This window comes from Erpetoichthys calabaricus, chromosome 8, assembly GCF_900747795.2.
Source record: "Erpetoichthys calabaricus chromosome 8, fErpCal1.3, whole genome shotgun sequence".
Classification (NCBI taxonomy): domain Eukaryota; kingdom Metazoa; phylum Chordata; class Cladistia; order Polypteriformes; family Polypteridae; genus Erpetoichthys; species Erpetoichthys calabaricus.
Genome location: NC_041401.2, coordinates 176,154,513 through 176,278,217, shown reverse-complemented (window position 1 = coordinate 176,278,217; position 123,705 = coordinate 176,154,513). Strand labels below are relative to the sequence as shown.

At 38.1% G+C, this 123,705-nt stretch overlaps 1 protein-coding gene across 1 annotated transcript; it reads left to right on the top strand.

Moving 5' to 3' along the window:
- The first annotated feature begins 31,953 nt into the window (after nucleotides 1-31,953).
- Nucleotides 31,954-92,465, top strand: klhl17 (kelch-like family member 17). Its single transcript, XM_028807857.2, has 12 exons — nucleotides 31,954-32,084; nucleotides 44,116-44,377; nucleotides 49,395-49,516; nucleotides 51,560-51,781; nucleotides 66,874-66,990; nucleotides 74,125-74,338; nucleotides 74,508-74,652; nucleotides 77,958-78,125; nucleotides 78,469-78,557; nucleotides 81,941-82,014; nucleotides 83,629-83,810; nucleotides 87,242-92,465. The coding sequence occupies exons 1-12, from the start codon at nucleotides 31,992-31,994 to the stop codon at nucleotides 87,468-87,470; spliced, it is 1,917 nt and encodes a 638-aa protein (XP_028663690.2). The 5' UTR covers nucleotides 31,954-31,991; the 3' UTR covers nucleotides 87,471-92,465.
- Nucleotides 92,466-123,705: the final 31,240 nt, after the last annotated feature.

Sequence of the window (123,705 nt, the reverse complement as noted above, 5' to 3'; positions counted from 1 at the left end):
TAGAAAAGGGGATTCCAAAAGCACGCATTTAGTCAATGCCATTTAAATGAAGGTCGAAAAAAATCAATACTACATTAAAAGCATTGGGGAAGTGGTACAGTTTTTTCTGTGTGAATGAGCTTTCTTGTCATGGGAGCACAGAATCCATCCAGTGTCATTAAAGTAATGATGAAGACATTCCTGCCAGTCTTTTCATTAATTTATTTGAATATACATTGTTACAGGATTCCAAACGTACTGAATTAGCAAAAAACATTCAAAATGAGATTATTGACAGTCTTGCCAGTTTAATTTTGCATGAAGTGAAAAAAGAAATATGAAAAGGCAGACATTCCTGGATTCTGTATCAAAAGTGATGGGACTCGAGATGGATGTAAGATAATCTGTCAATATGGTTTGTGTGAAACTGTTCTAGAGGATCATTTCATTGGTTTACTGGAATTTACTCAGCTAGATGCTGAACATATATAACCATAGAAATAATCAGACACCTGTCCACTGAGGGTTACATGCCTGATAACATAATCAACCAACGTTATGATGGGCCATTAGTCATGAGTGGGAACAAGGGTGGGGAGCAGGCATTGTTGCAACAAAGCTTAGTAGACACATTCCATATGTGCACTATTATAACCATCAACTGCACTTAGCAGTGGTTACGCAGTTCAGGGGAAGGCATATACAAAAAACATTTTTGACCACTCTGGGTCACTCTGGTTTTTTTTTTCATCATTATTATGTAGCCTGGAATTATAATACTCCCTCGCTTAAAAGACTACTGGAAGTCAGGTGGACAAGTCACTATGAAGTGACACAATGCCATGTTGAGAATCGGGAGGCTATCCTGAACATTTTGTCTGAGGTTTCTGAAGACAGTGGGGCTACAATGGCTATTTGTACAGAGGCAGCAGGGCTTCTAGTAGAGTTGAGGAAGCATATTTTTTTTGAGATTGGAAAATTCCTTGAAACACTTATCTGGAGGCCAAGTTTTCTTCCATTTTTTTCCCTACAAGGGTTTTTTGGGAGTTTTTCCTTGTCTTCTTAGAGAGTCCTGGCTGGGGGGCTGTCAAGAGGCAGGGCCTGTTAAAGCCCATTGTGGCACTTCTTGTGTGATTTTGGGCTATACAAAAATAAATTGTGTTGTATTTTATTGTATGTGTGTCATGCTGGGGAGGACATCAGTGCTTCTCTGAAAGCACTGAAAGATATCCGAGGAGATGGTTCATGGGATGATTTTGAAATAACAGTAGATACCCCCTACTGCAAACAGAAAGAGAACCTTGACCAAACTGCTTACAGACACCATTGTTCTCTCCACTCTTGGTCACAGACTGACTCGGATTCTTTAAGCACTCTCAGCCAGTCTTTGAGGAAATCCCTTTTGAACATTCTGGACAGAGTTATTGAAGAAATGGAAAATAGATTTTCAAAGAAAAGACTTTACCTGATGAGAGCTGTAAATCGTTTTCTTCCTCAGTCAAATTCTTTTCTAGATTTGACATTTTTGGCTCCCCTCCTCACTGATATGGATGCTTCAACCAATAGTCTGCAACATGAAATTCCACTTGCAAAAGCCATGTTACTAAAGAAATTCTCCCCTGACAATTATGTACAGGTCTATAAGGAACCATTTCCTAAACTTCATGCAATGTATGCAACTACATTAGTGATGGGTGCATCCTCAGCTGCATGTGAGAGTTCATTCTCTACTACAGTATGTCATGTGTCCTGAGTGATCTCCGTCTCACCATGCTACATGACGGGAAAAAGAAGACTGATGCTTTCAAGTGACTGGTTAGAGGTTGCAGCAGGATCATTAGATTTATTCCTATCGAATAAACAAAGTTTCCACCTTTGTTTGCAAAGCCAGTTTGTTTATGGTTTGGTAAATTTTAATGTTTTTTTTCTCTTTGGGGAGGATCCCTTCACTGTATTACTGTTCATGTTTCATGTTCTGTTCTTAAGTTGTTATCAGTTCATGTGTTTGACTTCCAAATTTGCTTTTAATATGTACATATGTCAAAGTTTATGTTTGATTAGTAGTATCATCACAGTGAATGAACTATCCCTTTATAATATGTACTGTTATTTGCACCCAATCTACTCTTTCTTAATTGGAATCATTTAAAGAAACATTTTGTAGTCAGTTAATTAAGAAGAGTCTTAAAAATGGCCAGCAAAATGAATTAGCAGGTGGCAATTCGTCTTCAAAGAGCTGAAATCCCAGTTTCTTTGTGCAGCTTTCTCTGTTCTGTGCATGCTTATTGGGGACCTTCTACACCACACTTGAGAGAGGCTATCAGGTGAACTGGCAGGTGTAAGTTGGGGTGCCTGGTAGTAGCTTGACTTTCCCTCTAGGATCAATTAGTAATTTACAATATTGTGGTCAGGAGTTTTGCTTACATTTGTTATGACTGGGAGACCCAGAGTATGTAAGTCCAAAAATGCCCACTAGAAAACAAAGCAGGCAATAAACAAAATTAACAGTAACATACCTCTGTGACTCAAGATTGAACAAAAAAGACATAAAATAAGACTTTGTACCCCAGGTAGGAGAGGAACCTTGGCTGAGATATAACAATGTCATCCTTGATCAAGGAAAAAAAATTGTTTAGACAAACAGATGAGGGAAAGTCTTAAGAAATGTAATGAAAATGGAGAGCATTTTTAATAACAGGAACCAAACTCATATATTCTATAAGTTACCTTAACAATTCATATTTTCTTCATAGATTCATAGGGTTATAATAATGAAAATGTGATAAACTTAACATGCTCAGCTTTATGATGGGGAGGAAATTATGTGTGCAAATAAGCACATGCATGCAGCAATATATTGCTCTTACGTTTTTCAGGTAAGGAAGACAGAAGTTTCGAGGTAAGGTTGTACTATGTACTATCTTAAATGCAGAGAGAGTACTATTTGAAAGACGAGGACCTGAAAATAATGTGAGTCAAAGATATGCACAGAGATTAGGTCCAAACATCAACATGCACTTTTAACAAGCCAAAAAACAAAATCTGAAAATTGGGGTCAAGAAAATCCTGCCAAAAAGTCACATGTCTGAGAAAAAGGAAAGAAAGAATCACACTAGTCTTAGGAAGTTATCTGTAAACTTGGTTAGAAAATGGCTGCCATTCTTGACCTTTTAACTTGTCAGTACTTGATGACAGGTCGTGGCCTCTAAGACGCCCACATGACCCAGGAGAACTTGTCTTAATGACAGGCTCACAAAATGGTAAATGTAATAGTATCAAAATGGCCCAAACTGTTTTCAACAATGTTAAATACGTTTGTAATGCAAAAAAAAAAATATTTGGAATCCTCATAGTTGAAACCCTAATAAGTGATGAGTAAAGGGCAGAAAATGTCTAAGCAAAGGCTTGAAATAGTAAGAACAAAACAAAATCACAACACCTACTACTCACTGATCATGGTGCCGGAGACAATGTTGGATGTTGTTTAGCCGAGTACATGTAAATCAGAATTTCACTGTACTCATATTTCTTACTACAGTTAAGTACACATCACATACAGTAAGACTTACTTCTAATTTTAAAATTACCTATCATGGATGCCAGTTTTCACAATTCCAAAGTGCTTTAATGCTCAAAACTGTTCACATACACTACAATACATCTTAAAAGTAAAGCAAGGTGAAATTTGTCAAAAATGTTTTGAAGTGCTACATGACTTTCCATATCTTTCCTTACACTATCATGTTTATTCAAGCTGGAAGATGTCAGCACTAAAAATGCCTGCATTACAGAAATAAATTTATATTACAGCATTACAAAAAAAAACATGGTCACATACAGTATTAAATCTAATATTAAAAACACTGCTCATTTTTGGTGACACCTAGTGTTCATACAGAAATATCCACCATTCAAGAGAGAAGGGCATTTTTATTATTATTATTATTAAATGATTTTTTACAAGATTTTATTCATCTTCCCATCTCTGTTTTTCTGGGTCAAATTTTGCAATCAATTTTTTACCCACTTTTATCGGACCAGTTTCCTTTAAATTTTGCATGCATGCTGATCTCCAGTGACAATGCAATATTTCATCAGTTTTGACCCGGGATCTGTATGTTAATTACATCAAATTTAAGTTTCTCGTTTCCTTATATTATACTTTTAGCAAATATGCATATATATAGTGCCTTTAGCCAACACACATAAATATGAATTAGCGGAGTTTGTCAAGTTGTTAGCGTGTTCAACTCAATCAAATGGTCGAAAGCTCAAGACCAATGTAGACAAATTACTTCAATATGACAGTTAAGCAGCATTGGTCAAGTGGTTAGCGTGTTGAATGTTCAATCAAATAGTCAATAGTTTGGGACGAATGTACATAAACCATTTTTTTTTATTTTTGCCAATTTTTCATCATTTATGTACACTTTGGCGAAATACTCTTTTCAGTGATTTGGCGATATTGGCTCTGTGGATAAAGTGTTGGGCTTTTCTAAGAAAGATTGAAGGTTTGATTCTCCAATAGACAAACACACATTTACAGTACTTCACACGTGTAAGGTTTCACCATGGTTAGGATTTTCTGAAATGAAAAATGAACATGAATGAATGTTATGTTTCACTTTAAGATCGTATAGGCTTGATTCCACTCTACCACCAATGTAATTTCTGTCAAATCACTTTCCCACCCAAGCCAAGGTTTTTGTAATGTTCCAAGGACTGTGTGACATTAGGGTGGCTAAAAATATATATAAAAATTTTTTTCTTGTGCTAATAAGTTGTTAGTTATATGTGACTAAAAATAAAATCAAGGAGTGCCCATAAAATAGTAAATTTAATTCAAATTAAAATGCATAGATTCATTAAAGTGAAATTTCAAACCAGCTTAACTATGGGAAGAAAATGACACATCATATAAAACTTGATTAAAGTATGTAGGATAATGTTTTTTGTTAAAGAAGAACCAAAAAAAGAATTCCCAACCTCAGCTGGCAAAAGTGAGTTTAAATTGTCCTTAAGGAATAAGAACATTGTATTTACTGCGCAATATGACTGAATAATTTTGTTGCTATTTTATGAACTGATCAGTTAATTATCTTAACATTTAAGTGAGTTGTATTATAGCACAGGTTTTTAAATGTACTTTTTTATTGTAAATGTATGTAAAATAATGTCCAATAACATTTTATTGCATTGCTGCAGATTAATTTTTCACTATGGCAGTTTGCAGCATTGACAAGTAATCTATGAATTTCACATGCTCAGCATTTTATGTGCTGAATAATGACAAATTTTCTAGGTTATGTTCACTGAGGATGTTGAAGTGCATTTCAGTTGGCTGCATGTATGCCCTAATGTTCCACCATTTATACTATACTGATCATTACTAACTCACAATTCCTCATGATAGTTACTATACATAACAGATATTTCAAAAGATTATTTTCATATTGAAAATAAAGGTAAGAAAGCATGTTATTAATACAAAGTATTGGCTCTCCTATTCAAACAGAAAGCATATTGTGTCAATTTAGGTAAGTTACTGTGTCTTCAACACTCCTCTATTGCAGAGTGTTAGCCGTTCAGTTTAAATGATGCCTGTGTAAGATTAACACATATTGTGTTTCAAATTTATTTTATCTTATATCTAAAATTACTAAACCACCATAAGCTTTCAAAGAACAGCAAAAATATAACCCTAATTAGAACCTAACTGTCATTAGCACTCGGGCACTATAAAGGGGGTAGCTATCATATAACACTGATTGGGTTGTTGAAACAATGAAGGCACAAGACTGAATGGCATATTTAAAACACAGGATTCATGTTAGTGTTACAGAAGGCAGGAATGAAACAAGGTCCCTTCACAAGCCAAGATTGTTAATCTATATGAATTGAGAACAAAAAGACACCATAAAAGAGCTTTGACGATAGTTGTAAATGGCATACTTTATGGGAAATACAGTAGGTCTTAAGCACAACAGGCTAGATGATGTACAAATACACAGAAACAAGTATCATTGAGTCATATATTTTGTACGAATGGCTTCCAGTCCTTGTTGCGGGACACTCCATAACTGCAGGTTTTTTCTTCTAACCAGTACCACAAACAGTAAGTCATTTTACCCATTTTATTAGCATGCAATTAATTCCACAGAAACAAGTTGAAGTAATAAGAACACAAAAATAGAGAACTTAAAGCTATAGAAAAACTACAAATATTTCTAAATTTCATATGAATGTAAGTATCACTCTACTGTTCTTTTCTTAAAGAAGAATAAGTGAAGAAAAAAAGAGCTAAATACAATAAAACCAACTCAAGGTTACAATAAATGCATGATTGTGAAACTGGTTGAAACAAAAGCCTGCAACCACAGTTGGTCTTCTAGGTCTGAGACTGGAAACGGATAATCTCTGATATTTAAAAATGTATTATGCCAATTCTAACTGGCTTATTGTGTATCAATTATAGGGTTTTGAGATGCCAAGATTCAAAATGTGAGGTTTGTTGTTGTGTTTCAGGGACCTTAACAAAGTTTAAAGATTGTTTATATTTTTCCACAACAGTATTTGGATTCGGTTTCTATAATCCGTTCCCTAGCTGCGTGGGGCTGTGCTCACAGAGCTTGTGACCCTGAACCTCACTAGGCCAAAGGATTAAAGGTTCGCTTGATCAGCCATATTTTATCCAGGTTTGAAGGATAAACCCTTGAAGTATTGTTCAAAAGAGTTTTCATTTGATTATTTCCTAGTTACAGTAATTAATCCTTGCTCTTATTTATTAACAATTCATTTTTTATTGCATTTTGGTTCTGACAAAAGATGGTTTTGATTCTTGGTTTTTTTACTTTTACTTTGTTCTCCCTGACTTTGATTCCTGGGTTTAGTTTTGGTTTTAGAGAACAGGTTCTGAGCTGCAATTACAAAACTGGCACATATCTTGTCTCAAATTCATCTCCTGGTCCTCTATCTTTTAAAATACTATCTCTTTTATTCCAGATATTACAAAAGCACTGTTCAGTACTGTGACTAAAAAGAACTGTTGATAAGAAGTTAGCTTATATGCTGTATGTATGATCCATTGTATACTTACAATTACATTTATATTTACTCACTTAGCAAATGCTTTTATCCAAAGCAACCTACAAAAGAGGACAACATAGTCGAGTAATTATTAATCTGGGGGACTGTTTTGGAACAAGTGCTACAAAAATTACTACAACAGAAACTGATGTGCAACTAGCCAATAGCTTCCAGAAAGTGACATTTTCATTTATGGAAACTAACCGAATTAATTGTACACATATGTATAGTTGTGAAACAAAGTATTACAAAAGTTGAACCTGAAGCATTTCGTAAAACTGAAAAGCTATTTGGCTTCTATATTGTCCAATTGTAATGTATCATTACATAAAGATTTGAAATAAAAACTCAACTGATGCCACCATACATTTGAATACAGCACAATACAAAAATAAACACCTTTTATAACGAAAGAAAAGCCTATTGTAAGGAATTAATGGGCTGGAGTCATATACATATGCAATAAGTATGCATTTAGTAAAACTTAATGGTACAAATTGCATACTAAAGAAGATACTGTGTGACGATGAGCAAGTCACTTCACCTGCCTGTGCTCCAACTGGAAAAACAAAAGAAATGTAACCTGTTGTATCTCAAATGTTGTAAGTTGGCTTGGATAAAGTAGTACTTATTATGGCTAAGTAATAATAAAAACATCCTCATCTATTAAGCTATATTGATCACAATTTATCTTCTTCAATAAAGAACAAAGACTAGACATTTTTTAATTTTTTACAGATGCTGAAATACTTGCAGGAAATGTCAGGGCAATAGAATGCAGTACCAGACACTTGGTCGTTAATCAGTATAACAGTAAAATACGCCTTGTTTTAGTATTTACAAATAAAGTTATTCTTTTTTGACATATGGACTCATCAACACATTTACTAGGGCCTGTGTCAATAACTTAGAACATTTTTACGTGTCAACACCTGGCTCCTCCCTGTGTTTGAAATATTCCTTATAAATCAGATGTTTGCAAAAGTGTGTCTCATAAATGTTTTTAATGCTACAGACAGTAGTACTTTTTGTTGTTTACATTTTAAAATTCAGGCAATACTGTTGTATTAATGTGTTACTTCCAATTTATCTGTTTGTTATAACAGTGTGAAAATAGTAAGACTCATCTTGATCCTTCCTCCTATCAGTATGAAATGCTAAAGAAAAAAGGTAGTAGATTTGCATTGGCACTTAATATATTTTTGCTTGTTTAGATCAATTCAGTTGTATAAAGCAATTGTTTTGCTTTAGCGCTACTTACTGCCTCATGTGTCCAGTGCCTGGGTTTGACCATGCCTGGCCCTTGTCTTGTCTAGGTGTAATTTGCACATTCTCCCAGTGGCTTCGAGGGTTTTCTCATCACATCCCCAAAGACGTCCATTTTAGATAAACTGGCGATTCCAAACTGGCCACATGTAAATTTTGAATATATGCATATAATGGGCTGGTATCCAGCCTTCCGTTGTTTCCTACATGGCACCCAGTGTTTCTGGACTAGACTCCAACACTCTGCAGCTCATATTTGGGTTTATGAGTGTAAGAATTTATTTACTAAATTTATCTTCTCCTATTATACATTACAGTGATTTAAGAATGAATGTTGTATTACGCCACTTTAATTATGTATGGTAACACATTATACTGATCTTTTGAAACTTAATACAAAAAGAAGTGTAACATCAACATATGATACACTGTTCACAGCAGGACATATTGGTTAGAATTTAAGTGTATTTTGGTAATGTTGAAAATGAGAATTTTTGAGGAGGAAATACTTATTATTAAAATTTAAATTAACAAATGTAAAAACAGCTTAGGAAATAGATAATGGATCCATGTTATCGAAAAGTGCCAATGTTACTTACATGCATGTTAACCTAAGTGTTTTCCTCTGGTCTCGTATGTGATGAGAGGACTAAAATGTCTTGAATTTCCAGAAGCAATTCATGTAATTATGTATTATGTCAGAAGACTGCCGGCACCGACTGACACAGAGTAGTGTGAGGCCTCATAAGAGATAGGGCAAAAACAAACTCCACATCATTGAAAAATATTTCCCAAGAATCTGGCCAGTGATTTTGGGAGCCATATCCATTTTTAGTTGTGTATGATGACATTTGGATTTGAAAGTTGTAAGTGATAAAAGGCACAGCCTGGCCTAAATAGAACCAAAAGAGAAAAGCATGACCTTTAGGGAAGGATATATAATTTATACCCTACAAAAAGGACACTACAGCTTTTGGTAATTGGGTTAACCTCATCATGGGCTGGACAGGCAACAGGCTTTCTCCACCACAATTGGAATTACTGAGATTTACTATAAGCTATAGGTTGTAAAAAGTTTTTTAATCATCCGAAAAGTTAGAAATACTAATGTTTTAATTTAGTTCGCTCATGCATTGTTGTATTTGTCTTTGTTCTAATGCACTGCTAATTTGTAAGTTACATTGGATGAAAAGTAATGTAAATTGTAGGTACAGATTAATGAGAGCCTGTCTAGGGTCACTGTAATGGCTGAGACCTAAGAAAGAAAAGATGTTCATTTAATCCATTGGCAAGTAATGGCCAGAAAAAAAGGAGGTACTTGGTGTGTGTTTAAGGAAGAAGCTAACTGAGCAGTATGATGTACTTATCCTCTTATGCAGTTGTACATCTGGATCTTCCCCTTAAAAAAGTATCAATTACCGTCTTAAATACGAAAATGAGTGTTCATACTGTACTTTTGATTGGTAATGTATATTTTTGTGTATATACATATATACGTATATATGTTGTGGAAACCAGGGGAGCGCTATTTCCCTGCTCCCCACAGCACAGTACACAATACCAGCACCAAATGCAGGGTCCAGCACAAAACCCTTTCTCTCGCCTCGCCTCGCCTCTCCTCTCCTAAAGCCTAATATAGGCTTGTGCAGATCCCCCAGGAATTAGTGAAAAAGCATTGCACGTTTATGTTCATTTGTCATCATAACTTGATAGACTGCTAATGATTATATTTTGTGCTGGGTTACAGAAAAGAGCCAAACTTGACTTTCAAAATTATTTTCTCCAGACTTAACTGCCTGAACAGTTGCATCGCCAGAGGCGGCATTATACGTATCCACATCGCACGGCATTACAGCTCTTACTTTTTTGGATACATTAAGTTAATTCTGATTTCAGTTTTAGTGCTCTGTCTGGCTATATTTAGGAACTGGTATGTGTCTCTGGTTAAGCTTTAACTAGTTGAACACTTTTAATATTAGCTGCGGCGTATGGATATTCACAATTGCTGCACCTTAGTTATGTTGATCGCATTTATTTTTTTGTGGGGATATTTAGGATTAAAGAATGGTTGTCGTCTCAGTTTTAAGCACGGATTACACCTTTAATGTTCCGCATTTAAAACACGAAATTATGTTGGAAGAAAACGAAAAATATCAAGAATACAGATCGACAGAAATAGTCGCATCCACGGGGCCCAGCGCAGTGCACGCGGGCGGGTCACGGCAACCAGCGGCGCGTTCCCGATCCAGCGTTAGTGCCTGTGCTCCAGGAGACAGGAAGAAGCCGTGTTTTGGAGCTGGCGAAAAGATAAACCACTCGTTTATGAAAAAGACAGAAACCCTTAGACGAAAAGGTAAATGCAAAACGCTACCCTCATTTGTCGCCGTTTCTAATCCCCACCCCCTCGTTCGGACTGAATCGCACAGAAACGTCCCGCGCCTGCCTGCCAATCCTGCCCTACCCTGCGACAAAATCTAATCTGGGTAAGTGGGGTAAGCACATCTGCATGTACTGTTCTGTAAATGCTATTGTGACGCAATGTATACACTAAAATAAAGGTCCCTTTCGGCCTCCTAGAATGTAAAACAACCCAGAAGAGCAGGAGTTTCAGAAACAAATGTCATCTCATCTGTTTACATATTTAATAAACGAACAATACGTGTATTGGTAGTGGTTTTTAATGTCACGAAAACGATCAAAATAAATAAAGCTGAGCACCATAATACTACAAAAATCTGCATAAGATCTTGGTACTGTTGGACTTAAATAATGAAGTCTTACTTTATAGCATTTAAACATGTAAGGTATGCCAGGAAGAACAAATAAACTGATGATTGTTTGATTGCTTGGTACATTTAATAAATTCGTCTTATTTTTAAACTAAAAATAAGTGGCTGATAATAATTAGATGCTGGATGACCGATAAGGAAAGCGGGTCTGCGGAAAAGCTATTCTGTCTCCGCAGACCGTGCGGCGCACTCTCCAAGGCGAATTTAAGGTGGCTCGGGTCCATTGACCGGCCCCGCCTCTCACGAGTACGACTCCCCAACATCACGATTTTCTCGTGACACGGTAGATCGGTATGACTGAAAGGCATGTGTGTTAACTCAAGTGGATTTTAATAGCAGATTATCCACACGTCTACCGGCTCGCAAACGCCTCCTTAAATAGAACAAGACACATCCACTGCTTTAGTGTTTGCGTCAAATTAAGCTCTTGACCGACAACATCGTTTTGTCTGCCTAGGATACGGAGGATGGAGTCGTGCTTGCATGATTGGCCTCGACAGTCACTGATCTCAAGGAATATTGTGTTAGCCACCCTGCATAGAGATCTATAAAAAGGAAGCCCCGGCAAATTATTTATGATGGCACAGAATGGAGTCTGCGCGCTGCCTTCCTGCTGAATCGCGAGTCTCGTAGAGGGGACCATCACCGCAATCTAAGGGATCAGTTTTTCAAGCAATGGCCAAACACTACTGACATATGTATGTAAGTAAATAAAAAGGTTATGTTGAACCGATAACTTTTTTCCTGGTCAGACGGCGGAACCTCTTCTTAATATATTTTTCGATATTACAGTGGCTGATCCTTATTATTATTATTATTTAATTTTGCAGACATTTATGTGAATTGGTCAGGCAAGGTATCTTTGAAGAACAGGCGTGTCCCTCCTTATAAAAAATATAGGGATCATATCGGGATACATGTGGCACCCATTTGTGTAAAGTACGAACTGAAATGATGCCAACCGAATTCATTCACTTTAGACGAAAGGGGGAGGACATATTTTATCTGATGGATATGGTACAGTAATAATGTATGCTGAATGAACTTTTTACTGGAAAGATTCAGTTTCTTAGTGCCACGGATGTAAGATTTGGTATACAAGCCATTGATATACAGCTGTCTGCTTGCTTTTATGCAAGTAGACAAACTTAAACTGATTACTTATGGATGCCATGAGAAGACATACTTTTTCAATGCCTAGTATCTCAAGTGACATTTTGATGAGTTCTGTTACATTTTGAACCCATTTATTCAATGAAAAGTTGTAGCAAGTGAAGAGTTCAAGTCAGGAATGCCCAATGGATGTGACACTATTTCATTGTAGGATGTGCTTGTTTGCATTCCCACACTTCCATATACATAGCCACTTTAGGGTTTTCTATTAACCATATTGTATACCTTTTACTGGAGAGAAAATCTTCATACAAATATAGGAGAACATGCAGATTCATTACAGACATTACCCAGTCCAAGAATAGTACTGGCTTCTAAATATTTCAAGGTGGTTACAATGTAGCGCTGCTGCCTCGCAGTTGGGAGACCTGGGGACCTGGGTTCGCTTCCCGGGTCCTCCCTGTGTGGAGTTTGCATGTTCTCCCCGTGTCTGCGTGGGTTTCCTCCGGGTGCTCCGGTTTCCTCCCACAGTCCAAAGACATGCAGGTTAGGTGGATTGGCGATTCTAAATTGGCCCTAGTGTGTGCTTGGTGTGTGGGTGTGTTTGAGTGTGTCCTGCGATGGGTTGGCACCCTGCCCGGGATTGGTTCCTGTTGTTACTGTAAAACACATTCTGCAACTAGAACACAAGGATGTTAAACATTTCTAAAGGCAGATTTTGTGTAAATGTTAGAAAGTTTTACTTCATGCAAAGAACCAGAGACACATGGAATAAATAACCAAGTTGTGTGGTGGAGAGCACAACTTTAGGGACCTTTAAATCTCGACTTGTTGTTATTTTGGACAATCTCGGTGAATAGGATGGATGAGCTTGTTGGGCTGCCCGGTCTGTTCTCATCATAATTGTTTAATGCTCTAATGATCTATTAATCAATCCCTTTGTTTAAATCAAATTAAAAGACTAATGAAATTACAGAAAACTATGCAATATAAATAAACTTAGGAAGTTTGAAAACAGCTGATATTGAAAAAGAAAGTAAACTATGCAACATGAGGATTTGTAGTTTAATAAAACATGGTGGAATCCATTAAAATGTATGAAAACAGCTACAAAAATTAACAAAGAGGCATTTGAACCTCAGCTTTGATTTAATATAAAATAGTATCTATTTAATATTCATAAAAGGTCTAGGGGGAGAATTCTAGAAGTAAAGCATTCATTAGAGGTTTTATAAAGAAGCGCTGGGTCCAAAAAAAGGACCAGCACCAAAACTCTACGACTTGTCTAAAATGTTCAGACAGGTTAATCAGCATTACTGAGTAGTCTGGAGTGTTTGTCCTGACAGCACTGAATATTAGTTAGACTTTTAAGTCAATTGGATATATTTGTCTGTAATGTGTTTACGTGTTCCATGTTGGATGAAAATGCAAGTAAGAATGCTACAAGACTGCTGCCTGATCTATGCATGCCTAAAAACAAACTTCTTAGCTATTAGTTCCAAATAGAATAGCATTAAAATATCTTACAGCCCTTTTTCTTACTTTCTTCAGAACAATAACTTTTACCTCATTTCCATTCCTTGCCACTTTGCTTCAGTTTACTTGTAGTGATTAGTCCCTCACTCCTATCTCCACCTTTACACTTTTTCAAGTTTGCAAATCTCCTATCCAGTCAAGGCTATGTTTTTTAAATTAATCAAAATCTCAGCCTGCTAATGGTGGTTTTTTAATTCCATGTGGCCAGTGATACATGCTGCTTCTGCTGCACCAGTGCTATCGGACTGCCTGCTGCTATGCCATCTTCAAGGCTGAAAATATATTATTGATCACTGACTAAAATCTGGGATTATTAAACAAAACTCTATCCACACAGGGTTCATAAAGGCCTGCCGGAAAACAAATATGGTAACAATAATAGCAATTTAATAGTAAGAAGTGACTGGTAGGTGGTCCATTATATATTTAACATTGGGAAAAGTATTTCACGGCTACAAACACCAATTTATTAGCCATTGTTATGTTAATTTTAAGTAACTTGTTGGTTCAGTTTCTTGTGTTGCCTCCTCCTTGTGTTTGGACCATATAAATATACATATACATAAATATAAACTACTATATAAACTACACAGACACAGGGAGTGAAAGCTTCAGTTGAAAAAAGATAATTATATATATACAGTGATCCCTCGCTATATCGCGCTTCAACTTTCACGGCTTCACTCCATTGCGGATTTTAAATGTAAGCATATCTAAATATATATCACAGATTTTTTGCTGGTTCGCAGATTTCTGCGGAAAATGGGTCTTTTAATTTATGGTACATGCTTCCTCAGTTGGTTTGCCCAGTTGATTTCATACAAGGGACGCTATTGGCAGATGGCTGAGAGGCTACCCAACCAGAGCACGTATTACGTATTAAATAAAACTCCTCAATGATATACGATATGCTTCCCATGCGGTGCTTCGCATGCTTGAAAGCCTGAAAAGCACATATTGATTTTTGATTGTTTGCTTTTCTCCGTCTCTCTCACTCTCTCTGACATTCTCTGCTCCTGACTGAGGGTGTGTGAGCAGAGGGGCTGTTTGTACACAAGCCTAGAGGATATGGACGCTCCTCTAAAAAATGCTGAAAGACTACCTTCACATTGCTCCCTTCCTTACGGCTGCTTTGTCGGGGTGCTTCACATACTTAAAAGCCAAACAGCCCTATTGATTTTTGGTTGTTTGCTTTTCTCTCTCTGTCTCTCTCTCTCTCTGACATTCTCTTCTCCTGACGCGCACTCCTTTGAAGAGGAAGATATGTTTGCATTGTTTTAATTGTGAGACGGAATTGTCATCTCTGTCTTGTCATGGAGCACAGTTTAAACTTTTGACTAAAGGGTGTTATTTCATGTCTAGAGGGCTCTAATAATGTTAAAAAACATATTTAGAAGGCCGTAAGCAGGATTTCTATGCTCTAACTGCAAAAATATTCGATTTATAAATAAAGAATCCTACTTCACGGAAATTCATTTATCGCGGCAGAGTCTGGAACGGATTAACTGTGATAAACGAGGGTTTACTGTATGTGAATTATCTTTTTTTGAACTGAGCTTTCACTCCCTGTGTCTGTGTAGGTTTCCCTCTCAGAACTTCAATTTTCTCCTGATATCCAAAGTTGTGCTTATACATTGTCTGTTGATTTTAAAGTGGTGTGGTACAGGTGTGTGTGTATCTTTGCGTCTTTATGTACAGTTAGGTCCATAAATATTTGGACAGAGACAACTTTTTTCTAATTTTGGTTCTGTACATTACCACAATGAATTTTAAATGAAACAACTCAGATGCAGTTGAAGTGCAGACTTTCAGCTTTAATTCAGTGGGGTGAACAAAACGATTGCATAAAAATGTGAGGCAACTAAAGCATTTTTTTAACACAATCCCTTCATTTCAGGAGCTCAAAAGTACTGTAATTGGACAATTGACTCAAAGGCTATTTCATGGGTAGGTGTGGGCAAGTCCGTCGTTATGTCATTATCAATTAAACAGATAAAAGGCCTGGAGTTGATTTGAGGTGTGGTGCTTGCATGTGGAAGATTTTGCTGTGAACAGACAACATGCGGTCAAAGGAGCTCTCCATGCAGATGAAAGAAGCCATCCTTAAGCTGCGAAAACAGAAAAAACCCATCCGAGAAATTGCTACAATATTACGAGTGGCAAAATCTACAGTTTGGTACATCCTGAGAAAGAAAGCAAGCACTGGTGAACTCAGCAACACAAAAAGACCTGGACATCCACGGAAGACAACAGTGGTGGATGATCGCAGAATCATTTCCATGGTGAAGAGAAACCCCTTCACAACAGCCAACCAAGTGAACAACACTCTCCAGGGGGTAGGCGTATCGATATCCAAGTCTACCATAAAGAGAAGACTGCACGAAAGTAAATACAGAGGGTGCACTGCAAGGTGCAAGCCACTCATAAGCCTTAAGAATAGAAAGGCTAGATTGGACTTTGCTAAAGTACATCTAAAAAAGCCAGCACAGTTCTGGAAAAACATTCTTTGGACAGATGAAACCAAGATCAGCCTCTACCATAATGATGGCAAGAAAAAAAGTATGGAGAAGGCATGGAACAGCTCATTATCCAAAGCATACCACATCATCTGTAAAACACGGTGGAGGCAATGTGATGGCTTGGGCATGCATGGCTGCCAGCGGCACTGGAACACTAGTGTTTATTGATGATGTGACACAGGACAGAAGCAGCCGTATGAATTTCGAGGTGTTCAGAGACATACTGTCTGCTCAAATCCAGCTAAATGCAGTCAAATTGATTGGGCGGCGTTTCATGATACAGATGGACAATGACCCAAGACATACAGCCAAAGCAACCCAGGAGTTTATTAAAGCAAAGAAGTGGAAAATTCTTGAAATGCCAAGTCAGTCACCTGATCTTAACCCAATTGAGCATGCATTTCACTTTTTGAAGACTAAACTTCGGTTAGAAAGGCCCACAAACAAACAGCAACTGAAAGCCACTTCAGTAAAGGCCTGGCAGAGCATTAAAAAGGAGTAAACCCAGCATCTGGTGATGTCCATGAGTTCAAGACTTCAGGCTGTCATTGCCAGCAAAGGGTTTTCAACCAAGTATTAAAAATGAACATTTTATTTCCAGTTATTTAATTTGTCCAATTACTTTTGAGCCCCTGAAATGAAGGGCTTGTGTTAAAAAAATGTTTCATTTAAAATTCATTGTGGTAATGTACAGAACCAAAATTAGAAAAAAAGTTGTCTCTGTCCAAATATTTATGGACCTAACTGTATATCACATTACATTATTAAACTAAAGTGAATACACTAAAACTGTCAACATTTTATTCTTAGTGTGCACTCTACATTTTCGTGTGTGCTGTATGCATACTCAACATAGCTTTGAATTAGAGATTAGCTCGATTAGCTCATTCGATCAGGACCTTCTGTTTTATTTTTAATATTCAATCTTTGTTCAATTACTTTTATAACTACACTGCATAACAATGAAGAATTTGGTTATAACCATATGTAAATTAATGCACATTTTGAAGATAAAATTTAATTAATCATATTGTTTAAACTTTAGGCTTGATTCTTTTTTTAATGCATATGGATTGTTTTTATGTTTGGAGCTATTCATTTTCTACTCCAATTTATACTTGCTGAATACAACCATCCTAATATTATGATTCCTCCCAACATGTTGGGCAGTAGGTACTGTGCTAATTGGGTAGTGAGCTGTTGATTGTGCAACACATATTTCTGTTGTAATTAAGGACAACACATTTTATCAAGGGCTCATCAGAGTATGAAACATTTTCCCACATAATTCTGAGTGATTGGTGGCGCCTTCCTGTAAGCTTTATATGGGCTTAGATTTACTTTTTGTGAGAAATAGCTTCTGTTCTGGCACCCTACCTCATGGTTCAGTTACTCCAATAAACTCTTGCTGTTATTTTAAAGAATACAATCTGCATTTTTGAAGTCAGTTATTTTTTTGGCAATCATAGTGTGTATTTATTTTCCCTGGAATCTTGTATTGTTAAGTGAAGCATTATTTGTCTCTCTATTATAAAAAAAAAGTCTTGGTGGAAGGGAGACCATGGAGACAAGATGTGATCTTCTCAGAAGACACTTTAAAGACCCGTGAGATGAAAGAGATTGGCCACGGAGCGTCTCGCAGGGACATTAAACATGAGACTTGGTGCCAAGAGATTGCAATTTGATGTCCCACGAGAGACCCTTTAACATCACATGAGACAAGGCAGTGAGAGAACATTTAAAACAAGTTCACGGACATCTAACCAAGCAGTTGTTGGAATGCTTTTGGCAGACAGACATCATGTGCTCCCAGCTCTTAAAACAACGACAAGCGTCAAGCAGAACACGCAGCTTGCCAGCAGCAGCAGCAGGAAGCCAGCAGATGATCCAACCGCTTCTCCTTAGTGTGCGTTCAGCCCCCCCTCCGACCCCCCTCCATTCACAATGCAAGCGGCAGAGACTCAAAGTGGCAAAAGGACAGCTGCTGTACAGGCTTTGAAATGATCGAGGCAAAGCACGACAAGCAGAAAACGCAGCTTGCCAGCAGATGATCCGACTGAAACTCCTTAGCGTGCGTTCAGCCCCCCCTTCACAATGCGAGCAGCGTTATACGTCATGCGAGAAAGAGATTTAACCACGCCCAGGGCTGGAAATGAAGGGACTAGTATTGTTTTTACACAAGTTTTAAAGTAAAAGTGAAAATAATGCATATGTAACAATTCCCATGCAAATAACAATCTCTTTAAATTGTATATCCGGTAAACCAAACCCAGGGGTGGTTGAGCGAAGCGAGCAGGGCAGAGTCCCCTAGAAAATTAAAAAATAAAACCTTTTCCTTAGCCACTATTGACAGCCTATGGCACACCAGAACAAGCATGAAACATAAAGTCTTAAGAATAACTAAATATGTCCATTGCTAAGACATAAATGTTCCACTTTCAGAAAACATGCTCCTCTGAGGTATGGTAGTGGCAACAACAGACAGTTCAGGGTAATTAAATTTTGCCGCAGATTCCTGGCACTATGTTTCCTCTTGAATAGATACATACCCAGTATGTGCTCACTTCTCGGTTGACAGTGACTGTTGTTGGACAGTTCAATTCAATTCAATTCTATTTTATTTGTCATTCAGCAGTACATCCAAGATGTGCTGCAGAACGAAAATACGATGCACAAGACATTAATAAAAACACATAGTTAAAATCAGCCTACAATAAAATACTAAAATGCTTCATTTAAAAGACGAACGGCAGTAGGAAAAAAACTGTTTTTAAACCTGGTAGTTCTACATTTCAGGCTGCGGTACCTTCTGCTTGAGGGCATGAGGGAAAAGAGTTCAGAGGCAGGATAAGTAGGGTCTCTAGAAATCCGCACAGCTCTGGCCAGACAGCGTTGTTTTGCCAAATCTTGTACATTTGGCAACGGGGCTCCAATGATCCTCTCCGCAGCCCTCACCACTTTCCTCAGTGCTTTCCAGTCCGAAGCGCTGCAGGTAGACAACAGTTAGTATGGAAGAAGATATGGTTCAAATTGTAAGTGACAGAACAGAATATGATAAAGTAAAGCATGTCTGTATGTCTGTAGCTGATTAACATCCGCTGTTTCGGCTTTCAGCTAAAAAGTAAAAAATGTACACATACAGGATATGAAAATAAAATGAAAAATGGTGTGTCTGTAGTTTCCATTGACCCCCTTAATGTAGCAGTTAGATTAAATATAAACACAATAACTGGACACTGTTGAAAAGCTGAAACATCTATATGCCAGCTCTGCATCATCACATGGAACTTTGAGGCAGGAGAGCTAAGGAACATGTTGCTGTATCTAAGAAGATTAATAAACCCACCTTAAATGGGAAAATTAAACCTGTTTAGTCTCAAGCAGAGGAGGCTGCATGGGGACCTAACTGAGGTCTTCAAAATTCTTAAAGCCATCAATAAAGTAGATCCAGCTGAATTCTTTTAATTAAATGGTGAATCACATACTCAGTACAACCAGTGGAAATTAATGGGAAGTGTATTTAGGACTGAAGCCAGTTAGCTCTTCTTTATGCAAAATGTTGTGGGAATCCGGACAAAGTACAGAGACATGTGGTTGAAGCAGAAAGAAGTGTCTGGATTTGATATTGGAACAACGTAGGTATTAGCTAAACAAACAACTTTGATAGACTGAATGATGTCCTCTCATTGACTGAAGCACATGACAACAGATAACTGGTGGGGCATATGTGGAAAATGTAAAATAATGACTACTGAGAATGAATGATTTTGCTGTCAAGAGGTGGACTTAATTGCTACCTCTGCTGGAAAACACAGGCATGACATACGCTGCTGCCAGTGTTTCTGATCAAGATGATTTTTCTGGCCATCATCAGGCATTATGTTGTGGAGACATTTTCCAAGATTAAACTGAAAGAAATTTTTAAAGCCAAACAGGCAACGAAACAAGTGAGAAGGTGACCAGAACTATTCAAAAAGGTTGGAGTCTCGGAAAAGTTCAAAATCAATTTGGATACACACTTCTGCTAAGTGTTGCATTTAAAAATGTTGATCATTACACAGAAACATTTTGTGGTCAAAAGTGAACATTTTTGGTAAGTTTTAAGTCTTCTGTTTATCATTTGCTCTTATGCCCCATATACCATCATCGTAAGCCACAAGCAAAAGGTGCATTTTTTTAATAATAAACCACATTTCTCTTAAAGCGCAAGTCTCCAGTGCCAATTAATGTTTACCATGATTGTGAAGACAAAACTCACTTCAAAAATACCTAAACTTATCCATTGAAGATTCTTTCTGATCACTAGCTATCTTCCCTACAGAGCTTTCTCCTTCTTTTGTCATTGGTTTTGCAGGGATAGCCAGATCTGCTATTTCTAATCTAGACAAGCAAGAATGCAGGCGTCATGGTGGTGCCATGGTAGTGTTGCTGCCTTGCAACAAGGAAACCGGGATTCACTTGTTTGGTCCTCCCAGCATGGTGTTTGCATGTTCTCCCCATGTCTACAACAGTTTCCTCCCATGTCCAAAGACATGCAAGTTGTTTATAATGACAATGCTAAATTGGCCCTGGTGTGTGTGGTATCTGTGTGTTCATTGTGCAATGAATTGGTGCCCTGTCTAGGAATTGCTCTTGACTTGTACCTTGTGCTTGCTGGGATAGGCTCCAGCTTCTCTGTGACCCTGCTCAGGATATAGGAGGTCTAGAAGATGGATTGGATAGATAACCACAGATGCTTCAAAAACATATTATTATATTAAGAGCCAATAAGAATCACTGTATTTGATGTCAGGTAAATGCAAGTGATCTGGAGTGGGACTGGTAAAATGTAAACACAGTTACAAACTCCATTACTGTATAGAGGGTAGACACACTTATGCAGCCAAGGCTTTGGAAGTTTTTTATTTTTAGTAATTTCTCTCCTAAAAATGATCCATTTGTTTTTTTACATGAATGTTGTAAAATATAACAGTCTATTTAAGGTGAAATAAATTTTACATCATCCATCCATCCATCCTCTTCCGCTTATCCGAGGTCGGGTCGTGGGGGCAGCAGCTTGAGCAGAAATAGCCAGACTTCCCTCTCCCCGGCCACTTCTTCTAGCTCTTCCGGGAGAATCCCGAGGCGTTCCCAGGCCAGCCGGGAGACATAGTCCCTCCAGCGTGTCCTGGGTCTTCCCTGGGGCCTCCTCCCGGTTGGACGTGCCTGGAACACCTCACCAGGGAGGCGTCCAGGAGGCATCCTGATCAGATGCCCGAGCCACCTCATCTGACTCCTCTCGATGCGGAGGAGCAGAGGCTCTACTCTGAGCCCCTCCCGGATGACTGAGTTTCTCACCCTATCTTTAAGTTATTATCTTTAATTTTACATCAACAAAAGATAACAGTTTATTATGGATATTTAAATTGTGATATAGTCTGTAAATTCTTTTTGACTTTATAAATTAGTGAAGTGAAGACGTCTTTTACCTTGGGAGTGAACAAGTCAGTGAAGCTAGTGAATGTGGCCTTCCTCCTGACCTGGCTTTAGAGCAGGAGATGTAATAGCTTGGTCTATCACTGTAGGTATTTTCTAGCACAATTTCGAAAAAACATAGACATAAATGTGGTTAGGTTTCTCTCCCCTCCTCCTTCACTGCTTGCACAGTCCTTATGTTGTGGTGTCCTAAATATTTTTTTTAATGACTGGTCTTTTGCTTTAGGTTGTGCAGTTAGCTTTGTGTATACTGTAGATATTCAAGATGGTATATCCTGTTGTTTGTGTATGTCACCTTATGTTCAAGTTCTGCAATGCATAATATTAGCGAGTCCACCAAAGCTCCAACTTAAAAGAGGCTTCTAGTGGCTTCAGATTTCTTACAGTGAAGTCTCAGTTTTTATGTCGATTTTTGCATAGATGCATAGATTGTTGTTAACCACTTTGAGGTTTTAAACTAGTTATGTTTTATTTGTATGACTGTCCTGTGTTATGCTATACCTGAATACCCTTTTACTGTATGCAATTTGACTTGATCATATTATTAGGTTTGCAAGTTTGTGTCCCTTAGTATTTCAGCTGATTCTATCTATCTATCTATCTATCTATCTATCTATCTATCTATCTATCTATCTATCTATCTATCTATCTATCTATCTATCTATCTGTCAATCAATAGTTCCTGCCTTGTGCCCAATGCTGCAGGGATGGGCTCTGGTCCCCCATGACAGTTAATTGCATTAACTATATGTGAGTGTGATGTATACACAAACACAGTGGTCATATTAATAGATATAGCTTCTTGTTAATGTTATTAATGCAGTCAATCATGTAGTTGCAACAGTCAGTATTTTAAGAATATATAGTAGACTTGGTCAAAACGTTAGATGTTGTTAGGTCAAGCATGAGAATGAAGAAGACGTGATCTAACTGACTTTGGCAATGGTATGATCTTTGGTGATAATTGTAGATGTTTCCGCATCTCAAAACCTGCTGCCTTTCTGAGATTTTCATACACCAAGCCCACATTTACAGAGAATGAGGCCGTAAACTTAAAGATTCAGTGAGCGGTTCTGTAGACAAAATCTCCTTGCTAATTGGGAGAGGTCAAAGAAGAATTGCCAGACTCATTCAAGCAGACAAAGAGGCCACAAAATCTTAAATAACTGCTCTTTTGGACAGTGGTCTGCGGAAGGGCATCAATGAACATGGAACACTCTAGACTCTAAAGTGGAGACCAAGTGATCAACAAAAATACACAGCTGAAGATTAGAAAAGTGTTACCTTATCTAGTAAATCTTAATATTTCCAGCGGCATGGTTGATTTACACTTTGATGCACACAGCATGAATCCATAATTCTGCCTTGTGTTGCCACAGAATGCCTAAATATTGGTGCTCACTACACGCATACCATTATGGCCACAGTCTGCCCCTTTGCAAATTCATATTTCAAGCAGCATAACGCATCAAGTTAAGCATACATCATCTCAACCTGGTTCCACAAACATAACAGTGACTTCAGTTTACCCTAGTGACCAGTCCAGGAGAGCAAAGCACCTTTGGGGCAAGGTGAAAAATAAGGATTACTGCACGAATCAGTGGATGATAAATCTACTAGAAGTGCACAATACTGTGGATTCAGCATGGACTAAAATTCGTATGGAATATTTTCATATCTTGTTTAATTTATTCTTTGAAGAATTCAGGCTGAGTCAAAAGGGGGTAATATACAGAATTCTATAGTTGTACCTAATAAAGTGGCCACTCAGTGTATGTATGAGTGTATTCAGAAACAATAATATTTATTGTGATGTTGTGGAGGTGGATTCTCAGTCTGTGGACACATTTTCTAGTTATGTGGACATAATTTGTAAATATTCTCGTGTACGGTGCTGTTCCTCAGATTCACAATAACGTTGAACTCTCTCTCGAGAAAAACAATGTTTCTTTTGGCTTCTTGGATTGCTGATGTGAACAGGAATTTGGGATGCAAATCTCATTAGTATCAATCATTTTCTAAGATGATACGCGTAATTCAAGGTGTTTTATCCAAGATAATTCAATTCATCACAACAGTATTTTTTTTTTTTTGGTAATAGAGTGTGAACCAGTATCTGTGTATGATATTTATACCATTAGAAACCAAAAAAACAGGGCTGGTTTACATCATTAGAGTCTTCAGAAATTTTCATAATACTAAAACGTTGTTATGTAACTAAGTGAATATTTTTTTAGCATTGTAGCACCTGTTATCTGGTGTTCTGTCAGTAAACTGGCAGATGAACTTTTTAGCAAAAGCCAGGAGATACACGTAAGAGACAAAGCAAAACAAAACTGAAGCCCAATACGAGAGACAATAATGGAGAGTAAAGAACGTCAAAGCCCAAAAAGTACATGCAAAAATACAGCACAAAGATATACTTTGAATACTTCACACATTTGGTATCTGCAGATCTAATAAGGATTTGCACTCATAACTGTCCTTTATCCTGTCACATTGATTACGCATGAGTCTTGACCGCAAAAGCCACACCCCAATGCTTGAAGCAGACATAATGAGGCAAATAAACACTGGTGGCCTTTGAAGACCCAAAATCATACCAAATCATGACATCTGACAGTATTCTTTCTCTCTCTCAGTATTTAAAAATGTCTGTGAGATATGACAAGCTGAAATAACATTTAGAGCTATCTCAAAATGAATTAAAAATATCTCAAAAGTAATTACAAATATTTGGAAATATGTAAATTTCAAGATAGCATAGATTTCAAGATATCTTGAAATGATACTCTGTTTATTTTAACATATCAGAAATGCATTTTAAGATATATGAAACCCAATTTAAGATATCTTGAAACAAGCTCCCATCCATTTTGAGATTTCTCAAATGATTTTTCGAGATATCTTAAAAATGTCTGTAGGCATTTTGGGACATCTGAAATGAAGTTTACTTATTTGTCTCTAAACAGGCTCTTGACCTTTTTCAGATATCTGATAGGTATTTCAAGATGTCTCAAAAAGAACTTTCTTTTTGTCTTGTTATGTCACTTTGTAGTTATATACTGTAGTTATGCCTGTTTTGGGGAGTTTTTAATGAAGGCCAAGTTTGGCATTTAAAAGTAAAAAGTTTATTTTTTATCATCATGGCATACATTAATTTGTCACAAAAAATTGTCTTCTTAGGTGAGCATTTTTTCCAAGCCAGTCCCAGCAATTTAAAATGGAATCCACAGGGCACCATTGCAAATATAAAAACACAGCTTCCTGTAGCTGTTTTACATGAATGTGGGTAAACTGAAAACTTTCCTACTTCAAAGTGGGTATATTTAGTAAGTTTTAAAGGTTATTGTTTTCATGTTTACTCAACAGACCCCATTTTAAATAGAGAATGCACAGTATTTTTTAAAATTTATAACAAATGTCTTTATGTAAGAACATGCTTTTCAATTGCAAATTAAAGGAATACTCGACCAGTTTTTCCTGTACTTTTTTGTACCGTTGCCTAGATGTAAATATCATATGAGTGGGTACTTACCATTTTGCTGTGTGATGCACCACTACAAGAACAGGTTGTAGGGGGTTCCTACGTAGAGTACAGATTGTCGGGGAAGCAGTAACACATAAGTGACAAGCAGCATGTGTTCCCCATGGAATTTTGGTAGTGGCAGATGTGTAGCACTTCCAAACTGTTGGAAGGGTTGGGGAGTGATCAGCATGATAACCGCTGTGCGGCAGTTCAAAAGTGCTGTGCAGTGCCCAGAAAAAAGGTATGCACCCATGACCCATACAGATTAGAGGGAATATAGTACTCCATCCAAATGAGATATTTTTTTAAGATCTCTTACTTACCTTGTATTTTTATTAGTTATGGCAAAGAAAAATGGTTTAGCTCATTTTTATGGAGTGGAAATAGCAAAATTCCGGTTACAAGTGACATCATGGTGTCAATGGTAAGCAACAGAAAACAATATCAAAACATTTATGACAAAATCTTAAAAGATTATTTTGTCACATAATCTACATGTCAGATATCAGTCATATGCTCACAGATATGTATTTTTGTATTGTTAAATAAACCATTTCAGAAAAATGCCAAAAGAAAACTTTTAAATTGAAGACTAGTAATAGCTCATTAATCGGCTACCATTCCCTTCACTTGATATCAACATTGAGTGCATTTATGTGTGCCGTAATAACCTGATTATTCACAGAAACCTCGTTCCTAAAATTTAATGTAAACACTTATAGTATTCTGGTTAGAGAAACCAGGTTCTTAGTCTCTGAGAAACCAGGTTATCAGACATAGATTTCCATACAAATAACCCGGTTATGTGGCCATGTAAACCCTTAACTGGGTTACAGTTGCTTAGCTTCTTTCTCACATTTAGCAGCCCCATGTAGAAGTGTCTATGAAGGTTAATTTCCTGAGGCAAATGCTTGGGCAATCGCATCATCCCTTCTCCTGGCTGAAATAATGTCTCAATATTTCAAAAATGGTTAGATTTATGTTGATAAACTGAATGTACAGTGCTAATTTCATCAGCACAATCTCAGAATCAGTATTGCATTAAATGTAATGTACATTCTGTTAATTTGATTACTTCTTAAAGTAACATGTAATGTGCAATACTTATTTTATTGAAGTAATATTGTCTATTATTATTATTGCAGCAACACTGGATATAAGGGAAGAAACACACATTCTGGGTCCTTTGCAAAGCTCAATTGTACAGCCAAATAGAAAAGAGTGTGCTGCATGCGATCCAGTAACAAACATTAAAAAAGTGTAATTTTACTTTTAATCAAGATGTTTGCAATAGTTATTTTGAAACTGTATGACTAAATGGAGCAGTGGCCAGTGTTCATACCATAACTCATCGGGGAACAGGTCGGAGATGTAAAATGGGGATGGATATTTTTTTACTTCACTGCACATGAAGGGATAAATTTTATTTTAAAACACAGTAATATCAATACAGGTTTCACACTTGTTTTCTGATTCACAGTGACTGATGATGACATTTCACTCCTTTTTTTTACACATTTTAATGACGTCGGAGTGTTTTGACAAACAAGAACTGTAGAAGATTACTTGCACATGTAAATGTATATTCTTAAGAAACCTGGCTTCTTCCTTATCACGGTTAGGTGTGTGCATGTAAATGCCCTGAATGTGGAGAATGGTGTGATTTAAACTCTTGTGAAAAACCCAGAAGTACTGCATTTATGGCTTTCCCATTGTGCACAAGTAAATTCTTCAGAAATGGTTTATTTATCAACATTTTACCTAAAATAAACATGTTTAGAGCATAGAATTAGATGTAACATGAGTAATTTGATATTTTTAATGGGCATTTTCATATTGTTTGCTTTTCTTCTGTGTTGGTCTCAATTGATACTTGTTCTATCAACAATTTTGTTATCTTAGTTCAACAAAAAGAAAATGAGATTAACCATTTTTCTTGACCATTACTGCAAACAACATACGTCAAGTGACAGATAAGAAAATGTTATTTTTGTATGTAACATTTCTTTAATGTATACCATTACTGTGGAAGAAATAACTTTGATTTGAAAATGGTGAAGTATTCCCAACCACTGCTATTTCTTTTTTAATAATACGGAGACCAATACTGCACACAGTCCTTCAGGTGAGGTGTCACTAGTGCTTTATATTTAGTAAAATAATAGGCAGTGTGTTTCATCATATGCTTTTTATATTTTTACATTTGCTTTACAGCTTTATTGAGATTTTTGGTCTTGTTTCAAACTCCTGTAAAGACTTGATCTCTGTATTATATAAAAAGAATTTGCAAAAGATCAAAACTATATAGCCCCGCCATGGGTAGAAGCCTCCTCTCCCTGCACAAAATGGGTTTCTTTTTATGTTCTGTTCATCTCCCAATAAAATCTGCTTTCATTTGCCAACCCAGGTGAGCCATTAGCAGTGAGGCAACACACAACTAATTCTTAACAGATGATAACCAACAAATGGTAGTCTTGCAGTATGATGCTTATAAAACAGTAAATGCACCCTTTAAACATTTGTGATTTTGAGTAACTGTATAACACAAAATGCACAGGCAATGGGAAGACAGTGCCAAGGAAAAAAGAGCACTAAGTACAATTTAAAAGGGTGCCATGGGCAATATAAATATGGCAAGGAGTGGACTCCATTAATGGATATTGTTTCCTTGATATACCTTAGAAATTATTATTTTGTGTATAGTAAATTATATGGAAGATGGTGAGAAAAGGCCCATATCCTTAGATGGCAATACAGAGATAGTCCTGTAGAAATGGGGACTACCTGTTTAATAGTTAGGAATGATCAGTGCAAGAAAACCTGGGGCCTCATGTATAAACGGTGCGTATGCACAAAAATGTTGTGTAAGAATGTTTCCACATTCAAATCACGATGTATAAAACCTAAACTTGGTGTAAAGCCATGCACATTTCCACGATAGCTCATACCCTGACGCCACATCCCTGACGCAGCTTTTTAAATACACATAAATTAACTGCATATTGTTTATTAGTTTAATGCATCTGATTGTAATTAACCTGTAACAATATAATGGTCCACAGAATGATCAAACTATTCCAAATACCATAACTGATTTAGCGTTGTTACTCTCACTGCACTGGGGAATCACAGATCTATAGCAGCTGATCTGAAAGAGAATTATCGGTATACAGCATCAAGCACACGCTGCCTCAGCCATTCGCTATTTGAACAGCTCTCATCCGACAAACTCTTCAGTCTTTCCTGTACTGACCTCGCGGTTCAGAAACAGTTTCATCCCAAGACCTCTAAATGCACTCAATCAGTCCATCAAGTGATCCTTGTAGAACTGTTTGTACTTAAAAGTACAATTAACCTCACTATAAATTTGCGATACAGTTATAATATTGCACAACCTGAGCCACTTTATAAAGCGCATATTTACATATGATGATGATATCATTTTTAAGATGAAATGCAGCAAAATATGTTTATTATACAGATAAAACTTTAACTTTAACTACACGGTGCTGCAGCGCTATTGAGGAGCTGGAGCTTCATTCACAGATTGTTCCTGCCTCGTGCTGTATTCTTGCTGTGGCTGGCGCGACACTGGAAGGATAGATGGATAGAATAATTAAACATTACGAAGATATTTCAATGTTCCTTAAAAGTTTTGAAGAATCGGCGTTCTAAGCTTACGGATGGCTTAATGTCTATTACAATGCTGATTGTGTGGCAATTGGGTATTTAGAGAAAGAAAAGTAAGGACAGGAATTGGGGGTTAGTATGTTTGAAAGAGATAGTACTTCTGTAATAAAGTATTTCATCGAAGGTCTCGCATGGCGCAGCAAGCATCTTGCGTGAGACATGAACAATCACTGTGCCACTGTATTCCCATGTTTAATAACATGCTTTAACTCCTATCATCATGAAAATGACATCACATATACTTCTCAGTATTTTAATTATTCAGAGAGCTGTAATATTACGAATGTAATGGATTCTGTGTCCTGTCGGAGGAAGAGAAAGCCCAGAACCACGTAGTGATTCACCCACATAGAAGATCAAATACAAAACAAAGCATTTAATGTGCTCATTTAGTTACGATGGGATTTGAGAAACTAGTAAATTAAACGATTTTAAGATGAAGTTTATGATGTTCTACTTTAATGACAAAATAAACTACGTGATTAAAGTGGAAATTTCAAGATTAAAGTTGACATTTCGTGCTGTTTTCACACTGTGCCTTTTTTTTTTCCTTTGTACCCTAATAAGCTTTCATATGACACTCAGACGGTGGGCTACGACTCACCTTTTCATGGTGACTTTGATATCTGACAACTTCTTTTTTATTTCGGGCTTTGTGAACTTGAGCTTTCGAGTTTCTCCGACACACTATGTCACTCGATCAACTTCCTTTTGTTGTTTATATCACTGTTTAAATCAACAAATAGTATGTTTCTCTTTGCCTCCACTTGGTATTCGCTGCAATTCTTCTATTTTCCCCTCGTACTTTTGCCATTGTCTTTTCACAGAAGGCTGAGCTTAAAGGCTATTTATATTGATTTGCATATTCAAAGAGGCATAATTCTGGGAGGAGTTGGAGCAGGACAGTAGGCGCATGCACGTGCGTTAATTTTCACACTGACTGGGATTTATGTAGCGGAAGAACGTGGAAGCTAGCATTCACACAGATTTATGCATCTGGATTTTTTTGTGCGTAAGCACATTTCCGCTTTTGTGCTTACGTCATGTTATAGTGCGAATTCTACACACACCGTTATGCATGAGGCCCCAGGTGTTGCAGGAGTGCACTCTATAAGGAAGGACATACGACCTTTTGGGAATCATTGCTCACCCTGGAATTGGCTCAGATGGATGCATATGGCAATCCTTGGCCAGAAAGCCTTTAAGCTTGGAGGTTTGGTGATTCGCAGGAAGGTAGTGTGATCAGGCATCTTAACAAAGAGGTTAAAGTTATTAAGGAGAGTTACTGTATAAACTCCTTCTAATCATCCATTTTCAGTGTTTAATAACCCTCTATTTTGATAAAGAACTTTGTTTTTGGTGCTTTGTTCCAGGTGATGGTGTCACACAGTGGTCCTCCCATCACAATGTATATTTCGACAATTAATATTTTAACCATTATCAGTCATTTTCCCCTTCTCATCTCTATTAAGATTAACTGTCATTAATATGTCTATGTCAATATGTCTTTCCATTTTTGAATCTATCTATTATAAAAAAGCAGTGAGTTTATTAGAGATTACAGGGTACATGAGCCTACTTTGACTGAATCTGACTGGCACTCCAACCGGGAATGGTTTCTGCCTATGACGTGGCACAGTACTGCACACTACCATAATCACTTATTAGGAATTATTTTCCTTCATTACCGTAGGCTTATAGAGGAAAAGCAGCATATTTGGAGCAAGACCCATGCATACATGGTGAAAATTAGCAGGCTCCATACACACAATAATGGTTGTAAAACGACACTTTACTGGGGGGTGTGGCTCCTCATAGAACCTCAGCTTGACCAAGAACTTTCTCGATTTGGTAAAGAATTCTTTGCGATAAAAACTGTCCTTTGTGCTTTGAAAAAGGTTCCTAATATGTGGACAAAACAGAAATCTTTATGGTAGTGTACCTAGTAGGATACTAACATAAAGAACTAAACATAGTCTGTTTTATTGTTCGAAGCAATTGTCCTTTTAAAATAAGGAAGCCATTGGATTTACACAATTATTTTGCCATCTATTAATGGTTATTTATGGAACCTGTTATATACAATATCTAAATATATGAAGGTTCTTTCTGGAGCCTTCATATGGACAGTTCTTTTGGAAACCGCAAATGGTTTGCCTGTGGCCGTGCTTTTGTGAACCACTTTGGCACCTTTAATTTTTAGAGTACTGACAGTGAGACAGTTAGGATTCCAACCATTTCTCTTGGAACTGTGAGACACCACCATACTGTACACATTTTATAATAGTTAGATCGTAAGGAAAATGAAGAAAGGAAGAAAAAAAATTAATTTTGGCAAACCTTTGAGAACTTTCTTGTTTGCTTTCCTGGTTTCTGACACTTACCTATTCCTGGGCACATTCCTCTGTATTGTCCCATTGTCCTCTGTCTTATTCAGTTCCCATCAGTCTCACTGTATCAATGGAGTAGTGTCCCATTCAAGACTGATTTTTTTCCTTCTACCCAAAGGCTATAGTTACAGACTTTGGTTCTGCATGAAACAGTGACTACTGAAATTGTGTTAATTATGTAACATTGATAATTGATTTCTGATTATATGGCTTTCAAAACAAATTGCAGCATAAATTAGTTAGTAATTGTAATTTAGTGAATATTCCTGTAAAAACTGCTTTGTTACCAAATGTAATTTTTCTTTTTTCATTTTAAAGGATGAAAGAGTTGCAAAGAGTTTGTTTTTTGGATTTTGATACCTCGTGCTGTGAAATTCAAATTTACTGTTCATCATATTGTATTTTAAACTCATCTCAACTCATAACACAAAATTATAACATGAAAACAGTCTAAGTTTTCAGGGATTTCTTTTGTACTAGAATTCTCATTTAAAGTCAGTTAGCAGTAAAATAACACATGTGAACAGTATTTTTGATAGTTATGGATATTGTTTCATATGTCTTATCTTTTCAGTCCATGAGAACATAAAAATCAGCTGTGAGTCTGAATTAGTGCAGCATGTCAACGAGGAGCAGGGAGGGGTGTCTGTATGCTACACAGCACACATTAAAGCAGATTAATGGAAAACTTATCAACAGCTCTAAACAGCTGGTGAGTGCTTACTGTCTGTGCAAGCTACCATTAAGAGAGTGAAATACTGTGACAATGTCAAAATAAAACAGACTTGATAAAAATAGCAAATAAGATGATCTTCTGTTTTGAACAGCTTAATCCTCAAAGTGTACTGAAAGCTCTTAAAATGTTCATTTCTAGCAGGCAGTAACATCAGCAAATGCTTTCACATAAGCTAGAATTTCCCTTAAGGATTTATATTTCAGTTTCACTGGTTTTGACATTAAATGCAATTTCAGTTTAATAGATCCTTGCATGATGACGTATTTATTTATGTATAGTAAATGCGTGGTGTAATCCCTTGATTGCTCACCAGCTGATATAACAGGACTAAAAATGTCAGTTTATGAAAAAGGGAGGGTATTAAAGCAGAAGAACCCCAAAAATCTAATAATCTGATCTCAGCCTCAATTCCCCCATCACAAACAAGTATGCTCCTTTTTATGTAGTGTATTTCTATTCTGCTCCATCCCATGGTGCTTTCCAACAACACATTTACATTACTTAATTTGGGTTATTTTGTGCATGTGGTGGTATAGGCAGTTTAAATAATTTGCTCATGGGCCCAAGGCGGGTGTCATGATTGCCTCTCCATTCGTATTTTGCACCTTTTCGGCCCCTCTTCCCACATGTAGCCTGCAGTTCACTGTGGCTTTTGGGAAGCTAGCTAAACTTATTCCTGCCTTTCTTTATAGGTTATCTGGCAGTTATAGTTACAGTATGTATGTGTATTTATCTGTTGACGAGTCTCTCATATTTTCTGCTACTTTTCCTTTCAACAAAGCTGTGTTGTTTTCCTGTGTATTATTTATCATTATCCTGGCCTTCTGTTATTTTTTCTAAATGTATTTGTCTGCTGCTGTAAACCTCCTTCCCTGACTAGTGGTGCCCTGTCCAGATATGATTCCCACATTACACTCCCAATTCACTGACCCTGAATATGATACAAAAGTTAGAAAATGGGTTGATGGTTGCTTATATCACAATGAACTGGTGACATGGACTTGTCTTCTGTGTGAATTTTGCATTTTTCTCTTTTAGTTCTTATTTTTCTCTTACATTTCTTAGACATGCTGTCAGCTTGATTTTGGCTGTGTGAATGTAAGTGTCCTGTCTGATGTTCTTACATTTCCATACAGGGTAAGGTTTTGCCTTGCATCCATTGCTCCTGGGATATACTCTAACTGTCTGTAAACATGACCAAGAAGCTGTCAAGTTTAGTAATTAAATAAGTGGATAAACTGGTCAATTTTTAATTGCTGGCAGGTTTGATTGTGAAACCTGGTGCACAAATATAGACCTAGTTATTTATTCAGTTAATTTTCTTCTTCTTCTTCTTTCAGCTACTCCCATTAGTGGTTGCCACAGTGGATCATCTTCTTCCATATCTTTCTGTCCTCGTCATCTTGTTCTGTTACACACATCACCTGCATGTCCTCTCTCACCACATCCATAAACCTTCTCTTAGGCCTTCCTCTTTTCCTCTTCCCTGGCAGCTCTATCCTTAACATCCTTATCCCAATATACTCAGCATCTCTCCTCTGTACATGTCCAAACCAATGCAATCTCACCTCTCTGACTTTGTCTCCCAACTGTCCAACTTGAGCTGACTCTCTGATGTCCTCATTTGTAATCCTATCCATCCTTGTCACACTCAGTGCAAATCTTAGCATCTTACCACCTCCAGCTCTGTCTCCTGCTTTCTGGTCAGTGCCACCGTCTCCAGCCCATATAACACAGCTGGCTCCCAGTAACTCTGTGTCATTTTCCATTGGTAGGAGTAGTAGCTTAGTAATATAGCAGTGCCACCACATGATACCAAGATGTGAAACAGAACAGGTGAAGGTCAGTAACAATTCATAACAATTATGAAGTTTTTACTTTGACCAAATATTTAAACATTGGCTCTGATCAGGTTATGCTAGACTAAAGTAGTAGTCTTCAACTGATGCGGCATCTCTAACACAAGAGCAGATTATATGGCCCTGTAATACAATACCCTTTCATAACAGTAATAATTTATCCTTGGTACTCTTAGAAGATCATCCCTTCATAGGTCATAATGTTTGCTCCAATATGAATGCATTGATTAGGTCTTTTAACTACGTAGAGCTGTATATTTGATAAGAAGGAATTTAAAGTCATGTCTAAACTTAATTGTCTGCCAGAGTAAGGACTTAAGAACAGGAGTTGTATGGCCATATTTACTAGTTGTAATTAATCTTTTGAAACACATTTGAGACTTAATATAATCTATTTCATCACTAAAAATAATTCAGAAACTTGAATTAGATTAAGAGGGGTTAAGAAGGAGATAAAGTGAAAAGAGATGTTTAAAAAAAAGGGCCTTCTGTTATTTGCAGGAATTTTGCATGGAAGTTCAGATTTTCCCATTTATCAAATCAGCAGCATTCCTAAATGAGACACAAGTATTATTTCTATTTTCACCTATTGATCTGGAATAGTGTTCAGAACAGGTCACAAAAAAACAGGTTTTAGATATATTTTGATACTTTAATTTCATGCTGTTTATAAGACCTATAATTTAAATTTTCTCCTTCTACATTGTAGTTTTCAGCATGCAGCTGTACAAGTGCAAGTACTATCATTAAACCTTGGTGAGTTTATTTGTTCTGTAATCAGTTTTGGTTTGGAAGGAGCTACTGTATCCAAAGTCAGTGTAACCTAACGTGACTTTTTGTCATAGGGTATGTCATACTTGCCAACTCCAGTTGCTTATCTTGATGCCAGACCATGTCAATTTTCATTACTGAAAAATCGCAGGGCATGTCAAATTTAGGGAGTGCATGGCGACTTTCTAGCAAAGACAAGCTCACCTCAGTTTTTGTGACAGTGTGCTTCCTGATTGAGCCGGTGCTGTATGAAAAGTTAACAGGAGTGGCAAGTTTGGCCACAATCATGCACAATTGCACTGTGTTTTTTTTAATAGTTGTATACCTATATACTCTGTACTGTATATATTGTAAGAATAAAGAACAGGACAAAATAAAGGTTTGGGTCACCTATGTGATGAAAGTCCATTTTTGATTAATGAAAATAAAGAAAAAGGGCAAAAAAACATACTGTATACACACAAATAAATAAATACATAAATATACACACACGCAAATATTCATACATACTGTTTATATAATGAACATGTAAAGTTTCTACTCTCAGGAACTCTGTAGTTTCTGATGCAATAATACCCAATAGTAAAGGGGCAATAGTCTAATACAATAATCAGTAATAAAGGTTGTATGTTCTACTTGACACCAAGAGTACAAGCTTGCCTGCCCTTAACACACATTCTGAGATTCAGAACATAGTGCTGAGAGAGAGTTCATTTTATAAATTGATTATAGAAAAAACACTATGGCAAGCAACAGTCTATTATCCAAGGCTGTGGGAGCTCTGCACAGATGTTTTTGTTACCTTTTTAATCAGTTTTTGGTGAAAATGGGTATTGAAGGAGTTCAGACAGAACACAATGTTCTCTGTACAAGAAAATAGTGATCTGTGAGTTGTTTTTAGATAAAGGACTATATATTTCAGCATTCTCAGAATGTTCCAAACCCAGTCCAAATCAAAATGTAATATCTCAGTCTTGTTATATTATTTTGATGTGTTCTGATAGGGGATGTAAAGTTAATAGTTAATACAAATATTTTGAAAAGATGTTAAATAGTAATTTTATCCAAAAACTTTATCAAAAAACACAGCTTTATCAAATACCAACTCTCATGGCAATTTAATGGAAGATCAGTAAAAAAGTAGAGAAATACAAATAGGACCATGGTTTCTGTCCAGTGGGACATGGGAGTGGTTAGGAGACTGACATCAGAAGGTCTTAACAGATTATACATGGAATGCAGTAGAATTCCCCAGAGCATTTGATTTTAGTGTTCTAAGTTTTAGTGGTAAGTTCTTTGTTGATTTTCATAGATTTAGATTATCTTAGTTAAAATGAAAGGTGGATATGAGTGGAGGTGGAGTTTTTTGTTACTGCACATTTTTATTGTCATACACTATTTGTTTTAAACTTTTGTTTGGAAGCCTAATGATCAGATGTCACCATCAATTAATAGAGATGTCAATGAAAATTGTTTTACTGTAGCATGTAAATGATGTTAATATGTTCATGAGGTTAAAGTGTTAAAACACAGCTTCAATCATTGCTATTTAGTATTGCTTACAGGTAACTATAGAACAGCGAGCAAGCATATAATTTAGGGTCAGATGAGTGTACTTGCTTCTAACTATTGTTCCATTAATCTTACATATGGGTATCATAAATTTATTCACCAGCTTTATTACAGCACCAAGAAGAGAAATCCTATGAAACTTGCCCCCACCTTTGGCTCTACAGTGCTAACCATCTTTACTTCTTATATACTGTCTAAACAAACTGCCAATTGTCAGTGTGCCATTGTTAAACCTGGGGTTGACAATTCCAGCTACCTGCCCTCCCACACAGCTTCCACTATACAGATGTGAGGTTTTGAATGCTGTTAATTAAAATGACTTGGCTGAAGACACAACCATGACCAGGGCACAAGAATTTTAGTGTAGCCATTTTTCTGCACCTATTCTCCTTCAGCTAACTCACTGTCACCTTCATACTATCAAAGTACTGTTCCACCCAACAGTCACTTGCTGGGATTTGTAGCTGCCACTGTACATTGCCAGTTATAATGAAACATTAGCTATGACTTTCTTTGTCAGAAATTTGCCACTCTTAATAAATGGCCAGCAGCTTAGCAGGGTTTGTTTATGTCTGCTGGCAGTTACTCTTTGGACTTACATTCTTGGCTCTACAGAGCTGATCACATGCTTCTCCTCCACTGTCAACGCATACAGACAGTCATCCTTGTGAAGCGGTTCATCCTGGTAGGCATGTGGATAGTCTAGTCTCCAGACATGATTATCATCTTCCTCTGTCGTTGGAGAAACTTTGTAAACTCCACATTTCAGTGGCGGCACTCTCTGAGGTGTGCAGATCTGGGACTGGCCAGATCTCTGTAGGTGGGTATACCTTTTATTGGTCTATTCACTCTGATGGCTGTCATACTTAGGGAGTAGCTGTTGCTGTGGCAGCTTGGCTCCTTCCAATGGTGCCCAATGTTTCTTCTTTCAATGAGCATATTATGAGACTCGGATTAAGGCACTCTCTGTGTGCCTTGTCTGTTGTCTCAGTGTATGCTCCGTCCATAGTGAGGGAGACATTTTATTTGCAGATTTGCTTAGTGGTTGATTGGTGCCCATGAGGTGACACTCCTCTGGTCATGGGTGATTTCAGTGTGAGCACTGGCACTGACAAGCCTGGCTATGAAGATTGTGTCGGTCCCCATGGGTCTGGAGACCGTGGTGAAAGTGGCTCCATGTTCCTTGACTTTGCAAAAGGTCAGGGGCTGTGGATTGCTGGATCCTGGTTCCAGCACCATGAGCCGCATCTTTGGATTTGGTACTCCAATACTGGTGGTGTGGTGAAGGAGACTGATCACATCCTCATGAGCAGACGCTGGAGGCTCTTACAAAACTGCAGGGTCCACAGAAGTGCCCAATTTCTGAATTCTGACCACAGACTTGTTGTTGCTACTAGAAGAATAAGTCTAGACCTGGCCAGATTCAAAGATCAGGCTGTTTCTAATGAGTCTACATGCAGTTTGTGTGAGAAATTTACAGACTTGGGTGCGACTGCTCCTATCCTAATGTGATGTGGTAGACCTTCCATAACAACACCTTGAACGTTGCGTGTTGTGTTGATGTTACCAGTGTGCCCAGAAGGAGGTGTTTAGTCTCGCAGGACACCCTGGATATCATCGAGAGGAGTCACAGCACATGGCTTGATGGCAACTCCAATCTGTACTGGGAACTGGTAACTGAGAACTGAGATGGACAGCTGTGAGTACACTGAGGGCAGATAAGAAGGTGTTTGTTAGAGGAATCTGTGAGCGAGTGACACACTATGGTCTAGTGACCCACGTCCTGCTTGCACAGGAATCGAAGCATTACGCACATCCGAATCTGTTCCTCACAGAGTGTCACTCAAGGCAGGTTATAGAACGGTCCTTTTGAATGACACTACAATTGTGACCTGCTGGGCTGGCTACTTTGAGCAGCTGTTTAAAGCTGATCATCTAGTAAGGATATTGGGCATCTCTGGCCCCATGGTTCTTCAGGCTGATCCTCCAATTAGCTGTGAACCACCCAGTCTCACTGAGATTGCACAAGTGGTGAACCAGCTGAAGGTAGGGAAGGCTACAGGGATCTGTAGTGTCCAGGGTGAACTTCTCCAAGCTGGTGGTAAGGCTGTCCTCCTTGCATTGCAAGCAGTCTTTGCTTCCAATTGGGAGATGGGCATCATCCCAAATGACTGGAAATCAGAACTTGAGGTCCCTAACTGGAAAGGGAAGGGTGATCTCCAGTATTGCGGAAACTACTGGGAGATTACACTGCTATCGGTGCCGGGTAAGGTCCTTGCTAGGGTCATCCTCAATAGGTTCCGCCTCTCAATAGGTTCCTTTCTACCTTTGACTGTATCCTGGCACTGAGGGTTATCATGGAATGCAAACGCGAATACCAGCAAAGTTTCTTTGCAGCCTTTGTCGATTTTCATAAAATGTTCAATTCAGTTGATCAGGCTACCCTGTGGGACATCCTGAGACTTTGCAGGATCCACCAAAAGTTGCTGGATATCATGGCTGGCCTGTAAACTGGTACTGTGAGAGCGGTGGCAGAACCTCTGCGTTTTTCCCAGTTGACTCTTTCTATGAAGTCAGTAGACGAATTGGGAGAGCATGGGGGGTTATGAGGTCGCTGGAAAGGGGTGTTTGGTGCTCCTAATATCTTTGCAAAATAACAAAGGTTCAAGTCTTTAGAGTCCTGGTACTTCCTGTTTTGCTATGTGGTTGCAAGACTTGGACGCTATCCAGTGACCTGAGACGAAGACTGGACTCCTTTGGTACTGTGAATCTTTGGGCACTGCTGGTTTGACTTTGTGTCGAATGAGTGGTTGCTCACGAAGTCACGAATGAGACACATTACTTGCATTGTGAGGGAGCATCAGTTAGGTACTACGGCCATGTGGCATGATTCCCAGAGGGTGATCTGGCTCACAGGATCCTCATTGTTAAGGACTTGAGCAGCTGGACCAGGCCAAGGGGGTGCCCACTTAACACCTGCCTGCGGTAGAAAGATGGTAATTTACAGGGGGTGATTGGACCACGTATTTGCCTGGGGGAATGCCAACGGGGATCCCAAGCTGTTTCATCGTGTGGTGGGTGTGGCAACGCGCTGTACAGTGCATGCTTCCCAACATGACCTGACCTGGCCTGTATTTTGTAAATTATGTGTCAAGGCAGCAGCCTCCAAAGCACACACGTTGGCTGAGAGTGCTATGTTTTTTCTAAAATTGAAAATCCTCTTTAAAATTGGTTTTAAGAGCATTTATAGTAATAAAAGGAAAATCAGAAACATGGCAGTTTTTCCCATTATGTTTAATGAGATAGGAGATGAGCTTGTGTTTGCTAAAATAACATTTTGAATATAAAATGGTAGCAAATTAGGGATCTCAGCTGCAAGAATGAAATGGAACAGGATCAGGAGCAAACCAATACTTCTAGAGTGCTGGAGAAGATTTAAAATTTATTGTTAGTTTACCAGAAAGGCAGAGCTATGTATTAAGAAAAATCTTTTTGTTTTATAACTGAGGATAGCAACTAACAGTGAAAAATTCTAAAAATTATTAATCTGATGTGCGAAATGCATGCAAAATAAAGAAGTATGCAGCATAGAGTGTGGGGTGTAAAACAGTACCAAAATTAGTGCAAGGTGAAATAAATGAGTTATTTTACCAATCTAATGACAGCATTTGCCTTTTAATAATATTTTTAATATAAATTCAAATAATATTCAAATAGTGATATTCAAGTCCTAAGAAATACAAAAGACTTTAAAATGTGTGTAGTTATATATGAAAGGAACAAAATAACAAAAACATTTGCGGAGATAAAGGAATGTTAAAAGGAACATGTGAAGAAAGTAAGTAGGCAACAGTAGACCCCAAAATCTTCTGAAATCAAGCATTCCCAACATGAGGGTGAAAAGATGCCTACTGCTCCAATCTGACAAAGGCAACAGAGAGGATCTGGGCTTAAGCCGGCCGATAACAGCATATTGGCAAGTAGTGTGAACAATATAACCCATCAATTTGGATTTAGGAAGGAGACTGAAATATTTCTAAAAAAACTAGACCATTGCAAAGTGGGAGTCAAGGTTAGATTCTTGTTCCCAAACTGGTTATATGGAAAAAGCATGGGTGTTGAAAGGTATCCATAACAAGAGCTTAAGGAGTAAGGGAAAAGGGTTTTTGAAAGAAGTAATTAATTTCTATACTTTAAGATGTGGATGTCCACATTTTTGGATTCAGTTCTAAAATTCTAGATAGAAAGGCAGGGACAAGTCTTTAGACCAGGTTTCAGAATTTTTTGTTTTTTCAGAAATATTTTTTGACCTCTCATTTCATGCAGGTTTGCTTGGTTTTATCTTTGTGATTTTCGTATTTTGACCAACACCTGGCAGTGAACTCTGATTATGGAAAACCCTTGACTTAATCTCCCAACCATGAAATCATTTTCTTAATAGCCTTTGTGATTTGCCTTTTCCTATCAACCATAAGAGTGGCTTGATATTTGGTTAGGTGACTTGTGGCAGTGTGGTTGGTTGGGATGCCTTTTATGGTTTATACATGCAAGTGCATTTTTCACATTTTTGACTTTTCAGCTATAATGCTGACTACATTAAAATGCACATTTGTATCATCAACACTGAAAAAGACAGTTCCAATAATAATGCTTTTTGACTTAATGTTAGCCTTATTTTATAGCAGCCGTAATGGCTAGCCTTTGAAAACACTTACCCAGTCCCCACAATGCCTCAGATAGCTGCCTCTGCTGTACTGTATAACATTTCATTAAAACAAAGTCTTGAAAATGGAAATATTGAGAAGTTATCAACAAAAGCTTAGTTATGGAGACCTCTTATTTTGACAACATAGATTTAAGTGATTGTTTTGCAACATTCTCAACATTTCTGTTCACTGTGGAAAAGCAGCAACATTTGACATGTTTTACAATACAAAAGTAAAGATGAGAAAACTGCTAAAAATCTCATGCATTACAAATCAAAATATCATTGGTTAGTCAGCCTTTCAACATCTAGTCTCTTAGGAGGAGATCTACAGTCCAGGAATACCTTGGAGCATAGCCACTGCTGTTCTGGGTCTATGGAAACCAGATTAGGTGGGTTGGGCATACAGTGATAGGTAGCCAATTATAACTACTTTGAAAGGTTTATATCTTTGTCATGGGTGCAGCAGGAAATTCCACTGGAGAAGATGGAGACTTTGATTGGATGATAACACTATCTTCTTGTATAATACGCTACTGTGGCTGTTCGTTTGTCTGTCCAGGATTTTAAATCACCTGTAGCCGCAAATCGTTTCACCTAATGACTTGAAATTTGGTACACAAATACTACGTGACGTCTACTATCTGCTTTCGGGGTGATGATTTTATTACTCTTTTTATTTTTATTTTATTTTATTGTAGAATCAACTCTCTGCAGCGCGCAGCAGGGTAGCCGTGCGGCTCATGCGCCGTTCTCATTCCTTACCACCTTCGCTAATCATTCTTGAGGCAGAGTGAAGATTTAAGTGCCAGATTAAGTGAAGAATTAAAGAAAACGTACTAAGTTATTGCAACACAAAAACTAACTTAATCAGTTTTAACGCGAAAAGATGCCGACAAAAGAAGAGAAGCAGCGGGCCGATAGGGTGGAGTAAAGAAGAGCTGCTCAGGAAGCAACAGGCACATCAAACTCTGAGCAAACGAATGCTAAACGTACAGAGAAAGAGGATGAATACTATGAATGCTCAAGTCAAGTGTATTCACTGCACGTTATCGTGCAGTGTGCCATTACTGGTATTATATAATAGAAAATCCTCCTCTCCCAAAAAGCCTTCACTACTGTGTCTGAAAGTCAGGTGCCTTCTATCATTACTGAAGGCCTACTCAGGAGAGTTCAGAGTGATCAAGATTTTTCTTCCTAGAGACTACCAATAAAATTGAAATTTGAGCATTTTTACATTAAAATAAGCTGCATTCCAAGGCATAAAACTGATGGACATCTGTTATTGGTTTAAAACATAAACATCCAGTGTGTTTAGCACAATGGGTTTCCCTGTAAAAAGCTCTGCCAATGATTGAAAAAGACAGAATAAAACAATAAGCAGAAAAGGAAATAAGAAAGTAGCGAAGTCAGGGACAGGCAGGGTTCTAAAACCAACAAGAGCAGAAAATCAAAATACCAAAGGCCAATATGAAAAACAAAAAAATTACGTCAAGTGAACAGGCAGGATCCTCTATTTACCATTCCTCCTGATGAGTGTTTCTGTGGCCATGCCCAATGGGTATTTGGTATCAAGGAATTAACCTTGAATGCAGCGTGCTACGTTCGCAATTTGCCCTGCCAGTTTGCTGTCTTCCACAGTGAACAAGTAGGTGTGCCACCACACCTGGTACAGAGAGGGTCAAATCCTGTTCAGGTAGACCCATAGAAGCTGCGGGTTTCCGTTTGTCTTTGTTTTCTCTTATGCTTCCCTCCCTCATGAACACACCATTTCTAATACTTTTGAACTCCTTGGCATCATTCCCCACATGTGTGCCGTCTCATTCTACTATTGCTTTTTTTCTTGTGTATGTCTAATATCATTCATGATGACTTCATATTACCATTTGGAAAATTCCATAATGAAAGTTCCTGTACAGGAATTAAAATTGTTTTTTCATTCTACTGATAATTAATACTTTTTGTGATTTATTAAGTGTTTTATTTTGCTATATCTTTTAAGCTTATATTATTACTTAACCCATCACAATGAAAATGAGAATTGTAGCCATTGCCAGAGGTTAGTTATTTATTTTCTGAACCTGTTTATTCTAATACAGAGCTGTGAGTGATCAGAGCTTATCCCAAGCAGTGTTAAGTACAAGACAAAAATCAAGCCTGAATGGCATCCAGGTCCATCCTAAGCCATACTTACTCAGACCTGACCACTGTGCATTCTCCAGTCAATGTAAAATGCACATTTGGGAGTAAAACAGAAACAAATAGTGACCAGCCTGCAACTTGAACCTAAGACTTTTGAACTCTCAAAAACAGGGTTACTAACTACAGTACTCAGCCACACATATTTTTAAAGATAGTTTTTCTTGATTACATTTTACTTGTAACCGTGTTTTTCTTTAGTTCCAAGACTTTTCAGTTTATGTAACCAAAAATACCAAATACCTATTATTGCTTGATTTATGACATAATTTTAAATCTCTATCATAAAAATAACATTGTCCAGTAGCAACTCTGTTGTTTTTAATTTAGCTCTTATAAGAAAATAAACTCTGGACTAAAATTCAATCAAACAAACATTCTATTTGCAACAAAAATTGTTTTCTTATTAAAACATTTGGCTGGAATAAAACTGTGCAGTTGCTGTGGCCCCCCAGGAGCTGGGGTTGATATTCCTGGCTTTTACAGCTTTGCTAAATTTCATGTTTCTGACTAGGTGGTAAGCACTTTTTTAGCAAAGGTTAAAAACAAATTATGTTTGTATTGTGTCATAGTAGTGCATTTGTGTAATTTTTTAAACTTTAAATAATTTCTCCTTCCTTCTAGTAATGTTGGTATTGTACTCTCATTGCAGCCAATTTCCATACTGGAAGGAGACATAATTCTAGAGATAGGTGGAGTTAAAAATCTGGACTATTTTGTACATAAAAGCTTAATTTTTTATTTAATTTAGATTCTTGGGAAAAGAGATAATTGAGAATATAAAAAATGTTTTATTAACCATTGTTGCCTATATTATAGTATACTCTGTTTATATTTTTTCTATTAATTCTTCTGATGGGTTTTCTCTTCACTAATAACTTATATATTTTTTGTTTTCCAGCTACAGAGAGCAAGAGCTGGCAACGACAAAGTTCCAGAGTGGTCTCCTATGATGGAGGGTGGAATGCAGCTCCTCAACAGGGATGGCCACAGTATCTCTCATAATTCCAAGCGGCATTACCATGACTCATTTGTGTCCATGAACAGAATGAGGCAACGTGGACTGCTATGTGATATTGTTCTCCACGTGGGAACCAAAGAGATTAAGGCTCACAAAGTGGTGCTGGCATCCTGCAGTCCTTATTTCCATGCAATGTTTACAAGTACGTATTTAGATTTCATTTTAGATATGTTACTTATTTGTTTCTCATTGTAAGGCCTAAAAACAAGCATTGCCAGTTATTGTTCACTTTTCACCTAACTGTCTCACGTAATGGTTGTGTGAAATTAAGAAGCCATACACTTAACAATGCTACCTGTATATTATATTCACTATGTAAGGTAAGAATATTATATTATTGTTATCATTCATTACCAAATGACCCTCTTGTTTGACTTGTCCATTCTGGTTATTTTTTGTTAGGTACACTACAGTATTTTACTCTCCACCATCTTTATGGTGGATATTGCAAAAGTAGCATTTCTGTACGTGATTGAATTATCACAATAATCAAGTAATCAGTAATGAATTCTTAATTATTTGCTTCACTTAAAAATGTATTTAGATTCAGATGTGTCTAATCTAAGTGTATATTTTAACAATTGCAGTAGATTTGACCAAATACATAAAATAAATATTACAATTTTGCGTGACAATATTTGTGCACAATGAAAAATTTATGACATGAATATGATTTAATACTGCAACAATAAAACTGTTAATAAAACCAGGCAATAATAATAGTTATTTGTCAATAGTTGTTTGAATTTTAAACGTCTTGATTATGATAATCATCTGGTGGGTCATTTTTAGCAAAGTCTTTTAGGGAACCACTGTTTTAGGGTGCCGCAAAGGATTAATTTTTTTTATTCCACTTTTGCTAGTACAGTGGAACCTTGGTTCATGACCATAATTCATTCCAAAACTCTGGTCGTAAACCGATTTGGTCGTGAACCGAAGCAATTTCCCCCATAGGATTGTATGTAAATACAATTAATCCGTTCCAGACCATACGAACTCTGTATGTAAATATATTTTGTTTTTAAGGTTTTAAGCACAAATATAGTTAATTAAACCATAAAATGCACAGCGTAATAGTAAACTAAATGTAAAAACATTGAATAACACTGAGAAAACCTTGAACAACAGAGAAAATTAACACTGCAATAGTTCGTGCTATAGCACTACCAACCGCTGGCTAAAAACACTTTTTTTTTTTAATGAGTTTTAAGCACAGGGAAAAAAATAAACATTTTAAAAAATCCGTAATTTAATAAACCACCAAGAAAAGTAACATTGCAACAATGCATGCTACGAACCGATCGCTGTAAACAGAAGTGAAAACAAAATCAAGCCCAGTGCATTCTTTAACTGCCTTCCTACCTTATGCGTCCAGCCCCCTCTCTCTCGCGCTGCCTGTGTGTGTGCGTCTGTCTCTCTCTCGCGCTGCCTGTGTGTGTGTGCGTCTGTCTCTCTCTCGCGCTGCCTGTGTGTGTGTATGTGTGTGTGTCACGCTCTCTCACTGTCTCTCTCTTGCTCGCTGCACAGGAAATGCACAGGGAGAGACTGAACATGTACAAACCGAAAGGGAAACTGGCTTGTTCGTATACCGAGTGTGCGGTCATGAACCAAAGCAAAAGTTTGGCGAACTTTTTGGTTGTAAACCGATTTGTACATGTACCGAGACGTTCGTGAACCGAGGTTCCACTGTATTATGAAGATTTCGACCTGCCCACTTAAGCACAGACTGCACTTAACTCCCTCCTGCAACAACAAAATTAAGATCTGCACCTTAAAGTATTAAGTGGGGTTCTGCAGGACTCCTATTGGGATATGTGCCTGTAAGTCTAAACCAGGTTCTACATAAGTCCAGTAGCACCTTTGCCAGAAGACATTTTTATATGATTAAATATCCTGACGCAAGAAAAAATTCAAAATTTAAAAAAATATTTTAGGCCACTTTTCACTTTTGTGTCTGTTGTGATTGGCAGCATAGTTTATCCTTTGACAGTAGTGCAGACGTGATGCTTTAGAGACCTGAGTTTCTTAACTTATAGTTTACTAGTTGAAGTACCTACCATTATCTATTATATAAAAAAAATACTGCGACAAGACAAGACTTTTGACATGAGATTGTTTCAAGTCATGCCCTCCTCTCAACCATATTTAAACATGTACACAGTCCACTCACATTTCATTTGTGTGAATGCTTTTGACAGACACATTTCCTGCTCTCTCTTATAAATTTTTACGTTTTCCTCACTTTAAGTTTCCAATAAAAGAAGACTTATTATGTCCAAATCTTATTGATGAATTTCATCCTGAAGGGATATCAACAAAAGTAATGAGTACACGGGCAATCCTAGCACCGAGAAACGATGAAGTCAAATGAATTAAGGTGAAAATTGTCGATCGGTTACATGGAAAATTGGTTAAATGCGTATCAATAGACTATGCTGAAACAGTCGGTGCTGATCGTGTAGAAGATGAAAACATTAACTTACAATATTCCAAAAAATAACTACAACCATTAACACTGTCCGGTCTTCTACCGCCCGAATTACTGTTGAAAGAAGGATGTATCCAAGAAAGGTAATATAGTACATCTTCCCTGGATAACATTAGACAACAAAGGAGATCTTGATATGCCATTCGTATTAAAATGTTAACTGTTTCCCATTAAAATTAACAAATCACAGACACAAACATTTGAAAAAGTCAGTTTATTTATTAGAGAGAAAAAACATTGTTTTTACTGAAGTTTTACAGTAAAAGTGTAAGTTTAAAAAATATTTGAGTATTAATTTCAAAGCCAAACAGAAAGAAATCGTATAACGCAATGAAAATCTCGAACGCAACATGAAACATAATTTATTTTCAAATTATTACATTTTACTATTTTTTAATATGGTTAATTACTTGCTGTAATGTAAAATAGTTTGTTCTATTATGCAACAATGTAACAATTCCCACGAAAATAACAATCTGTTTAAATTGTACATCCGCATCCCCATTCGCGAGCAGCAGAACTGCAAAGTGGCTTGCATGTAGTGCCGGGTCGAAGGTTGGCGAGCAAAGCGAGCAGGGGGCAAAGCCCCCTAGTTTGTATAAATGAACAGGGTAAAACTTTCTGAAATTCTGCATGGTGAAACACAACCCACAATGGGACAAAAAGACATCCTCTTACACAAAAGTTGTAATCCATCAAGACAATAAAACTTTTATCCAGATTAGTTGAGATTAAAATAGAATATATACCTGTAGTCTTTAAGATCACACCTTGGCCGATAGAATACTCTGTATGCTGGCAACAATATCCTCCATCAGCCATAGCATACTTCTACTGTCTGATAGGAATTGCAGTCCCCACCATCTGGATGCCCTTTCCCAGATACACCATAAAGCCTATATTTAAGTTATACCAATTGCAAGGCAAATGCAAAATTTTCTGAAAATTCAATGATTTTGAGTGATTAGCGAAAAAACAAACAGACATCAAAATGGCTAATGATTTTATTTATACAGATTGTATGCTAAAACTTTTAAACAGATACTACAGCAAAACAAACAGCATCTCTCAACGTTAACAATAGAATATAATCCCAATATTTAAATGAATTTAAAGAAACCTTTTTCCTTTCAGTGATGCTCTTTTTAGATGATTCTACCATTGCGTAGTGTCCTACTAATCAATGTACAGGTTACTTTGACCATGTAAAAGTTGAGCTGAAGCTTTATACCAATAACACAGGTGGAATATCCTTGGTGTTATTATCTGTCTGCTCCACTCCTTGTTCATTGTCATTATATTAGGATACATTTAAGTGATCAATGTCAACAGCAAATAGGTAAATTAAAAAAGATACAACAAAGGAGAGGTAAGCGTTTAAAGTTATTGCAAAATACTAACATTTCCAAATTATTTTAATTAATGTTAATCTAACACTATTATGATCTACTTGAGATCAATTAACTCATTAAATGTGAAACTGACTTGAACAAAAACCTGCAATGAAACTTGAGAAGCACTGCCTTACAGTATATGCTACAAAGTTAACCAGCACACAAAGCTTTATACAATAACTTAGAGAACACATTATGTCATTCACACATAACATTTCAAAGTAATAATTTACTCATAAAATACACTAGAATAGATTTAGACAGAAACTGGTAAAAATATTTTTGAAGACTCAAAAGCATACATATTCAAAGCTTAAAATTATTTAAGTCATGCAACTTATTCATCTGCTTGCTAAAATCATTTAGTTTTACCTATAGTAGTTCTGAAAATGGTCAAAGTAATTTTGCTTTGATTTATTTCTATGTAGCCATCTGTCTGCCTACTAATTATATGACATTTTGTAAGTAACCATCCAAATGGCACATGGAAGATGTTTACAGGAAATGTTACTTTAAACTTTGATGTGAATAAAGATGCAAACATATACATATCACAAAACTTTTGATTTCACCTTATTTAATCATATTAGTATTCAGTGCATTAAGTGAACTGGTATACACCAGTATGAAGTACCAGCATGGCTCAATTTTTATAGTTTCCATACAGGTAGTGTTTTCAAGCCTGCCAGCAGCTCTACAATTATCCAGTCTCCCTATACCTGTCAATCGAATGTTAAGCGCATCACGGTGCTCGAACCTCCACAAGCCCAAACCAAAGGTAGTCAATCGACACAGAAAAGTACCGCCATTAAAGTATGTCCAATCTAGTCACTGTGTGTATTTATTTTCATTTATTTGTTTAAAATTAAACATCATGGCTGGGTTAAATATATATTTCTTTGTGCACTCTCTTGCATTGTGTTTTAATTGAAAACTTTCATTCAAATGTATATGAAGTGTTATTTACTGCATATTTCAATCATTATTGTTATTGTCCAAAATACTTTTGTTTATTGTAATAATTATTTTGTCCCCTTTTTCCACCCCAACTTGGAGTTGTCTGTCAGAATGTACATACAAAGATGTGTAACATAACTCTGTTCAACTTTTTTATAAAGAATCATGAAATCCTAATACCAATTCACAAAAAAATCACTTTCAGATGTAAAGTGAAAAATGCAATTTTGTTTTAGCCAAAGATGGGCTTACTATCAGTTTATGATCTGATCTTGACATTAGTATTATGATGTTTACACTTTCATGTTTTTACTATACAGATGAAATGTCAGAAAGTCGACAGACACATGTGACTTTGCATGATATCGACCCTCAAGCCTTGGAACAGTTGGTGCAATATGCCTACACTGCAGAAATTGTAGTTGGAGAGGGAAATGTCCAGGTCTGTTGAATTTTAATATACTTAAGGGCCTTAAAACTGAAGCTATGCCAATGAATTAGTGTGCTGCACTAGAAGATGTTAGTCAAGTTTTCTTCTCTTTCATAGTATATTTTTCATCTCCTTTAAACCTGTATATATATTCGGAACCTGCTGTTTTTAGTATAGGTTGTGGGATGAGAGCCCATTCTGACAGCAACATATGCAAGGCAAGAACCACCTTTAAACAGGCAATCATCACAGAGCACAATCACAAACTAACTTTCACTGAGCAGATTTAGTGTTGGCTTTTTAATAGCATCGTGGAATGAAACAAGATTCCATAGGGAAAAACTACAAGAATACAGCAAGGGCATTGTAAACTCCATATAGGAGATACACCAACTGGACCATGTTGCCCATGTGCAACACTATTCACTATGTCATGGTACCTCCCTAATAATATTCAAAATTATAAGACATTTATAATAACATCCAGATATTATAATACAGTTGGCTTTCCTGTTTATACAGATGACCAAAACACTCCACAGCTGGTGCTGTTCTAGCAGTTGCCTCAATCGGCTGATAGAACATCTTCAGTACCTTGTCAAGTACATTAAGAGATGTGAGCCTCTGCGCTCATTCAAATAGAAGAACATGCTGACGTTTATCTGTGTTCTCTGTCCAGTCCAGTCTACTGTTCAGATGAACCCACAGGTATTTATAGAGCTGCTTTACCTCCACTTCCTTCCACACCATGGTGATTGATCTCATGGGTTCCATGGAGCACTAAAGATGTACCACCAGTTCCTTTCTCTTAGCAATATTAGATGAAAATTGTTACCACAGCACTCAAACTGCAAAACATTCAGTCAGATTTCTGTACTACTTCTCAACTCTATTGTCAATGCTGGCTACAATGGTGAAGATGTTTGAGAACTTCTGTAGCTTGCATAAATTGCAGTTTTGTTTGATGTCTTCTGTACAAAAAATGACATAAAAGGGAGACAGGAAAGTTCCCTGCGTTCCCTTTGTGTTCTTGACCATCATCTCTCACACAAAGTCCTACAGCCTATATTACCAGTTTTGTTTTGGTGAGAGCAGGCTTTCTGGATCATGTTGATTACAATGTCATCTGTGCCTGTTGGACAAAGTGCAGGGAGGTGAGTTTGTCTGTTGTCATTAAAGTACCTCATGTGCCTTATTTCTTTCTGCTTGTTAGTAAGCTAATATAAGAATGACTTTTGAATTAAATAACACAGAATTTTTATGATTGTCTTCATGAGAAGGTCATGATTAACAGCTGACATGATGAAAATTATAGCAGAGATTTTTTTTTCTTGGCTATGGGATACTGGACCTCCTAAGGGCTAGGGATGAAATGGTGAGCCATATTTTGTCAATCTGTTTGTGATTTTCATTTTCCCATACCGGTTACTGATTTTGTTTTTTTCCTTTACCAGTACAAATACATTTGATGTGGGCGAAAATTCTTGTCATATCCTCACTCAGCCAAGCCTTTTTGGCCAAATACTTATATGGAAAAGCTTTGTTTTATAAGTAATCCTGCATGGTGGCCCAAATTTCCCATGGTGAAGCATATACAAAAGGCAGCCAGTTTAAATCTGACATGCAAATCACATACACATGTTATGGAAAGAATATGGAACATGATCAGAAGTATTACACTTTTAGAAAAAAAGTAATGTGCTTTGCAGATGAAATACATACAGTAAATAAGAGCCATTGCAGATGCCTTATTTCTCACACAAGGGCACAAGCTCACTCATTGTATATATATGTGTTGCCAAACTTTCCATAACTTACGTCACTTTAAAGCTCTGTATGGTCACTGTATGAAACCTTTAGTACACACTATTAACCAAATGGTGCACTATTTTACTTTTACAGTGTTTGTTTTTGTCATATTTTTTTTGCCTGATGCTGCCAGAATAGGCTCTGATCCTGGCACTACCCACCCCCATTCAAAAATGTTTTAATTTTTTGTACCATGCCTAACTAATGTGCACTGAGAATGTGTATGACAGTGTTCATTCTCTACAGACTCTCCTACCTGCAGCCAGCTTACTGCAGCTCAATGGGGTTCGGGATGCTTGCTGCAAGTTTCTGCTCAGCCAGCTTGATCCATCTAACTGCCTTGGTATCCGGGGATTTGCAGACACCCATTCCTGCAGTGATTTGCTGAAGTCAGCACACAAATACGTCCTTCAGCATTTTGTGGAAGTCTCCAAGACGGAAGAGTTCATGCTGCTACCTCTGAAACAGGCAAGAGGGAATTTAGTGCAGTTGTGAGTGATTTTCTATGAGATCAGCAAGTAAATTAGATTGTACTTTTTAGAGTAAACACTTCAACTGCGTGCTTTTGCGAAGGATCTTTAGTTACTTTAAAGCCTTATATAATCTTTTCTTCTTAGCTCCAATGTCTTTATCTTTATTCAATTAAAATATAAGGCTTAGCCATTAAAGACCTAATGTGCATTGATTGTCTAACCAAACATTTAGTTATGGTTTGTGGTACGGTCTCTTTTTTTATAAGATTATCTAAATATGTCATCAGTGCGCTTTCATGCTTTAGTCAGTTTTGCATTTATCACTTGGCTTTTCCAAGCACAAGAGAATCTAATAAAGAAAAGCCCAACCCTTTAAACAAGAAGAAACATTTTCGGACAGCCCGACATTGAGGTCAGAGGCTCAGTGCCTCTAATTGATCAGTTGTGAAGTATGTTTGAGTGTGTGTGAATATGTGTTTGAGACAGTATGCCAAGTTTAATGCAGACATTTCGGTGCTTTTTTATATTTTTGGATTAGTTATTTTGATTTGTGATGGAGTTAGATATTTTTAGTCTGCAGACTTTTTATTGAATAAAAAATTATTGGATACACAAAATGCAGACCAATTCTTTTGTTATTGGAATCCTTATACACAAAAATTAATGCAAATTGCTTTCACAGTGTTGCTGTTACATGTTACTCAAATTGAATGTTTTCTGTTTTCTTGGTTACGTAATAAACCAATTTAATATAAACTGTTATGCACACATCTTACAGTTTTCAAAAATCCATAACACTTCTCTTTACATAGCAATTTAGTGGCACTGACCTGATCATTAGAGAATGAAAATGGTCAAATGAACGGATGTGTGGATGTATAGAATAGTATGTCATCTCTACATTAAAACAATTGTGATGAGAACAGGCCATTGAGCCCAACAAGCGTGTCCATCCTAGTCACTTATATTGTCTAAAATAACATAAAGTCAAGATCTGAAGGTCCTCAAAATCCACTACACAACTTGGCAATTCATTCCATTTATCTGCATAAAGAAAATCTTTGTAACATTTTTGTGAAATCTGCCCTTAACAAGTTTCCAGCTGTGTCCCAGTGTTCTTGTTGAAGAATTTATTTTAAAGTGACATACTGAATCCACTGTACTTATTTTTGTTATAATTTTAAAAACTTTAGTAATGTCACCTGTTAATCACTGTTTGCTTAAACTGAAAGGTTTCAACTCCTTCAATATCTCCTCATAGCGCATACCTTTCCATACCATACCAGCATAGTCGCTCTTCTGTAGTCTTTCTCTAATGCTGCTGGTTTTTTTTTGTAATATGGAGACCAAAAAACACACACTTCTCAAGTTGAGGCCTCACTATAGTGTTGCATAACTTAAGAATAACCTCCCTTGACTTGACTTCCTCCACAACTATCTTGATTGGTTTTGTAAACTGTCTGGATGTAGACAGTGATAATTACACGACTCCTAAAGTAGGTCCTTCTCATAAAGCAGTGGTTCCCAACCTTTTCTATCCCTGCATCCCTAGAAAATGTTTGATTTATGTTTGCACCCCCTACAAAGTAATATCACATTTGAAGATGATGAAGTCAAATTTCTCATTTCTGAACCACAAATTCAACCACATACAGGAATGCAAGTGAACAAATAAGCTTTTAACTGAGTGCATAAAATTTAAATATATGTTGAGCAATTTACCCTTATAAATCTCATAATCTTGTAAATGTGTCCCCCAAGAAGCTTAGACATTCGATTGACAATCCAGGGGTTAGGGTATCCTGCGAAGTGCCACAAGGACATGACACATGATCAACAATCAAGGAGTTTGAGGAATTGGAGACCTCTGTGTTACAGCGGATACTGGTACTCCACTGAGCAATGAAACACAGTCTACAAAATTTGTTTCCCATAAACACCTGCACTGCAGTTCAAAAGATATTTCGCACAGTTAAATTTGCTGCACTACTGCCAGAAGCACCAATAGGAGAGATAGACTGAGTGTAAGCAGCAGGTGTTGCATCCAATTCAGTCCCCCCATGGAAGAAATATCAATCAAACCTTGAAATCAGTGATGTTTCCTGATCAGGGCTTGCAAGGAAATCAATACTAGACCTTGTCCTTCTCTACAGATCAATGAAAAGTCAAAAATTCCATTCTCTTAAAAAAGTTCTTTGTCTTTATACTTTGTTCAGTAGCAAGGAACCCTCGAGGATGTGCATGTCTGCGGCTCATTCACAAAGAACAATTGTGTGCACAATGCTTGATTCTTTTCAAAACATTGAACACTAACTAATAAATAACTTACAAATGACAGCATATTGCAAGACACCAATTGCACCACAATAAAGTCAGAAAATTTACCTTGCTCAGTTCTGGCAAATCTCAAAGCTGCCTTCCTTTTTGGATGCGGAACCCCTGTCATTAAGTATACTCTCAAGTTTCAAATCCTCCACTGTATATTCAAATATAATATTTCTACTTAATATATGTAATACTTTGCATTCGCTTAATTAAATTTTATCTGCCAAAAAAATGTGCCCAAGCCTGTATGCTGTCCAAGCCCATCTGTAACAATTTAGCTGATTCAACATTATCTGCTCTTCCACCTAGTCTGGTATCATCTGAAAACATATCCAGCTTGTTTGTATATTCTTATCTAGATAATGTATGTATATTAAAAAATAGGAGCAGCTCCAGCACTGACTCCTGAGGAACACAACTTTTATCATTAACTAATTTTTTAAAAGGTTCCACTCACCGTAACGCTTAACTTTTTGTGTTTGAGTCCTCGGTGTTTCTTAATCATGAAGAGGACCAATATAGTCTGAGTATGCTTATTTGCCTGTTTTATTTAAACATGTTGATGACCAATTTTCCTGTAGTCATTGCCTTTCAGGCAGGAATTAGTCCTTAAAGAGTATGTAGAACACTGTAGTTGGTGTCCAATGATGGCTGTCATGTACACTAATGGAGATAGGTGTAGCAAGACGGCTGGTCAGTTAAGGGTCCTGGCATCTTGTGGCCATTCTCAGTAGACAGAAGTCCCATCTATCAACCAATCAAACCAATCTACTCAGTCCATATTTTATGTCCAACCTAATAGCATAAAATACAAGGTCATCCAGTGCATGATACCTATCATAAATCATTTATATTATTTTAAACTATATTGCATTGTGTTTGCAACTGTTTATTATTATTGTGATTCTTTGGGACAATTGCATAAAATTATGATATTATTTACAAAACCTTAAACCCGGCCTATTCAAATGGCAGTCCGCAGATCACATGTGGCCCAGAATCAACTTCCAAGTGGCCCACTCACCCAGCCTGTGGTCCCATCAGAAAAAGCGATAAAAACACATTTTGTGAGCCTTCAGAAACTCCTACAACAGTACAGACTATGAATGTAACACTTCTCATGGCCTAGCAAAATTCACCCCACAATGTAGCACATTATTGTGTGTCTGGAAGTGGTTATAGTAGTCTATGATATAGTGATTTTTTTTTTTTTTTTTTGTGGTAGTACCTCGGCCGCAACATTTGCTTGTTACATCAACTACATATTAAATGATTCTATAATCTATTGTGTACTGACTCTTAGTTATATTCCAGTTTCATTAAGTGAGCGAATATGGTTTTTCGCAAATTAATCTAATTGTTACTCCAATGAGAGTCTCATTACTAATAAGCACTGTCTCTGCACTTCTCTTTAAACTCTTGGTTGACCCTCCAATCTCACGCTTAAATACAGGGGATTCATGGCTGTTACAATGATGATGATCAGTCATTGACACAGCAAAGAATAAATTAAAAAGACTGCATTTGATAAACACTTTGCGTACAAAAAGTTTGAAATTCTTTTTAAAACTCAATCAAATTAAGCACTGATTGCTTTGCGGGAGTACATAATGTATTTTTAGAATGTAGAGCTTGTTCTTATCCATCCATCCATCCATTTTCCAACCCGCTGAATCCGAACACAGGGTCACGGGGGTCTGCTGGAGCCAATCCCAGCCAACACAGGGCACAAGGCAGGAAACAATCCTGGGCAGGGTGCCAACCCACCACAGGACACACACAAACACACCCACACACCAAGCACACACTAGGGCCAATTTAGAATCGCCAATCCACCTAACCTGCATGTCTTTGGACTGTGGGAGGAAACCGGAGCCCCCAGAGGAAACCCACGCAGACACGGGGAGAACATGCAAACTCCACGCAGGGAGGACCCGGGAATCGAACCCAGGTCCCCAGATCTCCCAACTGCGAGGCAGCAGCGCTACCCACTGCGCCACCGTGCCGCCCCTTGTTCTTATCCTGCGATTAATTTTCTTCGATTTTGGAAATTATAGGTTTGTAATTTTAAGCTACCGAGTACAATATTATGCAGTACGCCTACGCAGGTGGCGTAATGACAGTGCCACTGCCTTGCAGTAAAGTGATCATGGGTTCATATCCCGGGTCCTCCCTGCACTGAGCTTGCAAAGCAATATGAGTAGTGAGTAAAGCGCTATATAAAGAATTATTACTATTATTGTTATTATTATTGTTATTAATACTTAACGATTTGTCAATTTCAAATTTTAAACTTTATGTTTTCTCACCAAATAAACAAAACATGTAGCGCTAGGGTTCTCTGCCTCTATATATCTTCACAGTACCTCAGATTTGATCCAGACGCAACGTATGTGTACCACCACTGTTTTGTTTACAAAAAGAGGCACTGCTGATCACACATGTGGTGATTTAAAACAAACCTTTATTCCCCCCAGTGCACAGTAGATGTTGTATTCATGTTTGTTAGTCACTGTTGTCACTTGTTATGAGTTTGTGCACTGATAGCTTTGATAGTTCCTTTTTATTCTATCAAATGTACTTCATGAAGTGCCTGGGTCATATATGACCAATATATTTTTTTTATTTCAAAGGGAAACAAATATTATTGCTAATACTGGGCACTATTTTCTTTTTATTCACTTTGAGATGTACCTAGGTCAGATATGACTAAAATGTTTAATTTTTTTTATTGCAAAAGTGGAAAAAATGTATTGCTACTACCTCAGATTATGTTCAGGTATAGCTTTTTTATTGTTTTTTGTATACTTACGGATGTGCCGGTGTCAGACGTGACCAGATTTAAAAGGAAAACAATGAATAAATAAACATTACTTGTTTTCCAATAAGTTAATTTGTGTTGGTTTAAAAATGATCACCTGCTGCTTACCAGCCACAGAAAATGATTGGCACAACTAAATTTCTTAGTTTGAAAATCTTGCCCAACTAAATTGTAATTAAATGGCCCTGCCTTAAACCAGTGTACTAAATAACAACAGAAAAAGTACGTTTAGGGCCACTCTTGTAAATCCAGCACCTTTTTTTAATGAGAAAAGACATTTTACAGTATGTAGTGTACAAGTTGAGTGTACAGCCTTTATGGCCTGTAGAAACAGATCCATATAAGGTTCAATATGTATTTGTAAAACATATTCACAGCCCCTTTCCTTTTTTTCCATTCTTTACATTTCTGACATGATTTGTGTCATTTTGTGATGAAGAAATATCTTCAGCCGTAAAAATTACTTCATCGAAGTCAGCATGTCACACACCACATGGAGTAAAAAGTCAGTTTTCCCTTTGTTTTTGAAAGACTAGCAATTTCTTCCTGCCTTGCCTTGTCATTTTTTCTTTCTCTCTAAACACAACTTTTCATGTTTCCATTCAATGGTCTGTTCTGTTCTTTACCACTTTATATTGTTCAATTTCTAAACAATACAAAATACAGTACTCTATGGTGTTCTTACTATTGATGTAATTTATAACTCAGCCTCTTTGGGGTGTTCAGCGTAGAATTGCATTGTTATTTAAATAACATCTGGATCCCTGCTTGGATTACTTTTCAGTAATTTGTAAGGTCAATGAGTAATAGGATGGGTGTTCAAATCTGTTGGCCAGATGACAGATTTTGAACTGGAAATTTAATTGGGCTTACAATAGGGATGAATTAATACTTTGTGTTTTTGGTGGATTATAAAAGAAAGCTGAAGTAAAAATTGTGAAAGCATCCCTTCATATTCTTTAGATGTTACATTGTATAAAGTCTTATTCTTCAAAAAGTTTCCAGCCACATTATATCTCTGATGAGAGATTTATGTACTATATTAGTGAATTTCAGATTAATACTATACATTCCCTATATCTGTCCTTAGTTTTCCCTTAAAACAATCTTTTAGCCAGTAGCAGTTTTTCCTTTTTAACAAACTGCTGGCTTAATTTATTTTTTGCCTGCTAATATGAGTACAAAGACATGGTGGAAACCATATAAGTCTGAATAATAATGTAAATAATGCAGGCTGGCGGTGGATGTGTACTGGTGGTGGTGATAGTAGTTGTAGTAGCAGTAAGTGAAATATGTTATCATTGATAAACTGATGCCAGGATAAAAAGGAAAGTATGACATTACATGGCATTCTCAAAGATTAACTTAGACAAGCAAAAAACAACCTCTTTTATGAGTTATGGATAGTAACCAAAGGAAAGAGTTTGCTGGTACAAATGCCAGGATTATGTGGCTCACTCTCCATTCTAGTATGAGGACACTGGAGTTAAGCGACAATTGCTGTTGAGATAATTTGGACATCTAGTGAGGATGTCTCCTGGGTGCCTGCCTCAGAGGATGTATGAGGTATGTCCCACAGGACCAAAACACATTGGTGGGATTGATTACCATTCAGCTAGCCTGGGAATAAAAGAGAATTTTAGAAGAGATGTTAGAACCACTTCTGTGAAACTCTGGTCACCCCTGCATGAACTGTTTCAAACATGACCTGTACCAGGTCAATTAAAAATTAAAATATGTGAATGTAATCTAATGCAGGAATATCTGTTTTAATGTAACATAATCAAATGTTGTCAAACCACTTCACCCAAATGTGAGTTGTGGAGGGCAAGAGCCTATCCTGATTACAAGGTAAAGAAACATCCCTGCACAAGATGCCATTCCATCGTAGGGTACAGTTAATATACCAATTAGGAATTGCCAATTAACCTGACATGCACATCTTAGGGAAAAAAACCCACATAGACACAGGGAAATTCCACTTCAAGAACAATCAGGCAATATTAAATAAACTCCCACTTCTTTGTTGACATATAGGACAATGGTTTATGTATTCTGAATAAAATATACAGCAGTCTGAGGACACAGTTTATCATGAAGAGTACCTTCCATCAACACTTTTGCTTATTGAGTTGTAGTGACATGCTCTAATTTCAGTAGGGGAGGTGATGTTGGGCCGTCTTGTCAAGCTTTATGGGTTTCAACAAATACTGAATATATAATATTGTTATTCGGAAAGCAAAATACCCAACAATATAAAATCAGTGTTTTGTGTCTCTCATATTTACCCCATTAGATTTTATTTAATTTGCTAAATAACTACATATATTTTTTCCTTGGCTGTATTTTCATTTGTTTTAATTTCATAGATGTACCACTGTAATTGGCCTGCCCCATTACTGCTGGAGAAACTGGTATCCTAGCAGCTACTGTCAAATGATACTGCCTGTTTCTTCTCTTAGGACCTGTCCTTTACAAGCAGTGTCCTTGCTATTATGTTTATTAAACATAAGAGAGACTGATTTAAGATGGCTCTCGGATGAGAAACTCATTTCTAAATATAGATGGTATTTAAATGGATCAGATTTCTCATAAGAAGAAAAGAAGACCAGGTTGAGATGCAGTTATTTCCAAAGAACTGACCATTTTGCCAGATAGCATCTTAGAATGTTTAATATGGCTCAACAAAATGAGAATGGTGAATGGTGAATGGTGAAAGTGACCTATTCATATTGTAAAGTATGTTGCACCATCTTTAGAGGGTAGGAGGTTGCTATGAGAGCCAAAAGCCTTAGTGCTATAACCTTTATGAGGAGAAATGATAAACACTGAAGTATGACTTCTTGGCAGGAAACAAATAACTACAGTGTTAAACACCTTTGTCTGTACATGTAGTAGGCCTGGAGAGGAAGACATAAATGCTTTTATTTTATTTTATTTTTTATTGTCTTAGCATCTTGGTTTTTATCATTTAAATTCTATGTAGTCTTAGAAAGCACTTTGACCTGACTAGAGTCCAAAGTTTAATTTATGATTACAGTAGGGGGCTTTGCTCCCTGCTCGCTTCGCTTGCCAACCCATTGGCTATGCGCTAGCCACTTCACATCTCTGCCACTAGCATTGTGAAGAGGGGGGCTGAACACACCCCAAGGAGACACGGTTGCTCCTCCGAAAACCCCTCTTAAACTCTGATACAATGGGAAACAAATACAGGGTTTTTTTTACCTTCTCTTTGCTCGATTAGCTGCTGGCTTGCTGCTGCTGCCATGCTGCGTGATCTGTATCTCGTGCTGCACTTCGAACATTTAAAAGCTTGTACAGCAGCTGTCCTTTTGTCTCACTGCCTTGTCTCTCTTCTCCTCTAGACATCCTCTGCTCCTGTACGGGGTCCCGCTCCCGAGGCGCACCCCTGTGAAGAGGAAGATTTTCTATTCTTTTCATTGAGAGACGGAACTGTCCCCTCCAACTACACACGGAGCTCGATTCACTCCTGAAAGAGACTTATGTTTGTTTGAAGTGTCTGAATAACGTTTCTGTCTCTAAAATCTCCTGTGTATCTGTGCAACTCTGTGGCCCAAGCGTGAAAGCGTATGTGGATTTCACTTTCACCAAACAACAAATCTTTTAATTCTCGCGGATACGCCTCTTTAGTGAGAAGAAACACTACTTTCCCTGATAGCAACACAAATTAGACGATCTACAAGTCTCCAACTTAAATTTTAAATCCGAACAATATATTCAATCTCTTTTCGCTGTTCCATTATTTCAAAGAGTAATAATTTCCGTTTGTTTGCGCTAATGCGATCTTTACTTTCATTTTTTGCAGACTTTCGAATTTTCATACTTCCATTATATCTAACCTGCTGTGCATGTGTATCAAGCAAACGTTTTTGAATTTTTTACGACGTTCTACTCTGTCATCTACTCTTTGTCTCGTGGGACATGAAAGTGTCTCTCTGAGAAAGTCACATCTCATCTTGTCCCAAGATTTTTTTATAGAATAGAGAGATAATGATACGCGTTACAATTTAGTGGTTCAAGTAAATAATAAATGTGTATTACGTAATTTATATTTATAAATCAACAGTTTTGATGTTTGTGAGATAATATTCCATAATTGTTTAACTAATATCAATAATGAAATGCTGAAACAGGCTTTTTTGATTGTTAAGGATATCAACCGTGTTAGTAATTCTTTATTTAAACAATTAAACAGTAATTACATACAGTGGAACCTCGGGTCACAAACGTCTCAGACCACGTACAGATCGGGTTACGACCAAAAAGTTCACCAAACTTTTTGCATCTGTTCACGACCACACACTTGGGTGATAAACAAGCCAGTTTCCCTTCCGGTTTGTATGCGCCGATGATTTCCGCACGTGTTCAGTCTCTCACTGTGCATTCCCTGTGGAGCAAGCGAGAGAGAGAGAGCAAGCGAGAGAGAGAAAGAGCGCGAGCGAGCGGATATATATTTACATACAGCTCGTACAGTCTGGAACGGACTAATTGTATTTACATAGAATCCTATGGGGGAAATTACTTTGGGTCATGACCAAATTGGGTTGCGACCAGAGTTTTGGAACGAATTACGGTCTTGACCCGAGGTTCCACTGTATATCACAGCCACAAATCAAACTAATGTGTGGATTTTATGGTAATATTCATTGATTCTTTAGCTAATGGGAATGGTGAAACATTTGAGATAAATTAGCTATATGCTTAAATATGTGACTATTTAAAGGAAAAACTTCTGCTGGATCAAGTTTATTCATTCATCTATCTACCATTTACTGAACCTACTTAATCTATGTTATAATATATTACATAGTGAAAATTATATTATATTATGTTATAATGTAAACATACAAAGCAAAATGAAACATTTTAATGAAACTGGATTCTATCTTGCCGTCTTTATAGACACAATACCTCTATGCAAATTTGACCCCATGAGATGACCTAAAAGAAATAGAAATGGGAATGTATTTATTTAATTAATGAAATTATAACTTTTTCAAAACAACCAGCAGATGGATGCGCCATGAAAAACTATTGCTAGAAATTCTAAAAATGTCTGATGTGTCCAGAATATGATATTCTCTACAATAATAATAATAATACATTTTATTTATATTATGCATTTCCCATGCTCAAGGGAAGACTAAGATGTGTTTGTACTAGCAAAATATTGAAGGCCAGTATCTAATTATGTAAAGCTAGCTGCATATGGTCACGAGAACACTCCCTACCAGTTTTACTATATTGGTGAACACTAAGTGGGCTGGGACAGGTTCTATCTGGTCCGAGATGAATGTGTAGTCGAGTGCAGCTGTGGCACAAATTGAGCGGCGCAGGCTGGAACCTGTCTCAGGCAAACATATTGTAGCTCGTCATGTGAACATACAACGTGCATGTACCACAAAGCTGAATTTGTCTGCTTGGGTTGAATGAGAAGTGAGGTGCATGTAAGTGCCGGAAAAATGTAAAAGTGCATGCATTCGCCATCTCACCAAGTGCAAGTCACACTTGTATAAGTTTCTACATTTTCCATAGAATTCACACCAACTTCCATCACTGTGGTTGAGCGTGAGCAGAGTGGATTGCTCCATACATACACGCACACACATGTCTTTCGTAGTGAGAACAGAGGTGCATGCAAGCACCAAAAAAATTTAAAAGTGCATGTATGTGCCATCTTGTAGCTGTGGTTAAGCATGAGCAGAGCGGAATGCCCCATACACGCACACACGCACAGGTGTTTCATTTATTTTTGTCCAATGACAAGACATACGGTACCTATGGTATATGCAGGGAAAGTAAAAGAAAAAGAGATGAGTTCTGAGATTTTTGCAAGTATGAAAGATATAAGTTATGAGGTAAAGTTTTTATACTCACTAATCATAGTGCCTGATAGTAGAGACCTGTTGTGTGTTGATTAGCATGTACACCATGATTAGCATGTGACCATAACGACCCTGTAAACATATAGACATCTAATAAAAACTTAGGATACCACCTTCTGAATCAGTTGTAATCAAAATGGAAAAAAAACAAATCTACTAACATAGATTAGCCTTTTGCTGCAGTCTGATAACATTTTAAGAACACATTCAGTTGTATTATATGTAATCAGGTGTACAACACTGGGTAATGTTATCAACTGGTCCTGTCCTCATTTACAATTACCATTGCAAATCCAAATGTTTATAATGACATTATAGTTTGACATACCTCTATCTTTAGCGCTATTCTGCTTTATTTGCTTATTTCCCTAGAAAAGGTTTTAGAAGACTTTGACCTTTTTCTGATAAATTATGACAACATTCAATGTTCAATGATCTTTTTTCAGCTATTACAACTGATACATCACATAGGCTTTGTCACAAAGTGACTGTCCATCCTCTTACCCTTGTCAATCAAAGATCATGTCCAAGACTAAACATGTTACAAGTGTAGCATTCATTATTTATTTAACTAGGGGGCTCCGCCCTTTGCTCGCTTCGCTCGCCCACCCCCAGGTTTGGTTTATCGGATATACAATTTAAAGAGATTGTTATTTTCATGGGAATTGTTACATATGCATTATTTTCACTTTTACTTTAAAACTTTTGTAAAAACAATACTTGTCCTTTATTTCCAGCCCCAGGCATGGTTAAATCTTTCTCACAGGACGTATAATGCTGCTCGTGTTGTGAAGGGGGGGCGGCTGAACGCACACTAAGGAGATGCTGTCGGATCATCTGCTATCTTTCTGCTGCTGCTGCTGGCAAGCTGCGTATTCTTTTTGTCACGCTGCACGTCGATCATTTAAAAGCCTGCACAGCAGCTGTCCTTTTGCCACTTCTTGTCTGTGCCGCTTGTGTTGTGAAGGGGGTCTGAACACACGCTAAGGAGTTGTAGTCGGATTATCTGCTGTCGAGCTGCATTTTCTGCTTGTCGCTTGTCGTTGTTTTAAGAACTGGGAGCACATGATGTCTGTCTGCCAAAAGCATTCCAACAACTGCTTGGTTAGATGTCCGTGAACTTGTTTTAAATGTTGTTTCACTGCCTTGTCTCGCGTGACGTCAAATTGTCTTTGCGAGATGTTGAAGTGTTTCTCGCAGAACGTCAAATTGTCTTCCGAGAAGATCACGTCTCATCTCCCTAGTCTCCCTCCCAGGATTTTTTTTTATAATTGAGAGATTTGATATATTGATTTATGTTTGTAAATATAAATCAAGCAAAATGATAGGATTTCACTGTATATCACTTGCTGATGTACTATTCCATATTCTTGTATTGTCTGTGTCTGTCTTGTTCACTTTTTTTGTAGCTTTAATCCATCCATCCATTATCCATCTATCCATCCATTATCCAACCCGCTGAATCCGAACACAGGGTCATGGGGGTCTGCTGGAGCTAATCCCAGCCAACACAGGGCACAAGGCAGGAACCAATCCCGGGCAGGGTGCCAACCCACCGCAGTGTAGCTTAAATGTAATTTTTAATTTGTATCTGTGTATTGTACCTGGATGGGAATGGACCTGTAAAATTAACTAAGAAAGGACTGGAATCTTACTAGGAAGTCACATTTTACAAATCAAAGCAGAATCAAAGGTGAAAGGGGCAATGAGATTAATAGTGTTGAAAAAATTAAACATGAAAAAATGACTTGGTCATGTAACCTATCACATCAGAACTACCAGGCAAACTCAAACCCCTACATTATGATCTGGAAGTGGGCCTGGCTAAGCTGAAGAAATTTAATGGTAGTTTAAGAGTGGTCTAATATAAAACATTAATAATCTTAAAGGACCTTTGAAAGACAGATAGAACTGAAAATCCATATTTTGGAAAACTCAGGAACTGCTTTATTTTAGAACCTTTCTCACAAATCTTGTTCAGAGAGAAGAATGGTAGAGAAGCAGGATGGTATGGGGTAGAATAATACTGATTGGCTTTGCTAATTTAGAAGAGGACATTTATTCATAATTATACAATCATATATCAATTTGAATGAATAAATTAACCTCAGTGTTGTATGGTAGGTCTGTGGAGAAGTTGCCTAGAATTCCTTTATGTATGCATAGTGAGATGTAGTGGTGGGAGTTTTCATTAGCTGTATTTTTTGGCACTGACAAAGTTTTATTTTAAAACATTATAGTTTATTTTACTTCATGCTCATTTGAGCAAGCGCTATATAGTTACACATGAAAGAAGCAGCTTGGGTGGAGATCTGTGGCTGCAAAAAAGATATTCAAAGGGAAGCTGCAGCTGATTGAAATTGAAGTGGTAATTAGATGGGATGAGAGGAATCTGATGTATCACCATAGAATTGAGACACCATATAGGCTACATTCTAAGTTGAACTATTTCTGGGTTATTCTCCACTACTGGTTAGCAGAACACAGTATGAAATATGACTGGAAAACAGATCCAGGTAGTCTGTGATGGTGAAATTGTGACAGATTAAGCTTACAATTCTAAATTACAATAAATAACTTCAAAGACAATGTGGCCCCCACCTGGAGAGTCTTGGGCCTATAAGAAAATGAGTGAGAGAAATTATTGAATATAAAAAAGTTAAATGTAATGGGTAGGAAATCAAACCAGTATTCCCTATTTGAAAGGCAAGTGTGCTAATATAGCTGTAGCCACTATCGCCATCTTTGTGGTACTGTTTCTCTGTTGATTGCATGCCACTTGTTCTAACCCTGAGACAACCTCACTGTTTCCAGTGGGGCAAGGCCAAAATTATATGTCCAAAACCTGACTTATGGTGAGAAGTATCTGTGTGCCAAGTTTCAATTCTGTGCTTTAAAAAACATAGATGTGCTTAAAGAATTAACAAATAAATAGAGATTGTGCTCTACAGATACAGAGATGAGTAGTAAAGAGTCAGAGCTGATAGTGGAGGATGCCAAGGGTTCTAATAAAAGACCAAACAAAAATAGGAACAAACAGTAATCATGTCTAGAACTTCACTTAATTTGAAAGATGTGGGAAATGATAACAATTGTCAAGTGTGATACAAAATTAAAATATTCATAACCACTGCTTATTCCTTTGATTATTGTGCTTTCCAGTTATATGGGGTATTTATATGTAAGCTTTAGGGATGCTAAAGGTAGAAAACAGTGAGTTTCTCACTTTTAGATTTTATGACTAGTCCCTTGCAACCAACAGGAAGCACTGACTCCTTTAGAATTAGGTTGTTTCTGAAACAGCAACTAAGAGTTAACTAGAAAACTCCGCTGTGGCAAACAGATATTGCTGCATAAAGCCAATGAAAGGATTGCACTTAATTTTTATTTCTTTTGTTGATCACTTACACTTGCCAGTAAGAACAGGTGAAACAAGCTCATTTAAAAACCGGTGACAATAACAAGGGCATTTATGCTCTATTTTATGCTGATGCACAGAGGAACAGATTCTGTAATCAGGGAGTGGTGTGTAACAGAATGAGGTAAAGATAAGCAGACATTACCAAGGTTCTTAACTTTCTGTTGTTGCCAAGATTCTAAATTCCCCAAGGGAATGTGTGATTTTTTTAAATCCTTTGTTTCAAAATATATCTATTTGGTTAAGTAGACATGCTTACAAACATTGATAAAATACCAAAATTATTCTATATTACTTACTCTGTATGACTCAAAGATTCTTCCCACTTCTGTCCACTTTCCTGTAACAACCTCAAGCTGTCCCATTTCACAGACTTATTTTGGATTGTTAAAACACTCACAAAGGTTACAAGACGTTTTCCTCTTTGTCCTCCTATAACCTGCGTGTTTATTTATACTTTATTGTATTAAGAAGCTTAGTGCCTTTTGCTTACAGATCACTAGGACCCAAAATTTTTTAAATGCAGCATCTTGTCAACAACATCTGTTTCTTCCTAATGCTTTATAAAATACCAGTCAATCAGGCTGTCCATAATAGTGATTTTTCTTGTTTTGCAGGTACTTGATCTTATTTCCAGTGACAACCTCAATGTTCCCTCAGAGGAGGAAGTGTACCGAGCTGTGCTGAGCTGGGTGAAACATGACATTGACAGCCGGAGGCAGCATGTCCCCAGGGTTAGTGTCCTTATGCCATTTTTTGGTTTTTAAAACACAGCAGTTGGTACACAGATAACAGAGTTCAGTGCTATTAGGACCTCCACTTCTACAGTGAACTATCCAGTTCTTTTAGCGCAGTGACCAGAGGGTGTGATTTAAACCATAGCCAAGGCTGGTAGGCATAGGGCTTGTTTTCTTTTGGAATTATTTATTACTTACTACTGTGTCAGACATGATCCAAATCCTATAACCAAAGAATAATACATTTTAACTTTCTCACAGTTTACAGTGTGCATACTTACACACTTATAAATAACAATGAGCACAATTTTGCAGAACATGGCAAAACTCAGGTATTGAATTCAATTAGTCTTTTAGTATCTTTCGTATTGATCACCAATATCAAGAATATTAAAGCAATGAAAAGGCAGTGTCAAGTGGAGTACAGGATTAAGGTTAGCATTATTGTTATGCAGCAGTAGTAATCATATCAGTGATAGTATGAATCAAACTGTTAAAATTTATTATTAAACAGATCACTGCAGGTGACCAACCAGAATAATTAAAACTAAAATAAACTTAAGCTCACCCATCTAGAGTCTTTAGACTCCATGTTCATGAATTTGGTTAAGTAAATTTGATAATGGATGGATGGGTAAACTTCAACTACGCCTGTAAGAGAAAAGATGACAATATAATTAACCAATGTCTTAATTCACCTTGTGAACCACTAGGGGGCGAAGCGCCACACTAACCCAGACACAGACAGGCAGGAGACAGGTTTTGCCACACTCCACACGTTTATTTACAGTTTTACCAGTCCACAATACCAGTAAACACAACGCAACACACCAACACCATTCAGTCCCTTCTTGCCACCAGTCCTTCTTCCTCCACTCCTCTTCAGGCTTTGTCCTCTCCTCTCGACTCTGGCCCCTTATGGAGTGAGGCGGCTCCTTTTTATAGGGCACCTGGATGGACTCCAGGTGCCTAATGAGCTTCTTCCGGCCACACTTCCAGGTGTGGCAGAAGCATGACCAAATAAGGCCCTGGAAAGGTATATGCACCCCCTGGCGGTGGCCAAAAGTTCCAACAGGGTTGAGCCCCCATGCTCATAACCAAGGGGAAACCAAGGGGGCTGCCCTCTATCGGCCCGGGGAAGAAACTGTCCAGACAATCCCCTTTCCCCTAGTCCTTCCACACTTTGGGCATCCTGGCCGGGCAAGGGCCCCGGCCATCCGCCACAACCTAAATATCCATATCAAAGGAAACAAAGCAGGGTGATGAGGGGATCTTAAAAATAGTCAAAACACCTTTTCATGTTTTATTCAAATTTAAGCAAACTAGATATCGTTGTTTGTTACTATCAAGGGGGAAATTTTGCAAACTACAAACTGACAGAGAAGAGAAAAATGAGTTTAACCTGTTACATGACACTGTAAATCCCATGTACTGATTATTGCTAAAATTATTCTATTTGCTTTTATACATATTTCTGAAAATATATCAATTTGGATTTTTTATTTTTGTACATGAACAGTTGTATAGTGTTGTTACATCAGCTCAAAGCAGCGGCCTCCACAGTCACCAGGTATGACACCGGTTATGCTTCCATTACTTATGACTGCCAGGTTTTTTCAACAACTTGGGAGTCTTTAGCTGCAGCTGCTCTATGACATGTTAAAACAGATACCATTGTGGTTCAATGAAGGATTTCAGCAATGAGTAACCTTTTGTCTTTAGAGATGGGTATGATATCTCAGATATTTAATGATACAAAACATTCATAAAATAAAAGGAAAACCTGAATAATAAAATATACAGCATTAAAGGACAAGTGATTAAAAGAACTGGAGAATCCTAGGAAAAAAGGAGGCCCAAAGTGTGACAAAAAATAATTGTCACCATATCTCTCAACCTCCCTATTTTGCTTTGTTATTAATAAATACATACTGTATTTTTGATATGTTTTCCCTTCTTGGCATTATTCAAGATGTGAAGAAATGCCTTGGTGGGAGTCTTCTTGTTGCACACCGAAACAATATTAAGTTATATAAAAAAAATCAGGTACCTGAGTAGAGCTCTTTTATAATAGATCTGACAGCTTTGAGTACAAATACCAAAACTTCAAAATGGTGTCACTGTGTAAATAAGGTGCACAAATCCTACATTTGGTGATGACCTTTCTAACACTGTACAGGGAAGCTCACTGGTTTGGATTTCAATCATGAGTGAATGGCCAAGAACCTCCATCTCCACAGTATGACACCTTAAAAGTCTTTGCAATTATCTGATGAGTCAAACTTGGAAACTTAACTTGAAATATTGGACAACTGAGACAAATTCAATTGAATGTGCTTTCTGATGACTCTAGGCTCATAGTACTGTTCCATGTATAAAGGTAAAGTACTACTACAAATATTACAAGTGACGTTATGCAAACACATAAAAATGTAGATTTGTATACAGTCATATGAAAAAGTTTGGGAACCCCCCTTAATTCTTTGGATTTTTGTTTATCATTGGCTGAGCTTTCAAAGTAGACACTTCCTTTTAATATATGACATGCCTTATTTCAGCAGTGACATTACGTTTATTTGATTAACAGAAAATATGCACTATGCATCATAACAAAATTAGACAGGTGTATAAATGTGGGCACCCCAACAGAGATATTACATCAATCCTTAGTTGAGCCTCCTTTTGCACATATGACAGCCTCTAGACGCCTCCTATAGCCTTTGATGAGTGTCTGGATTCTGGATGGAGGTATTTTTGACCATTCTTCCATACAAAATCTCTCCAGTTCAGTTAAATTTGATGGCTGCCGAGCATGGACAGCCTGTTTCAAATCATCCGATAGATTTTCGATGATATTCAAGTCAGGGGACTATGACGGCCATTCCAGAACATTGTACTTCTCCCTCTGTATGAATGCCTTTGTAGATTTCAAACTGTGTTTTGGGTCATTGTCTTGTTGGAATATCCAACCCCTGCTTAACTTCAACTTTGTGAGAGATGCTTGAACATTATCCTGAAGAATTTGTTGATATTGGGTTGAATTCATCCGAGCCTCGACTTTAACAAGGGCCCCAGTCCCTGAACTAGCCACACAGCCCCACAGCATGATGGAACCTCCACCAAATTTGACAGTAGGTAGCAGGTGTTTTTCTTGGAATGCGGTTTTCTTCTCCCACCATGCAAAGCGCTTTTTGTTATGACCAAATAACTCAATTTTTGTCTCATCAGTCCAAAGCACTTTGTTCCAAAATTAATCTGGCTTGTCTAAATGATCATTTGCATACAACAAGCGACTCTGTTTGTGGCGTGAGTGCAGAAAGGGCTTCTTTCTCATCACCCTGCCATACAGATGTTCTTTGTGCAAATTGCGCTGAATTGTAGAACAATGTACAGATACACCAACTGCAGCAAGATGTTCTTGCAGGTCTTTGGAGGTGATCTGTGGGTTGTCTGTAACCATTCTCACAATCCTGCGCATATGCCACTCCTGTATTTTTCTTGGCCTGCCAGACCTGCTGGGTTTAACAGCAACTGTGCCTGTGGCCATTCTTTACAGTTGAAACTGACAGTTTAAACCTCTGAGACAGATTTTTGTAGCCTTCCCCTAAACCATGAGACTGAACAATCTTTGTTTTCAGATGTTTTGAGAGTTGCTTTGAGGATCCCATGCTGTCATTCTTCAGAAGAGAATCAAAGGGAAGCACAATTTGTAATAGACCACCTTAAATGCCTTTTCTCATGATTGGACGCACCTGTCTATGAAGTTCAAGGCTTAACGAGCTAATCCAACCAATTTGGTATTGCAGGTAATCAGCATTGAGCAGTTACCTGCATTCAAATCAGCAAAATTACAAGGGGACCCAAATTTTTGCACAGCCAGCTTTTCACATTTGATTTAATTTCATACAACTAAATACTGCTTCACTAAAAATCTTTGTTCGGAAAACACCCCAGTACTCAGATGTTCCTAGGAAATGAAAGACATACCACTGTTATCTTTTTTGTTGAAAGTAGAGTAAATTATTATGCAGGCTGAGAGGGTTTCCCAAACATTTTCATATGACTGTATACACAAAGTCAAACAAAGCAGTTTCCAACTGATTGACATGAATGGATCTTAATAATGTCTGTCCATTGTGGAAAAGGCGCTATACAAGCGTCAACCCGACACAGACTGACAACAGAGGCACAGGTAAAAATAATCAAAAAGATTTATTCATTGTGTTCTTCAGCCATGGGGCACGTCTTCCCCGTGTCCCACAGGCCCTACACAGTCCCCAAAACACACACAAAAGAAAACACCCAAAAACCACACTCTTCTTTCTCCACTCCTCCCAGGCAGCTTTGTCCTCCTCCTCCTCCCGACTCTGGCACCCAGAGTAGTGGCTGCAAACTCCTTTTATAGCCCACCTGGAAGTGCTCCAGGTGGTAATTGGCCTAATTAGGCTACAGTTCCAGGTTTGGCTTCGTTACAGCCCACACTGGTTCAGGAAGCCGTGCAGCTCCCCCTGGCGGTGGCCATGGAGCCCAACAGGGATGAGCACCAGTGTAACACAACTGTAGCCCTGATGCAACCCATGGGGGCTGCCACCTAGTGTTCCGGGGGACGTAGTGTGCATCCTATGTCTGCTCCCCCGGATCCAGTGTCAAAGGGGCGTCCCAGCCGTCCACCACACCATTTATATTATCATTGAACAGTGGCCAGCTGACAACAGAGGACAGGAAAACAAAAGCTCCAGTCAGCAGCATTTTCTAGGGGTCCATGGCCAGTTATATCAGACAAAGTAAGACACAGTCACAGTCCTGGGCACCTTGACCAACTTGCCACCCAAAACTCCCTGGGGATTCTATTGTATACGTTTGTGCTGGACAGTTATAAATGGGTTAATAAGAAGGCATGATTTTTTCATCTTTGTGTTCCAAGGCTCCTTGTATGTCTAATGCCTTTCCCATGGGCAGGAAACAGCTTGAAAGTAAAGCAACATTATAGCACACCAAGTGCCACATCAGTGTATGGAGAAGAGAAACAGTATACAAAAGGGTTAGTAACTGTGTAATAGTTCCAGTATTTTTTCATACAGTGGCTAACAAACAGATGCAATCAGAACAGCTAATTGGCAGCTCTAATTGGAGTACAGTATACTAGTCTAAAACAGTATGTAGCCTAGATTTAAAAGATAAGATCAAAAGGACATTTCTTACATAAGAAGGCAGATCATTCCACTGTTGTCTGTCCCTGTAGCTAAAACCTCAACCCATCTCTGTTGTGTTATTAGTCCTTGGAATTTTTAGTAGACCAGCATCTTGAAATCTTAATGCATAGTCTAGTTTGTATGTACAGTGGAACCTCGGTTCACGAACGTCTCGGTACACGTACAACTCGGTTTATGATCGAAAAGTTCGCCAAACTTTTGCCTCGGTTCACGACCACACACTCGGTATACGAACAAGCCAGGTTCCCTTTCGGTTTGTACATGTTCAGTCTCTCCCTGTGCATTTCCTGTGCAGCGAGCAAGAGAGAGAGCGAGAGAGCGCGACACACACACACACATGCACACACACACACACACACACACACACAGAGGCAGCGCGAGAGAGAGGCAGCGTGAGAGACAGAGGCACACACACAGGCAGCGTGAGACAGAGAGAGCCTCGCACACACACAGGAGCGCTCTAGAGAGACACACACACAGGCGCTCCAGGGTCGCTCCAGGCTCGCAAAAGAGAGACGCAGGCACACACACACAGGCGCAGGAGAGAGAGGCGCGCACACACAGGAGCGAGCTAGAGAGACACACACACAGGCGCTCCAGGCTCGCAAAAGAGAGACGCACGCACACACACACAGGTGCGGGAGAGAGCTAGAGAAAGAGAGACGCACGCACACACACACAGGCGCGAGAGAGAGAGAGTGAGGGACGCATAAGGTAGAGAAGGCTTGTTTTTGTTGTCAGTTCTATTTACAGTGATCGGTTCGTAGCCTGCATTGTTGCAATGTTACTTTTCTTGGTGGTTTATTAAATTACGGATTTTTCAAATGTTCATTTTTTCCCCTGTGCTTAAAACTCATTAAAAAAAGTGTTTTTAACGAGCGCTTCCTAGCACTATAGCGCGAACTATTGCAGTGTTAGTTTTCTCTGTTGTTCAAGGTTTTCTCAGTGTTATTCAATGTTTTTACATTTAGTTTACCATTACGCTGTGCATTCTATGGTATAATTAACTATATTTGTGCTTAAAAACTAAAAAAATATATATATTTACATACAGTTCGTACGGTCTGGAAAGGATTAATTGTATTTACATACAATCCTATGGGAGAAATTGCTTCGGTTCACGACCAACTCGGTTTACGACCAGAGTTTTGGAACGAATTATGGTCGTGAACCGAGGTTCCATTGTATTAATAAAGTTAAGATTGGTAAATAGGGTCCAGGTCATTTAAAGCTTTACATGTAAAAATAAGGATTTTAACATCAACTTCTTATCCCTTCATTCTAATTTTGACATTTTTTGAAACTGTGATGCCTCTTTCCCTGTAGCTGACTAGGTCATTGTTTGCAGAGCTACCATATATAACTGTTTAAGGTAATTCCACAAACTGTGACGGGTCTTGTAGGTAATCTCAACAAATTACATATTTTCAGAAGAGACTGCCTACAAAAAATAAGAGTCCATGCTTAAATATTTTTATTTGCTGTTTAAAATATTTTAGAGTAGTTATTAAGAATGTCTATTATAATAATGAAGTATGACAGACAGCTTGCACATTTTCAAACAAATCAACAAACCACAGTGAACTTTAAAATCATCTATCTTGGAGCCGCTCAATACCAAAAGCAATCAATAAAGTGAGATCACTAATTGGAAAAAGTTTTCTATTCAGTTAATTTTTAACTGTTACTTGATGGGATTATGTAGTAAAATGCAGACAATTAGCCAAGCAGGGTTAAATGTATTTACTTATTTTCTTCATTTCATCTTTCCCTCTCTTCTATTACTTTCTGTGCTTGATTTGCGTGTTTTTTTACTTTGCCCACTAATCACAGACTGTGATTGGTTGACAAACAGGCCAACCAAATACCAAGTTTTTTAGAAAGGTTGAACTCAAGGTATGCCCTTTTGTTACCACAGCTGATGAAGTGTGTAAGGTTGCCCTTGCTGACCAGAGATTTCCTTATGAGTAATGTGGACACTGAGCTACTTGTGCGGCACCATTCAGAATGCAAAGACCTGCTAATTGAGGCACTGAAATACCACTTGATGCCTGAGCAGAGAGGAGTGTTGAGTAACAGTCGTACCAGACCCAGGAGGTGCGAAGGAGCAAGTCCTGTGCTATTTGCAGTAGGTAAGGACAGTGATTTTTTATATTTTAACACAATGATAAAAAAAATTACAAGTTTAAATATGTAATGTGGGCCCTTTTGTATTCTGTTCTTCTTTCATGAATTTACACTTGAAATGTGGAGTTACTGTATAACTTAACTATGCAGTTTAAAACTAATTCTTCTGTACAGGTGGTGGGAGCCTGTTTGCAATTCATGGAGACTGTGAGGCATATGATACCAGGACAGACAGATGGCATATGGTGGCATCCATGTCTACAAGGCGAGCTCGGGTTGGTGTAGCTGCCATCGGAAACAAACTATATGCTGTGGGAGGGTAAGACTTTTTAAGAAACACATTTGTAGATTAAAGGTGATATTAAGGAGTCTTTACTTTTTTGCTTCTCTAAGTCACAGGATTTTTGATATACAAAAGTTATATGCTACCTTTGTCACTAATGACCTGATGAATATAAGGACATTTCTTTTGCCACCATAACTGACAAAGGTTTCATTTTTTTCTCCCAAAAAAGAGTTTAATTTTTAAAAGTTACCCTCAACAAGTAATGCTGGTCTGAACAATACTTTATAATTATGTGTGACAAGAATTGTTAACCTATTAAACTTATCAATATAGCTGATTATCTTCCATTCTACAATTGAAAGATTATTATACTGTATATATGCCTGAATTATATAGGAATGTACTGATGTTAGAAACTGGACAATGATAACTACTTTAGTATTTTCCTCTGCAAAATGGATCAAGTACAGTCACTATTTTTAAATATCTATGGCAATATAAAAATAACTTATATTTCTTAATTAGTCTAGTTAACCTAAAATGGAGGGAATAAACACTAAAAACATGGCTAACTGTTTCTCTATTTCTAGCTCAAAACCTAAAAGTACATTTATAACAATACATAAAAATGTACTGATTACCCAGACAATGAGTTGAACAATCAAAGTATAAAGCATGCCTACTGGATAAGTAATATTGTCCACTTCACTCTACTTTATGAAGTAACTTATATTATTATCTTTATTTTTTTCAAATAATGGCAGTATATGTCTTGTAGTTTGTCAAGGATGGCATTTTATTATATAGTTTAATAAAAAGAGATATCACAGATCACTTCGTTACTAATCTCACTGAACTATCTTCTCTCCTGTAGTGTAATTCTCAGCCTTGATGATGTGATGGTATTTCTCAAAGACATACATTTTAACCCGAGTTTCACAGCAGTGTTTCATATTCACCACACAGTATCATGTCTCTCTATGTCCACAGCAGGTGCTCCCTACAACATTGTCTTTAGACAGGAATAGCTCTTCCTGAGAAATTAAGTGATATCAGTGAAGTTGTATAGTCCTCATTTCTTTAGCATAGTAGTCGACCACTGTATCACACTGTATTGCTTCAAACTAACTATTAAGCATTTGTATTAATTTATTTTCATTTACCATTTTTCTGGGATTATGTAATTGTCTGTTACTCCTAATGCTGTCTCTACGCTAAAGCAATTTTTGGAGCTATCACTTGTGGTATCTAACTGTCCAATTTCATTGTTTTCATGTGAATTTCAAATGAGTGTTTTGAAAGAAACATGAGGTTACTGTTAATTTTTCTTCTTGTTCAACACATAAAACAATAAAAAGAATTTTTGTACTATTTTTTTTTGTGAAAACAAAAAGCAGACTAAACCCATTAAACATGCTGCAAATGTTATTTTTTTTATATTATTGAATGAGTTGCAAGTCAACATTTTGCAGTGCTAGATTTAGACTTGGTGAGGCCCTAAGCTATATAAAGTTGTACCAGAAGGTCTCACTAAGGTGAGTACCAAAACAGTACTTTGTGCCACCACAAAAAAAAAAATGGAAAACATATTATGTCACAGTTTAGTGAACTTGGGTGGTATTTTTTATTATGAAACCGTCACACTGAGGATATTCCCATGAAATTTGGGAATTTGTAATATGGGGTCAAAATATTATATGTTTCAAAAAATGCCATTATACTACAATTTATGCTTTCATCTGCTGCTAAAAATAAGTAAATACTAGGGGGCTCCGCCCTTTGCTCGCTTCACTCGCCCACCCCTGGGTTTGATTTACCGGATATACAATTTAAAGAGATTGTTATTTTCATGGGAATTGTTACATATGCATTATTTTCACTTTTACTTTGTGTCTCTGCCGTCTCGCGTTGTGAAGTGGGGGCTGAACACGCACTAAGGAGTTGCAGTCGGATCATCTGCTGGCTTATTTCTGCTGGCAAGCTGCATTTTCTGCTTGTCACACTTTGTGTCGATCATTTCAAAGCCTGTACAGCAGCTGTCCTTTTGCCACTTTGTTTCTCTGTCGCTCACATTGTGAAAGGGGGGTGTTGGGGGAGCTGAATGCACGCTATGGAGAAGCTGTTGGATCATCTGCTGGGTTCCTGCTGCTGCTGCTAGCAAGCTGCGTGTTCTGCTTGTCGCTTGTCGTTGTTTTAAGAGCTGGTAGCACATGATATCTGTCTGCCAAAAGCATTCCAAAAATTGCTAGGTTAGATGTCCGTGAACTTGTTTTAAATGTGGTCTCACTGCCTTGTCTCACGTGATGTTAAAGTGTCTTTCACGGGACGTCTCGTCTCCTTAGTCTCCCTCCCAGGATTTTTTTTTATAATAGAGAGATACAAACAGGCTCAATCAAACAAATAAGAGAGATAATACATAAAAATATGAGGAATTCTCACATATTTGTTTGGATCTACAAGTTCAAAATGAACAAAGTTGGGTCTTGCAATGGGTTGGCAACCTGTCCTTGTAATCCTTTCTCCTGATGCTACCAGAGTAAGCTCCCATAATGAATACAGCAGGTTCACAAAACCTGGATGTTTTTTATCCAATATAAGTGTTGGTGAAGCAGCAAAGTCTAAAATTGTGAATTAAACTGTTCCATTGATTAAATTATCCTTGTATTTTAATTTAAAACAGGCATTGCTGACTGTTTTAGCTAAATTTTGTATTCAGCTGGGGACTCACACATTAGATACATTACTAGCTCAATCTAGCAATTTTAACTATGATATTATTTTACTGTGATAGTTGCTTTGATTAAATTTCTCCAGAAGAAGAACTGATAATTAGGGAAAAATAATCAGTAAATTTATTATTTTCATTTTTTAAAGAAAAAATAAGGTGTGATTTCACAAACCAAATGTAAAACTTTACTGTCATTAAGCAGTATGTTTATTTATGTAGTACATAAAATATTACCTGCAAATGCTAAATAAGCTTTTTAGGCTTACCTTAATGTTTCAATATTCCCTGCTTTGTGACTAAAATAAAATAACCTGAACTCCAAATTCATCACAAAGCAGATGGGTTCATTGCATAGATATACACTAATTTTATAAAGTGGTTCCTACCAGCAGCACCGCCTAATGGATTTATATGGAGTTGGATCTTCGTTACACTGGTTCATTAGTTCTTCATTCAATTGTAATTATTTAAAGTTAGATGTTTAAAGCAGCTGTGTCAGAAATAATATTTCTTCACCGTATTCATCTTTCCCTTTATTAGTAGCATGGGGGTTTCATTATTCAATTGAATACAGAGATGTTATGTCATTATTTTTTTTAATTATTTTCAGGTACGATGGCACTTCTGATTTGGCTACTGTGGAGTCCTATGATCCTGTCACCAATTCGTGGCAGCCAGAGGTTTCCATGGGAACTCGACGTAGCTGTTTGGGTGTGGCAGTGTTACATGGCCTCCTCTATGCAGCTGGAGGCTATGATGGAGCCTCCTGCCTAAACAGGTATCCATCCCTCTATTTTCATTACTTATTTTGTAAGCATCATACTCATGAAACCCCAAGAAATTCTGCAAGTGGAATCTGATTCATTTAATCCTCTAACTATTGAGGGCCTGTGTGAATACAGGCTTACTGCCTTCACTGTTCCCACTGAAATTCAGTCCAGGTTTTCCTCAGAACAAGCCAGGTGGTCAAATGACATTATGGAGTGTTACACACCCTCTTGTATGGACTCCCCCAAACATGAGTAGAGGGCAGTGAGAACAGGCATAAAAGATGTTTTAATAACTTCTTAGGCTGCCTATATTCATAATTCAGCTTGCATTGTGTCCCTCTGTCTTTGCAGTGCAGAAAGATTTGATCCTCTAACAGGTACCTGGACATCTATAGCAGCCATGAGCACAAGAAGGAGATATGTTCGGGTAGCCACTTTAGGCAAGTATTGTAAATAGACCTGTGAATTAGCAAATTGAGTAAAAAATGCCATTTTGTAATTTTTTATTTACCTGTGGTTTTTATAAATAATGTGTAAATGAGTAAAATAAGTTTAACTAAGACCTATTGACTAAAAGTGACAAACAGCAAGCAAGCCAAGATTGTAAATACAAATAAAGAAATTTCATTGCACCACATTGTTCATGTGAATGGGATAAAATATCAGTAAATGTAAAACAAAAAAAAAATCAAAAGCTATTCTGTTGGCTTATTTGCTACTTTCTTTAAATTATCTTTAAATAGAATAAGAAATGTACAGTTTTTAATGGATGTAATATAAGAATTCATCACCTCGGTGAGGCCAGCTTTTGAGTTTTCCCCTGTTCCCTTGCTGATGTAAACAAGGTATATGTTTAACCACAAGTTTGTATAACTGAAAAGCAAAAGTATTTTGTACATATTGTTCTTATTCAGATGAGAAAAGTTTACTTACTTTTATCAGGAAAGAAGTGATTCCTGTTTTATCATTCTTCAGTCCATCAACTAAATTCTTTATCCTTTTGGCTGCCCAGTGTGCTTCCAATGCAAGTTACATAAAGCAGATGCTGTTGTTGGCAGGTCATGTGCTTCCGTTAGGCGTTTTAATATATGAGAAGATGTGACTCTGTGAAATGTACAATATGGAAAAGTATTAAAATTCTGAAATGTAGCAATAACAAATGTGCATGCCTCAAGACCAATATGTATATTTACACGAGGGCAATCCTGTTCGTACGGCTGTTGGCCACACTGTTGTGATTGGTGCTTCCTCCACTCCCAAACAAGCATGTGCGGCTTCGCTGGGATGCTCAATCTTGGCTTGGCTTCCCTTGAAAATGGAGCTCCCGTTGAACGCTACCACCAAGTGCGAAGTTTGCGCAGGAGACCGTCAATTTCCAATTTTACATTTAACTGGGACAATGTACAAGTAAGATTTAAGGCCAGTACTAAAAGTGCCAGAGAGCTGTCTGAATCTTGGCAATCAAATGAGAATGCCATCAACAGACATTTGGACATAAACCCAGCATATGCAAACTTAAGAAGAACATGCTCATAATAAATAAAATCTTTACAACCAATAACCCCCCCCCCCATTCACACTGACTTAGCCCCCCCCCACGTAACTTTTGATATACAGTACTGTGCAAAAGAATGCTTTCAGAAATATAAATAATGATTGTTTATTGTTATCAATTTACAAAATGCAAAGTGAGCAAACAAAAGAAAAATCTAAATCAAATCAGTATTTGGTGTTACTACCTTTTGCCTTCAAACCAGCGTCAATTCTTATAGGTACACTTGCACAAAGTCAGGGATTTTGTAGGATTATAGTCAGGTGTATGATCAACCAATTATACCAAACAGGTGCTAATGATCATCAATGTCACACGTAGGTTGACACACAGTCATTAACTGAAACAGAAACAGCTGTGTAGGAGGCTTAAAACTGCGTGAGGAACAGACAAACTGTGCTACCAAGGTGAGGTTGTGGAAGACAGTTTCATGTCATGGCAAGATTGAGCACAGCAACAAGACACAAGGTAGTTATACTGCATCAGCAAGGTCTCTCCCAGACAAAGATTTCAAAGCAGACTGGGGTTTCAAGATGTGCTGTTCATGCTCTTTTGAAGAAGCACAAAGAAACGGGCAACGTTGAGGATTGTAGACGCAGTGGTCGGCCAAGGAAACTTAGTGCAGCAGATGAAAGACACATCAAGCTGATTACCCTTTGAAATCGGAAGATGTCCAGCAGTGCCATCAGCTCAGAACTGGCAGAAACCAGTGTGACCCAGGTACACCCATCTACTGTCTGGAGAAGTCTGGCCAGAAGTGGTCTTCATGGAAGAGTTGCAGCCAAAAAGCCATACCTCTGACATGGAAACAAGGCCAAGCGACTCAAGTAAGCATGAAAACATAGGAACTGGGGTGCAGAAAAATGGCAGCAGGTGCTCTGGACTGATGAGTCAAAATTTGAAATATTTGGCTGTAGCAGAAGGCAGTTTGTTCGTCGAAGGGCTGGAGAGCGGTACAATAATGAGTGTCTGCAGGCAACAGTGAAGCATGGTGGAGATTCCTTGAACGTTTGGGGCTGCATTTCTGCAAATGGAGTTGGAGATTTGGTCAGGATTAATGGTGTTCTCAATGCTGAGAAATACAGGCAGATACTTATCCATCATGCAATACCATCAGGGAGGCCTATGATTGGCCCCAAATTTATTCTGCAGTAGGACAACGACCCCAAACATACAGCCAAAGTCATTAAGAACTATCTTCAGCGTAAAGAATAACAAGTAGTCCTGGAAGTGATGGTATGGCCCCCACAGAGCCCTGATCTCAACATCATCGAGTGTGTCTGGGATTACATGAAGAGACAGAAAGATGTGAGGAAGCCTACATCCACAGAAGATCTGTGGTTAGTTCTCCAAGATGTTTGGAACAACCTACCAGCCGAGTTCCTTCAAAAACTGTGTGCAAGTGTACCTAGAAGAACTGATGCTGTTTTGAAGGCAAAGGGTGGTCACACCAAATATTGATTTGATTTAGATTTCTCTTTTGTTCATTCACTGCATTTTGTTGATTGATGAAAATATATGAGTAACACTTTAAAGCATTCTTTGTTCACAGCATTTTTTCACACCTGCCTAAAACTTTTGCACAGTACTGTATATAATAATAATAATAATAATAATAATAATAATAAATTTTATTTATATTGCACTTTATATTTTAGCAATCCCATATTGCCTTTGATTCTTGTAAGTCTAAGCATTATTCTCTGATGAAGGCCCCTGATAGGGGCTGAAAGCTCTGGAATAAAAACTACTTGTATGATACGTGATTCATTTTCTCCCTTTGTGGATCTCCAGCTGCAAATATGCAAACTGTATCGCAGACCTTCTCTTCTCTATATATATATATATATATATATATATATATATATATATATATATATATATAATGTAAAATCCAACGTCTGTCTGTCTGTCTGCTTTCCAGAAGAGAACTACTTACCAGATTTAGATCGGGTTTTTTTCTATAATTTGCTTGAACATTCCCATTGATTTTGCGACCTTTCTCATCACGCTAAGTATCATAGTTCACTTGCAGTACCGATTTATTTGCGCAAATCCAAAAGAGACGTAGCAGGCCAAGGGGAGTTTGTCTTGTTTCACTACTACGCAGGTGGAGCCGCAGGGAGCAGCAAGTAATAAATAAAAATAATTCTCTGGGCTTTATGGAGTTAGAAGTACCAGAATTTGTCAACTTAGCTAGTGTTTTCTGTAAGTAAATGGAAGAGAAACCTACAGACTATTTTAACACTGATTTTTTAAAATATTTTGCAGATGGAAATCTCTATGCTGTTGGAGGATATGATAGTTCCTCCCACCTTGCAACAGTAGAGAAATATGATCCACAGGTAAAATAAACTTAGTCGTACAATCAAGTTTTAAAGAATAAGGTAAAATTTTTAGTTTCACTGTGTTTTAAATTTAAATATTTTATTATTGTCCAACACAAAAATTGAGATCAGAGGATATCTCTAGCAACACTTACTTTTTGTCATTTTTAACACCCATATAAAGAATACTCCACCCAAAAAGTTATGTACAGTATATTTTTATACGTTACTTACCACATGTGTTTCGCAGTGAGGACCAAGAAAAAATTTTAATCTCTGTTTTCATTGAGAACAAAGATTAAAAAAGTTTATGAAATAAGCCAAGCCAATGGTGACCAATGCTGTATGACAGCAAACAATATGAAAAAGATCCATGAAAAAAAGAAAATGTCATGTTACTTGTGTTGCATAATTCAGATGTCCATTATCAAGTCATGGGCAGCACTGTGGCGCAGTGGGTAGCACAATTGCCTCGCAGTTAAGAGACCCGGGTTCACTTCTCGGGTCCTCCCTGCGTGGAGTTTGCATGTTCTCCCCGTGCCTGCGTGGGTTTCCTCCGGGTACTCCGGTTTCCTCCCACAGTCCAAAGACATGCAGGTTAGGTGCATTGGCGATCCTAAATTGTCCCTAGTGAGTGCTTGGTGTGTGTGTGTGCACGCCCTGCGGTGGGCTGGCGCCCTGCCCGGGTTTGTTTCCTGCCTTGCACCCTGTGTTGGCTGGGATTGGCTCCAGCAGACCCCTGTGACCCTGTAGTTAGGATGTAGCGGGTTGGATAATGGATGGATGGATTATCAAGTCATTCCTCAAAACATGCAAAACACATGCATTTTTATCAAAATATTGTCAAATAGATACTTCTCTAAAAATTGATGCACATCATAAACAGGAAATGGATTCACATAATATTAAACTTTTGAAATGAAGAAATGCCTTTCCCCCTTATTTACTGGTCACCAGTCATGTCTTCATTTCAAAAACTCTGTATTATATGAATGCATTTCCTGTATTCCCTTAAATCTTGCACTTCATTAAATTTGTACTTTAATAAGAGTAGACAATTATTTCTATTTAATTATTAAATCTTATTTACTAGTAGTCCTTACTTTTTGTTAGTTTTGAAGCCTGATGCACACAAAACCAAAAAAAACTAGACTATAAAAGAAGCAAATGTATATGCTTTATGATAATGTGCCACCATCTCATCAAGGATTGGTTCTTTCTTACTGCTTAGTGTTTCATTTTCTAACCTGTTTTTTTTCTATCTTGGTCTGTTTTGGCAAGACTGGAACCAACCCTGGACAATAGGCCAGTCCTTCATATTCACATGCACAGTCGCTCACATGGTGTTGGTTTTGTGTTGTGTCTTTGGGATGTGTGAGGAAAACTGAAGTATCTAGGGAAAAACCATACAGATATTGGGAGAATAGACAGAGCATGGGAGGGTTTCAAATGTAGGACTCTGTAGTATGAGCAAACAAGAAAAACGTCCATGCAACGGTGTTACTTCAATTTAAAGTAAAGTGTTAAGACCGAAGTAAAATAATGTAATAATATAGAAGTGTTCAACGTGAAAGTGAATTGTCCACCTAATTTTCATGGCTTTAGTAAACTTGTTAACTTTTTCTTCTGTAGGCAAATACATGGAGTCCGATTGCTAACATGCTCAGCCGCAGAAGCAGTGCAGGAGTAGCTGTTTTGGAAGGCATGCTTTATGTGGCCGGAGGGAATGATGGGACAAGCTGTCTGAACTCAGTGGAGAGATATAACCCAAAAACAAATACTTGGGAAAGTGTTTCTCCAATGAACATACGAAGGTTTGATGACATTATTACTTTTTATGACTTTTCTTGTTTGTTGTTTTGCTGTAGTCACTAAGAAAAGCTAATACAAATCCATCCATCCATCCTCTTCCGTTTATCCGAGGTTGGGTCGCAGGGGCAGCAGCTTGAGCAGAGATGCCTAGACTTCCCTCTCCCTAGCCACTTCTTCTAGCTCTTCCAGGAGAATCCCGAGGCGTTCCCAGGCCAGCCCGGAGACATAGTCCCTCCAGCGTATCCTGGGTCTTCCCCGGGGCCTCCTCCCGGTTGAACGTGCACGGAACACCTCACCAGGGAGGCGTCCAGGAGGCATCCTGATCAGATGCCCGAGCCACCTCATCTGACTCCTCTCGATGCGGAGGAGCAGCGGCTCTACTCTGAGCTCCTCCCGGATGACTGAGCTTCTCACCCTATCTTTAAGGGAGAGCCCAGACACCCAGCGGAGGAAACTCATTTCAGCCGCTTGTATTCTCGATCTCGTTCTTTCGGTCACTACCTATAGCTCATGACCATAGGTGAGGGTAGGAACATAGATCAACTGGTAAATTGAGAGCTTTGCCTTTCGGCTCAGCTCCTTTTTCAGCACGACAGACCAATGCAGAGCCCGCATTACTGCGGACGCCGCACCGATCCGCCTGTTGATCTCACGCTCCATTCTTCCCTCACTCGTGAACAAGACCCCAAGATACTCAAACTCCTCCACTTGAGGCAGGATGTTGCTCCCAACCTGGAGAGGGCACTCCACCCTTTTCCAGCTGAGGACCATGGTCTCGGATTTGGTAAATTCCTCTCATTCAAGATGCACAAAATCCAGTTGTAATTTTCCACACATTACAGTGCCAATGATCTAAATCAGAGATCTACACACTGATACATGTTTTCTAAATTGGTGATATTCCTGGAAGCTTATCTCTTGGTAGCCAACAAACTGCCCACCAGCTCCATTGATTTAACGGTAACATCTGATTCAGCACACTAAAAGAATAGTCTGTGGGACATTTGTACACTCTTATCTGTAAAAGAATAAGCTCACCCTACAACAACTAAGTTGTTCTGTCCTAACCTGAAGTACAGCTGGAATTCTTTTGTTTGTTTGCTTGCATCCATGAGCCAAATAATTATAACCTCACCTTGCATAAAAAAGTCATTAACATTCCTTATTTAGCTGATTCCTTTACCCAAGGCAACTTACAAAGAAATCAATAGACAAGACAATGATGTAATTAAAAACCATGTAAATGTATAGGCTATTCGATGATGATGAAAGTGTTAAAAATACAAAAAAGCGAAAAAAAAAAACATGAAATCTGTCAAGGAAACTATAAAACACACTGAATCAAATCAAGTATCCATATCCATATTACTAAACGAGAATGGTAAACCGGATATGGACGCAGGGACCCGCCCGTGGATGCAAAAGACATACTGTGCAAGTGCCACACAAAGCCCCCACCCCCCCACCCCAGAGTGAAACAGGAGAGACTATGAACCGTCAGAGTAGGAAACAAAGTACAATGTCATAAAGAGGTTAAAGAACAGGGACAAACACATGCAGAGCAGATTATGGAACAAAGCCCCTCTGCCCAGAGTAAAACGAGAAAGACTACGAACCATCTGACATGCCACAAGCAGGATAAAGCGAGGTCAGAAATAAAACACAGAGTAGGAAACAAGCACAACCCCCCCAGAGTGAAACGGGAGAAACTACTAACCGTCAGAGTAGGAAACAGTAAAACGTCATAAAGAGGTTAAAGAACAGGGACAAACACATGCAGAGCAGGTTACAGAACAAAGCTCCCCTGCCCAGAATAAAACGAGAAAGACTACGAACCGTCTGACATGCCGCAAGCAGGATAAAGCGAGGTCAGAAATAAAACACAGACTAGGAAACAAAGTCAAACTTTATAAAGGGATTAAAGAACGGGGACGAACACATGGAGAGCGGGTTACAGATGATGAAAACTAGAATGCAATAGCTTCAAAAAAACCTAGGCACGAAACACGTGCACACCGAGATACAGAATATAAAGGCAGAAACAGCGACAGTTAAACGTCCATACCACACAGCCGGGGCGGACCCGGAAGGTGCAGGCGCCTACATCGTGCGTCAGAAGGCGCGGTAAAGTACAAAAGGCAAAGGCACCTACACAGCATGGTAAAAACCGACATAATATGGCAGGCGCAGGCGTCGCCGCCATATTGTGAGTGGCACTAATGCGTGGTGAAAGCGCAGGAGGAGACATAGTAAAACAAGAGGAGTCAACGCCCCGCCCCAGAGTGAAACGTGACACACTACGGAGTCCACAAAGGTTCATACATCAAACCCGAGATGGTACGGACACGCGTCTGAAACCGCGTAAGCAAAACTGTCTCGGCTCCAAAACCAAACACCTCAACAACTAACACAGCTTCGACACCGAACCCGCATGGACAGGTCTAATGAACATGGACGCCTACAACGCGCATCTCAAACTGCATAGGCAAAGCAGGCACGGATTAAACACGACACAGCTCCAGTAACCGAGATACAAACACGTGCCTGCCTGGATATAATTAATGAACGCAGGCGCCTACAACGTGCGTGATGCATTATTAACAGTACGATCAACATCACAGTATCGCAAACATATGAAAATTATTAGTCGAAAAAGGGAAAATAGATTCACCACGGACCAAGTGTCATTGAAACAAAAGCAGAATAAAGCAAGATCAGAAATGAAAGACAAGAGTAGAAAGCAAAGTAAAACATCATAAACAGGTTAAAGTACGGGGCCAAACACATGGACAGCAGGTTACAGATAATGAAGACCGGAATTCAAAAGCTTCAAAAAAAAAAGCTTGACTCCTCGATCCTCACACGTGGCTGCCCAGCGGGCGCGGGTTCAAAACGCCAGGGGTAGGCGAGCGAAGCGAGCAGGGGGCGGAGCCCCCTTGTTTTAAATAACACAGCACTCTCTGACGGACCCATGTAAAATGTGCTGTGCAACCCTTCCTCACTGAACCTCGCACGTAGCTCCTGACATCTGAGTGGTAAATTCAAAACAAAAATCTTTCTAAGACTTTTTGTAATGTTAGTTAGGGGAAAGAAACCCAAATTAGTGTTAGAATGTTATGATTTCCAAACTGTTTTTGGTTTCCATGATTCTGATGTTGTGTTTTTGGCTTTCTTCTCCTGGCCTTTTCACCCTAGCCTGTTTTCAGATCTTGGTGTTGCCTCACCCATTTCCTGTTTGCTCCTGTCTGTCACTCCCTCTGGTGATCTTTTCCTTAACACCTACTTAGCCTGTCAGTTACTAAACCTGGGAACTCTGACTCCCCAGAAACAAACAAAAGCCCGCCTGCATTTCGCAAAAAATATTTTAACTATTAAATCCAGAAATGTTTTAATATTTCAATTTACATTTACAATCATAATCTTTCCTTTGCAGAAGTACACACGATCTTGTAGCAATGGATGGGTGGCTTTATGCCGTGGGAGGAAATGATGGAAGCTCCAGCCTCAACTCCATTGAAAAATATAACCCTCGCACCAACAAGTGGGTTGCTGCTTCTTGCATGTTTACCCGGAGGAGCAGTGTTGGAGTAGCCATTCTTGAACTTTTAAACTTTCCTCCTCCCTCATCTCCAACCCTCTCTGTGTCTTCAACCAGCCTTTGACAAAGAATGATATTTCACCTTACCTCTGCTGGATTCCAGTGTTTGGCAAAAAGAAGGAATTGCTCTGTATAAACATGTGCTCACAATTTAAGCCAGCTTCTGGAAAGCAGAATCCTGGAGACAACTGCAAGAGGTGCCCTGGTTCACACAGACATTAGACTGTTTGTCATAATGTGTATCATAGTTATGTGTACACTAGTTCAGATTTACTTAGTTTTAGCCTAAGTTAAAGAATGGTTGGCTTGGGAATGTGACTTTGGACTGGTTCTGCACTGCATGCTTGCTGTCATTTGGTCATTTTGGCACACATTTACTTTTGCAGTACTTCTTTTCTCCAGCAGGTGGAGCCACCTCCCATTATGGAAGAACCTCCAGTACCTTAACAAACTAGTACTGCAATTATTTTTACCCTGAAGTTAAAATAATGGTGAAAAAATCCACACACAGAAATACAAGTTAAAAGCAGTAAAACTGAAAAAAGATTGTAATTCCCCTTGATTACTTAATCATTTATTACAAAGGTATATCTACTGCAAAAACCCATTTATTTGATATTGCACCCTTTGATATTCCATTCAGAAATTAAACTGTTTATATATTTGTAAAGTTAAATACGTGAATGATTGTAAATGTGATAGTGTTTCCTAAATTCAAGAATAACAGATGGTGCCACTAAATAAGTCCAATCATGGAAGAAAATATTAAATAGGCCTTTTTTAACATAGCCAATATCCTGCCAAGCACTAAATAAATAGTAAATGTTTAGTCATTGCAGGAATTTATTGAAGGCAAAACATCAGAAGGCTCATTGTTAGTGTAAGGTCAGGAGCGATGACCATTATACTGCCTATTTCTAAATGCTCACTCCTGCCATCTGCGCTACTCCTGTGGTGGAATTTGCCATTCCAGTATACCAATGTGCAAAGCAAACCAAATTTTATTTCCAGAAATTTGACTATTACATTTAGGCAGCTCCTGATGAGTTTCTATGTACATTAAGACTTCTAATAAAAAGTTAGATAAAATGATATACCCAAACAAAAGAAAAAAAGCACCAGTGTACAGTGTGGGTACAGCAGTATTTTAAAAAAAATCATTCATTTTACTCTAATTCAGGAAAATAAGAGCAGCTTATTTTGGGTTGGTACACAGTTCACGTTTTCATGTTTTTTTGTTTGTGAATTTGTTTCTTAATCTAAGTACTGTACTGTGTGATGCACGCCACTAGTTAAAGAACGAGAAAACAGATTTTCCATTTATTGTCTACCGCATTTTAATAGCGATTATGGCTAATATGGGTGGGTACCAAACAAGCCAGCCTTTGAAGCTAATACGACTTTAATTTGCACATGCCATATTATTGTAATATGTTATTTTATGATTGGTGCACCACAAAAGTGACTGCTTGGTCAGAAGATCTAGAAGTCCTTCTTAATCACTAATTTATTTCTTTAAAAACCAATATGTAGCTGCACACGTGTGACCGGTTTGGACACTAGTGATTTCAGGCGGTATATGCTTTCACTGATATTTTGATCGACTGTATGTTTATTGATGCCTGGCAGGCCCAGGATGTGTAACTCCTCATTCCCCTCCATATCTTATTTTGCCTTATATTGCATCCTCCTGTTCAGATAGTTTTAAATGTAGAAGACCAAAGTAATTGGAGCTCAAGTAACTCAAAACAGAGACTAGATTCCATGACCTACCCAGCTAACTCTCCAAGGCCTGTATCCTACTTTAAGCAATTAAGCATATGCAGCATGTATTTTTTTAATTGAGCACTTTTTAGTAAAGGGATAAATCAATGATTTATTACCATAGCTTATTGTCATGCTTAGAGCATAGTCAAGCAGGGTGTGGACAGTGCCAACTGGGCACTGATGAGATCTCCTTCATCTCGATTGCCATTTGGTAAGAACGTAAACAAGATATCACTGTGAGCCTTATGGGATGACTGCATTCCTGCTCTTTTAATGAAAGACCTATGTCTATATACTGATATGAATTTTGGGTAGGTTTTCAGTCAGTCATCTTCTACTTTAACAAACATTTAAAAATAAGCAAGTGGCATTAAAGATGTATTATAAACTGCACTGAATGTCCATAAGAGTAGAAGTAGTTCATGAAGTGAATGAGATGGGCCACATTAAGGTAGCCCAGCACAAAAAGCAGGCTTATGTTTCATCCAGGATTTGTTCCCTGATTTATGTTTGCTTTTGTCTTGTTGGTTATTTCCTTTGTTTTTGAATTATTATTTTTCAGGTATTTTTGTATTTATGTAATTTGATTTATGTCTTATTTTTTTATTGTGTATTTATGCTGTTTGGCTATGTTCCTTGTGTTCTGTGGGTGGAATGCCAAAAGGGCCACCACTGCATCTTTGTGTAGGGGCCGCCTCCAAGTGTAGGAGATCTCTCAGAGGTTCAGTAGTGGAGTGGAATGAAGATTTAGCGTGAATGTTGGATTGGATTTTCTGGTTACTGTGGATTTTTGTTCTTGTTTATTGGATTTTGCCTTTGATTTAGTGATTTCGGCTTGTTTGCTTTGGATTACCTTTTTAGGCGTATCTTTTTGTCTTATTTGCCCGTTTTAACCTCTTCTTGCCAGTTTTGATCTCCCTTTGTTTAATATAAATAAATCATTTATTAATAAAGATTATTTTTTGCCCTTTGTCTGATTTAGCTAGAGGTTTATAGTTAACATCTTCATTGACGTTCATTTTTGTATATTTTGAGTACTGTGAACTTTTAAAATCCTAGGCCACATATTGGGCCTGTGAGGCTTTTGAAGCCTGTTCGTTATATTTTGGGGTGAAGCATGTCTTTGAGGCTGATCAGTCACATCCTGGTCAGATTTTCATTTATTTTAAGGCCTGTTCAGTTCTTTGCACCATTTTGTTTTATTAATAATAAAAAAAATGATCCTCTGAGAGGCCTACACCTCAACCTGAAATATAAAGGGTGAGGGGGATTCTTTTAACAGTGATGTAACGGTGACCATTTTGGGGTTCCACCCACAGAACATAAGGAACATGAGTAAACATCATAAATGCACAATACATTAAGTAATAATCTATCCAATAAACATAACAATATTAACAAAAAATGCATAAAAACAAAAAAATAAATGGAAAATAATAATTCAAAAACAACAGAAGTATCAAAAAAAAAAAACCAAACATAAGCGAGGGAACACAGCCTGGCTAACATGTAATACAGGGACACGAGCCAAATATAAGAATGTCCAGGTTAAAAGAACATCAGCAAAACAGGAGGAACTTTAAGCCTGAAATGGACTGGACGCTATGAAAAAGTATACTCCGCATAATTAACGATTGTTTGTCGAATACAAATAGGAGTCTGCCACCTCCTAGAATAGTATCAAAATGCACATTTTATTCTTAAAAAAAAACATGCAGGAAGCATAAACAGAGTGAGAACATAAAGTATCAAAATGATCAAGCTGTTCTTAACATGGACAAGGGCTGTGCAGTTGTTAGTCTAGTGTCCCGGAGCGGAATCTGACACATAATTGTTGTTTGTGTGGAGTTTGCACATTCTATCATGCATTTTCCTTCAGGTACTTAAATCTACCTCCCACAGCCCAAAATTTATACATAACAATAATTGGCAACTCTAAGCTGCCCCCCTGTCAGTGTGCATGGTGATGGACTGTCATTCTCTTCAAGCTTGTTTCCCACACTCTGTAAAATCTGAATCTGTGATCTTAGATCCAAACTCAGATATCTTGATTTTAATATTTAAATCAAATGTAATATAGCAAAAACTCTGTTCTCAGTCACTGCCTTAATGTAGCAAGTGAATCTTCCTCCTGACAGGATAATGGAAAAAAAACACAAGTGAGGAAGTGGTTACACTCGATTAACCTGATAAAAGCAAACAGGGACCACAGGGAAGGTGACTATCATGTTTTGATCACAACATTTTTTCTGGTGCTAACAGGTATAAACAAATACAGAATCCCTCCAAACTGACCTCAGACATGGTGGTGATGGCCGATTATTGGCTAGGAGGTTGTGAAGAGCAGGGTTTTTAGATTTCATTTGTTTGTTTTTATTGGGTTAACAGTGATCAGAAAAAGCAACAATCCAGAAAATAATCTGGACCATCTGTCAAATGTCCCAAAGGATGTGTACCACCATCTATTAGGAAAAGTTTAGTATCTACTTGAGTGAAGGTTAAAATTCGGTGTTTTGAAATGCCAATAACACAAATTAATGTTTTGCACAAATTTCCTTTTTTTAAAGCAAATTTTCAAGAAAAGAAAATCAGTGTTTTTACAGTACTTACTATAAACAATTCCCAATTCTATCTGAGTGAGTTACCATGTATTGTTTTTGAAGTTTGACCCTACCAACTTTATGTTACCTATCGACTAAGGTCATCTCCTTATTTAGCAATGCATGTATGGGGCGGCCAGGCATCACAGTTTGAATGAAAAACCTCCAAGGTAATACAGTAGGAAAAAAATACAGTATTTTGAATGAAAGAAAACTTCTAAGAAGTTGTGTTTTCCTTTTTTTTAAGGATTTTGCTTGTCTTGCATAGATGCCTGCAGAAACAAGGAATCCAACAGGAAAAGCAGAAAATCTTTTTGTAGCTGCTCTTTGTAGTTTTTATTTATTTTTTCTAACGCACTACATATGCCATTATTTATTTATTTATTATTCAGTTTCTTTCTAACACCGCAGGGGAATGTAGTGTAACAGAACTTTGGCCTTTATATGCACAGAATTTAAAAATATATATCTATAAATAAAACAAGAAATGGAATCTTGCTTGTTGTTACTGTAAATGTCATTTTCCTGAGTTGCAGTCTGTTTCTGTTATTACATGTGAGTTGTGGCATTTCTTTACTGTATATGTAAATTAAGCCTACATATTTATGTGAAATATTTTCATGAATTTTGCACTACTGTTAAGAGAAGCAATACAGATAGGTATTACAATAAAACATGTTTTTCATGGAGAATGTGTATCATTGTGGATTTGGAAAAATAATTACAAAAATATGGCTGTGATTTTCCAGAAGCATTTAGGCTAAGACACAGTGTGTATTTATGAACAGGGAGAGGTTGCTAGGATTTATTAGCTATGTCAATAAGGACTCCTAAAAAGGCAATTTAGTAAACAAACATTAAGAAAAGCACAAAACATTAAGGTTTAAGAAAATCTACTTATTTATTTATATATATAAAAGTCAATGTGTGTATGTATGTTCCAGCATCACTTCCAAACGGCTGGAGCGATTTTCATGAAACTTGGTACACATATTTCTCATTGGTCGACTAAAAATACTGTAGGGTGAAATCAACCCCTAACCCACCCCCTTCTGGGTAGGGTGGAGGGGGTGGGGGTGATCTTGCAGTCTTGTATGCATGTTATCATCCAGTTGACACTCGGAACGACCACCAGAGGGCGAACTGGAGGTGACTGCCAGCATTCTTTGTTTGAGCACCACTGTGCCCGTCGCTTTTGAAATTAAACAGAGTTGGCCGGATCCAAGTGTCAACTGGATGATAACATACATACAAGACCGCAAGACAAGCACATTAGTGAGTCTTCATTGTTTGTTAATTTATTTTTATTTTTAAAGTTGTGTTTTTTTGTAATTATATTTTTCTCAAACAATTAAAAAAAAAACACTTTATTTTCCTCCCAGGCAATGCTGGGTATTTCAGCTAGTTTAATATAAAAGTCGGGATGGAATTGTCTATACAGTACTTTCATGTAAATTACACTTAAGTGATGCCACAGGAAACCACTCAACAGAAGATTTTACAACACAATTCAACCAATTGTACTTATAATATAAAGTACATTAACTTATATAATATGCATTATGTGCACAAATAAATGTACAATTAAATTAACAGGATATTGATTGAAGTGAACAACTACAATAATATTATTAATTTGAAACTAAACGCATTGTGTCAACTGAAGTAAACAAACTGTATTGATAGATTGGTACAGTGGTGGCTTAATGCCTCTGTCCACGTCGACCTTTACAGATCGAGGGATGTGTGTGTATGTGTGTGTTTGTGTGTTCAATTCCTTCTCTTCATTATTTAGCACATGCTCTGGGAGGGCATACAAGCTGTCCGCTATGTTTACATATAAACTTCTTTTAGTTTGTGCATGGGTGTGTGCATGTATATTTAATTAAATTATTTATCTGTAAAACTATTTGTGCAAAAATTTTGAAAATCAATAGGCCTAGAACATAACTAAATGTAGTAGACTGCAAAACTCCAGTTAAATGAAACACTTTCTAGGCAGTTCTAGTTTTCAAGGGAAAAACAATTGGCTTTGTGCCTATAACAGGACGAACATAATGCATTTTGTTTAAAGGAGGTCAATTTTTTTGGAAGTTATCATTGTACACAGGTCTCAACATTCAAGCAGATATCTCAAAACTTGCTGTTCTAAAAGGTTCCATCTTTGCTAGCATGTAGTCATCCAGGAGTTCTACACAACAAAAAAAAGGATAATTTTATGCTAAAAACTGTAATTTTAAGTCATGAAAATCAATTCTGATTTTCCACAGATAGACACACACAAATACCCAACAGACTTTCCACAACATTTTGAACATATATAACCCCAAATCAGAAATAGTTGGGACAGTATGGAAAATGCAAATAAAAGAGTAGTAATTCTTAAGTTTGCTTTGATTTTTATTTCATTGCAGACAGTATGATCCCAAGATATTTAGTGTTTTGTCTAGTCAACTTCTTTCCATTTGTTAATATACATCCATTACTGCATTTCAGGCCTGTAACAAGGGCAAATTAGGGCCAGTAATGAGGTGAAATAATTAAAGAAGGGTGTGATTTCAAACAGGTGATGTCATCAGGTGATTGCAGTCATGATTTGGTACAAAAGCAGTAGCCACGAAAGGCTGACTCTTTGAGGAAGAAAGATGGGCAGAGGATCTCCAGTTTTTCAACAAATGCATGACGAAAATTATTGAAATGTTTAAAAACAATGTTCCTCAAATAAAGATTGGAAGGGATGTGCATATTTCTCCCTCTACACTGCATAATATCAATAAATGATTCAAGGAATCTGGAGGAATTTCAGTGCATAAAGGGCAAGGGTGCAAGCCTGTCCGATCCCTCAGACAGCACTGCATTAAGAGCCGCCACTCATCAATAGCTGTTATCGGCATATGGGCAAGGGATTACTTCAGCAAACCTTTGTCAAGCACTACAATACTCATTTACATTCACAAATGCCACTTGAAACTTCACTATGCAAAAAAGAAGCCTTATGCCAACCATGACGAGAAGCGACTTTGACTGCTGTTGGCTCGGAGGCATCTGTGATGGACCGTCACACAGTGGAAATGTGTATTGTGGTCAGACCAGTCAGTATTCTAGATCTGTTTTGGAAGAAATGGATGCTGTGTGCTCTGGACCACAGAGGAAAAGGAACATCCAGACTGTTACCAGTAACAAGTCCAAAATCCAGGGTCTATCATTGTGTGAGGGTGTGTCAGTGCCCTTGGCAAAGATTTATGCTTTTGTGATGGCAGCTGTAACAATAGCGCTATATAGCGCCCGACCCGGTACAGAATACACTCGGAGGCACGTATAAAATAACCCAAAACTGTTTCATTTTCTTCCCCTGTGGCACACATCTTCCCCGTGACCCACAGGCAATACACAGTCCCAACTCAAGCACTATTAATAAGCAGTATCACAAACACACCCTTCTGGCACCACCACTCCTCCATTGAAGCTTCGTCCTCTCCTCTCGACTCTGGCCACTGAATGGTGGTGGCTTTCTCCTTTTATAGCCCACCTGGAAGTGTTCCAGGTGCTTGACCACCTGGTTCCAATTGCACTTCCGGGTGGGACTGAAGATTTGTCCAGCCCGGGCTATGGAAACCACGCAGCCATACAAGCTCCCAACCGGGCTGTGGAGAACTCCATCTCCCATGGAGCCCTACGGGAGGTTGGGGAATCACCGTCGGCCAGGGACGCTGCCACCAAGCGTCCCGGGGGAGGTATTGAGCTGCCCATGATTGCTCCCCTGGAACATATGCAGCAGGGGTGTCCCAGCTGGGCATGTGACCCGGCCACTCGTCACACAGCATTAATGCAGAAAAAACATTGAGATTTTAGAGCAACATATGCTGCCTTCAAGACAAAATCTTTTCCAGGGACGTCAATGGATTTTTCAACAAGACAATGCAAAACCACATTCTGCACATATTAAAGAGGCATGGCTGAGGAAGAAGAGGGTATAGGTACTGGACTGGCCTGCCTGCAGTCCTGACCAGTCCCCACTAAAGAATGCATGGAGAATTTTGAAATGAAAAATGCAACAGCAACTACCCCGAACTGTTGCTCATCTTAAGACATGTTTACAGGAAGAATGGGACCAAATAAAACCTGAAACGCTTCATAACTTGGTATTCTCAGATGGCTGGAGTCGGGAGGAAGAAGGCAAGAGCTCGGGAGGAGAGGAGAGGAGTGGAGACGGACCTGAGGAAGGCATTGTTATTGAGAGGCCTGGACTTTGGGGGAGTATTGGGTTGTGTGCTGTGTCACTTATATAAATGTATAATAAACGTGTGTTGGTGTTTCAACCTACGGTGTCCGCCTGTCTATGTCCGGGCCAGTCGCCACAATGTATATTAACAAATGAAATGAAGTTGACCAGACAAAACATGAATCATCTTGAGTATGTACTTTCTGCAATGAAATAAAAGTCAAAGTAAATTTAAGAATCACTATTTTTTTTAATTTGCATTTTCCATACTGTCCCAGCTTTTTCTGATTTGGCACTGTACTGTAGAATGATAGAATAATAGTGAATTTTTGACCTCATCACCAATTCAAATGAAAGTTAAGGGAAGCAATGAACTGCTAGTAAAAACGGTGGCAAAGTAAAAGAAAAATTACAGAATAAAACTGGAAATACCTAAGTTGGCCCTAAGAGGTTCTTTTACTATTTAAAAAAGAAAATACCTGTCAAATAATCAAGAATGTTTATTAGAAACATCCATCCATCCAACCCACTATATCCTAACTACAGGGTCACGGGGGTCTGCTGGAGCCAATTCCAGCCAACACAGGGCAGGAAACAAACCCTGGGAAGAGCGCCAACCCACCACAGGGTGCACACACATACACACACACACACTAGGGACAATTTAGAATCGTCAATGCACCTAACTTGCATGTCTTTGGACTGTGGGAAGAAACCCACGCAGACACAGGGAGGACATGCAAACTCCACAAAGGGAAGACCTGGGAAGCGAACCCAGGTCTCCTAACTGCGAGGCAGCAGCACTACCGTGCCACCCTTATTAGAAACAGTAAGAATGAAATACAAAATATATAGGAAGAAACAGCAAATTCTCTAAATTCATACTTTACTGAAGTTTTCACATGTGAAGAAGTTGATAACTTACCTGAAGCTAGAGGGATTATTAAGAAGTAAATCATAAAGAAACTGAAGAGAGACAAAGAGAAGTGCATCTAAGATTAAAAAGGCTGGATTGCCAGGACCAGATAACACTTATCCTAGAGTGCTTAAGGAAGTTAATGATTACTTACTGTATATAAAGTATTAACATGCATTTTTTCAGAAATACCACACACTGGAGAAATTTCTAAAAATTGGTAACTTGCAAATGTTGCCCTAATAGTATTAAACTTAAATTATTTAATAGTGAAAGAAAGCTTAAAATGGTGGGCATTCTAAGAATATGTGCAAAAATGTGCCTGGAGCATTGATCATGCAATGATGACAGTTAGGACCAATGACAAAATGCTTCTTGGGATTAAGATATAAATGATGAATATATTTGAACTGGGTGTGTTGAAGATTTAGGTTCTTAGAGGAAAAAGTAATATTTTTAAATACTCCTTTCGATTAGATAGGGGAACACAGGAAAACTTGACCTGCCAGGTTTAGAATAGTGGTAGGGTCCTGTAAGATACTTTACACAGAGACACACACAGCGCTGGCACTGGCTTCATGGAAGGGGAAAGGGAGCAGCAAAATTTATAGAGAGGATGAGAAGGAAGTAGAAATGATAGTGGTATATCAGTCACCTTAAGAATAGACCATAGTTGTAAGTAAAATCAAAAAGAGTAGGTGGGGACATTACAACTGGACCTCAATGACTGTAATGTCCAGAGCCTGGAGACATCATAAACATCCTTGACAGTAAGAATACCCTGATGCATCCAAGGTGGAAAAGAGATGGAGTTACCACTGATACACAAAGCCAAACTGCCTAATATGGGGGGTGGGAAAGTGCCAAACTGGAGAAGAACCAAGAAACTTTTACAACAAACATCAAATCCCCAAAGCATATGAAATAATGGGACTAAGTTACCCAACTTTTATGGTAATGAAAGGAAAAACAGTTAAGCATCTAGGCACTACTATATTAGACTCAATGAGGGAGATTAACTGAGGGGGGGGGGGGGGCTAGCCATATCTAAATAAGATGATGAGGCTTTATCTATAATATTGCATTCAGTTCTGGTCTCTGTATAATAAGAATACTCGTATAACAGCACTAGAAAAAGTCCCGAGACAAGCGACTAGACTAATCCTGGTACTATAGGGTATGAGTTTCAATTAAAACTAAAGACACTGAATATTTTCAGTTTGAATAAACAAGAGCTTAAGAGGTGACATAACTGAAACGTTTAAAAGTAAGAAGATAACTTGTAGGGTGAATCCCATCTGCTAATTTAAAAATAAGTTGTTCACCAAGAACGAGGGTCATGGGCATTATGTTGGCAAAGTGTAGATTTCACACAAATGGGAAAAGTGGATGTGCAGACACTCCTCTCATCTGGAAACACACCCCATAGAAAGAAGAAAGATGTGAGCCATTCCTTTTCTGCATGGTGTTATCTATCTTCTATATAATTATGAGGAATTTTGTGGTTTTGTGATCTGATATTTACCAGGACTCGTGGAGGTGAACGAAATTATTTGGCAGAGTCTCTGTCAGAACAAGGAAATTTTGGTTTGAATAGTGGCTGAATATGCACAACATAAAGAAGCAATTTTTTTTGCTCAGTGTCTAAAGGGGGTTTTGTGCCCCCAGACGCTCCTTGTTCTCAAACCATCTGCTTTCTGTACCAAAAAATTCCCCAGGAAAGAATTCAAAGAAGTCGAAGCCATGGCCCTCACAGTCATGCAGGATCCTGGTATCGAAGCCTTACATTTTCAAGCCCTTTACTCATCCTGCCTCCACAAGCAGGTGTGGCCATCTGGTTTAGAGGTTGTTATGAGTGGTCACAGTTGACCAAAGATGTAAGACATTAATACTGTAAAAACTACTCCACCATAATAGCTAGTCAGAGCTAAAAGCAGCATGGTACATTTATTCAGTGTTGCTTGAAATTCACAGGCTAAGCTTTGAAATAAATGAAGACGTATGTTTGGCAAGAAGATGCATCGGGGTGGCGCAAGTCAGGGTAAAGCCACAAAAAGATCTTTTAAGAGAAAGAACCACACTAGTAAAAAGAAAGATCATTTAATGCCAGTGCAGGCAGTGGCTTCCAAGGGGAAGTGGGTCATGCCATGTAGTACCCTGGTTGTATAACCTTTAAGGACAGCAGCGCATGATGAAGAACCTCAAGAGACTCGCCCATTACTCTACAAGCCAGAGGAATTCGACCCTCTATGTACAGAGAGAGTGAAGCTGTTAAGGAGTGGCAACAAGGCGTTTACCACAAGAAAACAAAGGGACCAACCTTCCTCTGCAGAAGAGCAACAGGCACCACAGATATCTAACAGGAGGCCACAAAACCTTCAAACCACTAGATGACATAATAAATGGCAGACAGAAAGCAGCCTTTTTTAGTAAGGGAACAAGACAGAGGTTGTCTTACACAAAAGGCGACCCCCAAACACAGTATTGTGACCATCAGGGGCTAACATAAAAGTCCACAAGAACAGAGTTTACTTATCACATGGCAGGACTTTAAAGGCTGTGTCATGTTTTTAGTCAGGTCTCAACTATGGCTTAAATGTAGTTTCATTTATTTTATTCTTTTTGATGCTATTTAAACATATTTATTTTGCATATTATGTTTTGAATATTCATTATTTATGTATTTTCTATTTTGTCTTAATGTGTTTAGCTATGTGCCCTGTGGCCCCTTAAAATAGATAATCAGGACTCAGGGCCAACATGACATACAGCTGAGGGACTGTTTCGGCCCATATTTTCCAAGTAGATGGTCATATTCTCCAGATCAGTATTAAGTGTTGTTTGGTGAACTTTCTTTTTTGTGTGTAAGTAAAAATTGGATCTTCTGATTTTCTTTTTTTTTTTAACTCTCCTTGCTCTAGTTGTTGTGGATTTTTGATTACTGCATGGTCGATTGGATTTTGTTTGCTCTGGGTTACATTTAAACACACCCTTTGTGATCTTTTTTGATATTCTTGTATATATCAATCTCTTTCAAGTTTTTTTAATGGCTTTCACTCTCTCTTTATACATTTTTGGTACAAGATTATAAGGATTATTATATTACTTGGCTTTTTATTTTAATGTATCCTCTGCAGAGGACTTCTGAAGCTCTGTTAGAGTGAACATTGGGTTCTTGGACATCTTCCTGACCAAGGCCTTCTTGCATAGTTACTTACTTTGACCAGATAGCCTACTCTAAGAAGAGTCCTGGTGATTCCAAACATTTTCCATTTCATAATTATTTAGGCCAAAGTACTCCTGGGAACATTCAAAGCTTTAGAAATGGTTATGTCCCCTTGTCCTTATCTATGCCTTACAACACTATTGATGGTGGAGGTCTACACAGAGTTTCTTGGACTCCATGGCTTGGTTTTTGTCCTAACATGCACTGTGAATTGAGGGACTTCTTATACACAGCTGTGTGTCTTTCTAAATGCTGTCCAATCAGTTTAATTTGGCACAGCTGGACTTCAATCAAGTTCAAAATACATCTCAAGGAGCATTAAAGCAAACAGACTGCACTTGACCACAATTGGGAGTGCCACCGCAAAGGGTCTCAATACTTCTTTGAATGAGAGATTTGAATTTTTGATTTTTAATTAATTTGCAGGTCTTTCTGAAAACATGTTTTTACTTGTCATTATGTGTTGTTGAGTGTAGCTTGATGAACAAAAATGGCAAATTTATTCATTTAACATTAAATCTTCGATGCAATAAAATGTGAAGAAATTTGAATACTGAATCCACTGTACATTAGAATTGGGTCTAAAAATGCTAAAATGGAGCATACCTTCTAACTTTCTTTCAGAGAGTAACAATGTTTGCTTCATAGGAGTAAACAGGAGCCTTTCTGTTCTGCACCTCTTTGTTTATTGTGGTCGCCCCCCCCCCTCTCTCTCTCTCTCTCTCTCTCTCTCTCTCTCTCTCACTCACTTCAGTTTTCTACACTTCTTAATCTCAGTCTCACTCTAGTCCTGCCGAGCTCAGTCACTGTTCACATCACTCTACTTAACTCACTTTGATATCAGTCTGGAGAGGCCATGTCTGATCAAAGTGGTCCATGCTGTCAGTGACACACCCATCAATGCTGATTATGAATTGCTGGCTGAAATCTGGAAGTTCTGCGGTGGGTTGGCATCCTGCCCGGGATTGTTTCCTGCCTTGTGCCCTGTGTTGGCTGGGATTGGCTCCAGCAGACCCCTGTGACCCTGTGTTCGGATTCAGCGGGTTGGAAAATGGATGGATGGAATCTGGAAGTTTGAAATGTAAATGCAGCAACATTGGATTTGAATCTGAGTATTTTTCACATAAATGCCTTTTGTAAAATAAATCCTCATTATAAATAAATCTGTCATGTAATGGATAATTACGCTAACAGGTGACTGTCAGACTCAAGTGGTCCAGTGTTACACTTGATGTTAGCAAAGTTGTTCTTGGACCACAATATTTTGAGTATCACTAACCTAAAGGAAGTGAAAACTGGACAGCATGGACCATGGTGACCTCAGGATTTTTTACATAGCAAATCATAAATATTTCATAATGTCTTTGTCAATATCAAGGAATTTGATCGCAAGTGTGAAGTTGTTGGTCTTTTTGATGCTGGGGGTTAGCCTGATGTGTCATGGCACACATTGTCTGCACATATATGACTGCAGAACATTACAGGAGTAAGGGGCTTCAGAAGGCTTTCTCTACTATTAGGAAACATCTGGGAGACTGCAATGTTTTTGGAGTTTTGTGTGCTCTAGTTTTGGTTTTTGGACATTTTTATTTTAAATTCAACCATTTTCATGACATGATTATTTTTATTGCTGTCTTTATTTGATGTTTCACTGCAATTTTTCTCATCACCAGCACACCATTTTGTTAGCAGGTGACATATGCATTGCCAAATAAGCTTCTATCATTTTGGTAGTGAAATGATCAGGAAATAGAAAGATAAAATCAGAGTCAGAAATGGGCAGTTGTAAAAAGCCAGGAAGACAAACTTAACTGAAGCATCAAAGCCTAACATGATAACCAAATCGAAGCTGAGGAGCACACACGAAGTTCTGTATCCCATTAATTCTTTGCCCTAACTATAGTCACAAAATTAATTTGCTTTTCTGGCATGATCCAAAATCCAATGCTGCAATCTTAAATATCTATCCAGTGATGATACCATACCACACTACTTGTGTATATGGGATTTACACATTCTCCATGTGTCTATGTAAGCTTTCCTCAAAATATTCAGATTGTCCTTCCTATCTCCACAGAAGTGTGTGTTAGGGGGACTGGTAACTCTAAACTTGCTCTGTGACTCCAAACTGGCACACAGAAAACTGGTGCCACTTCTAGGCCTGTTTCTGGATTTCAGCCCCTGCACGTTTGGTGTTCTTCTCCCACTTCTTGCCCCTGGAGTTTTTTGGGTTTTTTTTTTTTTCTGTACTGTTTGGCCATCTGATCATAGCATCAGACTTATCATTAGAGATCTAACAAGTAATCTACATATAAGGGCTCTACTTTTTCTTTTATTTGTAAATCTGTGTTATGTAAGTTTGTATTAATTTATAATTATATACTATTTTCATTCATTCCTATTCTTATTTTATTCTAATTTGATTTGAGTTTTTTTCTCAAGTAATGTGAGCTCCATTCTTTGTACAACAAATGTGCTATATAAATAAATGTTTTTGTTTCTCAGGAATAGGCACTGACTCCAAGTGGGTTTGAGAAGCACTTACATAAAATCTGCATGACATACTCCTTTATGCTCTCAATAAAATTCATTCCAATTTCCTATTGCGCTGACACAAAATGAGAGTTCCTGGATTTTCTAGTACATTCTTATTCATCATACCACAACAAGAACATCATTTTTGGCAGACGTCTGTGCCGTATGTTCTTCAAAGTATTCTTTAGAATTTTCTCTGGTAAAAGATAATATCTTCAACACATCAGTGAAAAAATTTAATATAGTTCATAAAATGATAGTTCAGAGTTGTGTGTAGACACAGTGATTATTACTCTGTGCCGTGAGTCACTGCTAAATGCTGGAAGCAGGTCTCATCAGAGTCTGCACAGTCATATTTTCCATTACACTGATACCTGACAAGTTTACGTTTTTGTTTCATGAAAATACAAGTTTAACAATCTTGGGGTAACTTCCAAGAAAATTATACTGTATGCCATGCACTTCATAAAGAGACTCTGTTTCAGAGAGGTTAAAGCTTCCATTATTTGGGATTGAGAGTTTTAACAGGGATTAGCACGGCTGCCTCACAACTTCATGGTCCAGGCTTCAATTCCTGGTGTGGTCACTGCCAGTATGGGTATTTCATATTCTCTCTCTGTCTGTGTGGCTTTTCTTTACCTTCCTTTCCCATCCCAATCATGTCCATGTCAGGAGTGAGGACAGATATGTTCATATTGTTGTTGTTTCTTGCCACTCACTTGACAATGGCAAAAATGGCTTGTTGTCCATCATTCTTTCAAATGTATTGATTTAACAAGAGGTTTGAATGCTGAGGTGTGTTTTACGAGCTTCAGTGACCTTGATATCTGAACTTACCTAAAATGCCATAAAAACTCATTTCAAGAAATAGGAAACAAATTTGGTAGTGCTTCTGCTTTGCAGTAAGGAGACTGTGGAAGATTGTGGGTTCGCTTCCCGGTTCCTCCCTGTGTGGATAGCGCTTTGAGTACTGAGAAAAGCGCTATATAAATGTAATGAATTATTATTATTATTATTATTATTATTAAAATGCCAGTTAATTATACCCAAAATACACTTCTAGAACTCTCAAAATGACTTCTTTATTACTTCAAGAGTCAGTATATATTTTGGGATATTTTAAAATAGACAGAAATTCCTCTTGAAGAAAAAGAAAGTTTAGTAGAAAGTGATTTAGCGATATCAATATTTAATTTCAGATTGCTTAAAATATGGAGTGGGTCAACTTGAGATATCTGAAAATGTATTTGTGATATCTTGAAAAATATTGCAGATATTGTATAACATTGACTACAGTATCTTATTTTAAAATTTCTTGAAATTAGTTTTAGATTATCTGAATAGCAGAACTGCTGAAATCCACTTTAAGATATCTTTAAATGCAAATTCTTTTTAACAAACCTTTCAGCCTCAAGGGCTTGGTTCACTTCTATACTGTACTTTCACAACATGTTGGATTACAGCTGTCTGGGGATTTTCTTGGATCAAATTTAGAGACTGACATTCCAGCCCAACCTGGAATTACGACTGGACAGGGAGGTTTGGTGCATTATAGATTTGCTTTTCTATGGATTAACAAAAATCTTGGTTGATAAATTAGACAAAGGTCAAAACCACGATTTTACATATGAACGTCAGTCTGAAGAATGTGCATTGACCATTTTGCTCTTTAGGCTTGCTTCGTCACATAATAGGTAATTGCAATGTGCCAAAAGGCATCAAGGCTTCCACTTCATCTAAATGTCTCTGCAATGTGTTCTAGATTCTCATAACCCTTTGTGCAATGATATGTATACTGGATTGCATCTTAAATGCATTTCTACCAGTGGAACTATGAAGTTGAAGAATTAGTTTTAGGGCTGGGAATTGATTAAAAAACAAAGAAATTAATCACAATATTTTATGCAATTGTTCATGATTAATCACATCTAACATTAAAACATGTAACCATTAACTAAGCACTTAAATCATGAAATAAATAAACACTGAATCACAAAAATAATGTAGAATAAACAATGTAATGGCATAGCCTAAACTTAAAAAATGACCTTAAATCTGAACTTTTAACAAAATACTACTTGAGCAAGTATAACCTGAATTTGAAAGACCTCCTAAAAGGTAAGCTGAAAAGAAGGAGAAAACAAGGCCAATGTATTATAAACACCTATAAAAGTAACACCAATCTGACTTCAGATTTTAAATGCACTGCTAAAGACTGATTTAATTGAAAGTATAAGCATCACCTAAATGGGCATTCATTAAAACTGTGTTAAAACTGCACAAATACCATCATCAATTGTTCATCAACATCAACGACTTGAAAATTGGTGCACTGTGGAAATTACAGTGTAGTGTCCCTTGGTCCTGACCTGAGAGAAACACACTCCTCAGGTGGTCGAGACCTGTCTGAGAAGGACAGGACTACCTGGAGAAGCTGACATAAAAGCTGCTCCGCAATCCCTGTTTTGCATACACAGCACTTAAGAGTGCACTGTAGCAGCCGGAAGAAGTTTCGGGGGTTCCAGCTACCAGGAACCAACTGCACGTTCGCCAACGACTCTCGCAGAGGGTGGCTACAGTGCTCATACGAGTGCTCAATAAGTGCTGTGTCTGCAAGCGCCAATCTCCAAACTGATTTTTTTGACAGCGTCTCTGGGAGTCAAGACCATTGGGACAGTTTAGCACGTGTATTACTTTTAATGTTTTTGAAGTTGGTAGAATAGTGGAGTGTCTTGGGATTTTTTTGGGTTACAAAAAGTGTGCCACCACTGAAAAAACGTTGGAAAACACTGCCATACACCTTTGCTTCTGGCATGCAAAAAGTTCTCTGTAGCAGCTAACAACTGATACGGTGTGTTACTTGGGTGGTTATGTTGCGTTCTTTGCATAAATTAGCGATGATATTGCAAAATGGAATAATGGGTAGGGATAATCATTATACTACTGTTTTGTAGAATTTTGTCATTATATTAGGGCTGTCAGGACTGCAAGCTACCTGACAGACTGGTGGGTTAAATAAAGAAGTACTAAAGACTTTTTTTGGTTTTAGTGCCACCCAAAGATAAGTTATTTTGCATTTAGGTGGTACGACATTGATTCGATGTTCTTACAAAAACATGAAATGAAAAATAAAAACAGTACAATTTTTATCTTTGAGATTTTTTTATTTGCTTTGCACCAGAACTGTCACAAACTCCCCCTACCTCCCCCATTTCCTCCTGCTCCCCTGCATCAATGTATCAATCAAGACAATGAACACCAGTATGAGTCGATCACCTCGTTGGCTGCCCTGGATATGACCATTTTTTTTAATGCATTAGACTGGCCACATTAATTGCAAAAATTAATGCGTTAACTTTTCCAGGCCTAAATTAGTTTAACAGAGCTCAAAGCCAAGGTTGGAAACACGGCCAGCATGCTTCCTTAAATATAAGCTGATAATAGGAACATGACTACACCCCCCCAAGTAAGATATGAGAAAGATACACAGATAAGTGACAAAATAAAGTACTGTACATGCCTATATAAATTCTCTTGACAAGCCACCAGAATATCTTCAGTGTGCATTGGTATTGACTCAATGTATTGCAGGGGTGTGGCACCATTGTTTCATGAGAAATTTCCTCATTTGGCAATTTGATGAGGGCAACACTATAGAATCTCAAACAAGTGCTCACCTTGACTTAGCAAGTAGCTTTCACTAGCGAGAAATCAGAATCATGTCCCTCTCTGTTTCACATCCTCATACACATCAAGTATAATTTTGAAGGTCTCCAAAATTCTACTGTCTATCACACTACTTGATAACTTATTCCATGTGGCTATGATTCTCTGTGTGAAGAAAAACTTCCTAATGTTTGTGCGAAATTTACTCTTAACAAGTTTCAAATTGCTTCCGTGTGTTCTTGCTGAACTCATTTGAAAGTAACAGTATTGTACTAATTCCCTTCATAATTTTAAACAGTTTAATCATGTCTCCTCTTAATCTACTTTTGTTTAAACTAAAAAGGTTCAGCTCTTTAAATCTTTTCTCATAATTTATCCCCTGTAGCCATGGAATCAGCTTAGTCAAATTTCTCTGGACATTTTCCAGCACTTCTATGTCCTTATTGTACCCTGGAGACCAAAACTGCATGCAGGACTCCAGATGAGGCCTCACCAGTGTGTTATAAAGCTTGAGCAGAACCTCCTGTGACTTGTACTCCACACATCAGGGCGCTATATAACCTGACATTCTGTGAGCCTTCTTAATCCTAAATCCTTTTCATAAGGGGTACTTTTGATTTTGATAAGGTGAATTCCTAAATGTGTATTCAAACCTAACATTTTTAATTCCTAATTTTAATACTTTACATTTACTTACATCAAATTTTATCTGCCACAAATCTGCCCAAGCCTGTATGCTGCCAAAGTCCCAATTTAATGATTCAGTGTATTCTAGATTATCTGTCAATCGTAACAGTTTTTGGTCTTTCCATTGGTTCAGTCCTCACCCACAATTCAATCCTGATTGTTACAAAATATTACATCTATACAGGCTTCCCCCCCATGCTGATACTTTAACATACTGTGTAAAAAACAGTCACTGATTACATATAAAAAATCCTGCGCTTGTGCTCCACTATTTGCAAGGTTATCCTAGTTAATATTTGGGTAGTTAAAACCCTCATGACTATAAGAGTTTTTTGTTTTCCTCTCCTCCGTGTAAGCTGGTCACATTCAGGAATCAAGAACTTCATCTACATCCTAAATCAACTGAAACTGCTATGGACTGTTTTATTTGCTTTTGTATCTTTTCATTAACTTTAATAACATCAAACTGTTTTTACTAAATGGTTGTCTAGGCAAGATGCTACATTCTGTATACTGTATATTTATTTTATATACAGTATACAGTATATTAATTAGATCTGGTTGTTCTGTTGTCAACCTTAATGTATAAATGTATAAATATTTTAATTTGGAAACCTTGTTTCTGATAAGAATGAAGGGTTGTTTGGCACTTTAATGGTTACATTTTGCTTAACAATACCTGGTTGATTTTGCATTTGCTATACTTATATTTATTAGAAATGACCACGGTATTAATTAATGATAATAATCCAAGTAAATGTGGTATATTTTTATTTTTTAGATTAATCTGTGGAAAGAACCTTGAGATGATTGTAAATGTAAACGTGACTTTTTATTATTACTAAAAAGATTGACATTGCATTGAAATTGCTGCCTTCATTGGGGTTCTACAACAAACACCTAAAACAAGGCCTCATTCCCTAATGCTTTCCAGATGAATTTAGACCTCCTCATTAAGATGGGGCTCATCATCTAACTGAAAAAGACCTCTGTTAAAGTTCTGTTTGATATATACAGCAATCCTCGCCTCCTTTTCTTGTCTGTCTATCCTTCCTAAAAATGTTCAGCCATCCATGTTACACTCATCCCCATCTTTGTTATTTAGCCAGTTTTATTGCTATATTACCATACTGTAATTATGCTCAGCTACATACAACTGCAGCTCACTTGACTTATTTATTATACTTCCAACATTAAGGCAAGTTATTTTTAATGGGTTACTCATTTTACTTTTGTACTTAAAAATTTGGGTTAGAATTTACATTACTATGCATATTTGCTTTCATACCACTGTTTGTCTCCTCAAGTACAATTCTAAGCCTGAATTTCCCTAAACTCACTGTCTCTCATTCCCTTGACTACCCTACACATTAGCTTCTCCAACAAATTGGTGCCCCTCCGGTTCAGATGTAACCCATCGCAGCAGAACAGGTCCCTACTGTTCCAAAAGGAGTAACAATGCCCCATAAGCCTGTATGTTTTTACCCTACACCAAGATTTGACCATCACCTTTACTATCAAGATGGAAATGCTTCACTACTAGATGAACATGAACTGGTTTGTATAAGCGGAAATAAATCATGGCAGAATGGTGCCCCACACCATAACAGAATCACCAGCAGTTTCATTTAGAAAACTTTGTGTGGAATCAAAAGTAAAAATATGCATACACAAAAAAAAATCAGATTTCTAAAACCTGGCCTATGCAATTTTATTGTGTGTGCATGAACATGCCTAGGACCCTGACCAGTAGTCATCTGGATACAACCATATACAGTATGTACTATGTTAATCAACCTCATAGATGCACAATCACAATTCTGCAGATTTTCATTGGCTGGTAGAGCAACCTTTCACATGGCACATCGCCACTTGCGTGTATGGTGCTCAGCACAGCACTGAAATGCGGGGTTGAAGAATGGTGTAAGGTGCCAGCATTTGAGCAGGTAACCACTATCACCTGGCACATGTAATGACATGACTGCTGGTACAATGTATAGTATAGCCCATTTGATAAAATGTAGATTCAGTCATTTACCTTACCAACAAGCTTGCCACCACTTACAGCAATACCAGGAGGAAGTCGTCTGCCAAAGATACTTTGCTGCAAAACAAATTAATCATAGGTTGACTCAGACCACTGAGGCTTGGTGTTTATCAGTCTAATTTTGGCATCACACATGACTAGTGTGTTAATGGAAAGTCACTGCTCACAGTTAACAAAAGCAGTGTAATTCTGGCTAGGTGCCCTTACTTTGAGTGCTTTCAACTATGTTAGGAAAACCTAATAGCTCTTGAGAGCTCATAAGCCAGCATTCATTATAGGTAAAACAAAAATTCCTGCTGGTCCCTAAGAGCCATATTGTATCAAATCATCAGGATATGATCAGTCTATAGGACATGTGATATCTACTCTTCTATATGCAGTGTGTGAGTCCTGCCTGTGTTTTTACTGTGGTTTGGTTTCTAATCCTGAGAGGTGACAACAGGTAGTCTATACAAATTGATGGAAAAACAAAAATAGATCTTCAGTGCAAACACACAACATTGGCCTTCTCAAAAGGGCTCTTAAATAGAGCCTACACATCATATTAATTACTTTTGAGTGTTAATATCTTTGTCACATCAATGCACATAATAATTTCAGCTTGTGAAATGAGTTATTCTACACATGAGTCATTATTTAGCTGGATTGGCTGCATTTTATTGCTTAATCTAGGGCAGGGGCCACAGCCATCTGATAGCCGGGCCGCGAGAGAACTGCCGGCAATGGAGACTCACTCAGACTTTTCAGAACGCTTGGCGGGTGGGGCTTTGCTGCTGCGCAGAGAGAGGAGAGAGACCGAGGTGAGAGAGTATTACAACAAAGTATTTTGATGGTCCCGTCAGTTTCCTCATATGACACGAGTCTATAGAAATCTCGTTACTACTTAGAACATTCGGCAGATACTTTCATTACAACGAAGTGACTTTGAAATGCTTGAATAAATCATCCACAGAGCAGTTAGATCTGTGGTCGCAGCTCAGATGTGCACATTTGCACAACGATCCCCAAACAGAAACATTGTAAAAAAAATTCTTTCTTCGAACTTTCCTCTTACTGTTTTTGTTTTCTGTGGTTTTCAGTGATACCTTTTGCATATTGCTTGTCAACATCTGAAAAACATCCATTGAAATTTAACTCATTGTCACCCTCCTATAGAAATGGCAGACAAGAAAAAACGATAACAGTGTTAATGTTTGTGATGTGCAATCTGTTGGAATGACAAATGCAATGCATATGTCTTTGTTATATGCAAAAAAAGAAGAAAAATCTCAGGTTGCAAACGTATGCGAACTGCTTATTAACTTAATAATAATAGAAATGTAATGTAAATTGTGTATAAAACTGCCCTACGAACCCGCCCTGAATCCTCAGAATCCCGCCCCCCAACCTACCCCCTCAAAAACCGGTCCCTGGATAATATTGCTTCTAGTAAAGTGGTCCTTGCTGTCAAAGAGGTTGGGGACCACTGATCTAGGGTGTCATTATTTCCCTGTTTCTCTAAAATGTTTCAAATGGATTGGTCAGAGTTGCTGTTAAGTTTTCCCAACAAGTTTTTTACTTTTATAAATTCCAAATGTTGCATGGAAAGTTGCATACATACAGCCTCTTTTTGTGCATATGCATGTTTTGGAGATCATTGTTGTATACAAGCCTTCTGGCTCGTAAACATCTTTAGGTATGTGACTCACTTCTACTTGAGAAAAAGGCTGAAGGATGACTCCTCTAAGCTCACAGGACAATCACTTGTGTTGTTTTCACCAGTTTACCTACAAACATTAACTTTTAGATTTATGGGTTTATGCACTTTAACCTACACATACTTGTAGTAACCTCTCTTTGAAGTTCTTGACTGTCAGTTCTTCCTGAAATGTGATGCTCCCATTTTAGACTGATGTTTGCAGTCCAATGATCCAAGGTTCCTTGCCTATTTTATTTTACATTTCCAATCAAAGCACCAATATCACACCCAAGGAATGCTGGCTTTCATCACCTATTGTTCCAAACTGACTTCCATGCTAATATCCTCTTAGCCACTGTTTCTCCTGAAACGTCAGTAAGGTGAGCAGACCTTCCCTAAAATTAACCTTCACATAAAGTCACTGAGATCTCTTGTTCAGAGCTGTGGTGTCAAACATAATGAGCATCTGGATCTGCCCAGCAGTTTTAAAGCTGACTGTAGGCATAATGGACTGTTAATTACTTTAATGACCAAACCTGCCTTTAACAAAACTTGCACCCTTAATTTACTCACTTATTTCCTTTATTTAGTCAGTCACTTGTATATAGCATGAATTCCTAATCTGTTTCTATACAGGGAAGGAAAGAAATAGAACATTCACAGGATATCCTTTTCTGGTGTTAAGTAGTGCCATGGTCTGACAGTGCTGTGACAGCTGAAATGGTCAATGTTACAGTTTTTTCACAAGAAAGCCACCAATAGAAGAATGGCAGCAATTCAACTGAGAGGATGTGGAAGTATGGTTAAGAATTTCATTCTCTGAGATGGGCTGATAAGAGTCAGGAATGTTCTATGAAATGAATTTTTAACATATCAGTAGCACTTAACACGAATCCCACTGACAATAGACAGTGTCTGCCAGAGTTAACACTTCAACGTCCTTGCATTTTTTAGAGTGATGTGCATGAATTCAATGACTTGTTTCAGCAACTACATCTCTCTCTGCTACGACTCTAATTTCCCTACCACATCAAGCAAGATGTATGTGTGTCAGATTCAATGGTGACCTTTCATTGCCAGGGACCTTAAATCAAATCCCCGAGTGGAATTTGCATGTTTTCCTAAGTCATTTTTCTTCAGGTACTCTCATTTTCCCTCACATCCCAATTCTGTCCTGTTTGGCTATTTGCAGTTTTAAACTGACTCTGTGTGAGTGAATGTGGGTGTGTTGTATGCAGCCTGTGAAGCAGCAAATAATATGAATAAGGTGTGATTCCCAGTCAGGCACCAGACCACACAGAGTCATCACCCTAAACAACTGACCCTGACCCACACCATACAAAAGAGCAGTCCAACTGGCGCATGTTAAGTGGAGTGGTAGGTGGAGAACGAGTTTCTCTTTCTCACAGGCTGAATCTGGCACCTACTGATCAGTTTGTAGATTATCAGTGCAACATGATGTGGGGCTGAGATGCGGAGAGGAAAGTGATGACTGGCAATAGTGTTACAGCAATGAGTTGTAATGAGTGTGGCCAATGAGTATCCTGAATAGATGGCATCCTTGTGTGCACTTTACCAAGTTTTCAGGTAGCAGTGAACCTGTGTGTATAGCTAAAGATTTGAGACACTTGGGAGATTTCCTTGTTTAGTTTTGAAATATTGGAAGCACTTTACAGACAGAGTGGGACTTGCTACCTGGAGTTTTAGCAATTATTTTAGAATGACACATTTTTTCATACATTTTTCTTGAAGGATATTTTAGGCTTCAGTCAGCTCCACAATGCCACTGCTCTAGGTCTAGATGAGGGGACTTCAGGATGCTGGATATAAGAAAGGAGAATGTGTAGGTCAGAGGAAAAGTGTGAGGAGAGGGGTGCTAGGCAAGCATGACATGCAAGAGGTGACATGACTCATTGTGTGTTGGTTCTTTTCAAGGCATTCTCCTTCGCCTTAACAGTAGGGAAGTTTATTTAGGTCCACTGAGGTTGTTTGTTTTTGGTTAAGCCCTAAACACATTTGTGCAGGGCTGAACTGATAACTCTCTGTGTGTGTCTCCCTTGTCTGCACTCATTGCATTATATTATCCATGCTACCGGCCCTTTAGTCCTATAACTGGGTTAATCAGACTGAGATAGTGGGTGGATAGATAACTTACATTACATTATATTAGACATCCACTGTATCTGTTAATCATGTGAACCTTTTTTCCCCATTACAGTGAGTTAAAATCTCTTCTGTTTCTGGAATATCAGTCAACTGAAGGGCACACTCACAGAAAACTAAACTCACTGGTATCAGACAAATTTAGAAACAACAATTAACCTACTGTGCATGTTTTTGGGATGTGATAGGAAGTTGGAGAAAAAGCACATGGACACAGGTAGTATATGCAAATTCCACAGAGCCAGTTACCAGACTTGTTATCAAACTCAGGTAAATGGAGCTGCATATGGTAGTATAGTGGTAAGAACTTCTACCTTATACCTGTATATACAGTGCCTTTAATTTAGATCATGCACCTAATTGTTATCCCTGTGAAGTTTGTATTTACTCCCCATGACTCTGCATGGTTTTTCCTCTGGGAATTCTAGGTTTCAATTCCCACCTCCACAAGATTTCATGTACCTCTCACTGCAGCCATCAGAATGGGGCATGTCTAGACAAGGGTGGATGTGACAGTTAGCTTAGCCAGTGGCTTTAAATTGGCTCTGCGTGAGTGGAAGTGTGGTGTGCATGAGTGAGACTGGCAAAGAGCTAAATTGGTGTCCCATCCAACACTTGCTCCTGTCTTCAGTCTGGCACTACATGGACAGGCAAAGGCTTCCTGCAATTCTTAATTGAGTAAGTGGGCTAGAAAATAGTTTGATTTTATTACTACATAATAGTTTTAACCATATTTAATCTGAAAGTGGATTAAATGGCTGCACAAATTAGGTATCTTCCACATACTGGGCACAAATCTACTGCTGGGCCTACTCATGCATACATTCACACATACTGGGATCATTTAAAATTCCCACTTATGCTAACGTGTTTGCACATGTTTAGGAAAATCCACAAAGACACAGAGACAATGTACAAACTCCACAAACACTGTGATTCAGAGTGGGATTTGAACTCAGAATGCTTAACCCAGTGTTAATAACTACTCTACCATACCACCCCCATTATCTATATATATAATTCACTAAGCCGGAAGACAAGTAGCCACCCATGGAAAGCACGCCGGAAGGGGCGTGGATTCACTAAGCCGCCGACAAGTAAGACACCCATGGTGCACGCAGGAAGGAGCCACGCCCACCAACTCTAAGACCATTGGATATGACGACAACTCGCAGAGCCACGCCCACCAACTCGGATGCGACGCCTCGGAAAACATGCCGTCATTTCTGTTTGTCTGTGCCACAGTCCAAATGCAGCTCTGAGCCACGTTGCCTTTTCATTAGTCAACCTCAGTGGAACCTTGGTTCACACAGAGGCAGCGCCAGAGAGACAGAGGCACACACAGGCAGCGCGACAGAGAGACAGAGGCACAGACAGGCAGCGCAACAGAGAGAGCCGCGCAATCCTTTAAAACTGAGGTTAAAACACAATGAAGGAAGCAGTCTTTAAAAACAAATAAGCCCTGTGCCTCTTTTTCATTAGCCTCTCACCTGCTTCACCGCCCTGCAACAGTCGAGACGCTTTCTCAGCAGCTGACCTTCTCTGTGCCTGACTCCACTACTGTCAGTCACCTGATTAAAAATGGTGAACTCCTGCAATGTTACTATCTTGGTTAGCTTTTAAATAAAGTTCGGATTTGTTCAAATGTTCCTTTTTTTCCCCGTGCTTAAAACTCATTTAAAAAAAAAGTGTTTATACAACTGCTGCACTGTTACAGAGAGAGAGAGGGCTCCCGTGCTTCTGAGAGACAGAGGGGGAGGGGGCTCGCGTGCTGCTGAGAGAGAGAGAGAGATTGCAGGGAAGGCTCGTGTGCTGCTGAGAGAGAGAGAGAGAGAGAGAGGGGGGGGGGGGGGGGGTCAGGGAAGGCTCCTGTGCTGCTGAGAGAGAGCCTGCGTGTGCATCTGAGCAAAGACAATTTCCTGTTAGATTTGCCTTTGATGATAATTGATAAGGCACAGGGCCAAACTTTCAAAAAGATGTGCATGTATCTGCCAAAACCAGTTTTCAGTCATGGACAGTTGTATGTTGCTCTCTCCAGAGTTCCATCTTTTCATTCACTTACTGGTATGCCTGCAGGAACACGTGCAGCGAGCGAGAGAGAGCGAGCGACACACACACGCATACAGGCGCGCGAGAGAGAGCGCTGGACGCATAAGAATAATAATACTTCATTACATTGATATACCGGTGTTTTCAGTATTCAAAGCGCTATCCACACAGGGAGAAACCGGGAAGCGAACCCAAAATCTTCCACAGTCTCCTTACTGCAAAACAGCAGCACTACCATTGCGCTACAAGGCAGGTAAAGAATGCACAGGCCTCGATTTTGTTTTCACTTCTGTTTACAGCGATCGGATCGTAGTGTGCATTGTTGCAATGTTACTTTTCTTGGTGGCTTATTACATTACGGATGTTTCACATGTTAGTTTTTTCCCTGTGCTTAAAAGACATTAAAAAAGTGTTTCTCAACTGTGACTCCGGAACAACTCAGTTCGCAAGCTATACTAAGCGTCAACAACGAAGACTCGCTACACCTTAACGAACAAGTGCTGAAACTTATCCCTACCGACAAAGTAACTTTCACCAGCGTGGCCTCCATCGTCACAGACGATCCCGCTTTCAGTCACGGACAATTGTATGTTGCTCTCTCCAGAGGTCCATCTTTTCATTCACTCACAGTGGTATCCACAAACCCACCCCATTTGGACAACTGTGTCATTCAGCAAGTGTTCACCCATCAATACATAATTATGCGGCGTATGTTACGCTGCGGGTTGGCTAGTAGAGTATATTTATGCTGCAATCCATTTACCTTTGAAGATGGATGTCAGAGCTGGGGATGAAGTAACACTCAAGTTGACTGCATTCCAGTAAAACATTCATAAAACTCATATGGATGTGTCCAGGAAAACCTTGGTTGTTCTTGCAGCAGCTGAATAAATAGCAGTTGATAACAAAGCATTATGCGGTATTTTGCGTATCCAAACATCGTAGCAACATGTCCACGGATAGAGGTTGGATAGTACTACGTGTATGACTTATTTAATGAGACACAAATAGACAGAGGTGCTAATAAACAGTTAATACTATGGCTTTCACTAAAGTTTGCAGAGTATGCCGCTATTTTGGATTGACATCCTGATCTGAAGTCAGACAAACTTGGAATTGACAGACCAGCCCCAAGTTTCCGACTTGGAAATCCAACCTAAGGGGGCATTTCAGTTGAAAATTCCAACCAGGAACTCAAAAATGATGACTTCCCACTTCAAATAGAACAGAGAAATAGTATGGACCTGGCATCCTAGGCAGGGGTATTGTGTGCCTTGAGTCCAATGCTGCAGAGATAGGCTATGGTCCCCACCACCCTAAACCAGATTAAGTGTGTTTGAGACTATAATACTGCATTTTTTCATACCATAACACATAACATTCTCTGAGTCTAGCAGATGCAGGATTTAATGCAGAGGCTCTACTCACTGCACCATTCCATATTATATTAAATTATATTATAAATGTACTTTGGTGTGTTTTATCTTTTGCTTCTTTCCAGTTTTCCCTACTCTTTGAAGTTACTTTTTTCCATGTGAGCATATTGGGTAATACAGTGTTATCTACATAGACTGTTTGAAGGTCACTTTTATTGTCCATATTGGCTACTTGGTGGTTGCTTTTCCTTCTTTATAGTTACACAGTTATATATTGGAGGGGTAGACTTGTTGGAGAACACTGACCACACTGGCACACTCACCAAAAAATAAATAAAATGTAACACCCATTAGGTCTATGAAATCATCCTAACTCTCAACACCTAAACACCACCCCCGCCACCCTCACACATACAGCAATCTTTATTAGGCCTATACGAGTTTAGCTTGACATTCTCATCCATGATCTTTGTCTAGGATTATTGGTGGTGATTCAGAAAATGTAGGTTTTAAAACCCAGGCTGATAAATTGTAAATTACCACATTTGGCAAACTCATTTTAAGTGCTTCAGAGAAATGCAAGCTCTCCTCTGTCTAGGTTTCTATATGAGATGTAAAATGAAGTTTTCAGAATGTTGAAACCAATCTTGCATTAACCTGTGAGTGAATAGCTACTCAGCAGTGACATGCTGTAATATGTCTGTGGAAAATGAGGCAGTAGTAGCAAAGTGTCCTGGAGTTTTTGACTAAAAACTGAAAATAACATTGGCCAATAATAGCAATATGAACTATAGTCCAACTTAGCTGTTGACGCTTTAATACTATTTTATTGAGAGAACAAAACACAATTCAGTCAAAGACACAATTGTACAATCAGTATTGTAATACAGATATTGCATTCTAAAAAAAAAGTCTGTCACACTGAACACTCGACTAGTTTCCTTACTCAATTTAGTGAGTTATATGTCAAGAAGGCTCATTCTTAAGTTGTTCCTCATCCATATTAAAACAGCTTGTTTTAGTATGACATTAAGGAGTTCTTACCAGATTTTAAAAAGGTTTTCAACAATTCCTTGAAAAACATTTTCTCCAGTTTAAGACAATCAAAGTCACTGCTTTCCAACTGAATTATGGTGGGGGGTTAGAGTCCCTCCTATTAAGCAAAATGAAACTTCATGCAAGTTATGTAATGTGGGATACCATCATAGATTTTCATTGCACGATATTATCACATTTGGTGTCTTCTGAATATAGCTTTTACAGGATTGGGAGTGATTTTAAATGATGATGATGATGATAATATACTTCATTAACCCCGAGGAGAAATTGTCTTTTCGCATGGCCTTTGAGGGTCAGAGTGCAGAGTCAGCCATTGTACAACACACCTGGAGAAATGTTCAGGTTATGGGCCCTGCTCAAGGCCCCAAAGGAGTAGGAACAATTCTGGCTGTAACAGGATTTGAACATGCAACCTTCCAGATACCAAAACAGATCCTTAGCCACGGAGCTGCCACTCCACCCAAAATCAGAGACCATCTTAAAATATTCAAAATGTAAGGCCCAAAAAGGTCTGGTGTTGAGTATTCCCAAAACATATGACCTAGTGAGGCAAATGCATGATGACTTTATTCATAATTTGGATTTTGTCTTAGACATATTACAGACACTTTAATTAAGATCTATGTGAATGTGGCATCGATTTTGGGAGACTGTGTGTCATAAGCAGATGCGTCATCATTATGTCAGTTGACAACAACCTAATGTTAAAGCAGTGGTTGATCTGATTTCATTGGGCATTCCTGGACCATAGCTGATATCATAGGACAGTCATATAATTCTAACCAATCAAGTTTAAAATTAGCCTCTGTCATCATAAAGCAAGAAACTGTATACAAAACAACACAACAAATATCATCTTTTTTTAATAATAGTGTAATAAAATAAAAAATCCTTATCTCTGAAATTTTACTAATGAGAGATTTTCTGCTTACAATGTTTTAGGATTTTGGATGCAGTCTTGGAAACAGCAAAGGAAGTTTTTTGTTCTTTATACATTAATCAAGAATTTTTCTTCCAACTAGGAATTTCTGATTCTTTTTGATATCAAATGTTTACTTTAAAGCTGATTGTTTGCAGATAAAGTAAATAACTATGCTGAAACATTAACACTGATGTAGTTCTAGGAACAACCTGACAAGATAAGAATCTTCTAAAGGCTGCCTCTGCTTCACTGCCACTCACTTTTCCCTCTCTGACATCAGTTTAGCTGATCTTTAGTAATGACAGCTATTTTGGGTCTTTTTTAACTTGATCCCTACTTCTGAGGTTCTTGCATCTAGTTATCCTTTTACTGAACGCACTTTATTGGGGTTACAAACAGCTAGAACCTGTACTACATGGATAAAAGTTTGTGGACACCTGACCATCACACCCATATAAGCTTGTTGGATATCCCATTCCAAAGCAATGGGTATTAATATGGAGCTGCCTTCCCCTTTGTGGCTATAACAGCCTCCACTCTTCAGAGAAAGCTTTCCACAACATTTTGGAGTGTCTGTAGGATTGTGTGCCCATTCAGCCAAAACACCATTTGTGAGGACAGGTGCTGATGTTGGACAAGAAGACCAGGCTCACAATCAGCAATCCAATTCAACCCCAATGTGTTCAGTAGGGATGAGGTCAAGGCTCTATGTAGGCCACTCAGGTTCTTCCATACCAAACTCATCAAAAAATGTCTTTTGGACCTGGCTTTGTGCGCAGAAAAACAGGAAAGGGCTTCTTCAAAGTAATTCCACAAAGTTGGAATTGCACAGTTGTCTAAAATATTTAAAATATGGCAAGGTCTAATTAACAAAATTTTAGAATAAGCACTTATATAAGGGAAAATGACATTGCTCCCTTCTTTGTTGTTTTAAAAGCAAGCAGGGGGCAAAGCCCCCTAGGAAATAAAGAAAATAAAGTGTTTTTGTAATGCTATCGCATTAATAGTACTCTTCACTGGAATCAAGGGGACTAGCCCAAGCCCTGATCAACAGCCATTCATCCATTATTCCTCCTCCACTAAAGTTTAAAACAGGCACTATGAACTCCAGAAAGTTATGTTCTCCTAACAACCTCCAAACCCAGATTTGTCCATTATACTGCCAGATAGTGAAGCGTGATTATTCATCCCTCCAGAGAACACATTGTCAGTGGTAACATGTTTTACATCATTCTAGCCAGCACTTAGCATTGTGAATAGTTATCTTAGACTTGTGTTCAGCTGCTTGGCCAAGAAAACCCATTTCATGAAGTAAGTCAGTTTAGAACTCGGTTGTGATTGATACTGCAGATAGGCAGGTTTACACAACATTTGGTTCAGTGCTCAACAACCCTGCTCTGTGAGTTTGCATGATCTATCACTTCCTGGTTCCCATACATTTCCACCTCACAATAATAGCAGTTACAGTTGACCCGGACAGAGCTAACAGAGTAGAAATTTCACATTCTGACTTTGGCAGGGTTGTCAATCCTGTGACATTATGTTAATGTCACTGACCTCTTCAATTCAACCTGTTCTATTGCCAATGGATATTGCATGGCTATGTGTTTGACTTTATGCACCTATTAACAATGGCTGTGGCTGAAACACCTAGAACCAATAATTTGGGGGCAGGCTGGTCCACATACTTTTTGGCTATATAGTGCATTCAAGCAGCATGGTAGGCAGGGACCTACCTTGGAATGGAATCTATCTATCTATCTATCTATCTATCTATCTATCTATCTATCTATCTATCTATCTATCTATCTATCTATCTATCTATCTATCTATCTATCTATCTATCTATCTATCTATGTGATCGCTAATAGCTATAACAGTTTATTTATTTACTCATAAAATCTGTAATATTGTAAATTTAATTTAATTTAATAATGACACATTGAGGAAAACATTTTAAAAATCCATAGAGGAATCGATCTGTCTCTGCTTGTGGTCTCTACACATTCTTGGCACGTATTCAAAGATGACACTTTAAAAGGCCATCAGCTACTGCACTTCTGGCTTTTCCAGCTCTTTGCCTTTTTCAGGCCACTGAAATGTGATGTGCAGTGTCAAGTGTTTTGCTCAGCCTGACATTCCTGTATGGCAGGATAAACTGGCTCAAACACTAGCAGATCCCCCCAACTTCCAATCAACAGTTTACATAGTGAAGAAAAACCTTCACCAAATTCAATTAATGTCACTGAGCTGGAGAATAAAGCAACCTGGTATGGCCTAAAGAAACAGTGTGAAAAAGAACAATCACAGTTGACTTGATGTTGACTGAACCAAAGAAATGTAAACCACTGGCTTTTGTCACAATTCATATATAAACTTTTATTCATCTTGTGAGAAGAAAGTCTGATTTATTTTTTTCTCTTCCTACATGTCCATCTTTCATTCTTGAATTATTTGCTGGTTAAAGGCAATTAAAGGGTAGGTGAGTGTCACTATTCTTTAGCACCTACCTGGTTGATGCAACAGCAGACATTTTGTGCTAGTGTGATGGTGAAGGGGCGAGAGATAGTTAGCCAATTAGAGGCAGGGGATAATTATCGAGAAAAGAATGACCAGTGGGTAATTTAGCTAGGACATCGGGAAACACCGTGCTCTCTACAAAGGATGCCCAGGGATCTTTAATGACCACAGAGAGTCAGGGCCTTAATTTTGTGTCTCACCCAAAGGACAGCACCATATTTGCAGCATAGTGTCCCCATCACTGCACTGGGTCATTGGGATCCACATTCAGACCACAGCAGCAAACCAAGCTTTTCCTAGATGGTCTGTCATCCAAGAACTGGCCAGGCTCGAACATGCTTAGCTTTAGGTGATTTACCTGTTCTGAAGTGCAAATAAAGTGTGGTAATTCTGTTAACTCGGGCAATTTATAGGCACCAATCCTTATAAGAAGCACATCTTCATGACTGGAAGGCAACCACAGTACCTGGAGAAAAACCGACATGAGCAGAAACTCCATACTAGTAGTGATGGGAATGAAATTTGAACCTGAACCCCAAGAGATGTTAAGCACAGTACCCATTGTGCCTCCTGCCAGTGCTCTAGTTGCAAGAATATAAGCAATCGGTTCATTCCATGCTCAATAAACACACTTCTGCTCGACAGCACTGCACTCTGTATAATAATTACAAATATAGTATGGCTAGAAAATGCAAAACCTACTGCACTGCCAGTGGCCAATGCTCAGCATGCAGAGTTATGGGTGGTGTTGTATGGACCCGATACATCAGTTTGAAGAATAATAATCAAGCCATACATCCATTTTCTAAAGCCACTTTCTCTGAGGGGTCAGGAGGAAGCTGGAGTCTATCCCAACAAGCACTGGGCACAAGTCAGGGGAAACCCCTAGACAGGGCGCCATGGCAGGGTGAACTCAACACACATACTCACACACATCAAGGGCCAATTTAGCATTGCCTGTACACTTACCCTGCAAGTGTTTGGACTGCGGGGGAAAGAACAGAGCACCTGGAGAAAACCCATGTAGAGATGAAGAACATGTGCAAACTATGTGCAGGGAGCACCAGGACATCAACCCCAGTCTCTTTGTTAGAAAGCAGCAGTGCTATATTGCACCCACCATGCTGCCCAAAAATAGTAATAATCATAGTACAGTATAAGAAAGTTAAAACTACAGTATATGTCTTAGGACAACACATAAATAGCTTCAAGATGACATAGGGGTCCACTGGTTAATGCTATTCAGTCACAGTCACAGCAGGCAACGTAGGTACAGCAATTAACTAAACATGCACATCCCTGGAATCTAGGAAGAAACCATAATGAAATAAATAAAACTCCACTTGATTGTAGCCCAGCAGCTGTAATATTGCTGCCTAATCTGCATCTTTCTGATGTCTGCCAAGTACCCAGTTAGAGCGGTGGAGATCACAGGGACGCCAAAGGTTTCTCTAATAACAAATTAGCATTTAAACACTAACCAGGAAGAATGAAAGGAGTTTACCATTAGTACACTGAAGGAATGGCTGTTGAAAATGGGGCTTTGCTATCATATAAGAATTATAATTTAGAAATGGTAATTTCAAACAATAATAATTATTAGCAACACTATATGACTTAACTGTATTTTAAATCAATTTAATGGTACCTTGATAAAAGGGCATTAGTTTCTATCAAAAACATGGAAATTTCTGAGTATGTCCCAGATTTTACTGGTTTCATAAATCCACTGTGCCATTTTCACAGAAAAGATGCTAAGATAAAAACTAGCTAGGTAGCAACTGAGAGGATAAAAACAAAATCTGCAAAAGGCTGTTTTGGAGAAAATCGCGGGCTTAAGGCCAACGTTCTTTATAATAAAAAAAAACAAAATCAAACTGTCTTTGGGCAACTGGCTACTTTTTCCTGCAGGGCATGAGTAGAATATGTGCTGTCTGCAGATTAAATCAGCTCACGTTAGTGTAGAGATAAACCTTCGCATCTTTTCACCTGACTTCGCGCTGGCGCTGGCGGGCTTGTTGTTTTAGCGGGATGGGGATCGAAAATGTCTGCCTAGTTAGGGGGTTGGTTAGGAAGTTAATCATGTTAAACCCCACAGTACAGATTACTAAACTATAGCTGGTGCTTAATTTTCACACACTGATACATTACATCTTGCCTGAAGAAGGGGCCTGAGTTGCCTCTAAAGCTTGCATATTTAATCTTTTTAGTTAGCCAATAAAAGGTGTCATTTTGCTTGACTTCTCACCACAAACTGATACTAAAGCTAACGTTCGTGTCTTGACAAGAGTTTGTCCGGAAAGCACTGGTCTAACTCATCCTGTGTGAGTTATGTAGCCTGTGTATCACATTAAGTTGCACCCCAATTCGATTCTTGACTGGAGTCTCAAAATCGCTCAGTGTCAGCTAGTGGTCCCTGTAATAGTGCGGCGTCTCACCTCTGGTATTCCTTCCATTTGGCTATTAAGCAGTGACTTTCCCGGCCTTTTTTTAAGAGAAACGTCAATAGCTCACAAACTGACGAATGAAGACATTTAGGTCCATTCAATCATCGATTTGTGAGCCCTTTTATTTCAGTCCAAGCTCATTAGAACAAAGAACAAAAAACAAACTGACACAACAGAGGATATCATTCAGCCTAGCTTATATGATTCCCCAAACTGTCCCAGTACTGTATCTAGTGATCTGATCATTTTTTACATTTTTCTTGCGCGGTGAGTTAGGCGTGGTTGTCTTTCGAATTCAGTTCAGTTCACGTGGAGTTTATTTTAGTGTGGTACTCTTCTATGAATGCAGCCTCGGAGTGCTAAACATATTTTTAAGCATTTCTGTAAAAGATCATGAGATTGGGTTCGCTATCAAAGGC

Coding starts and splice junctions, on each gene's coding strand:
- klhl17 (XM_028807857.2), top strand. CDS start 31,992: ATGTCAACGAGGAGCAGGGAGGGGTGTCTGTATGCTACACAGCACACA. Junction 49,517..51,559: donor TTGGAGAGGGAAATGTCCAG/GTCTGTTGAATT, acceptor CATTCTCTACAG/ACTCTCCTACCTGCAGCCAG. Junction 74,653..77,957: donor AAACTATATGCTGTGGGAGG/GTAAGACTTTTT, acceptor AATTATTTTCAG/GTACGATGGCACTTCTGATT.